Source organism: Gouania willdenowi, chromosome 1 (genome assembly GCF_900634775.1).
Source record: "Gouania willdenowi chromosome 1, fGouWil2.1, whole genome shotgun sequence".
Classification (NCBI taxonomy): domain Eukaryota; kingdom Metazoa; phylum Chordata; class Actinopteri; order Blenniiformes; family Gobiesocidae; genus Gouania; species Gouania willdenowi.
Genome location: NC_041044.1, coordinates 12,854,866 through 12,999,044, shown reverse-complemented (window position 1 = coordinate 12,999,044; position 144,179 = coordinate 12,854,866). Strand labels below are relative to the sequence as shown.

At 39.5% G+C, this 144,179-nt stretch overlaps 3 protein-coding genes across 4 annotated transcripts; 1 reads left to right on the top strand and 2 right to left on the bottom strand.

Moving 5' to 3' along the window:
* Positions 1-42,523: 42,523 nt before the first annotated feature.
* LOC114462390 (signal peptidase complex subunit 3-like) lies at positions 42,524-54,467 on the top strand. The gene is made up of 5 exons (XM_028445198.1): positions 42,524-42,654; positions 42,783-42,856; positions 43,462-43,538; positions 44,563-44,678; positions 54,284-54,467. Exons 1-5 carry the CDS (start codon positions 42,524-42,526, stop codon positions 54,405-54,407), a joined length of 522 nt encoding a protein of 173 aa, XP_028300999.1. The 3' UTR covers positions 54,408-54,467.
* A 2,811-nt stretch (positions 54,468-57,278) lies between these two features.
* LOC114465382 (lysine-specific demethylase 2A-like) lies at positions 57,279-89,698 on the bottom strand. The gene is given in 18 exon segments (XM_028450404.1): positions 57,279-57,460; positions 58,383-58,601; positions 59,357-59,503; positions 59,583-59,746; positions 63,083-63,319; positions 65,864-65,867; positions 69,699-70,271; positions 70,370-70,475; positions 72,134-72,166; positions 83,005-83,148; positions 83,863-83,991; positions 84,920-85,043; positions 85,154-85,269; positions 85,271-85,285; positions 86,494-86,571; positions 86,639-86,856; positions 88,004-88,130; positions 89,590-89,698. Coding segments are annotated over 17 exon segments (2,580 nt in total). The 5' UTR covers positions 88,095-88,130; positions 89,590-89,698.
* A 20,951-nt stretch (positions 89,699-110,649) lies between these two features.
* On the bottom strand, positions 110,650-133,657 carry LOC114463369 (beta-1,3-N-acetylglucosaminyltransferase lunatic fringe-like). 2 transcript variants are annotated; one of them, XM_028446901.1, is made up of 8 exons: positions 133,169-133,657; positions 124,481-124,529; positions 120,987-121,089; positions 120,761-120,914; positions 120,586-120,671; positions 118,101-118,260; positions 117,902-117,987; positions 110,650-111,373 (listed from the first exon to the last, which is right to left on the bottom strand). In XM_028446901.1, the coding sequence occupies exons 1-8, from the start codon at positions 133,526-133,528 to the stop codon at positions 111,313-111,315; spliced, it is 1,059 nt and encodes a 352-aa protein (XP_028302702.1). In that variant the 5' UTR covers positions 133,529-133,657; the 3' UTR covers positions 110,650-111,312. The 2 variants fall into 2 exon arrangements, with proteins under 2 accessions (XP_028302702.1, XP_028302710.1); XM_028446909.1 differs by having other exon boundaries at positions 120,586-120,665.
* Positions 133,658-144,179: the final 10,522 nt, after the last annotated feature.

Sequence of the window (144,179 nt, the reverse complement as noted above, 5' to 3'; positions counted from 1 at the left end):
CTAAAATGACTACACAAAAACAAACTAAAATACACAAAATGACTCCAGAATCACACTACAATGGCAATAAAAAACAATAATTATACAAAAAAAAAATGCACAAAAATACAACAGAAAGACACAAAAATAAGTCACATTTGTAATCAATATCTAACTGGGTTAGAGTTATTATTGGGAAGTCCAAATATTGTTCTTTTGATTGTTTCTTTAGACGCCATCGTTACTACCTTTGCTTTCACATCAGCTCATGTCTCTCTATCTCTTCAGTTTGACATAAACCATTTTAGTTGATCCTCATATTGTTTCCTCTGATGAATTCAATTGTACTTTAACTGTTGATTTATGTTTGTTTTGTTGATGTTAATCAGGTTATGGATCAGCCTTTGTTTGTTTGTTATTGATGTTTTCTGATTATATATTGTTGTAGCCCTGGCTGCCTCCGTCTGCTCATTGATATGAATACGTATTCATTTCATTGAGTGGGTACTAAACATGATTTTTTTTCTCATACTTTGAAAAGAAACTACATCTCAAAAGTATCTTACCTAATTCTGTTAAAAATATATGTATGAGATAATTGCATTTGCCCTTAGCTCCAAAGGCTAAATAAATTAATTTTAAAGTGTTTTATAATTTGTCTCTGTATGTTTTCTTACATCAAGCATTTCAAATTCATTTGAGAAATTGATAGTTTTGTGATTTTCATAGTGAGACCTTGAACATTTATTTATTTATTTTACACAAATGTTTAGTTTTAATTACAGGATTGGATCTTGGTTTGAAAATACATGATTAAAGTAAAGATTTTTTTTTTTTACAACTCAATTTTAATTTTGGCAAAAACGTTCTTTCACAAATGTAGAAATTTTAAAACCATGTAACATTTGTTAAATCTATACCAGTTGTGAGTGAGTGAGTGTTTTTATTCAGTTGTTGTATGTTAGTGTGGTTGTCATTTGTTAATATACGCTATTAAAACCTCATAGAATTATTGCATCATAAAGAAGTGTAAAAAAAACATGTAAAATAATAATGAATAAGGGTTTTTAGAAACAAAAAAAAAAGACACTGCTTCTGCTTATTCAGCGTTTCCGGCTGCGGCTGTTTCCGGGAACACATCAGTGAAGCCGCCTTGACCCTTCACAATAAGATGACGACTGATACAAGTATTTGTAGTCCAGATTAGAAAGCCACAGGTCAGATGGATCAGATCTGTTCTAGCGTCACCACATGTCTCCTAATATTATCACATCATAACATTATACATCATAACATTATAACATAACATTATACATCATATCATATTATTCAGTGATCAGGGGAGGCAAGGTAGGCAGTGCATACCCAAGGGTGAATTGATACTTTGATTATTTGTTTTAATTATAATATAATTATAAATTTTTTCTTTTTTCTATTTCCGATAGCCCACAGTACCTGGAGTTTGAAAGTGTCAGCATTTTGTGCTTTTCATAGCTCAAATGACTAAACATCACTATTTCCTGGTACGGCAGATATACAGCACAGTCTCACTCCGCTGTAAGGCAGGAGGAGGAGCCAGGAGGAGGCCACGCCCCCTCCCAAAAGCACACTGCTGCTCTGCCTCTGTTCTCATAGCGTGTTTTTAAGTGTTTGCTCATGCGCAGTCAGTTCCCCAAGATGACAACCATTTACGTCCAAAGGCAGCATAAAGAGCTATGCTATGCTAAATGCTATACGTACGTTCACAGTGCATTAGTGAATTGATACAGCGTGGCTGCTGCTATGTTCTCTAGCTAGTGGGCAGGATAACACTACAGTCAGGATGACAGCACTAGAGATGATAAAGAAACTTTGTTTTGAGGAAAAATGACAGCTTTTAAAAGATGGAGACCAACACCTGAGTTACCAGACCTTCAGCAAAGGTAAGGTCAGAACATTGTGGCCACACCAGCCTGTCATTGCCCAATCTCGTTAGATCTCGGAAGCTAAGCATCTCTGGACCTGGTTAGTAGGTGGATGGGAGACCACTGAGAATTCCAGGTGCCACAGTGGGGGGCAGACACCCCAGTGGTATCTGTCATTGTGTCCTTGGGCAAGTCGGTGTTGGTGGCGGTCGGAGGGGCCGATAGCGCACTATGGCAGCCTCTGTCAGTCTGCCCCAAGGCAGCTGTGGCTACAACAGTAGCTTACCACCACTAAGTGTGGAGTGAAAGAATAATGCTGTAATTCTGTAAAGCGACTTTGAGTGTCTATGATAAAGCGTTATATAAAATTGATGCATTATTATTATTATTATTGTTGGTACTTTCTACAGTGAATGGAACAAAAGGAAGGATTGACTTTGTGGATGCTCCTCACTGAGGATGTTCTGAGTTGTTGTTGTTGTCATTTTCTCTGTTTCTGTGTTTCCAACACAAACAACAGATGTGCTGTTGTGTCATGAGATATATGTTGTTGGAGAGTATGGAGGCTATATTAAATAATTGTTAATGTTTCTTTAATGGTGTTTATGATGTTGATTTTGTTAGATGATAAATACTTGTTCATGTGGATCTTGTTGGGTTTTTTCTTTCTTATTATGATTTTTTTATTTTGATAAGCGCATTGAGATGACTTTGTTGTAATTTGCGCAATACAAATAAAGTTGAATTGAATTGAATTGAATTGAATTGAATTGAATTAACACTTGCCAGCAAAAACATATGAAATTGTCATTGGTGGTCTCCATTTGCAACGTGCCTACCCAGCCCTAGTGGTCACGGCACGTCACTGATAACATTATACATCACATCATAACATTATACATCACATTATAACATTATACACATATCACGTCCTCCTCACAGCAGAAGGTCCTGGGTTGAAGCCCTGGGGTGGACATTTGGGTCCTTTCTGTGTGGAGTTTGCACGTTCTCTGCCAGCAGAGCTGAAGTCAACATCACATGTGAACATTTTTAAATCAAAGTTAAAGGCACACGCATGTCTGTGTTTCCCCATATTCGCTTCATATGCGCATCTGAAGTGAATATAAAAGCGCTGCCAACCAGACTCCATTACCTTTCACCATCAACTATGGAGGACATCAGTAAAATCGATGCGCTTTACCTTCTGTGGAAGCTGAAGGGCCATCAAAACACTCAACGCCGGCGTTCCTGGATCCACCAGGTTAGCCAGCGACACATCCCACTCGGTGAGTTTTACCGTTTCTTCAGGAGCAACAAATCCTTCCTGGTCCGGTCCTGTTAAAAAAATTGACTGTGTTGTAGAGCTGCGGGTGGTCACACACCGCCACCATCATTTTCTCCTCCTTGCTGAAATGTGTGAAAAGACCGGTGTGGGTGTTGACGGCCTGACATCATCGTCAACAAGGACTCTGATTGGTTTTCGCGCCTGAGCGTCACACAAAGCATTAGCTGGAGTTCAATATTTTCAACTCAAGCAAATGACTAATGTCACGGGAAATCTGGAGCGCGCATGCCGCTCGGATCAGACCATGCCGCCAAACAGGAGAAGAATTTGCCTCTTACTGCATCTATCCCATTGACTTTGAACGTAATCTGGTCGCACAAACATTTTGTGATGCATCCGGTGTGAACGCAGCATTACAGCTTCAGCCATCAGTGAAAGAAGCCCTGGTGCTGAGGATCTCATCAGTGATGTAGATGATGAGTCAGCCATGTCTGAAGACTTCACTGTGGAGGTAGCAGCAAGTGCATCTTGATCGAATACGTCTTCTCTGAATGATGAGGATGATGGACAAAATGTCACACCTTCCACCCATATAAAGAAGCGGAGGAAAAGCCAATCTGCTGATTCAGTAGAATTTGAAAAAGTGAGAATTTTGCAGCAGATGTCTAATACTTTTCTGGCAGGTAGAAGCAGGCCTGTGTCAGATAGTGACACAACCTCTGGAGCACAAGTAACTGAGGAGTTAAGGGCAATTAAAAACTGTGCTATAAAGACACAAGTTCAGATAAAAATGAATGATTTTTTACGAGGCCCAAGAGTGTGACCAAGCATTTATGCTGCCACCTCCGTTTCATCCACCCTCTGTGCAGATGCACCGACATATTCACACCTGCTTCACCACCTTCAACCACATCAGTACCAGCCTCCTCTCAGTCTGGGTGGCTTTCAGGCAATGCTCGTTGGTGACGATAACTGAAGATGCTTGACGTTAACATTTATAAGAAATGTATATTTATATTTCAATGCTAACTGAAGCCTTTCATTTAGATTTGTTTAATTTATTCCAAATTCAGTACCATTTTCTTTGCTTTTCAGGAGACGCTGAATGTTACGTTAAAATTAAATGAACAAGAGGAAAGATGGCTGGAAATATATTTTTATTCAGTATTTACAAAAAATAAACTCAGGTGACTTGAAGTGCCAATGACGTTTTTTTGCTTCAAATGTGTACATTCTTTAAAATAACAAAAAAAATATTAAAGCTCTTCAAATTTGAGCTAACAGACTAAATGAAATTATCCTGCCAGGGAACCTTGGCCTGCATGCATAAAACACAAAATTCCTATTTGAGTAATAAATTGTGAGGGAACCTATTTTGACATTGTAGAGGTGTACCTCTTTTTGGGCGATAAGAACGTTGACACAGGTGTTAGTCGTATTCAGGGATATGGGAACCTACAAATGATTCCAGATGTAAGACTTGTTTTTCCCATTCTGTGATACTGAGCTGATGAGGCCTCCGGCTCAAATTTCCTTTTTCTATGTTTCCACATGATGATAAACTGTTTCTCTGTACATTCACAACCTAGAACTGGGCTGTACCCTTATATGGTGATGAGCTAATGTTAAAGATTGGGGGACCTACCCAAAAGATATATACGAGGGATTTTCCTTACCAGCCTCAGAGTTTTGCAATAATTCTGCCAGCATGCTCTCAACAGGTTTCATTCTTTGTACTTGTTTAGGACTTTTGTTTGTACTAATAAACTGCATATTATTCACAAGTCATTCGTCCGAAGACTTTTTCCACACCACCTTTTTGTCATCACAAGAAACAACATGCCACAACTCTATGCTGATATTAAGTATAATAGTAGACCTTCAACCATTTCTTGTCAGAAATGGTTGAAGGTCTGGTTTAATGGTTTAAGTCTAGATTTTTTGCGCTTGTTCTCTTCTTCATGCCTCTACGAAACAGCAGAGTTCAAACTGTCACCCCCTGTGGTCACAGATATTTTCATTCACGGATTTTGTTTATCAAATTTTGGTAAACAAAAGAGGTTTACATCAACTTTTTAAACTTTTACTAAGTTTTAGAGCATCCCAAAGCAGCACAAGTTGTTATTTTATTTTATTGAAGTTGGTGTACAGGCAGGGATGATGGTGAGGACATTACCTAAGGTTCTTAGTTCTCAGACTTTATCCGACTTTCCTTTAGAGTTCAAATGTATAGCTACATTTTGGGGCAGCTATGTCAGAAAGTCTTTTAAGTTTACAGTTCTTTTATTCTGAAATTGCTTGGTAGTTACATCATTTCCTTTCAGTAGTAGCACTGCATTCTAAGGGATGAGGGCTCACTGTGTGTGTGACTAAGTTATTATTGTTTGCTAAGACTTCATTATTGTCATCTGACTTGTTTAGACATTGTTTACTCCCACTTGCTTTGCTTTCCTGTATTTTATGTGCATGTCAGAATACTTTCCAGGTGTATTTTAGTTCTTAATAGGTCACGTGACTGTGTTATAAGCCGTAGTAGACCGTGAGATGTGTACCTAACTTTATTCCAGTTTTAATCTGTATTCCTGGGTGTTATATTGAGGTTTACACATATTTATTAGTACTGATAGATTTCATTTAGCTTCTGCCTCATGTCAGACGCACCTACATGGTCATTAGATACTCTGTGCTCATGCGTACTTCAGGTGATTGGCCCATTTGTTGCAGTCGCTTCTGCCTCCACTAGAGGGAGACAAAGACCACCGAATCCGTCTAGAATCCTTACATTAACCCATTAACCCTTCACATACCTGCACATTGGCTGTTTTGCTGCTTATTTGGGTTGTTTGACCAAGGTAATATATTTTGGTAGTTTGATTCAATGTTTATTTTTAAACATATTTTCATACATTTGTACATTATTAATGGTGTTGTTAATATTATTTGTACATAATTGGTGATATTGATAATATTATTTGTACATTATTGATATTGTTATCTTATTCTTTGTTTCCTTTATAGAACGACACACATACCTTCAATTTTTTCTCACCATCATCCCTGCCTGTACACCAACTTCAATAATAAACTAGAACTGCAAGCAGTTATGAAAGGGGGCCAAGCCTTCTCGTGCGACTCGGTCCCCAGGGCTTGCAGAGCCCTTCGAAGTAAGTCACGAAGGATGACGGGCTTGGGGCGAGCGTCAGGACACAGGCCAACGTGCCATTTGCCGTGAACAGGTGGATGTGAAGTTTTGGAAGATGTGATTTAAAGTGTGAAAGTTACAGGCCAAAATGTGTTTGCACCCATTATAGTGCCACCTAGTTTTGCACTTTATGGTATGGGTGATCTGTGTGCTCTTCTATAGTTACCCTGTAAATTTCACAGCCCTCAACATAATACTTCAGCTGAAATAGAAGTTTGTTTATTTATATGTTATGTAGTAATAAACCACGCCCACTTTGACCAATCGCGATTAACTTTGAGATATGGTCCCAGGAGCGACCCAAGGTCATACCCACCTAATTTGGTAAAAACCATAAAGGCCTAATTTATTCAACTTTGGTTCATACTCCCACAGTCACATGCCAACCAAGGATCTCAGATTTGGTGTTGTTAGCAATTATTTTGACCGAGATATGCAACTGTTTGAATTATTATAGCTAGTGTAGCCCAGTCTAAAAAAAAGCACTTTAGACTAAGCTGACTAAAATGTTAATTAATTAATTTGGATATAGAAATGTATTAGTGTGCAATGTGTTTGAAATTTTGCAAAGTCTACCTGAATAAGGACAGTTAAATAGTTAAAAATGGTTAAACAAATGTTAAAAGTGGTTGTTGACAAAAGCTAATTTGCATAAGCAATGTTTTGCTTTGTTTTTTTTTTTAAATGTATACTTTAAGATAATTTTGTTATGTTCAATGCCCCTAATTTAGGTTAAGGTTTTTGATTTATTTTTACTTTTATTGAACGTGTACCTATGTCAACCAATAGGAGATAGATGGGCGGAGCCAAACTAGTCTTCCGGTCACTCAGCTTTAAGCAATGAAGTAGAGCAGATGTGAGTGAACCAGTCCGGTAAAAAAACACTATTTAATCCAGTGGATGCAGAGTCTACCAGCTTGGATTGGATTTTGTTGATGCTTTTGAATGGACCAGAGACCCCCTTTGGACCCTACAGTGAAGTACAAAGAAGTTTGTACATCGTTGGATCTGCCTGTTGCTCCGGTGAGGCCCTGCTGTTTCAATGAAGGCCTGCTGCTCAGGTGAAAGCCTGTTAGCTGAACTCAACACCGCCATCATCGAGGTTGGGGTCTCGTGCGGCTGCAGCCTATCTCAGCCCATATTATCACTTCTAATCCAAGGTTTTGTGAGTACACTTCGAGGCACAAGGTGCACGTGCTATTATTTTATTTTATTTTTTTCAAAATCTTGCTTGGCAAGTGAAGAGGCCATTTTTATGTTTGTAAGGCCACAACGATCACAAGCAACATCAGGCCTGCAACAAAAACTGAACTGAGATCTATTAGGTTGAACACAAAAACAATAGGGTGATTTTAAAAGTGAACAAAATACCTGAACCATTGTTTTATTCATGTTGTCAATTTATTTTTGTACTAAACTTCAATTGTTTTTGCAAGTTATTTTCCTGTGAGTATGTGGTTTCTTTTTTGGTATTTTAGAGGTTACATTGATAGTTAAATGTGTATACTTTAATATAGATTTTTCTTAGTAAAAGTTAAAAAAGTATAGTTAACTGGGTTTTTCTTTTGCTGAGTGGAGGCACCTTTATAAAATATTTAGAAGCTGTAGGACTATTTCTTTGGTTTTTTGTATCTCCTGTTTATTATTTTTTTTATTTATTACAAAGTAAGAGTACCCAGGACCCCGCCCATTGTCTACCACCAATCTAAATAGAATTAAAACAGTGGTTACCTGGTACGGGTGTTACAGGACTCGTGATGATATCAAACGACAATGTGGTCCTGCCCTTTCATGGAACCAAAACCCAGAGTCAATTGTTCGCGCAGTAAGTGATGCACTGCAACCAATAAGGACTAATGAAAACAGTTCATTCAAGCGCCTAAGAACCTTTTCAGGAGTCAACCCCACTCCACCTGGAGAGGATAACTTGGATAGCTGGATGGAACAAGCAAAGTTTATGATCGAAGAATATGACTATACAGACAAGGAGAAGAAACGGAGAATAGTCGAAAGTCTCAAGGGACCAGCTTTGGAAATCATCCAAGCTGTACGCATGTCAAATCCGGAAGCCAGTTGTATGGATTTCATACAAGCTCTGGAAAGTACTTTTGGAACAACGAAATCTGGAGAAGACCTGTCGCTCACATTCAGAGCGCTTCACCAAAGATCCGGTGAGTGCTTGTCGGACTTTTTGCTCAGACTGGAAAGAACGCTGAACAAGGTCGTGCAAAAAGGGGGCCTGCAAGTTAGTGGAGCAAATCATCAGAGGCTCAACTGAGTCAGATCTCATGCTACTTCAACTCAATCTCAGAGAAAGGTAAGGAAATCCCCCACCATTCCTAAGTTTGCTCAAAGAGATCCAGGAAGAAGAGTGTGAAGCGGCGAGGCAAAAATTGAAAAGGCCCACAAAGCAGTATGTGCGTGCAGCGCAGACAACAAGTCAGAAAAAAAATGAGGCACCTGATCTTCAAACCGAAGTTCAAGAGCTTAAAGCAAAGATAAAAACACTAAAGCAATCTACAGAACAGAAAAAAAGGGTCCAAAGAGAGGAAACAAGTCAAAGAGTCAAGTGATGAAGTAAAGCAGCTGAGAAAAGAAGTCAAAGCGCTTCAAAACCAAATAAATGTGATGTCAGTCAAGCCAAAAGTTCATCCAAGAGACACTGGTCATTATTCCAAATACAAAACTGAGTACAGTTTCAAACTTGTGCAATCAAAATCAAAGAACACTAAAGATTCAGAGTATTTTTGTTACAGATGTGAAGAAAATGGACATATCGCTCCCAAATGTACAGCTCCTGAAAACACAAAAAGTGATCCAAAAGCTCATAAGACAAGTGAGAGTGGGTACTGAAGTGCAAAAAGAGAGCATCAATGATCAAGAAGAGTGCATTGCCCGTGTCAATACAGCCAGTGTACCCATTCAAAGTTCAGATATCCCTGAAGGTCTGATCGGTCCATCCTCCACAGCCCAAATCAAAGTCAATAATATTTCCTGCAATGGTCTTATGGATTCAGGATCAACAGTAACTATCATCTTTGAGGATTGATACAAGGCAAACATTCCAAATGTTCCCATTGACCCCATTACCAGTCTGGTCATTTGGGGGTTATCTGCCGAGTCCTATCCCTACTGTGGTTATATTGTAGTTGAGATGGAGTTTCCTGAAGATGTTACTGGGGTAAAAGGTCCGGTCACTGTCCTTGCTCTAATCTGTCCTGAGCCACCACAGGGTCATGAAACCCCTGTTTTGGTGGGCACCAACGCTTTCCTGTTTTGCAGACTTTCAGATTTGCAAAGAGAATGGCAGTGAATGCAAAGTAAGCTCCATGAGAATCCAAGAAATCTTTGACCAAATACAAGCTCAGCCATTACAGTCAAAGGCAGAAGACAAAACTATTGGTCAAGTAAAATGGCAAGGTCCCGGTCCACTTATGATCACCCCCGGTGAAAAGTTTTATGCCACATGTAAAATAGAGCTCAAAACTGTCAAGTCCCAAGATGTAGTCCTGGTTGAGGCACCCGCCATGTCCCAGTTTCCCTCTGGTGTACTAGTACAACCAGGTGTTCTCCCTGAAAGTGATATTGATGAGAATAGTTTTCCTGTACTTTTGCACAATGAGTCAGAGAAGCATACCTGTATCCAGGTCGGGACTGTTATAGCTGAGATGCATGTGGTTGATGTAGTTACAACTCCAAAAGTGTTAGAGTCCCAGTCTACTACCATAGATCCTAACCTTTTTGATTTTGGTGTTTCTCCTGCCCCGGAAGAGTGGAAGAACAGGCTAAAGCAAAAGCTAGCAGAAAGACGAAATGTTTTCTCTCTCAAAGAATGGGATGTAGGATTAGCCAAAGGTGTAGAACATAAGATCAGGTTAAGTGACTCTACCCCTTTCCGAGAAAGATCACGTCGTAGCCCCCGCAGATATTGACGATGTAAGGCGACATCTGCAGCAGCTATTAGAGGCAGGTATTCTGAAGGAGTCTCGCAGCCCATACGCTTCGCCAATAGTAGTTGTGCGCAAAAAGAATGGTTCCATCAGGATTTGCATTGACTACCGAACTCTGAACAGTCGCACTATACCAGACCAATATACTATCCCAAGTATTGATGACACTTTGGATTGTATCACAGGCAGTAAATGGTTCTCAGTTCTGGATCTTCGAAGTGTATATTATCAAATAGCCATGTCTGAGGAAGACAAAGAGAAAACAGCATTTATCTGCCCACTGGGATTCATACAGTTTGAGTGCATGCCGCAAGGTATAACTGGAGCTCCTGCAACCTTTCAGCGGCTCATGGAGAAGGCCTTGTGTGATATGCATCTACTCCAAGTCATAGTGTACCTGGATGACATAATCTTTTTCGGTAAAACGCTCGAAGAACATGAGCAACGTCTCCTGAAAGTGCGAGATCGACTCGAGGAGTATGGCCTCAAAGTGTCCATTGACAAATGTCAGCTTTGTCAAGCTCAAGTAAAGTATGTAGGCCATATTGTGTCAAAAGCAGGCATCGCAACCAATCCTGAAAAGATTGCGGTGGTCAAGAACTGGTCTGAGCCAACAGACCTAAAGTTACTTAGGTCTAAAAATCAAAGTTTCCACCCAAACTTACCTAAAACCTTCAGAACCCTTCAAAGAAAGATGGGACAAATCATGTCACAATGCTTTCAAAACCATTATTGACTGTTTGACTAATGCACCCGTTTTGGCTTTCGCAGACTCCACCAAACCTTATATACTGCATGTAGATGCGAGCATGCATAGTTTAGGTACTGTGCTAAATCAAGAATATCCCTAAGGCCTAAAGCCCGTTGCATTTGCTAGTCGAAAACTTAGTGAGTCAGAACGCAACTACCCTGTGCATCAACTCGAATTTTTAGCACTGAAATGGGCAGTTGTCAACAAATTTCATGACTACCTCTACGGTGCAAGGTTCACTGTAAGAACCAACAACAATCCTTTGACATATGTGCTGACAGCTAAATTACATGCTGTCAGACATCGTTGGCTTGCAGCTTTAGCCACATACGATTGCAACATCCAGTATCGTCCCGGACGTCTAAACATCGACGCCGATGATAATCTCGGAGTAGAAAAAACCTCAGAGTAGCTGAAAGAACAATTCTATTGGCCACGCATGAACTCTGATGTGGAACAATATGTAAAGACATGCAGGCGTTGTATTTCACGTAAAACTCTTCCACAACGTTCATCACCCGTCAACCAAATCATGAGCAATGGCCCATTAGATCTTGTATGCATTGATTTTCTTCAGATTGAGCCAGATAAGAAAGGTATTGCCAACGTACTTGTCGTAACTGATAATTTTACTCGTTATGCACAAGCTTTTCCTACCAGAGATTAAAAATCCATCACAGTTGCCAAAGTGCTATGGGAAAAGTACTTTGTCCACTATGGACTACCCGCCAGGATACACTCAGATCAGGGTAGAGATTTTGAAAGCCGGCTCATTAAAGATCTACTGTCAATGCTTGGTATCAGGAAGTCACGAACATCACCTTATCACCCACAAGGGGATGCACAACCTGAACATTTCAACAGGATGCTTCTGTCGATGCTCGGAACGCTTGAGAACGTAAAGAAACAGAACTGGAGTCAACATAATTCAGTTGGTACGCGCGTACAACTGCTCTAAAATTGAGTCTACCCGTATCCTCCTTACTTCTTAATGTTCGGTCGAAATGCCAGATTGCCTGTCGACATTTGCTTTGATGCAGCTTTCGATGAAAACGCAGAAATCTCCCACCTACAGTATGTTGACAAAATGAAGAAAGAACTAAAGCAAGCTTATCACCTAGCAATAGAAAGTGCAACAAAGAACCATCTCAGAAACAAGTCACGCTATGACCAAAGAGTGAGAGACCAACCATTACATGAAGGTGACAGAGTCCTGATAAGAAATGATGGCCTCACCGGCAAACACAAACTTCAAGATAGATGGAAACCAATTCCCTACATTGTACTCAAAAAGCTACCTAACATACCAGTGTACAAAGTCAAACCCGAACAAGGACCAGGAAGTGTAAAAATTTTGCACAGAGATCATCTCCTTCCCATTGGTTACCTTGTCCGAATGCCTGAAAATTCACAACCAACCGAACAAGTCCAATCCCCAGTCACAAGACAACGACAGAGACGTCGTCAAAGCAAAGATGATTCAAACTCTAGAAGCAGCCATTCAGATTCAAACTCTGATTACGAATATGCCTATGAGTACCGAAACTATGACAATGACCAAGTCAGTAGACTAGTCCACCGATATCAACAACCGGTTTTAGACAACGAAAATTCTGAGAATTCCTCCACGACAGAGAGTGAACCAGAGATTGAACAAAGTGACGATGATCCAAATGAAATTCAAAGTGAAAATTTAACTCCCGAAGCAGAGACAAATGATGAAGGAACAGATATTGAGACAAAAGTACAAAGTCCGAAAATCAGAAAGTCATTGCGAGAAGTGAAACCAGTCATTCGCTTAACCTATGACCAGCCTGGATTACAAACCGAGGAACCTGTAACCATTGTACACCAAGGCATGGTTATTCAGTTGAACCTTAGTTCCCAAGAGACTTTTGAAACCGTCTAAATTAAAGAAACCCTCTTTCAAGTCCAAGAGTAAATTCTAAAGTTAGATGAGGACATCTAAACCCTTTAGAAGGGAGAGAGTGTAGCCCAGTCTAAAAAAGCTCTTTAGACTAAGCTGACTAAAATGTTAATTAATTAATTTGGATATAAAAATGTATTAGTGTGCAATTAGTGTAATTTTAGTAGACTAGCAGAGCGATCGACAAGCAGATCCAGTTGAGAAGGGTTATTTTAGTGTTCTCATCAAAGCGTAGAAGCTGCAGACTAAACACCAAGCTAAACTCCACTCAAAATGAAGAGATGAGTCGTCGTTGTAATCGAAGACTGATTTACTGGTGACTCCTTCACAGTGACATGGAGTGAAAACTGCAATAACAATACATGCAAAACAAATATTGTATCATTCTTTTACAAACTTATCATTGTACTGTAAACAAAGCCATGAACTAACATTAACTATCCTGTAAATAGTACACTTGTAAAAACGTTTTTTAACCTTAACCTATTAGCTACGTTTTTAAACAAATAATCCTTAATATATTAACTTAAACATGAACACAATCAGATTAAACAATTTACGACATTGATTTATCAGTCCTTTCCTGAGGATGGAACTGGATTCCCATGCTGATCTGACATGTGACTTCCTTGCATTTCCTGATCTGACTAACAGGATATCATGTGACCTTAAACCAACACAAAATACCTTCAAAATAAAAGCATTGCAAAAAATTAGCTGTAATGAAATAAACTTATGTCTTTTAGACATCACACTCCCCGCCTGACCTCTATGAGGCCACTAACTCTAAGCATAAGTAGTTCAAATCAGGCTTGCTGTTTGTCTTCTGGGATAAGTAGAACCACTTCTGCAATTGGCCTACAGAATGTTCTTACAGAACCCTGGTCAGCTGTTTTAACTTCAACTTTCCTGACATGTCCGTCTTTCCCAGGGAACGTGGTAATAACCCTAGCCATAGGCCAAGAATTTCGTTTGGCCTGTTTGTCTCTGAGCAAGACCACATCTCCAACTTGTAGGTCTCTGCAAAGTGACGTCCATTTCTGTCTGCGTTGCAGGCAAGGTAGGTACTCTCGTTGCCAGCGTGTCCAAAAATGGTTGGCAAGAACTTTGACTTGTTTCCATTGTTTTGTGTACAGATCCTTCTCCGAGAAGTTGCTTGGAGGTGGTGGGACTCCAGTCTTCTGTGTGAGAAGCATTGATGGAGAGAGCATCAGGGGGTTGTCCTGCTCTGTCAACACAGGTACAAATGGTCGCGCATTCATAATGGCAGTGACTTCAGCCATTAATGTAGAGAGCACTTCGTGAGTAAGGCGAGTGTTCAGTTGGAGCAACATAGAATCCAAGATTCTACTCGCAATGCCTATCATTCTTTCCCAACAGCCACCCATGTGGGAAGCATGAGGTGGGTTGAACTCCCAGACACATCTTTGTTCACTGAGATACCTTTGTATACCCAGATCCTGTTGGCTGTTGCTTATCCCAAGGTCCTTACTTGCGCCGACGAAGTTAGTGCCACAGTCAGACCACAACTTCTTGGCTGGGCCTCTAATGGCGAAGAAACGCCTGAGTGCGTTTATGCAACTTGATGCATCCATATATTCGATGAGCTCAACATGAACTGCTCTTGAGCTCATACAAGAGAACATGATAGCCCATCTCTTGCTTTCTGTCTGTCCTCAGCGGGTCCGCCTGGCTGCGACTGACCAAGGACCAAATACGTCCAGACCATCATATGTAAATGGAGGGCATACCTGGAGGCGTACGGAAGGTAGGTCTCCCATGTGTTGTTCCTCAAACTTCCGTCTGAGCTTCCTGCATGATACACAGTTGTGGAGTACTGAGTTTATGAGTCTCTTGCCACCCAAGATCCATAGTCCTGCTGTCCTTACAGCTCCTTCTGTCATGTGACGACCCTGGTGCTTTGTTTGTTCATAATGGTGGCGTGTCAGCAGGAGGGAAACATGACTGTCTTTGGTCAAAATCACGGGATGTCTTTCACCAGTTTCCAAGTTAGTGTTGCAGTCGGCCTCCAACAGTCATTCTCGAAAATTGGGTTGAGGTGTTGGAGACAGCTGTCTCTAGGAATTGTTTTTTGTGCTTGGCGAGCTGCAATTTCTTTGGCAAAGGCTGACCTTTGTGATGCTTGTAGAACAATGTGCATTGCTTGATCCAATTCCTCTGGGGTGCGAGGACCTTTACACCTGTGCCATCCAGAACACTTCTTGGTTTTGCTCATCTGTTTGCAGGATCTTGCAATATGGATGAGAAAAGCGATGCCTCTGAGGAGTGAGCAAAGACTGGAAAAGCGTTGGAAACGGTCTGGGGTGAGCTTTTCTTCATTCAGGTAGGTTTTATAGGTTTTTACTTCTGGTCTGATTTCAGTGTCATGTTCAGGTTCAATCAAATCAAATTTTTCACTCGCTTGTACCTTTTCCGCGGGTGGTGATCTCAGGAAAGATGGTCCGGCGAACCAAATGGTCTGTGCAAGGCGAGATGCAGGAAGGGACCTCGATGCATAGTCGGCAGGGTTTTCCTCAGAGTGAATATAATGCCATTGCTCTGGCTTCGAAGATTGGTGTATACGTCGGATCCTGTTGTGAACGTAGACATACAGTAAAACCTCTTAGTCGCATTATGAATATAACCAAGGACTACCTTACTATCACTATAGAAATGTATAGCGTCGAGCTTGATGTCTAACTCATCCTGTATGAGATCTGTCATTTCGACGGCTAACACAGCCGCACACAATTCCAACCGTGGGATGGTAGGTTCTGATTGGGGTGCTAGCCTCGCTTTACCCATGACAAATCCAACCTTGATTTGGCCATCCTTTTGGAAAGTCCTCAGGTATGCAACTGCACCGATTGCTCTTGTTGAGGCGTCTGAAAACACACAAAGCTCGGTGTGCTCAGCCTTGAGAATGGACATGTTTGAGTAAGTACGTGGCACATGAATCTGCTTGAGTTCTTGGAGTGATTCTCTCCAAGTGTCCCACTTCGCATGTTTTTCCTCTGGGAGAGGAGTGTCCCAGCCTGAAAGTTGAGAGCAAAGCTCTCTGAGGAGAGACCTTCCCTGGATGGTAACTGGCGCCAACAGACCCAAGGGGTCAAAGATACTGTTCACGTTGACAGGACCCCGCGGCGAGTGAATGGCCTGGAATCTGTTGACACAAGGAAGGTGAATGTATCAGTGGATATCTCCCAGAGGAGACCCAAGCTGTGCTGTGTGGCTGGTTTCTCTCTGTTGAGGTCTAAGTCCTTGACGATTGTTGCACAGTCCTCAGGAGGAAAGGCCCTCAAGACAGATTGATAGTTAGATGCAAACTTGTGGAGACAAAGGTTTGATTCCTCCAGAGAGGCCTGTGTTCTTTTCATTAAGTCGATCGCTTCATGGGCAGTTGATACGGAGATTAAGCCATCGTCGACATAGAAGTGCCTTTCCACAAATTCAACAGTGTCAGCACCATACTGTTGTGCGCCCTCTTTAATGGCTCTTCTCAACCCATAAATTGCCACAGCTGGAGAAAGGCTGTTACCAAATACGTGGACTCTCATCCGGTATTCAATGACCTTCTTAGTGACGTCGTTGTTCTGGTACCAGAGAAAACGAAGAAAATTGCGATGTTCTTCACTCACTTCAAAGCAGTGGAGCATCTGTTGGATGTCTGCCAACACTGCTACCTTCTCTTTTCTGAAGCGGAGAAGAACCCCTATTAGGGTGTTATTCAAATCTGGGCCAGTCAATAACACATCATAAGCGCAACTCCATGATACTGAGCGCTAGAGTCGAATACTACCCTGATTTGGTTGGGCTTGCAAGGATGGTATACTCCAAACGTAGGAAGATACCAGCCTTCCTCACCATCCTTCAGTGGTGGTGCCACCTCAGCATGTCTGTTTTGGAAGATCTTACCCATGAATGCAAAATACTACTCTTGCATCTCTGGTTTTCTTCTGTGTTCTCTGAAGAGATGAGAACCTGCTGACAGCCTGCTCCCGGTTGTTGGGAAGACGCTGGCGTGGTTCTCTGAAAGGGAGTGGGGCAACCCAGGTCTTTTCCTCGTTTCTGTACACGCCTGCATCCATTTTTTCCAAGAAGATTGTATCCTCGATTGATGGAGCAGATCTGTTGTCATATCCTATTGTATTAAACACCGTATTTCCTTGTGTCTCTGTTGCTTCGGTTGCTCGGTTGACGCTATCCTGCTTTCCCTTGATGTACATGTAGCTTGTACAGGGTTGGAAAAGAGTATGACGACCACCTTCTAGCACATTTGTCTTAAAGCTGTTCATTATCGGCTTATGAACACTTCCCAGGCACACCTCCCCCACTACCACCCAGCCAAGGTCCAAGCGTTGAGCGAACGGAGCATTGTGTGGCCCATTCACCTGCTGTCTGACCTTGTGCACTCTCAAAACATCTCTCCCAAGAAGCAGCAGAATCTTTGCCTTTAGATCTAATTCCGGGAGGTGATTGGCAATATGCTGGAGATGGGGTTGGTGTAGCACAGCACTTGGTGTTGGAATCTCTGAACGATTGTTTGGGATCTCACTACACTCTGTGTGTGGTTGGAGAGAAATTATCACCTGGGCATCCACAGATTCGACTTGGAATCCTTCAGCACGACTTCCTGACGTTTCTACTAAACCAGAACACGTTCTCAGCTGATATGGTCAGGTCGGCATTTGTTAGTTTGTTGATTTTGCTTGCGGAAACATCAGTTTTGTGTACTGAGAGAGTTCTGTCATGATTGAATGTCCTCGAAGCAGGTCTCTCTGGTTTGGTCGGGGTTGCAGCGCTTCTTTGATGCATGAAGCTAGGGTCGTTTTTCTTTTTGGCTTCATGACACACAAATCTGCAGAAGTACTCAAACGGAGGGAACCGACCATTGTTCTCTTCCTTGTATATTGACCCGGCGGACAACCACTTCTCTTGAAGTGGGAATGGTAGTTTTTCTGAGAATGGGGAGATGCCTCGTGAAGTGTCCAAATAGGACAAGACCCATAAGATAGCCATCTTCTTTGGAACCAAGGATCTCGGTCAACAAGTCGCCAAGCTCACGTTACTTGATATGGTCTCTGTTGTTGAGCCTTGGGAGGCTTTCCAATCGCTGAAAGAGCAACCTTTCTATAATCTCTGGTGCGGCATAACAGTCACGGAGACGTTCCCACGCTTTGTGCAGTGCCTCTGTAGGATTGCCAACATACACTGAACGTATACGCTTCACATATTCACATGACTCCTTCCCCAGCCACTTTATCATGAGGTCAAGTTGTTGGGCTGCACTCAGATTAATGCCACTGATCGTATTAGTGAATGAAATGTACCATGCACCATAGTTTTTGGGCTTGTCGTCAAATTGGTACAACCCTGAGGTTGTGAGGTCTCGTCTGATTAAGTACTGCGCCAAAGGTTCTGCTGCAGGAGTTGGCGTGATTGAAGAAGGTTGCTTGGGAACATAGGGTGATGCGTGCATGTTCATTGGTTCAGGGATGTAAGGTTGAAAGATTTTGTTATCGTGTTGAGGTAAGTATGTTTTCCTATTTTCATCTGGGTTGTATATTGGCCGTTGGTATTCTGTCTTGACTTGATTTTTTGTTGAACGAGGTGAGTACATATCATTCTCCACTTAAAGTTCTGTTTTGGTGTTTTTTCTTTTAATAACACTGATCTTCTTTGTCTTTTCACTTTAGTGTTCTCATCAAAGCGTAGAAGCTGCAGATTAAACATCAAGCTAAACTCCACTCAAAATGAAGAGATGAGTCGTCGTAATCGAAGACTGATTTACTGGCGACTCCTTCACAGTGACATGGAGTGAAAACTGCAATAACAATACATGCAAAACAAATATTGTATCATTCTTTTACAAACTTATTGTACTGTAAACAAAGCCATGAACTAGCATTAACTATCCTGTAAATAGTACGCTTGTAAAAACGTTTTTTAACCTTAACCTATTAGCTACGTTTTTAAACAAATAATCTTTAATATATTAACTTAAACATGTACACAATCAGATTAAACAATTTACGACATTGATTTATCAGTCCTTTCCTGAGGATGGAACTGGATTCCCATGCTGATCTGACATGTGACTTCCTTGCATTTCCTGATCTGACTAACAGGATATCATGTGACCTTAAACCAACACAAAATACCTTCAAAATGAAAGCATTGCAAAAAATTTGCTGTAATAAAATAAACTTATGTCTTTTAGACATCACAGTTATAATTAATACACACCCAGTCAGGTCAGCGCTGTCTGCTCAACTACTACAGTCACATACGCACAATCTTAATGTGAAACTCACACACACATACACAACCCCACAGACAGTATATCACACACAGGCAAACAGCCCTCTCCACCTCACACACACATGTAAACCAGGAAGACACACACTGTATGTTCAGATCTTTGGTTTCAGCTTTCCAAAAAAGCTCGGCCAGGTTCACACAAATTTCACAACTTATTTGAACTTCATTGACCACAATAGACACAGTGGTTAGACTACAGAAAACCACAGGTTATAAACCATACCTGTCAAGTTTTGGATTTGAAAATAAGGGAAATTTTCTGGTGCCCACTACCAGCTGTCCCACCCACCCAACCAAGCTCCAGTATCTCTTATATTTTAATATAGGTGTACAAGACATCTAAAATACCCACTTGTCAACCACTTACTAAATACAATTAAGTGATTATTGAAGTGTATTAAAGCATTTAACGTGTGATAATAAAGGTTTATAATCCTTTTCAATAAATGATTCCAGAAAAGATGCATATGTAAAACTATTGGTTAAACAGAGGCCCTAAACTTCTATGAGTAATCTCACAAGAATTTGGGGGTGCTATGGTTAGATGGTAAAAACAGGCCTTTAGACTCTGTGTCCGACCTGAACCCTCTGGGATGATAAATCGAGGGGCACCTATTTTGACAATTGAGGGGAGTTGTAGGGTTTGGGCCAATGAGAACGTTGACACCGGTGTTGGTCGTGATCAGGAACATGGGAACCGATTATCTGTTCCATATGTGAGACTTGTTCTTCTTAACTCTGTGTATTATTGGGCTTTGAGGCACAGGCTCCTGTCTTAAGTTCCTATTTGATTGATAGACTGTCTTTCCCTTATGGTGGTTCCCAGAACTGGGCTGTTTTCTTATAGGGTGATGAGCTCATGTTAAAGGGGGAGGACTTGTTTCGAAACATACATGTGAACATACATGTGTAAACAGCTGATCAATATGTGACACTCATTAATCATCTAACTGAGCTTTACATGTTGTTCTGAGAAGTAAAAGCAGCGACTCATAAAACTAGTATTTTGATACATAATAAGCTAATATATATATATATATATATATATATATATATATATATACTGTATATATAGATACATGAAATATTATAGTTTTCTATATAACAAACTCGATACATCTTGAATCTCGATATATCGCCCAGCTCTAATTCCTAAATTATAAAAAACCTAAATAAAAACATAAATGTGTATATGAAACCCATGTGTTTATTTAATATACTTACAGTTTATATACAAGTCAGCACGTTGAATATTTACTGTTAATTTCACATTGTTTGTTTTTAAGTTAAACATTAACATTTTATTTTTATTATATATTTTATTATAATTTCTGATGATCACTCATGTGGTTCTCTGGTATTCACAAATGACTTATTAGACACATTTATTACAGACTTGACATTATTGAACACTTTATAAACAGTGTATATTTGTGGAGCTTGTGATTGGATGATTTTTCATGGTGACTTACGTGGTTCCTTCTGCTGTGGTAGACGTTATAATATCAGTTATTAATATAACAGAACGTGTAACTGTGTCACATCCTGATGGTCTTAATGAAGATAAACTCTATGTTATATTTTACAATATATTTACACCAGTTCTTTGTTTTTATCACTAGAACGTCTTCATTCATCATCTCTGTTCTGTTGGTTCTGGGTTTGTTGCTGATGTCAGCACTAATCTAATGAGAACTGCCACTCAGGCCATTTCAGGTGGAAGTTCTCGCGAGGCTAGTGACGCTGTTCAGTTCAGTAATTTTTTAATTATTATTACATTAAAATACGGGATATTTACGGGAAAATAATTATACGGGAAGATGGCGGGAAAGAGGAATAAAATACAGACAGTTGAATTTTTTGGAGTTCTAAAGTGTTTAGAGTTGTAGTACGTTAGTGTGTAGTACATTAGTGTGTAGTGTGTTAGTGTGTAGTACATTAGTGTGTAGTGTGTAGTACATTAGTGTGTAGTGTGTTAGTGTGTATCTTTTATACTGGTGTTTGGAACACAGTGACATCACAGAGGTCACGTCACTGCCCTTGTGTATGGTTCTACCCATCAACATCAGTTTGTTCCGTTTTTAACTTGGATTATTAATTAATATTATTAATTATTAACTTATTAGGCCTGTTCATCCTGTGTTGGGAATGGAGCCGTGCTCCACTACAAATGTTTACAAGGATATGAAAAGATGTGTTGCCCATTCTCTGTCCACACAGAACCAGAATATACTCATATTTATTCTAATATACTGGTTTATAAGAGTGCTCATCTGTCCTAAACTGGCAGTTTATCTGACATCCTAATGCGTCGCGTAGCGGTGAATTCTAGTTTCTTGTGATCATTCTTGTCTTTCCTGATGTCTCTAACAACACTGAACTGCTTTACACGATCAGGATTTTTGGGCCGATCACCAGTCACTGATCATATAAATTCACGTTGTATTTTTAAGTACTGACCAATTTCCTTTGGTACTACCTGATACAGATTCAAGAAAAATCAAACAGTTCCATGTTTCTGGACCTAATCGCAGCCTTGTGACTGTGAGGGGAGTGGAAGAGTTGAATAATTTCCATAACATTTGTGTGTGTGTGTGTGTGTGTGTGGCCCTTTAACTGCGAATGAATGCCCTAGTCGCTCGACCAGTGTGCGGAGTGAGGGAGCATGAAGCCTCCATCAACATTAGCATTAGCAACAAACACATATTTCCTGACTGTGGCATCACAAAACCTGCTGTTACTTATAGTCCATATTCACAGGTGCACCGGGGAGGTGGGGCGGACACATGCACCCGCTTCTGTGTCCATTATCGCCCTGAAACCGACAGAAGTCTCCGGTATGAAAGCAAAATTAAACAGAAGGTATCGCTCTGCTTTAGGAATCTCACTTTTAACACACACACACACGCACACACACACACGCACACACTCACACACACAAGCAGTGTTACATAAAGCAAACAACTCTTTGGTGTAAATGAGACGATAAAACAATGAAATGGGAGTATCTACAGAAAGTATCATCACACCAATGACGTCATTGATCGGATCTGCAAATTAAAACATTACAGCTGATCACATTAATCACATAAAATGCAAAATATCGGCTGATAACCTCCAGGGTTTCTGGTTTGGTACCAGTGACAGTGTCCATGCACAATATCATATATTTTAGGACAGCGTCTGTGTACACACAAGTGGTCATGTGGTGGTCTTTGTGCTTCTCCTCAGAGGAGTATGTGCAGGGGTAAGGAGCAGAGAGAGGTGACAGATTGAACATTATTTCTAATAAGAGCTATCAGCTAACATAGGCTCCATGTTTTTGATTGTAGGAGGAAGCCGGACACCCGGAGAGAACCTACACTCACCTTCTTTTTATTGCTTATTAATTATTCAGCTTTTTCAGGGGAAACCCTGTTTACTCAAAACTAATCTAAATAGTAATAATAATAATAATAAATTGGATTTTATATAGAGCTTTTCATAGACACTCCAAGCTCTTTACTTTGCTTTATTCTTTGTAAAACCTATAGGCTATCAATTGGCTACAACACCTGTAGCTGTTATAAAAAGGAACACGCACACAATGCGTAAAGACGCACAATGGTTTATCAGGCACTGCTGGAGGATGAGGCGCTGCTTGAAACAAAATTGACTTAAGTAAAAGTAAAATTACAGATTTTAGAAAGTACTCAAAAAAGTAAAAGTACACAAAAAAGCTGCTCAATTACATGAGAGTAAATGTAATTTGTGACTTTCCACCCCTGATAGGAGCTGATGGCCAAGGAAAAGAGAAAACAAAATAAAGAAACAAAGTAAAAAAGAATTGGGGCTGAGGCTTGGAGTGGACCAATCACAGGCACCGTCACTGCCTGGTTATTCCAGATCCTTTCAACGCATGCGCGAAATGCGTCTATATCTGGTCGTCCTATTTTACGGTTATGTACTATTTACAGGATTGAAACTCTGCTATTAAAAAATAATTAGTTTGTGTATTTAAACCTGGTGCCAAGATTTACCAAATTATTGGAAATGTAATTTTTGAGTGAATTCTCATTTATTTTGGCTTTTATTTTATTTTCTGTTTGATATTTGATTGTCAATGGTTTTTCTTTTTTGTCTGTTTTTTATTTAACAATTAAAACCATCACAAAACAGACACATATTACATGTGTGCTATTAAAATATTTAACAAATGGCGTATGGTCGGTTTACATCCAAATATCATGTCCCAGCAGCTCTGTCGTAAGGACTGTAAGTGAAGGAAGTGACGTAGTCTACGTGCATGCGTTGAAAGGATCTGAGAGGATCCAGCACTGACAGGTGCACATCAGGCTAACGACATAGGGGTCAACAAAAAGGTGTACCGTTTATGTCTTTGGTTTTCTTCCATTCAAAATAAATTGTTCTGCAGAACCAAAGGACTGAACCATACAATATCGCCATTCCACAACCCATCCAAAAAGCCAATGAAGTAAGTCCAGCAGCAGTAGTAAAAACTACACACCCCAATATACAAATTAGGCCAAGTATCACACATACTTTATACCACTTTTTTTTATACCACTTTTTTTTATTGTTTTTCTTCTCGCCCTTCTCCTCTTCCATCCATTCTTTAATGGAAACACGAATGAATTCAATCAGTATCTTTGTACTTTTATTATTTCTCATCATTGATTTGCAGTCGTAGAAAACCTCTAAATGGGTCTGGAGTTTTTTCATGACCTTTTCTAGTTGTTTAATGTCTGGTACACAATATTGGGGCCAGACCAGTCCCTTCATGGTCTCTTCTACTATATATTTGGACAGGTGGCTGAATTCCTCCGTTGAATAATCAGCTTCATTTCCAACCAACACTGTGTTGACTAATAATTCAACAAAAGCATACTGATCATCAGTGAGCTTAGGCTGATTGTTCTCAGCTTCATTATTAACATATTCTGTGAGTTGAGGATTCATCTTTGCACTTGTACAGGACAGTCAACACTAGAACACAACTATTTTATCTTTTTTCTTGGTTATTGTCGTGTTGCAACCTACTTTGAATAGGTGTATATCACTATCTACAGTACTGGGGTGTGTGAACTCCTATTAGTACTCCCACATCTGTACTTCATAGGCTGCTGGATCCTTTGATGTGTCAACAGCTCCTGATGACATCATTAGCTGAGTCTGTGAAGATGTCACATTGACATTCCCTCTGCTGGCTCCTGATTGGTGGATGACGTAAGAGATTCTTTTTCTTTTCCAGCAGCTGCTGGATAGATAGCTAGATACTTTATTCATCCCTAAAAGGGGAAATTTCAGTGTCCAGTAGCATACAGTGTGCCATACATCCCACACACATACTCATAAATACATAAAAGGTTAAAAAGTTTCGTCAAATGGGACTTCTGGTTTTGGCACCAGCGTAGGATGACATGTATTGCCTCGCTGCTGTTACTTAACTTCTAAAAATTCCTGGTCACGCACAATATTGGCCAAAACGGACTCTTTAAGATACAATGACCTTGAATAAAACACAAAGGGGTGAGAACGAGCCTTTATCCTGGCAGACAAAGCTGCCTGACTTTAACCTCCGTGGCAGTGAAGCAACGAGAGCTAGCGGTAGCATGGCTGCACAGCATGCTAATAAGGAGCCTGCAGACGGTGAAGCACCAATCAGCGGTGACGACGCCTCAGTGGGCGAAAAGTTAACCAAGTGTTGGTGCTTCTGAGCTCAGTGAAAGGCAAAATTGGGGCAATGAAAACAGATTTCGCCACCAAGCTTAACAACATGAAGGCGGCCATATGGGACACGCGGAACAACGCATATTTGGCACTGAGGACGAGGTGCTTGGCCTGCAGGATAATGTGCACACCTTGCAAACTAAAAACAAACATATGGAGGAGAAACTGTTGGACTTAAAAATCAGGTGATGTATGAACAACTTAAAACTTGTTAATATGCCAGAAGGAGCGGAGGGAGCTTACGAGTGTGTTTCCTTAAGGCTCAAACATACTTGTGTGTTACCTGTATGTGCGGCCATTTGGAGATACACAAATGTAAACATTAGATAGACGGGGATTGAACTGCACATCAAAGCAATCTTTTTACAAAAAACTCTTAAAAAATGCACAAAAACGAATACATGAGCTTGTGATTGATTGACGTCCGGGTTGCTGACGTAACGTGAAAAACACGCTATGAGTTTGTTTTTGTTATAGTACAAAAAGCTGGGTTTGATTGTCACAGCATCATTTATCCTACACATTTAATTACACATTGTGATTTACGAATGTACTGTATAACTAATTACCTGCCATCCAATCGCCTTCACCAGCCTGCTCTGACTCCTCTATGAACCAGTCAACCACATAATCCTGCTTTTCACCAGGTTTTGATGACATACAGTAAGTGACACCTCAGACAGTGTAATATTAAACCGTTGATGTGTAGTGTTATACTTGTGTTGCATGGACATTTTTATTAAAATATGCCTAATTTAGTGTTTTGAATACATGCATGATCAGAGGTGAAAGTAACTGATTACAAGTACTCACGTTACTGTAATTGAGTTGTTTTTATGGGTACTTGTACTTTTGAGAATGTTTCTAAATCGGTAATTTTACTAAGTACATTTCAAAAGAAATACAGTAGTTCATTACATTTCTACACCTAACTTTTAAGTAGATTTTTATTTTTATTTTAAAATGATCAATGGACCATGTGAAACTACAAAAAATGAAATGAACAGCCAACAAGCAAATACATCACATCATAGCCGACCAATCAGATTAAACGTAATGGGTGCAGTAGGTAAAAGTAACTAACTTTGAGTGCTATTTAATTGTGCTACCCTTTTACTTGTACTTGAATATTTTATGTATGACTTGTGCTTGAGTATAATTTAAATCAAGCAACAGTATTTCTACTTGAGTAGATATATTAGTACTCTTTCTACCTCTGTGCGTGATGCATTGACTACAGTGTAGGCAGGTGTAAAACAGTATATACTGTATAAATGTATACAAACTGAAAATACACTGTCAACAGATCATTTACTGCCAAAAGCAGTGGAAATAATTTAACATGAATTGACAAAAAACAAAAGTAAACTTGCAAACTTAACCTTTAATTCACTATGTTTCACCACTACACAGCTGGATGTTCAATCTGCCTCTTCTAATGATGGCAGTTTGCCACGGCACAAAAACCTTCAGGGGAAGAAAAGAAGTCCCGCAGATTGTTCCGAACAGCATATGCTGTTCTCCCAGCACTCCTCGTAGCTCCAGATCTTCTGGTCGCAGGAACAAAGCTCCAGCTGTCTGTCTCCATTCACCTGTAGGTGGTGGAGGGGTCATGTGTATACAGCAGCATTTACATCACAGTCTAGAGGAGTCATGACATTCATATATGAGTCTGTTCCCTTTCAAATTAAAAATACCATCAAAGACAGAAGAGGAGGGTATTTAATTCTCCAGGGTTCTCTTTTTTTCTGAATTTGAAAAGAGTTTATGGACCTAATGTGGATGATAGTAATTTTTACAAGGCTTTTTATTATTATTGTTTTTTTCTACTCTTCAGGGGTGTCACATAATTGTTGGAGATTTTAATTGTACATTAAACCCAGAATTGGATAGATTAAGTGGAGTAGATCAGTCACATACTAGTTGTAGAGCTACAATTTATAGATTCATGAAAGATTTAACTCTAACAGATATATGAAGGGAAAGAAATCAAAATATTAAAACTTACTCCTGCCACTCAGGTTCTCACCAGAATTATTCTAGAATACATTTATTTCTTGTCTCTGCCATATTACAGTCCAAAGTTCATGGCTGCTCTTATGGTAATATTGTGATCTCGGACCACGCTCCCTGCTGCTTGATATATAGAAATTATAAGCTTAAAAGAGATTCTCCATGGTTTATATCGGCTATAATCTGCTAATGCCCCACTGTCACGATGGACAGTAAACGCCCCACTGGCGAGCGCCTTCTTTCCGTTTTCTATCTTGGTACTTTCTACTATCCACAAATGTCATGATGTTCATGTCATCACAAAATACATGAACATTGAGGGCAAAAAGAAAGACAATTGCTGCCGAGTGGTTCATTACCCGCCTTGTTGTCGCCGGAAGAAAAAGCAGAAATGACTTTCTCCATGCGCCTGGTTGGCTAAACACGTGGCTTTAGCTTTATTGTTTGAAAAAATAAAAACTTTATTAGGAGAGTGACAGCAATTAGCCAACATCATATCATGTTCAAAGTCTGCAGTGAAGAGAAAGGTTGGTGATGAGCACAGACTATTTCTTCCCTCAAGCCAAATGTAAAGAAGGAATGAACACTACTACAAGGACTACAAGACCTTCATGGATGAGATTATAGCCCGCGGAGATGTAAAAAGGATTCCAGAAGAAGACATCCACAAAGCTCCAGCCTGGTACATCCCACATCACGGAGTGTATCATCCACAAAAGCCCGGGAAGATACGTGTCGTCTTTGATTGCTCCGCCAAGTTCCAAGGAACATCCTTGAATGATTACCTGCTGACCGGTCCAGAGTTAACAAACTCTTTGGTGGGAGTTCTCTGTCGTTTCAGAAAGGGTCCGGTGGCAATCATGTGTGACATAGAACGCATGTTCCACCAATTTCATGTGAAGGCAGAAGACCAAGATTACCTTCGCTTCCTATGGTGGGAGAGTGGAAACCTTGAAGCCCAACCTTCAACCTATAGAATGAAAGTTCATCTGTTCGGTGCAGCTTCATCACCTGGTTGTGCGAACTATGGACTGAAGCACCTGGCAGCTGAAGGACAAGGACACTTCAGCGACAACACCATCAACTTCATCCAGCGGAATTTCTACGTTGATGACGGCTTGTCAAGTGTAGAATCAGAAGAACAGGCAATCCAGCTGGCGAAAGAAGCAAGAGAGCTTTGCAGCAAAGGCAAGCTTCGTCTGCACAAATTCATTTCAAACAACAAGAAAGTCTTAGCCACCATTCCCAAAGAAGAATGTGCTGAAACTGCTAAGGACAAAGACATGGCACTGGGTGAGCTGCACATGGAAAGAGTACTCGGTGTGCAGTGGTGTGTGGGTTCTGATGAGTTCCAGTTCAGAGTGGCTGTGAAAGGGAATTCACTAACCCGAAAAGGAGTCTTGTCCACGGTTGCCTCAGTATATGACCCCCTTGGACTTGTGGCACCCTTCATTCTAGTGGGCAAGCAGATCCTACAGCAAATGTGTCATGATAAGCTCAGTTGGGATGACCCTTTACCTGATGACCTACGACCCCAATGGGAAGGTTGGCTTCGAGACCTGGAAAATTTGGCTGACATTAAAATCTCCAGATGCTACGTTCCATCAAATTTTAAGGTACAGCACTACAAACTTCACCATTTCTCAGACGCCAGCATATTGGGCTATGGCACATGCTCATACCTCAGAGCAGTCAGTGAAACAGGTGAAGTCCACTGTTCTTTGGTCATGGGGAAATCAAGAGTTGCACCTACTAAAGTCACAACCATACCAAGACTTGAGTTGTCAGCAGCAGTGGTGGCTGTCTGCATCAGTGACATGCTCAAGAAAGAACTGGAAGTAGAGTTCCTACAAGAATTCTTCTGGACTGATTCAATGGTTGTGCTTGGTTACATCAACAATGAAGCAAGAAGATTTCATGTGTTTGTAGCAAACCGCATGGAACGTATCAAGCAAACTACAGAATCCACACAATGGAAATATGTGGCTTCTGAACAAAACATTGCAGACCACGCCTCGAGAGGTCTCACGGCAGAGCCACTTGCATCTTCAAACTGGTTCACAGGCCCAGAATTTCTGTGCCAGAAGGAGCTACCAAATGGAGAAGTCATGGTTGGGGAAATCTCAAGTTGTGACCCAGAACTCAAGAAGGTCCAGGTCCACAACTTCCAGGTGACAGAAACAAGGTCTCTGCTGGACCGCCTGACCAAGTTCTCCAACTGGTCCACAATGGTGATAGCTATCGCCAGACTCAAGCGTCATGTAAAGCAAATCAAGGGTCTCCAGCCAAGGTCCTGTGAAGTCACCAGTTTAGAGGAAAGGAGAGAAGCAGAGCTGACAATAATCAAGATGGTTCAAGAAACAGCCTTCTCAAAAGAGATACAGTGCCTTCAGAGTCACAAAGAGACATGAGTAAAAGACAAGGGCAAGAAGTTGTACAGCTTAAGTCCATTCCTCGATGACCAAGGAATCTTCAGAGTGGGAGGCCGCTTAACCCATGCTGCTCTACATCCACATGTGAAGCACCCTGCGGTTCTACCGAGAGACTGTTACTTAAACACTATCACGAAAGAGTACTCCATCAGGGTCGAGGAATGACCATGAATGCACTCAGATCCAATGGCATATGGATCCTAGACTGCAGCAAAGCAGTGTCATCCCGTATCCACAAGTGCATAAAGTGCAGGAACTTTAGAAGGTGCACAGAACAGCAAAAGATGGCAGATCTCCCAGAAGACCAGATGGAAACAACACCTCCTTTCACGTACTGTGGGATGGACTGTTTTGGGCCTTTTTATGCTAAGGAAGGAAGGAAAAAACTAAAACGCTATGGATTGTTACTTACCTGCATGTGTTCCCGAGCAGTGCACATTGAGATGCTTGATGATCTGACTACCGATGCTTTCATCAACGCCCTGCGTTCATTCATAGCAATTCGTGGAAATGCGCGCCAAAAGAGATGTGATCAAGGAACAAACTTTGTCGGAGCCAGGCATGAGTTTGCCGAAGCAATGAAAGAGATGGATCAGGACAAACTCAAAGAACTTTATTTTTTATATTTTATTTATTCAGTTCATTTCCGACATGGTTGCATTCACAGAAATTCATTTGACATTCAGAGCAAAATCACATCATTGTTTTTTTTTTTGTCCTTTTGCATGCCGGAAAGGGCGACGGAAAAAAGCATTATGCTTGTCCAGATCCGTCCCCTAATTTGAACACAGATAATTTTACATCCAACCTCGTTTCTTCCCTTTTTTTTTTTTTTTTTTTTTTTTTTGTCCTTTTTTATGTGATGTGTTCTCGTCTGCAGTCATTGTTCCTTTTGTTACTCCTCTTCACTGTCCTTTTTTTCCGTATCTCCTCGGGCTTTCTTTTCCAGTCGTTGTTTACGTTCCTCCAACTCTCCAAACGAAAAGTTCTTCTTCTTTCGGAGTACCTTCATATCCTTTGAAAGTCGCCTCAGCTTACGATCCATCCGGAAGGCACATGCACATACACATACCCCCTATCATTAGCAGGCCAAAGATCATGACCCCTAGCAGATAGATGTCCTCCACATCTTCCACTGTCAGCCGGGAGAGACAGAGCATCTGGCTTCTCCCTCGTGCATCCATGACATATCCACTTGGGTATGTGTCCTTTGGACACGGTATTTCGTGCTGAAGCAATTGCCTCGTTGAGAAAATTTTGTCAATGGCGCTCAATGACCAGTTAATGAGTTCCATGTCGTCGCTGTAGAGTTCAATGAAGAGTTGACTTGAGATCTGTATGCGTGTAGAAATGTGCTCCTCGTTTTCTCCTTAAATCGTTTCAGATTAACGGACTGTTGTGTCTCTGCGTCAAGGCTATTCCAGAGGTTCATGGCTCTATACACAGTACTATGTTTGCCAACGTTTGATATGACCCTGTTTGGTCTAAACACATTATTATGTCTGAATTCATAGGAATTTTGATTGTATGTGAAACGTTTTTGTATTCAATGTGGTAATTTTTTTGATGAAGTATTTGTGTGTTGTATTGTATTATTTCTTGCAGTTTTAGGTATTTTGCCTTCTCAAATAATTCGTTTGTGTGTGCGTTGTGTGGTACTTTATGTAAAATTCTTATAGCTTAAATAGTGGTTCAAGATACGTTTTGTAGTTATTACCCCATATTTCGGAGCAGTAATTTAAGTGCGATGCTATGAGTGAAGAATAGATTGTTTTAAGTGATTTGGTATGTAGGATTTGTTGAAGCTTCCATAGGATGTAACTGCTTTTGGCAACTTTGTTTTTAACTATTTGTATATGTTTTTTCCAGGTCAGCTTGTCGTCCATCCACACTCCTAGTACCCTATATTCTTTTACTTGTTCTATTATTTCCATGTTCATTTTCAGTGTTATATCTCCTGTTATTTTTCTCTTTCCAAATTTGATGAATTTTGTTTTACTGACGTTTAGGGCTAATTTATTTACATCTAACCATGTTTGAATTTTTGTTAGTTCTTCATTTGTTGACTCTATTAGAGTTTTAATGTCTTTGCCTGTGCATAGAATGGTTGTGTCATCTGCAAACAACGTTAGTTTGAGGCTATGTGAGACTTTGAAAATGCAATTTAACTAAAAATAAATCTTGAATGAAATAAATAAAGGAATAATACAAATGAAAATGAAGCCTATTAATTTAAATTCTGGTTCTATAATAAACAATGCAAAACTGCATAATAGTTCTTTTTCTTTTTAAAAGTGCAACTGAAAATGTATTTTGTGCCTTAACAATTGGACTTTAAAAAAAAAAAAATCATGATTACACTGATTTACGCCATATTTGTTTGGACCAGCAGAGAGCGCTGGTAACCCAGTGGTCGGTTGGCATGCAGAAATTCTTGCAGTGAAGAAGAGAAGCTATGCTAGCAGACAGAGCTAATAGAAAAACGTGACTTTTACAGATATTCAAGTAATATTACAGATATTCTTTCGGTGCTAAAGGGGTAATGAATCATTTATTAACATATTTAAGAGTAGAAGGCAGCCAGAAAGAAAGTATTAGCAGACTCCACCCGCCGCCTACACTTATGGATAGCGATAAGTACTGCGATTCAATTTTCAGAAAATTGATATCAATCGTGATACCTATGAATCGATTTTTAACTGCCTTACGATTAATCGTTACATCCCTATTCAGTAGTGTCTTTCTCTTTCTCTTTGGCCTCTAAAGCCGGATTCTTTTTCTCCTTTGCTGCTCTGCATAAGCTTTCTCTTTCCCACATTTGCAAACAGCGCTCATATATCTCGTTCATATCTCTCACGTAACAGCTTTTTACCTTCGTCTTCTGTAAAAGTTTCTCTTTTTCCTGTATCAGGCTGTTTTTAAGTTGTGTCAGCTGTCTCTCGCTTAGACTGCCCTTATTTGGGAACCCGAAGCATGTAGCCCAAATAGGTAGCTTCTCACAGCTCCCATCACCATATTTTTTTTCCATCTGATTAATAAGAGGTGCGTTCCAATCCACTTCCCCTTTGATTATTGCCCATAATTTCCCGACGGTCCGTTCTGTGCTGATCAGACACGACAACACTGGCCAGTGCTTCGGAACCTCTTCCGTAATAACACACACAGCTCGACTAAAGTTGTAATACAACAAAGGAGCCCCTCAACGGCTTATATTTCCAGACTTAAAAAAAAATCCAAGCAAACAGAGACAGCTCAACGTCTACCTTTTTAAATCAAAAGATTGGGAGCACACAAAACTAACCCTAATAACAGACTGTCAGGACTCTGGGCACTATTTTACTAACAGAAGTGGAGCACCAACCTCCAATCATATATCACCGCAGAGCAAAAACAAGACAGATAGGTGTTGAGAAGACAAAAAAACCCAGTTCCTTACCTTAATATTCTCGAATTGTCTAGTGGTCAATCGTGGTCCGTGTTCCCGTCCCAGCCCGTGCAATGGTTCGATGCGAGCCGGTCACCGTGAGTATCCCTGCACATTACATACTGGTTTAGGACTATTGACGCGATTGCTGATGTGCATAGGAATGGGTGTGTGTGTGTGTGTGTGTGTGTGTGTGTGTGTGTGTGTGTGTGTGTGTGTGTGTGTGTGTGTGTGTGTGTGTGTGTGTGTGTGTGTGTAAGTACAAGGTCCTCCTGCACACCCACCACTGTCTGCACGGTGATGCCCCCACCTACCTCACTGACCTCCTCACACCACACACCTCAACCAGGACCCGGTCAGGCCAACAGCACCGTCTGCTCACGCCCAGGACGCGGCTCATGACCATGGGGGACAGGGTTTTCGAAGCTGCCGCTCCTCGTCTGTGGAACGCCCTTCCTGACCATCTTAGGTCTCCACAGACGGTGGATGCTTTTAAAAAAGGACTAAAGACCTTCCTTTTTAAAAAAGCCTATAGCTAATTTTAACTTGTCTTGCTTTCATTGTTGTATTGTATTGAATTTTTATCCTGTTTTACTATGTAGCAGTTTGAGATTTTATTTGAAATGTAAAGTGCATTATAAATAAAATTCATTATTATTATTATTATTATTATTATTATGTAAGTGTGTGTGTAAGTGTGTCAAAGGGTGTCCTTCAGATAAACTATGTTTTGGGATTGTGAGCAACTGACCTTAGAAGAAGAGCATGAGACAGAAATGGAAAGTTACAACTTAAAGCATTAACTTGAATAAGGTCTAAGAGCAAATATATGAGTAAATGTAATTAATCAATTTTGCCATCACACATATCTATTAATGTATGCCTCAGATTAATTAATAACATCCCAGATGTATGTCCAAAGTGTACAGACTGTGTTCACCTGTCTCTTCCAAGGCAATAAAGCTACAACGCACTCTTAGGTAACGGGCGGATCTGTCTACCAGCAGGGGTGAAAAGCAACACATATACAAATAAACAAAAATAGTTTTGACTTCAGTTATTAGCCATGTATTTTAGTTCAGACATTTTAAAGCATAACCCACCCCAAACGCTAGAGCGTAAACCCATGTACAAACAAACACAAAGCTACGCACTAAAGGCGCGAGGAAAACTATGGTTTGGCAGTCCATAAAAAGTCCATGAACCTGGAGTCCAAACCCTGAAGCCTTGTTCCCACCGCAGGCTCGGTCCTATGGGGTAAAATAAACATGCTTATAGCAACAGGTACTGTAGGTGGTTATGTGGCTATAGGCAGCCTGGTTACTCATAAACACCAAGCGGCTTCCCTCCCGTGCATCCAAAGTTGGGCCAGACGATCCCAGACGCTCCGCAAGTAAACACAAAAGGTACAATCCACAAAGAAGTTAGCTCCACGGCATCGCAGCTTTGGGCAGTGTCAAGTCAGCGTGTGACGTCACATCACCCTGAGCGTCCGCGCACGCAACCTGTTCCCCTCATATAGAGGTAATATCTCCAATTCACAATTACATTCATTCGTTTGAATAAATCACCAGTACTAAAAAAAAATATCATAATTAAATGATTTTATATCCTCTGTGACCAGGTTCTGCACAATAAATGACATTTTAAACGGTTTGGTTCAGCCCTGCTGGGTGACACACCTGTAGGAACCTATGTGGTCCTTACAACTGTAGAGGGACACTGGCTCACTGTACAATATGTGGTACTGTAGGAAGATTGCAGTGTTTTGGGAAGGAATAAGAGATGACATTGAAGAAAATATTTCTAAGAAATGTATTTTGGACCGAAGACTATTATTATTTGGTTATACCCAGATAAATATACAAATACAAAGAGTGAAAAAATGTTTATAAATATAAGCCTGTTGAATGCTAAGAGATCACTGTATTGGAAAAAGAGTCATGGACCTTCTGTGGATCAGTGGAGACAACAGATGTTGTCAACCAATGTTAAAGCCTTTGAGCATGGGAAATAGTGTAATGGTTTGCTTTATCTTTGTTATTTCTTCTAAATGGGCATTGTGTTGTTTTTAATGTATGTTATGGGTGTTATATCCTAAAAATTAATTAAAAAAACTGTATAAAAAAAAAAATTGTAATAAAAGTGCTCATTAACAGGATCCATCGTACAGTCTTATGGCAGTCGGGATAAAAGAGCTCCTGAACCTCTCAGTCCTGCTGCAAATGGACAGGATTCTGTCACTGCGGCTGGTTTCCTGTCCGACCACCGTGTCGTGTAGGGGGTGACTGCTGATACTGAGGATGGACTTCTTCAAGCTCATCATCCTACTCTCCACCAGTTCGCCAACAGAACACACACCCCTCCCCATCACTGACACACACTTACGGACAGCTTGTCCAGTTGGTGCCCCTCTCTGGCCATTAACCTGTTCCCCCAGCACACAACACTTCCCCACCACCTCCACAATGACCTAACGTTCCCGTCACCCCCACCTTTAACAAAGCAATGCGTGTGTGCGGTCAGTTATGAACATAATCAAAATGCTGCTGCTTGTGAGTAACTTAGAACTCCTCGTATAACTTTACATGAGTCAACTCCATGTATTTTTTTTTTTTTTTTTTGCAAGACAAACAATACAAGTAGAAACACAACACCATTAAAAACAACAAAAAACAAACAAAGTACAGAACAGGAACAGATTAGTTATACAGTTAATATATACAGACCTTTTCCAAAAAATACAATATCATGGAAAAGTTGTTTAATTTCCATAATTCCATTCAAACAGTTAAACTTTCATAAATTATAGATTCAGGACCCACAATTTAAACAATTTCAAGTATTTAGTTGTTTATTTTTACATAATTTGGGCTTCCAGCTCATAAAACCTATGAAAACAGTAATTAAAAAAATTAGGATACAGTGAAGAAATCAGCCCAAATTTTGCAGGGCACGAATGTCTTAAACTGAGTGTCACACACTAGATGGGCTACAACTGTCGGGTTAGAAGAAAGACTGGACTGTTGGCCAGTGGTCCAAGGTCCTCTTTTTTCGATGAAAGTAAAGTGTGCCTTTCATTTGGGAATCAAGGTCCAAGGGTTTGGAGGAAGACGGGTGAGGAACAGAACCCAATCTGTTTGAGGTCAAGTGTGAAATATCCACAGTCAGTCATGATTTGGGGCGCAATGTCCAGTGCAGGTGTTGGTAAACTTTGCTTCTTAAATCCAAGGTCACCGCAACAGTCTACCAGAATGTTTTAGAGGACTTCATGATTCCTTCTGTTGAGGATCTGTATGAAGATGCAGATTTCATCTTCCAGCAGGACTGGCCCCTGCCCATACCACCAGAAGCACCAAAACCTAGTTTGATGCCCATGCGATCACAGTGCTTGACTGGCTAGCCAACTCGCCGGACCTCAACCCCATTGAGAATCTATGGGGTATTATCAAGAGGAAAATGAGGGGCACCAGACCCAAAAACAAAGAAGAGCTGACAGCAAGCATCAAGGAAATCTGGGCTTCCATAACTCCCAGGCAATGCCACAGACTGATTGCCTCAATGCCATGGCGCATCAAGGCAGTGATTAAGGCAAAGGGATTCCCAACCAAGTATTGAAGATTGACATATCATTTTGAAAGTACTATATTTTGATTGATTTGATGTGATCCTAATTTCTTTATTTTTTTTCTGCAAAAATTAAAAATAAATGCTGATTTCTTCACAGTATTCTAATTTTTTGAATTCCTGTTTTTGTGGGTTTTATGAGCTGGAAGCCCAAATTATGTAAAAAAAACAAATACTTGAAATTGTTTAAATTGTGGGTCCTGAATCTATAATCTATGAAAGTTTAACTGTTTGAATGGAATTATGGAAATTAAACAACTTTTCCATTATTTTCTAATTTTTTAGAAAAGGTCTGTACATATACAGTAAAACAACTGTGTGTGTGTGTGTGCAGATTTTTTTCAAAGTGAAGTCTGTCAATTTTTGTCCCAGTAGTTATTAATAGTCAGGTGAGGTGGAGTAATAAATGATAAATAAATAAAAAACAGGAACAGATAACAGAAAAAAAACTATTGAAGACAAAGGTTAAGAAACGGAAGAATACGCAGCTAACCGTCTGAACTTTTATGGAAAAAACTCCAAAATACAAAACTCTTATCTAAAAAACAATTATGATACAAAAACTTTGAGTACAATAAAAAAAAGTGTTAATTCAATTCAAATCAACTTTTTTTATGTAAAGCAATTTACAACAAAGTCATCTCAATGTGCTTATCAAAATATAAAATTCATAATAAGAAAGAAAAAACCCAATAAGATCCACATGAACAAGTATTTATCATCTAACAAAATCAACATCATAAACACCATTAAAGAAACATAAACAATTATTTATTATAGCCTCCATACTCTCCAACAACATATATCTCATGAAACGACAGCACATCTGTTGTTTGTGTTGGAAACACAGAAATACAGAGAAAATGAAAACAACAACAACAACAACTCAGAACAGCCTCAGTGAGGAGCATCCACAAAGTCAATCCTTCCTTTTGTTCCATTCACTGTAGAAAGTACCAACAATGTTCTGACCTTAGCTTTGCTGAAGCTCTGGTAGCTCAGGTGTTGGTCTCCATCTTTTTAAAGCTGTTGTTTTTCCTCTAAACAAAGTTTCTCTTTCATCTCTAGCGCTGTCATCCTGACTGTAGTGTTATCCCACCCACTAGCTAGAGAACGTGTCATCTATTCACTAATGTACTGTGAACTTACGTATAGCATTTAGCATAGTGCGGTTACGTCCAAAGGCAGCACTCTACGCTGCCTTTGGACGGAAATGGTTGTCATCTTGGGGACCTGACTGCACATGCGCAAACACGTAAAATCACGCGATGAGAACGGAGGCAGAGGAGCAACATGCCTTTGGGAGGGGGCGTGGCCTCCCTCTGCCTTACAGTGGAGCGAAAAAAAAAAAAAAAAAAAGACTGTGAAGCTGTTCCAGGAAATAGCGCTGTTTTGTAATTTGGGCTATGAAACGCACAAAATGCGGACACTTTCAAACTTATAGGTACTGTAGGCTATTGGAAATGGAAAAAATAAATAATTTATAATTATATGATAATTAAAAAAATATATATAATTAAATAATCAAAATATCAATTCATCCTTGGGTAGGCACTGCCTACCTTGCCTACCCTGACGGCACGTCACTGACATCTACAGACCATCAACTTTCCCTGTGGCTAACCTTAAGTTTTAAATCCCTGGTAAGATAACTATCCATCAATCCATCCATCTTCATACCCACTTATTCCCGTTTATCAGGGTCGCGGGGGTCTGCCGGTGCCTATCTCCGGCTTTCATAGGGCGCTGGGCGGGGGTACACCCTAAACAGGGTGCCAGTCCATCACAGGGCAAGTAAGATAACTAAACCAACAAAAACACTATTCTGGAAGAAAATAGAGATTTTAATTGTGTGGGAACAAATTCATTTAACCACCAATGTACAGGTTAAATATGTATGTTTTATGTGTGGCAAGGAATGAGTAATTAGCATGTGTTGATCACATGATCATGTGTTATCATATTCATGTTACTTTTTGTAGACTTTCATATACATTAACTAAAAAAATCTTCTTTATAAACATCGTGTTCATGTAAACTGAGATGTGTAAGAATTTGAAAATGAAAGATACTGTGTTATTTATTTTGTTTTGTTTTTAAGTTTCCATTTACATAATCAATTAAAAATCAAATGAAATTAAATCAAACATTATTGTGCATAATCTTAACTGTATATAATTTAATTCACTGTATTGTCTTCATAGAGAAGGTATTTATGGCTCCAGGAGGACTTCAATCCAGGTGAGATGAGATTAAATGGTTCCTTGCAGACCCCTGATTTAAACTATAAATGAATTATTACGTGTCTGGACACAAAACTTCCCCACAGTATGTGTGTAATAAACACTGGTTATCAACCTGTAGCTTTTCACCATCACAAGCATCATTATCTCACATACACACTCTGTAGCTCTGTACATAAAGTAGCACATATTCTTGCATGTTAAGCAGTGAGTCAGACCATGTATAAATTCTCTGATAATACAGACATTTTCACATTTTATCATCTAGTTCAGTTGAAAACATGTGTAGAACTGAAACGGTTCCAATGCCTAAACATGCTATTCTACTGTAATACAACACGGAAACAAGCATGTTGAGTGTCTAAGAAAAGCACTAAATAAAATCCAACGCATTAATAATATTATTATTCTCCGGTATCCGTGAAGTTGCCCGTAGTATTGTAGTTGTTGCTAATGAATTCAACCAGGACTCTAAGCTATGCTTTACGACGACTGTGTCCTCTAGAACTAAAGTATCCTCTTTACCTGTCAATCACTCATGTTAAAGTTGTGCCGACTGCAAATCATTAACATCTTTATTTTTTAACTCGATTTCAAAGTAAAAATCAATAAATGGATGAATATCTAGCACTCTGGATGACGCCATTGTGATGAACTCTGACCCGGAACCAGTCTCCATAGGGAAAAAAAAAAAAATTCAGAAAACGGATTTTTTTTAAAAAACTAATTTGGAAAACAGATTGATAAAAGAAGATAATTAAAAAAACGGATTTAAAAACAAAAAATAATTCGGAAAACTGATTTTTTTTTTCCAGGTTAGAGAAAGTCGTACAGTCAATTATACACCAAGACCAGACAGGATTTATTAAAAATAGACACTCCACAGACAATGTTAGAAGACTGTTTAATTTGATCAACATGGCACTCCTTGCTGTCCTTGGCAAATTTGGCTTTGGAGAATCATTCATACAATGGATCTCCATCCTATACTCTAAATCAAAGGCCTCAGTAACCACACACCAACTTCACACTGCAGAGGGGAACCAGACAAGGTTGCCCACTCTCACCTTTGCTTTTTGCAATATTTGTTGAACCTCTCGCAGCAGCTGTTCGTCAGAATACTGTTATTAAAGGAATCCACTCATCCATCTCAGAACACAAAATTAATCTTTATGCAGATGATATTTTACTCTATTTGGAAGAACCCCAATCCTCATTAGAAGAATTATTTAAACTAATAAACAGCTTCTCTAAACTATCAGACTATTCCATGAACTGGTCAAAATCATCAATCCTTCCTTTAACGAAAAATTCATGGAACCCAGCAACCCAAAACCCACAATACCCCTCCCCCACAAATATAATTAAATATCTAGGCTTAAACTAAACCTGGATCCGCTGTTCGATAAAGTCACAGAAGATCTACGGAGATGGAAGAATCTCCCGATCTCACTCCTTGGCAAAATAGCCTCAGTAAAGCCTGGACATTACAAATGTTCAATTAAAAACTAACATGCTGTCTCTAATCTGCCACAACCGCGACTTTGGAAACAGAAAAACACCGCTCTGTCTAAAAACATGGGAAGAGAGTGAAATCAATCATCTCCAAGACCTCTTCAAAAATGATAAGCTCAGGACATATAACAATCTAACCCAAACATTTAATATAAATAAAAGTATTTTTTTTTTTTTTAACAGTACTTACAAGTAACAGAGACAATCAAGAAAAATACTCCAGTAGTTGTAATCACCTTACAACCTCCAGAACTGGCTTAATACATGATAAAAATCTCAACAAAATAAAAAAAAACTATCAAAAATATACAGATCACTCTTGAACACTAACTTTAATCACTTATCAATCACTAAATGGAAAGCTGAACTCTCAATCACCACGAACACCGATTTCTGGACAGAAATGTGTTGTAATACTTTTAAGATGTCATCTTCCTGGGGATCGTGCTACCTTGGGTGGGGTGGGGCTGGTGGCCTGGGGCACGCTGTCCTCCGGGCTGTGCTGGGGGGGGCGTCTCTGCTGGCAGCATTGGCATGGGGTGGTGGTGCCTGGCTGGGGGTCCTTATGTTCGTCTGCTTATTGGTCTGTGGCTGGCAGGGTGGCCCTTCTTGGGCAGTTGATGGTGTCCTCTCTCATCGGGGGCCAGGGCCACCTCTCTGTGGAGGGCGTTGTATCGTTGTTTCCATTTGACATAAGTCACATTTGTAATCAATATCTAACTGGGTTAGAGTTATTATTGGGAAGTCCAAATATTGTTCTTTTGATTGTTTCTTTAGACGCCATCGTTACTACCTTTGCTTTCACATCAGCTCATGTCTCTCTATCTCTTCAGTTTGACATAAACCATTTTAGTTGATCCTCATATTGTTTCCTCTGATGAATTCAATTGTACTTTAACTGTTGATTTATGTTTGTTTTGTTGATGTTAATCAGGTTATGGATCAGCCTTTTTTTGTTTGTTATTGATGTTTTCTGATTATATATTGTTGTAGCCCTGGCTGCCTCCGTCTGCTCATTGATATGAATACGTATTCATTTCATTGAGTGGGTACTAAACATGATTTTTTTTCTCATACTTTGAAAAGAAACTACATCTCAAAAGTATCTTACCTAATTCTGTTAAAAATATATGTATGAGATAATTGCATTTGCCCTTAGCTCCAAAGGCTAAATAAATTAATTTTAAAGTGTTTTATAATTTGTCTCTGTATGTTTTCTTACATCAAGCATTTCAAATTCATTTGAGAAATTGATAGTTTTGTGATTTTCATAGTGAGACCTTGAACATTTATTTATTTATTTTACACAAATGTTTAGTTTTCATTACAAGATTGGATCTTGGTTTGAAAATACATGATTAAAGTAAAGATCAATTTTAATTTTGGCAAAAACGTTCTTTTACAAATGTACAATTTTAAAATCATGTAAAATTTGTTAAATCTTTCTTAAAACCTTAAAGAACTATTGCATCATAAAGACGCGTAAAAAAAAAAAAAAAAAACCTCGTTAAATAATAATGAATAAAGGTTTAAAAAAAAAAAAAAAAAGACACTGCTTCTTCTTATTCAGCGTTGATCGTTTTCCGGCTGCGGCTGTTTCCGGGAACACATCAGTGAAGCCACCTTGACCCTTCACAATAAGATGACGACTGATACAAGTATTTGTAGTCCAGATTAGAAAGCCACAGGTCAGATGGATCAGATGGGTTCAATCCCTGGGGTGGACATTTGGGTCTTTTCTGTGTGGAGTTTGCATGTTTTCTCTAAAAACATGATGTTAGTTTGATTAGTCTGTAGATTTACAGTAGGATAGATGTGAGTTGTGTGAATGTGTTGCTCTGTGATGGACTGGCGCCCTGTCCAGGGTGTACCCCTACCTAGCGCCGAGTATGAGCTGGAGATAGGCACCAGGAGACCCCCACTACCCTGAAAAACAGGAACAAGCAGGTCTGAAAATGGATGGATGGATACCACTGGCAATAACAAAGTTCTGAGATGAACCGGAATACGAATAAGTGAGTTTAGTTTAGTTTAGTTTAGCTAGGCTGGCTCTTTGTGGGGACATGGGACTCCTCTACAGAGAGAAGAAGAACGCTTTGGTTTCAAATGACTTTTGTTTTGAAAAGTGTGAAAGGGAAGTGACTCTTGTCGTGCGTCAGTCTTTACTTCCGTGACATAGCGCTGTGTGTGTGTGTGGCTAAATCTCGTGTGATCCTCAAGATGAACACGGTTCTGTCCAGAGCGAACTCTCTGTTCGCCTTCTCTCTCAGTGTCATGGCGGCGCTGACGTTCGGCTGCTTCATTACCACGGCCTTCAAGGACCGGAGAGTGCCCGTCTCTAAAGTCATGCTGTGAATCAGCGTTAGCTTACACACACACACACACACACACACAGTGAGCAGGTGTGCTGTTACCATGGTGACGGTGGTCCTATCTTTGTGTCATGGCTCTGAATGTGTTTGTTTTTTCTTTCCAACAGGAAGAACGTTGATGACTTCACAGGACCAAGAGAACGGAGTGACCTGGGCTTCATCACATTTGACCTCTCAGCTGATATCCTTTACCATATATATATATATATATATATATATATATATATATATATATAGGCCTTTATCATAGATATCTACAATAATATAGGCTTTTACCATAGATATCTATGTCTCTTACACCAGGGGTCACCAACATGGTGCCCGCGGGCCCCAGGTAGCCCACGTGCACCATGTAAGGGGCCCTCAGGCCTCTTCTAACAGAGCACTATATTAACCAATGAGCTTTGTCTAAAATCTGATTTATTTGTCAAACTTCTCAAACTCAGAGATAAATACAGGTCAGAGTAGTAATAGAGTACATACTGCACTTAATACGTTTTTGTATTATATTAACCATCTTTAAATATGTTGAAATGTTGCAGATAGGATTTAAAGAAGCTGCAGATTGTGATGTGTATTAAAAAAATGCAAAGTGGACTTTTCAAAAATAATAGAAAAATGTAAAAATTTTACAAATTTTAAATGAGTATAATTGCATAGTATACGACAAAAAAGTGTTGCATGTTCAAACATGTTATGTTTTTAAGTTACTGCTAATTTTCCTTCTTATTTGAGTATTTGAGTGAAACCATATTTATGTCATGTAAACACTTTAACTCTGAACACATCTACAGCCCATCTTTGACTGGAACGTCAAGCAGCTCTTCCTCTACCTGTCAGCGGAGTACGCCACCAAGAGCAACGTGAGACACACACGTACACACACTCCAACACACTGATTACCGCTACTGTCCGGTGCGGTAATCAGTTTGTTAAGGACCCACAGAATATTTTGTACTATAACGATCTGAAATCTGAAACCAGATTCTGAAAAATTAAAGTTTCTAATTTCATCAGAAAAAAAATGTTTCGCGCTTGCATCGTTCTTCTGTAATCATCAGTTGAATAGAGGCAAGTTTCACACAAATCACCAGTTTGTGACAAAAAGCTGAAAAAAATGTCTTTTGCCGGAGGTGAAACCTCCGATGTCGGGGTGAAAGTGCGATGTGTGGGTGTGTGAGTGAGTGTGTGTGTATGTGTATATGATGTGTGTGTGTGTGTATGTGATGTCTGGGGTGGGTTTGGACGTGCTCTGGCCTTCGAGATTAAACTGAGGCCAACTGACATTCCTTTAGAGAAACTGTATTATGGGAGTATGGGCTGTATGCCACCACAGTTTCCTTCTATAAAACTATAAAAAACAACACTGAGATCAGGCTTTTGATAGCAACATTATTATTATTTTACTATCTATGTCAGAGTTGAATGGATTTCTTACTGTATTTTGGCGTTCCTCCAAGTCTCTCCCCCATCATTCTGCAGTGTCACCGTTTGGCCCCTTCTGATGGTTTTCTCTCACCATCACCACACTGTCAATAGTCCACATAGTTCCACACATGCTCTGGTTGAGTGTGAGCTGGTGGGAACTTCAGCATCAACTCTCGTAGCGCCATTTTCTGTCTCGTAACCTCATTTCCTCTCCCTCTGAGTTCTGCTCATCACAGGTGATCTCTCATCTAAAGGTGCTCTGCTGCAACCTACAGGTCACCAGTGGTTACTACATCACATTACAGCTTAGATATGGATGAGGGACCTCCGCCAGGGTGTATTTTAGTAATCTCTGTCATAAAACACAAATGACAAGTTTTCTCGTCAATGGCATTGTGTGTTAAGAGCGTTTGCCTGTCTGTGCACTCATCTGTCTGTCTGTCTGTCTGTCTGTCTCAGGCTCTGAACCAGGTGGTTCTGTGGGACAAGATTGTTCTTCGAGGAGAAAATCCCAAACTGAACCTCAGGGACATGAAGTCCAAATATTTCTTCTTTGATGACGGGAACGGGCTCAGGTACCACATGCGCACACACACACACACACAGCTCTGCTTCTGCTCTGTGTGGGACCGTGGGAACGCTGCAAGTGTGACATTATTTTTATCCTGACCAGTTTTTCATTGGTAAATGAAGCATTGTGATCTAAACGGAGGAAACAGGACCAGATTAATCAGTCATGTGATGAATTATGGGTGAATTTAGCTGAAGACATAATAAACACAGGCAATGGACATTAAGCCATTTTAAAGTGTTTTTGATATATTTATTATCTAAAGTGTGTGGACTGAGGCAGATATAAACATTATATTTCCGTGTGTGTCTGTTGTGTAGTTGTTCTAAGTGTACACAGGGGGGCAGACCTCACCTGCTCAGTAAATGATCCTCCACACAACGTTTAAGTCCAGTTTTCACACGTTCATAAAAAAACATCTTTGTTTTGCTCCTCCTTAGATGTGAAGATAGATGATTTTCACCTTGGAAACATTAATTTATTAGGGGGCATGCACCAGCGGTGCTAGGAACGCTATTGTAATCGTAAGGATTTCTATTATTATTATGTTTCCCCCGGTAAAAGTGGTGCTGCAGGCTAAACCGTGCAAGGTAGGGCGGTGCCCTTTGGTGGTTGGGTCCAGACCTCCTCGCGTACCTTAGACGCAAAAATTCACATATCTGCCAGCAGGTGGTGCTATAACAAAGGTCATTGCGTTTTGGCCAATAACTCCCACATCGTTTGTTGCGAATTTAAAACCTTCATATCCACAGATTCCTTTAATAGTACAGAATCACCTGGGCTAGGCCACGCCCATTTCCGCTGAAACTTTTGTTGGAGCAAAATCGCTAAAACTAAAAAAAACCTACTTCTTCGAACTCTTCCTTGGGAGTGAAACTTGGCACGTAGAGTCTTCAGTTGGACGTGATATACAGTTATTAAAATAATTTTGTTAGGGCAAAATATGCTCAAAATACTAACGAGTAAAGTTTTCTAGCTAGCTATTAAAACGTGAATCTCGGTCAAAATAAATGCTAACACCAAATCTGAGATCCATGGTTGACATGTGACTGAGGAAATGCGTCAAATTTAAATAATATAGTCCCCTAGGGGGCGCTACAAATAACGAATATTTATATCTCTTAAATGGCAAGACCAATTTTTACCAAATTTGAAGGGTATGATATTGTGTCCCTCCTGAGGCCATATCTCAAATTTATTCACGATTGGTCAAAGTGGGCGTGGCTTATTACATCATAACATATAAATAAACAAACATTTATTTCTGCTGAATTATTATGTTGAGGGCAGTGAAATTTACAGGGTAGATATAGAAGACCACACAGACCGCCAATACCAAAAATGGCACCACTAGGTGGCGCTATAATTGCAAAAACATTTTGGCCTTTAACTTTCACAATTTAATTCACATCTTCAGAAATTTCGTATTCCATAGTTCCCTATATAGAGTCACTACACATCAAAACCTACTTTTTAAAATTCCTCTTTGGGGTTTTGTCCAATCAGTGTGAAACTTGGCACGTAGAGTCTTCAGTTTGACCTGATCTAAAGTTGATAAAATAATTTTGTTGGCTCAAAATATGCGAGAATAATTACTCAGTAAAGTTTTCTAGCGAGCTGTAAAAATGCATAACGGTTGCATATCTTGGTCAAAATAAATGCTAACAACAACAAATCTGAGATCCTTTGTTGCCATGTGATTGTAAGGGTATGAGAATTTTATTTTTTAATTTACGCCACAAGGGGCGCTGCAAATATGGGAAATTTATATCTCTTAAATGGCATGACCGATTTTTACCAAATTTGGTGGGTATGACCATTGGTCATTCCTGGGACCATATCTCAAAGTTAATTGCGATTGGTTATAGTGGGCGTGGCTTATTACTACATATCATATAAATAAACAAACCTTTAGTAATATGTTGAGGGCTGTGAAATTTACAGGGTAACTATAGAACAGCACACAGATCACCCATACCAAAAAATCCACCACGAGGTGGTGCTATAATGGGTGCAAATGCATTTTGGCCTGTAACTTTCACACTTTAAATCACATCTTCCAAAACTTAATGTATGACCCAGCTTTGTGGCCAGAAGGCGCATTTGTGCGACGATACTATGAAGTGCGTAAACCCGCAACAGTGGCTTTTGGAGACGCAAGGTTAAATGCGCCTGTGATGTAAATATCATTGAGGGTCGTATCATATAACACTTGGGGCCTACATTTAGGACAAAGTGCAGCGGATAAAGCCCGACGATTAATTGTTGATGAATTGTTTGAAAACACTGACATTCTATGTATACAGGAAACTTTACTTTCGAAACAAGACCTGGACAAACTTCACTCTATTAATTTTGACTTCCACGGGGCAGGGGAGTCCTCAACAGACTTGAGTTTGGGGATAGTGCATGGTAGAATATCTGGAGGTGTGGCCATAATGTGGCACAAAAAATATGATCCAGTTATTAGTGTGATCAGACTGAATGTTGATTGGTGTATAGGTGTTAAAGTTACCAACGACAATAAAGTTTTTATTATTCTGAATGTTTACACACCATTTGAATGTCATGATCATGAAGCTGAATTTCTATGAAAACTTGCATTTATTGGCTCTTTTATTGAGGAAAGTGAATGCACTTGTATTTATGTAATGGTTGACTTTAATGCCGACATCTCTGATGTGAAGTCCATGTTTGGCCAGCATTTAATTAAATTTTGTGAGGACAATAAGCTAAACTTGTCAAGTAAGGTTCTCTTACCGAGTGATAGCTACACATATGTCAGTGAAGCCTGGCATACAACTTCATGGCTTGATCACTGCATAAGCTCTGCAGATGCTCATGAGGGTATAGTGGACTTTGAGATTCTGTATGGGACGGCAACTGCGGATCACATGCCTGTCTTTGTTTCACTAAATACAGAGAGTCTACCTGCTATAACAGCTAATGATAACCAAACTAGGGATAGGAAAGTAGAGTGGGCAAAGCTCAGATTGTGATCTACAGTACTATTAATATCTGACAGAAATCAATCTTGAATATTCCCATTCCTTACAATGGTTTAACGTGTCACAGGGAGGATGTGTGTAAGATGTATGATTTAGTTGTGGCTGGACTAAAAGACTCAAGCATACCATTTTGTAAAAGAAGTGTCAAACAAAATGCCCGACCCGGAAGGAATGAGCATGAGGAAACACCACCAGCAGGCTAAAGTGGCCTTCACAAGCTAGGTAGCTGCAGGTAAACCAAGGACCGGACCTGTAATTGAGCATAAAAAAACAGATGGATAAACAATTTAAATATGCTGTGCGGTACATAAAAAGGACGGAGCACAATCTGAGGGCTGACTCTTTTGTCCGAAAACTGTTGCAAAATAATGTGCAAGACTTTTGGAAAGAAGTCCAGGTCATGAATGCTTCTAAAGTTCCTCTACTATTTACTGTTGAAGGAGTCACTGAGCGTGATAATGTTGTGGCGCTGTGGAGAAAGCATTACAGTGATATATTCAATTGTGTAAAAAGTAAAAACTTTAGTATTGGTGACGTACCCAATGACAATGTGGTTGTCACTAGTGAGGAGGTAACTGAAGCCATTAGCAAACTATTAATGGGTAAATCTTGTGGTTCAGATCAAATCACAGTAGAGCACTTGAAATTTGCGGGTCATAGAGTTATGGTATTACTTGCTTTATGTTTATTTATTTATTTATTCAGTTCATTTCCGACATGGTTGCAATCACAGAAATTCACTTTGACATTCAGAGCAGAAATCACATTGTCCGTTTTTTTTGCATGCCGGAAAGGGCGACGGAAAAAGGCAGTTTGCTTATCTAGATCCGTCCCCTGCTTTGAACACAGAAAATTTTACATCAAACCTCGTTTCTTTCCTGGTCAAACATTCTTATCTTCTTCATACCACAATTTCATCTTTTCATTTATGTTTTTTTTTTTCCTTTTTTGTGTGATGTGTTCTCATCTGCAGTCATTGTTCCTGTTATTACTCCTCCTCACTCTCGTTGTTATCCGTATCCCCTCGGGCTTTCTTTTCCAGACGTTGTTTACATTCCTCCAGCTGTGTTGATCCTGTATGCGTGTAGGAATATCCTCCGCGTCTTCTCCTTAAATCTTGTCAGATTTTTGGATTGTTGTCTCTGCATCAAGGTTATTCCAGAGTTTCATGGCTCTATACACAGTACTATGTTTCCCAATGTTGGATTTAACCCTGTCTAGTTTAAACACGTTATGTCTGAAGTCATAGGCATTTTGTTTGTATGTGAAACATTTTTGTATCTCAATCTCAATCTTTTATTTGTATAGCGCCAAATCATAACCAATGGTATCTCAAGACACTTTACAGTAGAGCAGTCTTAAGGACGGACTCTTCATTTTATGGATACACACATATGCATATATACACATACATATGTATCCCACACCCAACATGAATTCATCATGGCGGCAAGGAAAACCTTCTGTTAAGCAGCAGGAACCTTGTGTGGATCCCATTCCTATGATGAACAGCCATCCACGTTATGCTGTGTTGGGTGTGTGCAGAGGAAAGGATGGAGACAGAGTTGTTGAGACTCTGTAACTCCACACTGAGGATCCCACGGACCTGCAAGACAAAAGCCAGAAGGAGTACAGGAGCAAACACACAAGGGAAGAAGCAGACATAGAGGGAGTGTTTGAGAGAGGAATGGGACCCTCTCCGGTCCCTCTCTACCCTAAATGACCTCTCTCTTAACGCCCTCTCCAACCTCTCTCCAACCGAGCATGCCAGACCCCCCCCCCCCCCGGCAGTCTATGCCTATTGCATCTTAACTATGAGCTATGAGCTGGTTCCTAACTAAAGCTTTACCAAAGAGGAATGTTTTGAGCCTAACCTTAAAGGTAGAGAGGGTGTCTGCCCCCCGAACCGTGGTTGGTAGATGGTTCCAGAGAAGTGGGGCCTGATAACTGAAAGCTCTTCCTCCTATACTACTTTTAGAGACAAATGGAACAACGAGTAGTCCAGCATTTTGAGAGCGTAGTGTTCTGGGGGGATTGTATGGCACTCCAAGCTCCTTGAGATAGACAAGTGCCTGTCCATTTAGGGCTTTATAAGTGAGAAGAAGAATCTTGAATTCTATTCTATATTTTATGGGAAGCCAATGCAGAGAGGCTAATACAGGAGTAATGTGATCTCTTCTCCTAGTTTTAGTCAGTACACGTGCTGCAGCATTTTGAACCAGCTGAAGTGTCTTAAGCGACTTGCTCGGGCAGCCTGCTAAAAGAGAATTACAATAATCCAGTCTAGAGGTAACAAAAGCATGGACTAGCTTTTCGGCGTCGCTCTGAGACAGGATAGGTCTGATTTTAGCAATGTTACGGAGATGAAAGAAGGCAGTTCTTGAAGTTTGTTTTATGCGAGAGTTGAAGGATAAATCCTGATCAAATAGAACCCCAAGGTTTCTAACAGTTGTGCTTCGTGCCAGAGTAATGCCATCTAGGGCAGTTAGGCTAGCATAGGTTTCTCTAAGGTGTCGTGGGCCCAGTACAATGACCTCAGTCTTGTCTGAGTTGAGAAGAAGAACATTTTGGTCCATCCAGGCCCTAATGTCCTTTAGACAGGCCTCAAGTTTAGATAGCTGATTTGTCTCACCTGGCTTCATTGATACATACAGTTGGGTATCATCAGCATAGCAGTGAAAGTTAACAAAGTATTTTCTCATAACATTACCAAGGGGGATCATATAGATACAGAAGAGGATTGGACATAGCATAGAGCCCTGAGGAACCCCGTAGCTTACTTTAGTGTACGCAGAAGACTTATTATTCACGTGTACAAACTGGTACCTATCAGATAGGTAGGACTTAAACCAGTTTAGGGCAGTCCCTGTGATTCCAAGTAATTCCTCTAATCTCTCTAGTAGAATATAGTGATCTATAGTGTCAAAAGCTGCACTATACTGTACTACCACATCAGACTGTATCTGATGTTGTAGTTTTTTAAATGAAGCCCTAAATGCGTGTATTTGTGTGTTGTAGTGTATTATTTCTTGTAGTTTTAGGTATTTTGCCTTTTTAAATAATTCGTTTGTGTGTGCGTTGTGTGGTGCTTTATGTAAAATTCTTATAGCTTTTTTTTGTAGTTTAAATAGTGGTTCAAGATACGTTTTGTAGTTATTACCCCATATTTCGGAGCAGTAATTTAAGTGCGATGCTATGAGTGAAGAATAGATTGTTTTAAGTGATTTGGTATGTAGGATTTGTTGAAGCTTCCATAGGATGTAACTGCTTTTAGCAACTTTGTTTTTAACTATTTGTATATGTTTTTTCTAGGTCAGCTTCTCGTCCATCCAAACTCCTAGTACTCTATATTCTTTTACTTGTTCTATTATTTCCATGTTCATTTTCAGTGTTATATCTCCTGTTATTTTTTTCTTTCCGAAATTGATGAATTTTGTTTTGCTGACGTTTAGGGCTAGTTTATTTACATCTAACCATGTCTGGATTTTTGATAATTCTTCGTTTGTTGACTCTATTAAAGTTTTAATGTCTTTACCTGATCATAGGATGGTTGTATCGTCTGCAAACAACGTTAGTTTGAGACAATTTGAAACTTTGAAAATGTCGTTTATGTATAAAATGAACAATTTTGGCCCTAAAATTGAACCCTGTGGCACACCACATTGTATGGTTTGGCATTTTGATGTGTGTTCTTCAAAGTCAACATATTGTCTCCTATTTGTCATATAGCTTTTAATCCATTTTAAGGCGTTGTACTTTATTCCGTAATTTTGAAGTTTTTCTTCTAGAATATCATGATTAATTGTGTCAAAGGCTTTTTTTAGGTCCAGAAAAATTCCGAATACAAATAGTTTTTTTTCCAATGCTTCTCTTATATTCTCCGTGATGTCAATTATAGCCATAGCTGTTGAACGTCCTTTTCTAAATCCATATTGTCCTTCATGTAGTATATTATTGTCTTCTATAAATTTGTTGAGTCTTTTCATGAAGAGCTTTTCCAGAATTTTCGATAATTGTGGTAATATTGATATAGGTCGATAATTAGTGAAATTCCATTTTTCTCCACCCTTGTAAATTGGTCTGATTTTTGCAATTTTCATTTTGTCTGGGAAAACCCCATTCTTAAATGATAGATTACTTATATGTGTTAGTGGCGGGGTTATTTCAGCTGTTATGGTTTTTATTAGACTCATAGTTAGATTATTAACGTCTCTGGATTTTTTTGAGGTACAGGTTGTGATTTTTCTGTCCACCTCTGCTTCTGTTACTTCTTCGAGTACAAAGTACTTATCAATGTCTTTCTTCTCATTGTCAAAATGGTTCCATTTAAATGTTGGGTGTTTATTTATCCCTTTCTCCGTTTCTTTTCCAGTATTTATGAAAAAACTGTTGTTCTTGTGCTATTTTGTTTTTATTGTATTCTTTTACGTTGTTTATTATAAAGTGGTCTGCATTTTTTTCTTTGCCTTTGCGCATGGTTATGGAGTTTATAATTTCCCACAATTTTTTGTTTTTATTGTCTTTTAATTGTTTTTCATAGTATTCTCTTTTTTTTCTCTTAGTAAATTATTGACTTTGTTTCTGTATTTTTTATAACGTACTTCTGCTTTCAATGTTTTTTCTGTAACATATCTTTTATATAATGTGTTTTTCTTTTTGCATACGTTGGCTATTTTCTTATTAATCCATGGTACTTTGTTTGTTTTACTTTTGATTGTTATTTGTTTCAAAGGGCAGCATTTATCGTATATTGTTATTGTGTCTGTAAATGTGTCATATGCTACGTTCACGTCTTCTTCATTGAAAACACTCTTCCACGTCTCTCTTTTTATCTGTTGTTTAAAGTTTTCTAGTTGTTTTTCTCCTTCCAGTCTTCTGTATGTCAATGAGTTATGATTTTCAAGGTTCGTCTTCTCGTTAGTGTTTAGTATTGTAAATATTGGTAAATGATCAGAGATGTCATTTATTAATATACCACTCGTTAGAGTTTTGTATGTTTGTGAAGATGCTGTCTATCAGTGTTGAGCTGTGTTTATTAATTCTGGTTGGTTTCGTTATGAGAGGTTTTAATCCATTTGTGTACATAAAATTAGTAAAGTCTTCAATGTGTGTATTTTTTTAAAGGATTTAAAATGTTTATATTGAAGTCTCCACATATCAGTAATCTCTTATATTTAGTTTCTTCTATCATTTTAGGTAGTTTCTCATTAAATATGTCTATTTTACAGTCAGGTGCACGATACAAACAGATTAATATCTTACGTCCCTCTGGACTTGTAATTTTCACTGTTATACATTCCATCACTCCTTCCATGGTTAAACTGATCGATTCTATAATCTCCATCTCAATATTTTCTTTTCACTGCAATGTTAACTCATGGTATATTGTTCTATGCTGTCTGTTGTACTTGTGCCTGTAGTGAAGGATAAAACAGGGAAAATCTCCAGTATTAACAACCACAGGCCTGTGTGATATCAAAGGTCTTTGAAATTGTACTCGTGGATAGATTGAAGAAATATGTTATCGCCACTGATGAGCAATTTGGTTTTAAAAGTCAACATGGAACTGATATGTGCATCTATGCCCTGACAGAGGCTGTGAGGAAGTACAGAGGACAGAAATCCACCATGTTTATGTGCTTCTTGGATGCATCAACCATGGCAAACTGTGAGAGGGGTTCCTCCCTACCTAACCCTAGGTTTTTGGTACACGCATCAAACAATGCAGGTTAGATGGGGAAGTGCAACATCAAGACCTTTTTTTGTGACTAATGGGGTGAGGCAGGGTGGGATCTTGTCACAGATGCTTTTTAACCTTTACATGGACGATCTCTCCCAAAGATTGAACAACTGTAATACTGGCTGTATGATAGGGAACGGCTGTTAAACCATCTACTTTACACTGATGACCTGCTCATCATGTCACCCTACTCTGCAGGCCTGCAGCAACTGCTTAAAGTGTGCACTGAATATGATGAACAATATGACATCAGGTTTAACACTATAAAGAGTGTGTGATGATTGTGAGCACTAAGGAGTGTAAGGCTGTATTTCCCATGTTCCACTTGTCAGAAGAGGAGCAGGTGGTTGTGGAAAAAGTCAAATACTTCGGTCACGTGATCAGGAGTGATATTTCTGATAATGATGACATTCAGAAGCAGTACTGTAAATTGTATGCACAAGCTAACATGCTGGTGCAAAAATTTAGTATGTGTACAGCAAATGTAAAAATAGCTTTGTTTAAAGCCTACTGCACACCACTCTACACTGCCCACTAGTGGTGCTGCTACACAAAGGCTACATTCCATAAGCTACAAGTAGCATACAACGATGCTCTCAGGATTCTTTTGAAAGTTCCTCACTGGGAAAGTGTCAGTCTGCTGTTTGTACAGAATATTGTGACCACATTAAATGCTGTAATAAGAAATATAATTTATAAATGTATGATAGGTTCATGGACTCACATAATGAAATGATAATTGCTCTTATACGGAATGACCAAAGCAGTATCAGGTACAGCTCAGAGCTCTGGAGGCACTGGAGTAAGTGTTTATATGGACTATATTAGTGATATTCTCTGTTACGTTTGGTTGTGTTACAGGGCCAATAAAAATATAACCCTCACGCTGTCTTGGAACGTTGTTGGAATCCTGCCTCTGGTGGTCGGAAGTGGACAAGTCAGCCTCCCGTTCCCAGACATGTACGAGACTACCAAGAGCTACTGATCACACACACAGTCCAACAGCTGTTCTGTTTTGTAATAAAAGTGGTTTTGGAAACTGTGGCATGGTCTTCATTTGTTTGAGATAAACAGAATTCAGACTAAATGTTCCTGGAGGTAAGCTGTCCTGCTTGTAGCCCCATCCCAATCATGTCAAAGGTGATACGATCCGATATAACGGCTATTAAAAATGGAACGATCACGCTGCATTTTGGATTATCTATATATTTGATTATCTACAGGGCTTTAAATTAACACCAGCTAATTGCGGTGGGTAACATTGTAGCATTACTAGCTATTTTGGCTGGTGAAGAAGGAAACAGATACCACTGCATCTGTTTGAATCAACAGGCTGCATGGCTACGTGTTACGTTAGCGTGATTGTTATGGTTTGGTATCAGAAGACAAACGAAATGGTGCAAAACCAACAATAAAAGCTGAAATTAAGTTAGAAACAAACAAACGTGGTGAGATATATTAGTAAAACATGTGTCATGGCAAATTTGCGGTTGACCTCATTTGGAGACATGATTTATTGCTCTGGTTGAGTGATGGAGTCCAGGCGAGGCATTGATGATTTTATAAAAAAAGGTTTATTATAAAACTAAGTAAAAAAAGAGTACAAAGTGGAACAAAAATTGGTGACCGCCCGGCCAGGCGATCCGATGACAGAGTAAAACACAGTTCTAACTCAACACGTATATTCCCCCTCCGTCCCCCTCCCTCCTCCCCCCAGGAGATAAAGAGTACAGGGTGGAGGTGATAGGAGAGAGTGAAAAGAGACAGTTTCTTCTTTGGGTCAAAACAACCAGTTCTGGTATCTGCTGGTTGTCATGGGAGTGGAGGTGTGTGTGTGAATGGATGTGTATGGGGTGTGTATGTGTGACTATGTGAGTGTGTGTAGGCTTGTGAGTGCGTACACAGAGGGTGCCTGTGCGTCTCGACCTTGAGATTGTTTTGGGAAGACGTGCTTTTGAAGAGATGGCCTGACCCAGAGCTAGAATCAATGGAAAGTTACAACCCAAGGCTTAAGGATTAAAATATGAGTAAATATAATATTAAGCATAACTAATAATTTTGCCATAACACATGTTTTCTCTACAGTACATGTAATTCTTATTGATTAGTGATTACTTCTATTCTTAACATCAGTGTTTCAGGAATCCAATTTTCATCTGAGTGAAGTTAGTTTATTACGTTAGGAGAAAATACTTTATAAAAGGTTCATTTCTCCGACACACCAAAAGTTCCATATTGCACCTGCATTGTTTTTGAATTAAATGTTTATATTTTCACCATTTACGCTTGAATCTATTCTATGGCTCATAATGTAGTTTATTTTGGCTGGAAAATCATGTGGTTGGTGTAAAATGTGTTTAGCTGATAACTTTAAGGATCTACTCGCCTACTAAAATGTTTATTTAAAGCCCTGATTGTATGGTGAAGGTAAATAAATTATCTGTGGAAATTGTAGGCCCATTGGTTCTAATCTCACTGGTCCATCTCTGGGATGTTGATCGGTTACTGCTCCTCGGGGAGGGGTTAAATACACAGAACACAGCTTTACATATATGACAATAAAGTTTGTTACTGTACTTAAGTAGTTCTTTCTGGTATCTGTACTTTACTTGAGTATTTTGGAGACTTTTTACTTTTAGTCCTTTTTTAAACATATCTGTACTTTCTACTCCTTACATTTTAAAAATGAGCTTCTGTTTAAGACCTTCTAAGTTGACGTCACGACGTAAAAAGAAGCAAAATGTTGTTTGAGCTTTTTTCTGTTAGACAGGTCCATTAGTTTAACGGTTAACATTTTCACCTTTTTAAAAATGTTAAACTCAGGGTTTGAGTATTTGGATTTTTTCTTTAAACTTTTTACTTAGAAATTTCATCAGGTGTTCAAAAGTAACAGATTGTATTTATTTCCATGTACCAGTTTTCTACAAGTTATAAAAAAAATAAAACCCTGTTTTATTATTGAAAGGACATTTATTCTACTTTTTACTTCAGTACATTCAGTCGCATGTACTTTTTTTTTTACTTTTACTCAAGTAAGGGAGGAAATTTAATACTTTTAACAGAGTAATTTTTTTATTATTTTATATTTATACTTGAGTACTGAAGACTAGTACTTTTGCCACTTCTGAGTATAATATATATTCTATGTTAAACCAGTGTTTGTTTTAGCCGTGAGGTAGTCTGAGAGGGAGGAGCTCACATTCTTATAGGGTAGGAGGAGCCAGGATTGTCAGGAGGAGGAGTTTGATAACGTAAGAAAAATCTAACTGTCCCGTTTAAAGCTGACTTTTTACACTTTGTTTCACTGAATGAGGCTAAATGTAGCTAAACCATTAGAAAGTGATTTTTCATAATACTGCACCTTTAAGTGGTTCAAAGAATAATTACAGTAGGTTTTTCCAACTTTGGGGTTACCTGAAATGTCTAGTAATTGATAAGAACAAAAATGCAGATTTTTATATATATTTTTAATTATTACATTTGTATTGTTTACCGCACACAATATCAAACACTTTCACTGTCTCAAATATAAATGTAGTTCAATGCAGTAAAAAAAAATCTCGTCTCTGTGCACGTACACTGTATAAGAAACACAGCGAAAAACTAAATGTTGAGAACAAAATGGGGTCACGACCTGAAAAAAGGTTGGAAACCACTGAGTTACAGTTTAAAGTGCTTTAAATCGTTCAAAATGAGAAACACCAAAAAAAAGTTATAGACCCACTGGATTAAATGATACGTTTGTTTTTTATTCCGTCTGCTCAAAGTCTTAGAAAATGTTTCTGTGACACGTGTGATCTACTAAAATATAAAGTGTTGCTTTACAGCTGTTAAACAATGATGATGGTGGTGCACATCAGTCCAACCTCTGGATCAGTTTCTCCTCCATCATGCAGTAGAGGGCCACGTGGGACAGGTCTGAGATGAAGGCGTCACACGCCCTCCTAGTGACACCTTTACAGCCTCTGAGATCCAGGAGCGTCAGAGAGGACAGACGCTTCAGGAAGGTCAGACAGCTGTCAGTCAGCTCACTGCATCCTACACACACACACACACACATTACTCCACCACTTTGATCTATTTGGTTGATCTTGGTGTTTCTGAGTATGAGAAAGCTAAATATTCAACTCTTAACTCAAAGGAGCTTCTTTTTTACCATTTCTAGCAAAAGATACTGAAAAGTATAGATAGACCAGGACATAGGCTTTTGGGACATTGATAGTTAAATTGCAGCATAGAACACATCTCACAAAAAGTGTGAAAAAGGGATGTTTGTTCTCTTGTATTGTTGGAGTATGATTGTACTTTGGGGAGCACATCTAACGTGGCTTAGTCTTCCAAAGTCATTGAGTTTGGTGGTGAAGGGGTGTTCACCAGTGCTGAGTCATTAATTATGATTGCATCAGCCTTTGGTTCCATGTCAGGTATTGATGTCAATCATCCATATTGGCCAAATCTGCACATATTTATTGCAAAACATACATTTTCAGTACTGACAGGAGGTTAAAAGTGTTCAGCACTTTGCTTGTATTTTAACTTATTTAACTTCTATTTTCTATGCTTGGGACATGTTTTCAGTTTCAGATGATTTAAGAATGTTTTTTCATCCGACAATTACATATGAAAACATATCAGAGTCAAATGTTTATTGAGGATCCATCGCTGTTGAAAGGTTGGCTTTCAATTATAATTGTAATCGTGTAATTGGTAATTAATTACAATTATGACATAATTATAACTGTAATTATAAGTAGAAAATCTGTTGCTGTTATAATAATCTAATTGTATCTAGTACAGTGCCCATCGGAAGTATGCATTCAAGTATTTTTGAGAAAGTAATTGTATTTGACTTTCAGGGAAAAATAACAATTGAAATTGGAAAAAATGTGATTCACCGTCATCATAACTGGGTTGTAATTGAATATGGATAATTAAAGTCATAATTGTAATTGATCCTGACCTGCCAGTGTGAGGTGTGTGATGTGGTTGCGAATGTGAGTCCCTGGAGCAGCCAGGAGGCTGATGGACGAGTCGTAGATGTTCCTACAGTGAGAAATGTCCAGTCTCTGGAGCTGAGGCATGTGTCTCTGGATCAGCCTGAGGGACGACTCACTCACACACACACCTGACATACACAGGGTGTGTGTGTACCTCAGCCTGCTACGGGATGACTCCAGCCCTACACACACAGTACACACACATTATAACACAGACGTTAAAAAGCCTGGTACATGCTTCAGCGTCAGGACCTACGCCGTCATCGTGATGCAGAGGTTGGCCCGCATCGCTATGCAATTCACCGCCATGCCACTAGGGGGTTGTGTGTGTGTGTGTGTGTGTGTGTGTGTGTGTGTGTGTGTGTGTGTGTGTGTGTGTGGTTTCAGAGGAGCATTAAAAAAGCCCTTGTTCATCTTCCAGTCACAGAAAACAACGTTTTTTAAGCATCTGAAAATGTTATTTTTTTATGGATTATTACTAACCTACTGTACCTAACCATGTGTATTTAGTTGGACACAGACATGAAAACAACAGTTTCAAAATGTGCACCTTATTGTTCAATATAAACATATGCAACATGCAAACAAAGTATAAAAGTGTATTGAGCGCAGTCACGCTGGGGTCTAGGGGGCCCGCCCCCCCGTAGAGCAGAGAGGGAGCAGTGAAATAAAACTCATTTCAAACATAACATCATGTCTGCTCCTCTGGCCTCCACAGATACACTCACACAGGTTCTCGGTTCTCTCTGTGACTCAACCCGCTGAAGAAACAACTCTCGCATCGCTACGCAAAAAGTTGAAACATGGCGGTGTGACTGGAGAAGGCAGTGACCGGGGCTGAGGTTTGGAGCTGACCAATCACAGCGCTTATGTTTATGTCTAAACCTACGCAGAGAACCATATATCAGGATTAACACGCACACATTGACTCACTGACCTGGTGGGAGGATCATCTCTTTGATCTGAGGGTCACTCACACCTTCACACCAGCGCAGGTCCAGCAGACGCAGGTGGGGGAGTGTGGGGGAGACCATGGCTGACAGACAGGTCCAGGACTGACCAGCAACCCTCAGCTCCCTCAGCCCTGCTCACACACACACACACACACACACACTGAGGATGCAGTGGGAGGAGCACAGAGCAGGTGGGCGTGGCCTTTGTACCTGGCAGTCTGGTGAGCAGACAGGTGAGCTGCCTCTTAGCCAGAGGAGTCCAGGACAGGTCCAGGGAGGAGGGCTGACGTTTGACGATGCCGGCCAGGGCCTGGTTACTGAGGGGGCTGCAGCGGCTCACGTCCACGTGGCTCCACAGACATTTGTCACAGCTCCTGCCAAGGGCGGGGCCAATTGCATTTTGAAATTACAATTACGTCTTAAATTATCCATGTTCAGTTACAACTCAATTATGATTACTTGGACCAGCATTTTTTCCAATTACAATGATTATTTTCCCCCTGAAAGACAATTACAATTACATTCTCAAATACTAAAATTCAATTGAAATTAATCACAATTACTTAGCCATTAATAAAAAAAAACTCTTGTTAACTATGACCTTCATCTTGCGTTAGCTTTCTGTTAGCACCACTAATGCTAACGGGTCAGTTTGACCCATGGCTTTAAAGGCAGGGGAGGCAATTTTCAAAAACTAGCATGATTTTGAAAGTAGCATCCTCCAGTCCTACACTTTTACCCCCTCCCCTCTATAAGCTCGCCCTTCACTCACATGCATGAGCACCGCTGCTGTAGACCTCAACTCATTGCTTGTATTGTGTAGAAACTTTGTATAATCTCATGTCTTATTCAGCAGTAAGTAAACACTAAACTTTATCATTATATATGGTAAAAAACGTGACTAACTGTCAGCAGTGATGATCTTTGAGTGTGAGCTTGTGCACACGAGGGGTCGAGAACGAGCAGGGAGATGTGATTGGTTCATAAAAAACTAACCGTCTTTTTTTAATGTTTGAAGTTTTTACAGATTTACAGCTGCTACAGTTGATGGATTTTCTTTGTTCCTTTTTCAGAGCACATGTTAATGTATGGTTAATGTATGATTAATGTATGGTTAATGTATGGTTAATGTATGATTAATGTATGGTTAATACATGGTTAATACATGGTTAATGTATGGTTAATGTATGGTTAATGTATGGTTAATGTATGGTTAATGTATGATTAATGTATGGTTAATACATGGTTAATGTATGGTTAATGTATGGTTAATGCATGGTTAATGTATGGTTAATGCATGGTTAATGTATGGTTAATGCATGGTTAATGTATGGTTAATGTATGATTAATGTATGGTTAATACATGGTTAATGTATGGTTAATGTATGGTTAATGTATGATTAATGTATGGTTAATACATGGTTAATGTATGGTTAATGTATGATTAATGTATGGTTAATGTATGGTTAATGTATGATTAATGTATGGTTAATACATGGTTAATGTATGGTTAATGTATGGTTAATGCATGGTTAATGTATGGTTAATACATGGTTAATGTATGGTTAATGTATGGTTATTACATGGTTAATGTATGGTTAATGTATGGTTAATGCATGATTAATGTATGGTTAATGCATGGTTAATGTATGGTTAATGCATGGTTAATGCATGGTTAATGCATGGTTAATGTATGGTTAATACATGGTTAATGTATGGTTAATACATGGTTAATGTATGGTTAATGCATGGTTAATGTATGGTTAATACATAGTTAATGTATGGTTAATACATGGTAAATACATGGTTAATACATGGTAAATACGTGGTTAATGCCTGGTTAATGTATGGTTGATGTGTGTTTAATGTATGGTTAATACATGGTAAATGTATGGTTAATGCATGGTTAATGTGTGGTTAATGCATGGTTAATGTATGGTTAATACATAGTTAATGTATGGTTAATACATGGTTAATGTATGGTTAATGTATGGCTAATGTATGGCTAATGTATGGTTAATGTATGGCTAATGTATGGTTAATGTATGGTTAATACATGTTTAATGTATGGTTAATGTATGGTTAATTTATGGTTAATACATGGTTAATACATAGTTAATACATGGTTAATGTATGGTTAATACATGGTTAATGTATGGTTAATACATGCTTAATGTATGATTAATATATGATTAATACATGGTTAATGTCTGGTTAATACATGGTTAATCTACGGTTAATACATGGTTAATACATGGTTAATCTATGGTTAATACATAGTTAATGTATGGTTAATGTATGGTTAATACATGGTTAATGTATGGTTAATACATGGTTAATGTATGGTTAATGTATGGTTAATGTATGGTTAATGTATGGTTAATACATGGTTAATGTACGGTTAATACATGATTAATACATGGTTAATGTCTGGTTAATACATGGTTAATCTACGGTTAATACATAGTTTATGTATGGTTGATACATGGTTAATACATGGTTAATTTCTGGTTAATACATGGTTAATCTACGGTTAATACATGGTTAATACATGGTTAATCTATGGTTAATACATAGTTAATGTATGGTTAATACATGGTTAATTTATGGTTAATGTATGGTTAATCTATGGTTAATTCATAGTTAATTCATAGTTAATGTATGGTTAATGTATGGTTAATCTATGGTTAATTCATAGTTAATGCATGGTTAATGTATGGTTAATCTATGGTTAATACATAGTTAATGTATGGTTAATGCATGATTAATACATGATTAATACATGATTAATCTATGGTTAATGTATGGTTAATACATAGTTAATACATGGTTAATGTATGGTTATTGTATGGTTAATACATGATTAATGTATGGTTAATGTATGGTTAATACATAGTTAATGTATGGTTAATACACGGTTAATGTATGGTTATTGTATGGTTAATACATGATTAATGTATGGTTAATACATAGTTAATGTATGGTTAATACATGATTAATACATGATTAATCTATGGTTAATGTATGGTTAATACATAGTTAATACATGGTTAATGTATGGTTAATACATGATTAATGTATATTTAATGTATGGTTAATACATAGTTAATGTATGGTTAATACACGGTTAATGTATGGTTATTGTATGGTTAATACATGATTAATGTATGGTTAATACATGATTAATGTATGGTTAATGTATGGTTCATACATAGTTAATGTATGGTTAATACATGGTTAATGTATGGTTAATACATGATTAATGTATGTTAATGTATGGTTAAAACATAGTTAATGTATGGTTAATACATGATTAATACATGGTTATTGTATGGTTAATACATGGTTAATGTATGGTTAATCTATGGTTAATACATGATTAATACATGATTAATGTATGGTTAATACATGATTAATACATGGTTATTGTATGGTTAATACATGATTAATACATGGTTAATGTATGGTTAATCTATGGTTAATACATGGTTAATGTATGGTTAATACATGGTTAATACATGGTTAATGTATGGTTAATACATGATTAATACATGATTAATGTATGGTTAATACATGATTAATACATGGTTATTGTATGGTTAATACATGGTTAATGTATGGTTAATACATGATTAATGTATGGTTAATACATGATTAATACATGGTTATTGTATGGTTAATACATGATTAATGTATGGTGAGGGACGTACCATTTGTACCAGGCCTTACACACAGTCATGCAGGCCAGCAGCTCAGCTCTGCTCAGGAACCCAAACACCGACACCCACATCTCCCTCTCACACCCCCTCTCACTGCCCACGTTCTTAAAGGAGGGCAGACTGAGCAGAGACGAAGGTGACAGAGCGCTGGACGCCGCCACGGCACCTTCATCATCCTCTGAGGAAGACGCAGAGCGAGCAGTGGCAGCTCTATCACGCAGACGAGGCCTGAAACAGAGATAAACACTTCACTTGTAGAAATCAGGATTGGGGTCAATTATAATTGTAATTGCATAATTGATCATTAATGTTGACTAGTACAGTGCCCGTCGAAAGTATGCATTCATGTAGGAGCATAAGGAGTATAATTGCGTATTTTTGTATCTTTCTGTTGTGTTTTTGTGCATTTTTTGTATAATAGTTTTTTGTTGCCATTGCAGTGTGATTCTGGAATCTTTTTATGTATTTTTGTATCTTTTTATTGTAGTTTTGTGCATTTCTGTTGTTATTTTGTGTATTTTGAGTCATTTTCATATGTTTGTTGTTGTTTGGTGTATTTTTCTGTAATGTATGTATTTTGGAGCCTTTTTGTATATTTTTATGCATTTCTGTTGTCATTTTGTGTACTTTTTGTATAAATATTGTTTAGTTTTTAGTTTTATTTTACTCATTTAGTATATTTTTATTATAAATACTGTGTGTGTGTGTGTGTGTGTGTGTCAGCCATCTCCTCCGTGCGTTATCTATCACACATGCACACGCGCTTCTTGCACATGAACCATCGCAGGTTGTTAAGAGAGACACGGTAACTACGGTAGCCAGTTAAGTCAACTATTCATCAGCATGTATGTCTATGCTGTACAACCTCTTGACTAACAGAGAAAGTTTGTCACACCAGAGCCACCACTGGATAAGTCTGTGTAGAGCCCTGATAATAATAAATATGTTGATAGGGATATAATATTAATAGTGAAAGTAGTAATAGTAATACAAGTAATGTTGTAATGATATTAATGGTAATAATTGCAATAACAAAATAATAATGTACTAAAAACAATATTAAATAATAAACAATATTAAATATTTATAAGGTAATATAATGATAATATAGCAATGCTAATAATACAATGAGAACACCAGTAACTATAATAAAAAAATATATATTAATAATGAAAAAGAATATGATGGTTATTATAAGAATAGGAATAACTTCAATACAATAGTAAAATTATACAATAGCAAAATAATAAAATAAAAATCCAGTAACTATAATACAATAAAAACATAAAATAATAAAGTAATAGCAATAATAATAATACAATGAGAATACCAGTAACTATAAGATAAAAGAATAATACAAAAAAAGAATAATATAAGAATAGCAATAACAATAATATAATACTGTGTGTGTGTGTGTGTGTGTGTGTGTGTGTGTGTGTGTGTGTGTGTGTGTGTGTGTGTGTGTGTGTGTGTGTGTGTTTGTGTGTAAAAAAGGGAGACCCGAAAGTAACACAAAAAATAAACGTTTTACAACACCAAAGTCGCAAATCTCTCTCAACGGCTCTGTGTGAGTTCACCATGTACATCCCGATGTAGTGCACGCACGCATCAGCCGTGTGTGTGTGTGTGTGTGTGTGTGTGTTTACATTGCAGCTGCTAGCATCTTTCTTAGCACATAGTAGAATATGAAAAGAAACACTCACCGTTGCGCAGAACAAACAATAATCATAGTGGACCCATCCGCTCACAATAACGTTACATTCCTCTGTCTGAAGAAGCAGAATGTTTGCGATAAGATAACGACCATCAGGACAGGCACCGCCCACACTCATGTAGACGAAGAAGGAAGTGAAGTGTGTGACCCAAGATTTAAAGTAAGTTTGAAATCACGGGAATAATATTAAATAACTATGAAATATTAACTTATTAACGTTTTTAATATCTTTTTTTTGTTTTTAACCCAAACAACTGCAACACGGTGACGTCATGAACCCGGAACCGGAAGTGGCGCGCTCTTACCGAGGGAGCCGTAATTATAAAATTAATGTTTTGACCGTTTTGCATCACCAAATTACTCCAAGATAACAGCTGCACACATTTGGGGTATTTGGAACGTGGATGAATAGCAGTTGATTCACAGTTCATCTGTTTCGCCTTCAAAACGGATGCCGGAAGTCGTCTCTCAACAGATGGTGCGCTAGCGCCCCCCTCGCACCCTGAGGTCAAAAGCTGAATAGGTTTCATTTCGGGGCCCTCCAGAAGTGAAATAAAATTAAAATAAACATTTTGAAATGACCAAATTACTCCAAAATAACAGATACACACACTCGGGGTATTTGGAACCCGTCGACCAAGTTTCAGGTCCAACTGGCACTGCGTCAGGGAGATATTTGCTCCACACACAAACTCACTCACACACATCCACACACACACACACACACACACAGACCTCCCTTGAATTATAGTATAGATTATGGCATAATTATAACTGAAATTGCAATTGAAAAAAATGTTGCTGTCATAATTGTAATTGTAACTCCACTGTAAAGCTGTTCTAAATACATTTAATTACAGTTAAATCTTGGGCTGCAGACCAGGGTACACTGCCACTACGTTCACTCTGTGGGGTCTTTATACACAATTCAGATTTATTTCAAAAAGTCAGATTTTTTGTGTGGTCGTCGTTCACATTACATTAAAAAAATATTACATTAAATAATAATAATAAATATTGAATGCTTTTTCGATCAGTTTAGAATATGAATGAAATACGACCCTGAAGTGACACAGAATAGGTCCAAAGGTGACCCATGACCCTACAATGTTTACGTTAGTAAATGTGGAGGCGTTTACGTTAGTATATATGGAGGAGTTTACGTTAGTATATATGGAGGAGTTTACATTAGTATGTGTGGAGGCGTTTACGTTGGTATATGTGGAGGCAATTTACGTTGGTATATGTGGAGGCGTTTACGTTAGTATATGTGGAAGCGTTTACGTTAGTATATGTGGAGGCGTTTACATTAGTATATGTGAAGGCGTTTACGTTAGTAAATGTGGAGAAGTTACATTAGTAACGAGGCGTTTACGTTAGTAAATGAGAAGGAGTTTACATTAGTAAAAAAGCGGGCGTTTACATTAGTAAATGTGGAGAAGTTTCGTTAGTAAACGTGGAGACGTTTACGTTAGTAAATGTGGAGGCGTTTACGTTAGTAAATGTGGAGAAGTTACATTAGTAACGAGGCGTTTACGTTAGTAAATGAGGAGTTTACATTAGTAAAAAAGCGGGCGTTTACGTTAGTAAATGTGGAGGAGTTTCGTTAGTAAATGTGGAGACGTTTAAGTTAGTATATGTGGAGGAGTTTACATTAGTAAAAAAGCGGGCGTTTACGTTAGTAAATGTGGAGGAGTTTCGTTAGTAAATGTGGAGACGTTTAAGTTAGTATATGTGGAGGCGTTTACATTAGTAAATGTGAAGGTGTTTACGTTGGTATATGTGGAGGCAATTTACGTTAGTATATGTGGAGGCGTTTACGTTAGTATATGTGGAGGCGTTTACGTTAGTATATGTGGAGGCGTTTACGTTAGTATATGTGAATACGTTTACGTTAGCATATGTAGAGGCGTGTACGTTAGTATATGTGGAGGCGTTTACATTAGTATATGTGGAGGCGTTTACATTAGTATGCATGGAGGCGTTACGTTAGTAAATGAGGAGGCGTTTACGTTAGTATATGTGGAGGCGTTTACGTTAGTAAATGTGGAGGCTTCTAAGTTAGTATATAAGGAGGCGTTTACATTAGTAAATGTGGAGACGTTTACGTTAGTATATGTGGAGGCGTTTACGTTAGTATATGTGGAGGCGTTTACTTTAGTATATGTGGAGGCGTTTATGTTAGTATATGTGGAGGCGTTTACGTTAGTATATGTGGAGGCGTTTACGTTAGTATATGTGGAGGCGTGTACGTTTGTATATGTGGAGGCGTTACGTTAGTATATGTGGAGGCGTTTACGTTAGTATATGTGAATACGTTTACGTTAGTAAATGTGGAGGCTTCTAAGTTAGTATATAAGGAGGCGTTTACATTAGTAAATGTGGAGACGTTTACGTTAGTATATGTGGAGGCGTTTACGTTAGTATATGTGGAGGCGTTTACTTTAGTATATGTGGAGGCGTTTATGTTAGTATATGTGGAGGTGTTTACGTTAGTATATGTGGAGGAGTTTACGTTAGTATATGTGGAAACGTTTACGTTAGTAAATGTGGGGGCATATACGTTAGTAAATGTGGACTAGTTACATTAGTAACGAGATATTTACGTTAGTAAATGAGGAGGAGTTTACGTTAGTAAATAAACAGGCGTTTACGTTAGTGAATGTAGAGACGTTTACGTTCATTAATGTGGAGGCGTTTAAGATAATAAATGTGGAGGAGTTTACGTTAGTATATGTGGACTCGTTACGTTTGTAAATGAGGAGGCATTTACATTAGTAAATGAGGAGGCGTTTACGTTAGTAAATGAGGAGGCGTTTACGTTAGTAAATGTGGACTCGTTACATTAGTATATGTGGAGGCGTTTATGTTAGTAAATGTGGAGGCGTTTACATAAGTAAATGTGGACTCGTTACGTTCGTAAATGAGGAGGCTTTACGTTTGTAAATGTGGAGGCGTTTACGTTAGTAAATGTGGACTCGTTACGTTAGTAAATGTGGAGGCGTTTACATTAGTATGCATGGAGGCGTTACGTTAGGAAATGAGGAGGCGTTTACGTTAGTATATGTGGAGGCGTTTACATTAGTACATGTGGACTTGTTACGTTAGTATATGTGGAGGCGTTTACGTTAGTAAATGTGGAGGCGTTTACGTTAGTACATGTGGACTCGTTACATTAGTATATGTGGAGGCGTTTACGTTAGTAAATGTGGAGGCGTTTACGTTAGTACATGTGGAGGCGTTACGTTAGTAAATGTGGAGGCGTTTACGTTAGTACATGTGGAGGCGTTTACGTTAATATATGTGGACTCGTTACGTTAGTAAATGTGGAGGCATTTACATTAGTATGCATGGAGGCGTTACGTTAGTAAATGAGGAGGCGTTTACGTTAGTATATGTGGAGACGTTTAGGTTAGTATATGTGGAGGCGTTTACGTTAGTAAATGAGGAGGAGTTTACGTGAGTAAATGAGGAGGCGTTTACGTTAGTATATGTGGAGGCGTTTAGGTTAGTATATGTGGAGGCGTTTACGTTAGTAAATGAGGAGGAGTTTACGTGAGTAAATAAGGAGGCGTTTACGTTAGTAACTGTGGAGGAGTTTAAGTTCGTAAATGTCGAGGCGTTTACATTAGTAAATGTGGCGGTAATATGGAGGCGTTTAAGATAGTAAATATGGAGGTGTTCACGTTAGTAAATATAAAAAAATTTCCCCACAAATGGAGGCACAAACCCCCAGACCCCCCACCCCACAAAATGGGGTGGGGGGTCTGGGGGTTGGGGGTTGGATCGGTGGCGTGGTCCGCTGGGTCCTTGGCTCCTTGGGGCTTTCTCTGGTGTGTATGGGGGGGGCGATGGTTGCCTCTCAGCTTGGGATCTTGGGGGCGTTCTGGGGGCTGCTTGGCCGTGGGGTGGTCGCCGGGGGCCCCTAGATTGCCCGCTCTTGCTGCTGGCCTGGCTGCTTCTTCGGGCCCGGGGGCGACTCGTGGGTTTTGCAGTAGCGGTTCTTGGAAATACATTTGTCATGGATGCACTGGCCTTGGGCTGTGGGATAACACTCATACTGGGCTCAACCATAGACACGTTGTTCCCAAATACCGGTTTTATGGAATTTCCACTCACTTCTTCCTCTGTTCACAGCCACCACCATTATTCCTAAGCCGCACACTGGTCACCAAACTGGCTTGATAACTCAACAATAAGCACAATATACACAACCACAACTTCACATCGCATCACTTGAAACAAAAAAAAAAAAAAAAAAAAAAAAAAAACTAATAAATAAAATATAAAATAAAAAGAATCTAAAGAAATCCACGTTATTACCAATACCTGCAAATAACAGGGATTTATGCTTTTAGGCTGTGGATGACTAACATTTCATTTAAACCATAATTTGTCTTTATTGATAATTTAAGTCAAACCTTAGCCTGAGTCCGTTCCAATATGGAAACTCATTTCACTTCCTCCATTATTCTATTTGTTTTTTTTACCTCAGCTGTGAAAATGATGATTTTCATCTCAGAAACGTTTATTTCTTTGCCAATGTTTGTTTGACCTCTGGCTGAAGTTAGAGAGAAATCAAGGACCGTTGAAGGACTTCCACCCAAAATTCCTTCTATCCTCAGGGTTTGTGTGTCTTCAACGGTCTGTGATTTACTCTTGTAATAAAAAGCTGCTAAATGATGTAAAAATCAGGCTGAATGTTTCACTCCAATAAAAAACAATGGGATGTATACAGGCAGTGGGACGGGGGGACATCATCAATCACATAATTTCAAGATGGAGGTACACAGGCTCTAAAACTGTAAAGTAGTCCCATTTAATAAAATAAATATGGTTCATAATTATGTGTTTAGTTGGACATAGATCTACTAATAAGGACATTATTCTTACCCGTGTGTTTCTTGGCCTTGTGGGGGCGCTGCAGGGTCACGGTGAGGTAGGAGCCACTCAGCAGGTCATCGTTCAGGTCAGAAAACAGCAGAACTGGAGGCTCAGGGTCAGAGTCCCACTGCTCCCCCTCCTCCACCTCATCCTCCTCTTCATCCTCCAATGTCTCCATATCTTCATCCTCCAGGTTAAAGTCCTGCTCTTCGCTGTCATCTTCATCATCATCGTCATCGTCAGTCCTTTGTCTCCTCCTGCGTCTGTGATGTTGTCGCTCTCTGTCGCCGTCTTCACTGTCGTCCTCTTCCTCTTCGTCCTCTTCATCATCGTCATCATCATCGTCTTCCGTGTCCTCGGACTCGTCTCCCCTTCGTTGCATCCTCGAGTCCCCCCTCAGTCTCACGCCCCGCCCCCTCCGTGCAGCCTCTTTCAGGCTCATGCCCTTCTTCAGTTTAAACGTGGAGGCAGAGCTTCCTCTGGGAACCACACCCCCTCTGAGCAGGCCCCTCCTGTTGGCATTCAATGCTCTCTTAGAATTGGCCCCTCCTTGTGCATGAAGCGCATTTTTTCTTCTATGAACTGCACACACATGCACAAACACACGCACGCACGCACACATGTTAGTACGTGTCACCAGGTAAAGCCTGAGCTCTATCCAATCAGAATCAAATAAACACCTTCATGATCATCATCACTGGCTGAATCGTCTCCATCATGGCTGTGCTGCTGTCGTCTGTAGATCTTTGCCATACGAGCGTCCAGCAGAGCGGCAGCTTTCCTTTTCTGAGCACAGAGACAGGACTAACGTCAGCACTAGGGTCGGCACTAGGGTCGGCACTGGCGGCAGCACTAACATCAGCACTAACGTCAGGACTGGCGTCAACACTGGCGTCAACACTAACGTCAGCACTAGCGTTAGGACTAGCGTCAGCACTCGCGTCAGCACTAACGTCAGGACTAATGTCAGGAGTAGCGTCACGACTGGTGTCAGCACTGGGGTCAGGACTGGCGTCAACACTGACGTCAGCACTAGCGTTAGGACTAGCGCCAGGACTAACATCAGGACTAGCGTCAGGACTGGCGTCAGCACTGGGGTCAGGACTGGTGTCAACACTAACGTCAGCACTAGCGTTAGGACTAGCGCCAGGACTAACGTCAGGACTAGCGTCAGGACTGGCGTCAGCACTGGTGTCAGCACTAGCGTCAGCACTAACGTCAGCACTAACATCAGGACTAGCGTCAGAACTAGCGTCAGGACTGGGGTCAGCACTGAGGTCAGCACTGAGGTCAGCACTGGGGTCAGCACTGGGGTCAGCAGTGGCGTCACCACTAACATCAGCACTAGCGTTAGGACTAATGTCAGGACTAACGTCAGGACTAGCGTTAGCACTAGCGTTAGCACTAGCGTTAGCACTAGCGTCAGGACTAACATCAGAACTAGCGTCAGGACTAATATCAGAACTAGCGTCAGGACTATTTTCTCCTGCAGGACGAATTGAATGCTGCAAGGGGCTGGATTTGGCCCCCGGGCCATGAGTTTGACACATGTGGTCTAACAACTAATTGGTTAATAATGAATGGGTGAGTTTTTCTCATCTCTTTGGCTAATATCACTTAAATCAACACTTTTCTAACATTCCATCTACACTAACGTCAGCACTAGCGTTAGGACTAGCGTCAGCACTCACGTCAGCACTAACGTCAGGACTAACGTCAGGACTAGCGTCAGGATTGGCGTCACGACTGGCGTCAGCACAGGGGTCAGGACTGACGTCAGGACTAGCGTCAGAACTACCGTCAGGACTGAGGTCAGCACTGGGGACAGCACTGGGGTCAGCACTAACGTCAGCACTAGCGTTAGGACTAGCGTCAGCACTAACGTCAGGACTAGCGTCAGGACTGGCGTCAGCACTGGGGTCAGGACTGGTGTCAGCACTGGGGTCAGCACTAGCGTTAGGACTAGCGTCAGCACTAGCGCCAGCACTAACGTCAGGACTAACGTCAGCACTAACGTCAGCACTAGCATCAGCACTAGCGTTAGCACTAGCGTCAGGACTAACATCAGAACTAGCATCAGAACTAATATCAGAACTAGCGTCAGGACTATTTTCTCCTGCAGGACGAATTGAATGCTCCAATGGGCTGGATTTGGCCCCCGGGCCATGAGTTTGACACATGTGGTCTAACAACTAATTGGTTAATAATGAATGGGTGAGTTTTTCTCATCTCTTTGGCTAATATCACTTAAATCAACACGTTTCTAACATTCCATCTACACTAATTAATGAGAAATGAAAACACGTATGATTCACGCTGAGGTTGGATTGAATCAGACGTTTGCAAGTTTTGTCACCTGTGAGTTATTCATACACAACAATACAAAAAATCATTGTATAAAACTGATCAAAGTCACGTTTTTCAGAGATTTAATGAAAACTCACCACTGAGCAGCTGTCACCTCTGTCAGCTTTAGCCTGCAGAGAAACAAAAAAAGAGAGAAAAACATCATCAGCTCTAGATTCTACTGTCCACATGATCAGCCAATAGAAAAGCACCGCGACACATGGCTACGCTGCTAACGATAGCATGATAGCAAGGTGAAGAAAGGACGTCCAGTAAAATTTGGAAATTTACCGGGCGTTTCCATAATGTGTAATATGAATAAAGAATATTATGATCGCATTGTTCACAAAGCACTAACTTACATTTAACTAAGATATATTCATGATTTTCTGGATTTTTAGTAAACTTTCTAAAACAAAATGTGTTTTTGTATTAAAATAAAAAACATCACTTATTCCAGAACATTCCAGAGAAGTGGAAACTGAACAGTGTAAAATAGTTAGGTTATGATATCCACAGATAATCTAACCACTAAAGCAGACATGGGCTCGTCTATAAACGGTCACATTTGCAGACCTTAGAGTCACTGTTATCTTACCAATAAACAGGAAGAGATTGATCACCTTTATAATAAGTGCTGACTAAGCACTAGGAGTGAGGCCCAAGGCCAAGACAGACTGACTTGATAATAATGTATAATGTTTTTCTGCAGTCAGTGTCTTCTCCTCATCCTTCTCTCTCTGCTCTGTTTCAGGTGAACCTGATGATGTCACTTCCTGATCTGTGGTTCACGGCTCAACTAGTCTGGAACATTCTGATGTTCTATCTCTCTATCCTGTTCTGTTGGTCCTTCTGTCCACTAACCACAACCAGTCCACGCAGATGGCTGCCACCTCTGAACCTGGTTCTAATGGAGATTTATTCCTGTTAAATAGAGTTGTTTCTTCTCACTGTCACTAAATGCTTGTTCATGTGGATCTTGTTGGGTTTTTTCACAAAACCGCCCATAAAAAAAATTCATACCTCCAGTTTTAATCGGCACTATTTTCTCTTCCGTTTCCATCAATCCGCGCTGCCGTCAACATCATCGGTGCGCCTAATCCCATCAGCTGTTCATAGCGCGACTCGCGGACAACATGTCTGACTCCGCCGATGGCAAACAGCCAAAGCTGTCTCATAGTTATATCAGAAACTGGAAAACGATGGAAGCTGAACGGTGATCCCGGCACATTTTTGTGGTCACAACCTGGGAATTTACAAGTTCGTACCATTGTTAATGTACGTACGTTTTACTTTCTCTTGCTTCGGTCTTCCGTCGTTGCTATTAGAGTGTGTAAACCCTATTATCGGAACATGCGCGCTGACGTTGACGGCAGCGCGGATTGATGGAAACGGAAGAGAAAATAGTGCCGATTAAAACTGGAGGTATTGCATTTGTGGGCGGTTTTGTGATGTAAATGAATCAAGCTTTCAAACGCATATATTTTTTTCTATTAAAAACGCACAGTTTTGTGGCCCCGGAAACTAACCGGGACTACTTTCTTGACCAACTTCAAACGGCCAGAACTCGGACCAGGGAGGTGACCACTGAGTGAGACAATGTGTATGCACTATAGTGCTGGTGAGGATTGCATACAACGTCATGTCTTAAATAGGCGAGCTATCCCTATAAGTTTTAAATCCCTGGTAAGAAACTAAACCAACAAAAACACTATTCTGGAAGAAAAATACAGATTTTAATTGTGTGGTAACAGATTCCTTTAACCACCAATGTACAGGTTAAATATGTATGTTTGATGTGTGGCAAGAAATGAGTAATTAGCATGTGTTGATCACATGATCATGTGTTATCATATTCATGTTACTTTTTGTAGCTTTTCATATACATTACCTAAAAAAATCTTCTTTATAAACATTGTGTTCATGTAAACTGAGATGTGTAAGAATTTGAAAATGCAAGATACTATTTAATTATTGATGTCAATTTATTTTATTTTATTTTAAACTGTTTTATAGTTTCTATTTACATAATCAATAAAAATCCAATCAAATTAAATCAAACATTATTCTAAATAATTTAACTGTATATAATTTAATACACTGCATTGTCTTCATAGAGAAGGTATTTATGGCTCCAGGAGGACTTTAATCCAGGTGAGATGAGGTTAAATGGTTCCTTGTAGAGTAAAGGTTACAGACCCCTGACCAGGGGAAGAGGGTTAGGAGACCCCACTATCAGAGCTGGACCCTCTGAATTTAATTCATGGGGTGAAACAATGCAGATGCTAAGTTGGTTATGCTAATGTTAACTTAATTCAAGTACAGCATTTCTGCTAAAAAAATAAAAATAAAATAAAATAAATTACCTGTTATTTCAGCCACTGTTTGTTGCAAAAAAACTTAATATTGACACTAAAACCTGAAAACATTTAGCAAATATATCTCGAGTCATTGCCAATCTTTACTTCATACAAAATTATGGTACGCCAGTTAAGTCAACTATTCATCAGCATGCTAGGCACTCTCCCCACCCCTGCTCAAAAAAAAAAAAAGAAAAAAAGGGTGCGACCAAATTCTGTGCAGCCACTAGAAAAGTTAGTGTAGAGCCCTGTGAGGTGCTAGCTGCTACATGTTTAGCATTGAGGAGTTAGCTGCTACATGTTTAGTGTAACCCTGTCGCTCTGCTGCTTCCCCTCCCACTCTGCCGTTCAAATTGTCATGAGACTTCTGGTCTCCTGGTGTGCTATGACATCATAGTATGACGTTACCCTTTAAACATGGCAGCACTGTTGGTATACGAGCGTGTGTGGGAACCGGTCAACTATACCCTTACAGTAGGGATGTAACATTTCACTCAACTCCCGATACGATTCGATTCACGATACTGGGTTCACGATACGATTCTCTCACGATTTATTTTACAAAATGGGACTGTCGTCAAATGATGACTGAAAAAAATTCCGGTACTATTTTCCTTTTATTTTTCATTGTCAAAAGAATTCCTTGATAAACTATTCAAAACAATGCAATTTCACCAAAAATAAATCTTGAATGAAATAAATAAAGGAATAATACAAATGAAGAAGCCTATTAATTTAAATTCTGGTTCTATAATAAACAATGCAAAACTGCATAATAGTTCTTTTTCTTTTTAAAAGTGCAACTGAAAATGTATTTTGTGCCTTAACAATTGGACTTTAAAAAAAAAAAAAAAACCGTCATTGCACTGATATACATCATATTTGTTAGGACCAGCAGAGGGCGCTGGTAATACAGTGGTCGGTTGGCATGCAGATATCTTGCAGTGAAGCAGAGATGCTATGCTAGCAGACAGAGCTAATAGAAAAACGTGACTTTTACAGATATTCAAGTAATATTACAGATATTCTTTCGGTGCTTAAGGGATAATGAATCATTTATTAACATATTTAAGAGTAGAAGGCAGCCAGAAAGAAAGTAGCAGCAGACTCCGCCCGCCGCCTACACTTGTGGATAGTGCCCTCTGCTGGTTAAAAAAAGTACTGTGATTAAATTTTCAGAAAATCGATATCAACCGTGATACCTATGAATCGATTTTTAACTGCCTTATGATTAATCGTTACATCCATACCTTACAGGTAACTACTTAGCTTTTAAAGGTTTATTAAAAGCAGTGAGGTTAAAACTCTTATGCCTTCCAACCTTCTCTCGTTATCGCTACCTCTGTGGACATAGTTCGCTGTCTTAGAGGGGCTAGATCACAAGTGAACTGGTGAGTGATTGCTACAGTGCTAAATATTAGCATCTACTTAGCCTTCACTGATGTGTATAGGAAATCAACAATGTAAGCTGGTGCAGGACTCTGTCAAGGTGAATAGGCCACCTCCTGTTTCATGGGCTGTAATTGAACATCCACCATCACCACTTCCTGGAGGGCTTCATGTCCAGCGCTGCCTCGTCACTCTCCCAACTTGTGCTCCGTAAAAAATTCCTGTGATCATGACAAACAAATCGAAACAAGATGTGGTGTTATCAGAGAGTCTGAGTCGCCGTATGCATCCCCGATTGTCATTGTCCATAGGCGGAATGGTGATGTAAGGTTGTGTATTGACTACCACAAACTAAACCTGCAAACTGTCAAAGATGCCTATGCTTTCCCAAACCTTGAGGAGTCCTTCTACGCGTTAACAGGCTCAAAGTGGTTTACTGTCTTGGATCTGAAATCTGGGTATTATCAGATGCAAATGGCCGAAGAAGATAAGGCAAAGACTGCTTTTGTTACGCCCTTGGGGTTCTGGGAATGGAACTGAATGCCTCAGGGGGTAACAAATGCCCCCAGGACATTTCAGAGGCTCATGAAGCAGGTGTATGGGAAAATTAAATCTTAGAGAGGTCCTAGTATTGTTGGACGACATAATTGTCCACAGTTGCCTTACATACTGCACACAGATGCCAGCATAACAGGATTGGGAGCAGTGTTATACCAGGAGCAGAATGGCCAACTCAGGGTCATTGCCTATGTAAGCTGAGGCCTGTCTTCCAGTGAGTGTTGATATCCGGCTCACAAACTTGAATTTGTGGCCTTAAAATGGGGTGTGACAATAGATACATGACTATCTTTATGGGGCCAACTTTACTGTGATCACAAACAACAACCCTCTTACATATGTGTTAACTGCTGCAAAGCTTGATGCCACAAGCCATCGGTGGTTAGCTGCACTTTCAACCTACTCCATTAAAATGCAGTACCGGGCAGGCAAACACAACTTTGAAGCTGATGCTCTATCTCGGCGCTGCCATTTCCAGGTTCCAGATGAGCCTTATTCCTGTAAGGAGTAGGATCTCGTCCACTGTCTTGCAGAGCAAATAAAAGACTTAGAAGAAGCCGAAGAAATCTCTCCTGATGTTGTGGATGCCATTTGTCAAAGCGGCCTGGTGAGAACACACCACAATCCCATCATGGTTCCGACTGACGTCACTCTAGTTGAGTCATTCGAAGTCATTCCTGATTGTTTTGGAAAAGAGGAGTCATATGTCCCATCGCTAACCCACAATGAGTTACGGGAAGAACAATGTGCTGATCCTGCACTGCGTGAGCTCATCCATCAGCTTGAAACTGGAGAGAAAATTCCACCCACTGTTCGAGGGGAACTGCCTGAGCTCCCTTTATTGCTGCGTGAGTGGAATCAGTTGGAGCTGGAGGATGGTGTTTTATACAGGAAGCGGCAAGTAACAGACCACATTCTCTATCAGCTCGTCCTGCCTCCTGGGTTAAGATCGACTGTCCTAAAGAGCCTCCATAATGATATGGGGCACTTAGGAGTACACTCAAAAAAAAGGAAACTGGTGAGCTGTTACGTTAACTAAAGTGTAACATGTATTGTGTAAGCTATATTTTCATGTTTCCAAGATGAACATGATTCAATCATGATCAGGATGCATGGAATCAGACAACTAAACATGAATTAGATTCATTCATTTTGCCATAAAGTGCGGCAATTGCATTCCTATGGTGGGCGGGAAAAGCAAAGCGAACATTGCACGAGAAGACACCGGTCTCGCGATACTTCACAAGGAATCATGGGAAGAAGACCGTCCTTTGGCAGCACATGGAAATGGTAAGCCAAAATCCATTGTCATTTATATAAATGCAAATGAAATACTATATAGAATTAGCAGTAGTCCATCCGGGAACTGGCTGCCGTTCGGTGTGGTGCCGCGCTGCCTTTGGCGGGGTGGGGCGGGTGGCCGGGAGCCCGCCGTCCTCCGGGCTGTGCTGGCGTCGGGGGGGTGTCTCGTGTCGGCGCGTGTGTGGCCTCTGCTGGTGGCACTTGGTGTGGGTTGGCGGGACCTGGCTGGGAGTGCTTAGGTTCGCCCGTTTGTCGGTTGGTGGGTGGCGGGATGGCCCTGCTTGGGCAGCTGATGGTGTCCTCTCTTGTCGGGGGGGGGGGGGGGGGGGGGCTGTAGAGGGCGTTGCACCGTGGTGCCCTGCGGGCCTGTGCGCGCCCTGATGCGGGCGCGGGCTTCTCTCCTGCCCGGCTGCTCCCTGTTGCGGCGGGGGGGGGGGGGGGGGGGGCGCTTCGGGCTGGCGTGCGGCGGGGGTCGCCCCCTGGACTGCTGGGGGGTGTGGCTGGTGCCTGGTTGCGTCTGGGGAGTGGGTCTGCTGTGCCGCTTGCCCGTCTGCGCCATCTACCCTCTTTGGTGGCCCGCAATGTGTATCGGGGTTGGGGCGGGGTTGCTTGGTGCTTCGAGATGATACTGTTTGCTGGGGGGCGGCGCTAGCTGTTCCGGTGGTTGCGGTTGCCGTCGGCTGCCTGGTAGGTCTGACAGGAAGCAGCAAGTAAGGCTGGGAAGCATCACATCTGGCACCCGGTCACTCAGCACTGGCAACCCCCAGGGGTGTGTTCTCTCCCCACTGCTATTCTCCCTCTACACCAATGACTGCACCTCAGGGGACCCCTCTGTGAAACTCCTGAAGTTTGCAGATGACACCACCGTCAACGGTCTCATCCGGGACGGGGACGAGTCTGCCTTCAGACGGAGGTGGAACAGCTGGCTCTCTGGTGCTGTCAGAAACATCTGTAACTGAACCCGTTCAAGACTGTGGTGATGACAGTGGACTTCAGGAGAAATCCCCCCCCACTCCCCCCTTACCATTCTGAATAACAAAGTGGCTACCGTGGACTCTTTCAGGTTTCTGGGATCCACAATCTCACAGGACCTGAAGTGGACCTCCCACATAGACACAACCAGGAAAAGGCACAGCAGAGGATGTACTTCCTGCGTCAGCTGAGGAAGTTCAACCTGCCCCAGGAGCTGCTGATCATGTTCTACACCTCCATCATTCAGTCTGTTCTGTGCACCTCCATCACTGTCTGGTTTGACTAGACAGACACAGACTACAACGGATAATCAGGACTGCAGAAAAGATCATTGGTGTTGATCTGCCCTCCATCCAAGACTTATACCTGTCCAGGGTCAGGAAACGGGCAGATAACATCACTGCAGACCCCTCACACCCTGCACACAATCTGCTTATACTCCTCCCCTCCGGCAGACGCTACAGATCACTGTACGCCAAAACAACCCTCCATAAAAACAGTTTCTTCCCCCAGGCTGTCACTGTGATCAACACTAAACAGTCATAGAGTGTCAGACCTGTTTCTGTGAAATAACCCTGGAACTAAACATAACAACCCTGGATCAATCTGTCACTGAGAATGTTCATGTACATAAACATATACTATTTAATTTAAATGTTCACCTGCACTACTCATCACTGTACTACTACACTATTATCTTATTATTATTATATTTTATTATTATTACCTTATCTTGTTATTTTATCTAGTTTTGCACATATTAGTCTAACTACTGTTTATATTATTTTATATATTATGTTTTTCTAGTTGATTGTTATTATTTAATGTTTACACTATTAGAGAGAGCACAGATCACCAAGTCGTACATTACTTGGCCAATAAAGTTGATTCTGATTCTGATGTTCTGGAAATAAGGGACATGCTCAAATCAATTCCTGTACACTTTTATAGATTTAACTGAAGGTGGGTAGATTTATAGGAAAGATCTTGCTTCACTTTGAAATTGTACACATCATATATGAAAAGGCCAGAGTACTCAAAAAGGGTTTACAATCTGGAGAACCACTGTATTCACTACTACTCTAATCTCTAAATGGCTTCAAAGTTGTGACTTCCTCTGAGTCTAGTTAAAAGTTGTCTAAACTTTGTGAAACCAGCTCTGCTGGTAGGTTGAGATGTGTTGCTAATGTTTTGTTGTTTGTTTTTTTTGTGATCGGCATTGACATTAGAAAAGAATGTGTCCTCAAAGGTCTTTGTGTCTACTTGAATGAAGATCCAGAAAAGTTGGTGAAGGAATACATGGTATGTTAATTTATCTTTTATGTTTGCTGAGGTTTTGATCATTTGGGATGAATGAGGTTTCCTCTGGGTTCCAATCAGCTGTAGAATTTGGAAAGATAAGGGCCGTTTCTCAATTCTAAGTATGCATACTCTGTACTTGTGAACTCCTGGATACGGACTCGTGAGAGCAAACTTGAAGAACGGACTTGCGGAGTGTGCAAGCATGGACTTTGCATACTTGTTTTGGAACAAAGCAAACTTCCTGACTTTGTTGTGTGGAGTATGTGTGCTCCACTGTAGACATTAAAGACAATAATAGGTATCATTAAGTAGATGTCATTGTTGTAAATATTATTTTGTAAACCAATAAAATATTTAGTGATAAATAAATATGAACGTTTTATGTATAACAACAATAATAAAATATTTTATATCAAAATAACGTATTTGAATTCTTACTTAATAATTAGATTTTTTAGGTATTGAATTCATAGTAATTGTTAAAAAATAAATAAAAAATAAAAATAAGCTAAAAAACTAATGAATAAAAAATTCAGGATAGATTTTGGAAATACTTTAGGCCCACAAACAACAAGAATATCATTATTAACAATATTGACAATAATGATAATAAAAAATGATATAAAAATAATTCTTCCTTTTGAATAAGGTATTTTAATTCTCAATAATTACATGTTTTAGGTATTACATTTTTAAAGAAAAACACAATTCTGTCCTGAAAATTATTTCTTTAGGACAAAACAGAATCTGCACCACTTCAGGTATGAAATTAAACTCCTAATCTAATGCAATATTATTATTATTATGTTCAATATACTGTATGCAATGTTGCATGCTCTTGTGTATGCTCAAAACCTTAGCCACCCTCCAGAGCTAAAATATACATTCGAAACATTGCAGAAGATCATAATAGAACTAGATGGAAACAGACTATCCAGAAAGAAACAAGTTCTCAAAACATTACTTTGCCGTTTGTAAAGTTAAGAGAGAATCATTCTCACTGCAATTCACAGTGAGAGGATTTGTAGCGCCGTTAACGGTTACATATGTCCCTGACACTGATTATCTTTTATTTTTCTCAGTTACATTTGAATTGTTTTCTATACTGTAAAGGCCCTTTTGAGACTGCCCATTGATGTTATTGGAAAAATGTCCCCTAAATGTGGTATGGACATGTTTTTTGTTTCTGTAAGGTCACCGGCACGTACAGGTGCAATACCTTTGTAAAACGTTGCATTATTGCTTAATTGGAGAAATACATTTTTATGGGAATATCTACTGTTTGTCTTTTCTTTCTACACTTGACACCAAGCAGTCTGTAGACTTTGATACTATTCACTGTAAACCTTAAAGTGTGTACACTTAAATTGTATTCTTTGAATGGCCTTAATTTAATCATGGAAAGTATTTCCATGTGATTGAATGGCTTTTTTTCAGCATTAACCAATTCTGTTGTGCTAACTAATTTAACTTGGGTTGGATCAACTTAATAGAGTTTTGTAATTTCACTACTGTGAAATTAGTGGGTCCAATACTATTATATTTAGTCAGTCCTAGCCCTGGGAAACAAGTTAAATCAACCCCAATGAATTAATTGACCTAACACATCTAAATTGAGTAGGACTCAAACATGTAAATAAGTTCAATCAACCCTAATACAAGATTAAGATTAAATCGTGGCTTTCGCCTTTAATTGGCCATGTAATGTTATTACATTAATGGAATTTGTCCTCTGCATTTAACCCATCCCAGAGGAGCAGTGGACAGCCATTTTGCGGCGCCTGGGGAGCAGTTGAACTAAGTCAAGTGCATCAAGTTGGACTAACAGAATTGCTAAATGCTGGAAAAAAAGCAATTTAATCATGTGGAAATACTTTTCATTATTTTTTTATGTTCATTCAAAGAGTTGTTTTTTTTAGTGTAGAGCAAACTCATCTGGCCGAAGATGGCAGCTGATGTGGAGCAGTTCATCAAAACTTGTGGCAGGTGTGTACGGTGCAAGGCACTACCAGAAAAAGCAGCTCCTCTCGTTAACATTAAAACTAATCATCCCCTGTTGCTACTTTGTAAGGATTTTCATGCACTTGCGCCAAACAACAGCAACACCAAAGACATTCTAGTGCTGACTGATCATTTTACTAAATTTGCTGTGGCGATCCCAATGCCAAACCAAAAAGCTAAAACCATGGCAAAGTGTTTATGGAATGATTTCATGGTCCATTATGGTATCCCTGAGCGCTTACATTCTGATCAGGGTCCGGATTTTTAATCTAAGCTGATTAAGGAGCTCTGCAGTGTTGCTGGCATCCAAAAAACATGAACAACACCCCATCACCCAAGGGGGAATCCCATTGAGCGTTTTAACCGCACCCTCTTAAGTATGCTAGGAATATTTGAAAGAAAACAGAAGTCCAAGTGGCGAGAATACATGAAACCCCTTGTCCATGCATATAATTTCACTCGGAGAGAGGTGACTGGGTTCTCAGCTTATGTGCGAGAAACACCCTTTATCTCTCACTCTGACTATGTGAAGAACTTGAGGTTGCGGCTAGAGCAGAGTTAAAGGCTTGCATCCAAGAATGCTTTGAAGATGGCTGAAAAAACAAAACTTGTTTCGACCAGCGCGTGAAGCCTGCAAGTCTGGCAACTGGTGATTGAGTGCTTATCCGCAATGTTGGACTCCGTGGGAAGCACAAACTCGAGGATAAGTGGGAGCACCAGGTTGGGGATTTACCCAGATGGGAGGTTGAACATAAGGCAGGCGGCTCCTCTCACCAGTCTCAAGCTGATTGGCTGAGAAGGCAGAGGGACCGCCACTAAGAGAATTGATGCTGAGTAGGAGGAGGAAGAGGAGCAGGAAGGAAGGAAGAGGAGGAGGAGGAAGAGGAGGAAGAGGGGCCGCAGAGGTCCTGAGACCCAGCATGAGGACCAGTGTGACAGCTCATCGCTGCCTGAAGACTGATGCAGACAGGTCCACAATGACATCATGAAAGACATGAAATGGGCAATGATCAAAGTAGAGGAGACACCATGGTTAGCTTGGATAGCCACACACACAGGGTGCACGCGAGCACGCACGAGTCTACCTCTGGGTCAGTGATGCCCTGCACACACTTGGGGCACTCCCAACAGCTGGGCAGGTCTTTGTTCACCACTCCTTCACCTTGGACCTGCACACACACACACACAAACACACAAAGAGGCTGAACACACACACACGCACACAGAGTCTGAGCGTAAACGCACACACAAACACACCAGGGTTGGGGTCAATTATAATTGTAATCGCGAAATTTGTAATTAATCACAATAACATAATTACAATTGTAATTTAAAAATCTGTTGCTGTTGTAACCAAAACTGAACTGTAACTAAGTTCATATAATTGACTTTGTAATTGTAATTGGCATAAACATTTAACACAAACCTAGTGAACCATGTTACAGGTCTATGTCTGACACGAACGTAGTTAAAAAAATATGTTTCATATCATGTTTTCTTATTACCCTTGAGAATCATTTTACAATTAAAAAAAAGTCAAATCTAGAGGTATACTGACACAAAAAAGACTCAGACGCCCATAACAAAAACTAACTTTAATGATTAGTAATATTTATTAGTGTATTTTATAGCTGACTGAAGGCATGGGTCAAAACCAACCCGTTGGCATTAAAGATGCTAACAGAAAGCTAACATAAGTGAGAGGTTACGTTTCATGAGGTTATTTATTAAAGGCTCCATAATTGTGATTAATTGACTTTGAACTTTCATAATTGAGAACGTAGTTGAAATCAACTTACAAGGGAAAAAAGGAATTGTTATTTTAATTGTAATTGGAAAAAATGCCAGTCATTGTAATCATAATTGACTTGTAATTGAACATGGATAATTGAAGATGTAATTGCCCCCTCCCCTGGCCTGCAGAGCGTAGACAGAGACGTTACCAAGAGGCAGGCTGGATGTACGATCTGAGCACAGCTGGAGCACTCCATCAAAGTGAGGGAGGGGTCTCCTATCTCCTCCTGGTTGGGCTCTTTACAGATTTCACACACAGCAGACAGAGGGAGGCCAGGCTGCAGCGAACACGCACGCACACACACACACCATTTAATTATCCTTTACTTCTATCCTCAGTATTTTGTAACTTGTTGATGATGAAGTAGCATAATAATTATAATTATATTCATATTTATATTTTATAATTTTTGGTGTATTTTACAACTGATTTAAAGCAGAACTAAGTCACTTTTTCACCTTAATAAATCCTTCTCATAGTCCCTGTGAGAGTAATACAAGTGTTTATGGGGTGTTGGGGGTCTTCCATCCCCTGCTCTCTCTGACCAGAAAACATCACTTACAACTTTCCTGTCTCCGACCCGGTAGCAGACGTACTGCTTTATGGCAGCACAATACACACTAATGCTAGATTATGCACACGGTTGTCTACAATTTCACTTTTCTCAAACCTATTTCAGGGCGGAGCCAGCGAAAAAAAGGCAGAGAAGACCTTTGTCTGAGGAACGGAGCAACTCCATCAGTGACAGCTCAGCAGCAACACACAGTGTGTGTGATTGCACAAAAGGCACTCACACACACTCGCAAACCAGCACTCTATCAGGCAGCACACACACACACAAACACACGTTTCCACACTCCCTTCCGTATCACTCTCAAAACATTTATTTTACTTGTCTCTCTTCTTCATACTGTTCACATGGGACTATATGTGTGAAATCACCCTTAGTGTCATTGTTGCATTAGAATGTTTCAGTGATCAGTTGCTACTGTCTTAGGAGAGCAAGGGTGTGCATGTATCTGTGGGGTGGGGCCGGGGGCGGGAGGTGCAAAATGTTTACGACAGTGACATAACCAAAAGGGAGCGCTAAGCTCAAGTTACTTAGTTCTGCTTTACTTTAAGACATGAGTCGAAACTGATCTGTTAGCATAAAAGATGCTAACAGAATGCTAACACAAGAGGAAGGGTAAGACGAGCTTCCTTACAGACAGGCACTGTCGCAGCACACAGGTCTGTTTGAGTTTCCCTGGTCCTCCAAACTTCTTCATGTCTCTGCAGAAGTTACACTCTCCACACTCAGGTCTCATACAAGCTTCACAGTGCTTACATCTGCACACAGAAATATCCCAATGCTGATTAAATCCTCCAAGTGCATCACCACATCCACAGACAGGAAGTCAACTATAACAATAACAATGAGTCTGATCCAGTGTGTTTACCTGACCCTGCGTCGCCTCAGAACAGACATGGACGCTGGTTTTTGAGGACGTGCCATGACGGGGGTGGAGGGAGGCTTGGGCCGAGCAGGTGGTGCTGGAGGTGGAGGAGGGGGGGGGCTGGTACCATGAAGGCTGGAGAAAAGGAACAGAAACAGTAAACACACACACAAGGAAAAACGTCATCCTTTGTAGTGACATTAAAGGATCCTCCGCTATTTTTAGAAATGTGTCCGAAAACCTTCTATATGTCTTCATTTGTAGATCTAGGTCTAACATAATTGATTTATTACCATTTAAAAATAGCACTACTTTCCAGTTCTAGAGCCTGTGTTCCTCCATCTTGAAATCATGTGATTGATGATGTCACACGGCCCCACTGCCTGTAAACATTACATTGTTTTCTATTGGAGTGAAACATTCAGCCTGATTTATAGATCATTTAGTACAGGGGTCCCCAATCCTGGTCCTCAAGAGCCCCTATCCAGCATGTTTTAGATGTTTCCCTCTTCCAACACACCTGATTGAAATGACCAGGATTGTTATCAGGCTTCTGCAGAGCTTGATGATGAGTTATTCATTTGAATCAGGTGTGTTGGAAGAGGGAAACATCTAAAACATGCTTAATAGTGGCTCTTGAGGACCAGGATTGGCCACCCCAGATCATTTAACAGCTTTTTCAGTCAAAATAACTTGTGCTGCTTTTGGTTGCTCTAAAAAAATCAGGAAAAATGAAAGATGTCGATGTAAACCTCTTGTTTACAGAAAGAGGATAAACACAGTTGTGACCTGAAGATAATCTATGACCACAGGGGGCGGCAGTTCCAACTCTGAGGTTTGGTAGTAGACAATGAAGCAGGGAAGAAGACACGCTCTGGTGGCTGAAGTTAGAGAGTAAATCACAGACCTATCCTGAGGATAGGAGGACTTTTGAGTGGGAGTCCTTAAATATTTCACCTGTGTTTATCCTCTTTCTGTAAACAAAAGAGGCTTACATTGACATACTTAATTTTTCCTGTTTTTTTTTTTTTTTCAGATCAACCAAAAGTAGCACAAGTTGTTATTTTGACTGAAAAAGCCGTTAAATGATCTAAAAATGTGGCTGAATGTTTCACTTCAATAGAAAACAATGGGCTTTTTACAGGCGGTGGGGCCGTGTGACATCATCAATCATGTGATTTCAAGATGGAGGAACACAGGCTCTAAAACTGTAAAGGTGATTAAATGAATATAGTGCATAATAGTGTTTTATTAGACATAGATCTACTAATAAGGACATTTAAAAGGTTTTAGGACACATCTGTAAAAACAGTGGAGGATCGCTAAGAAGAATCAATGCTTGCCCTGTTTGGCCACGTAACGATAGGTTTTCCCGTGTAGGACAGTTTGGCGTTGTCGTTGGCGTGTTCCTTCAGCAGCGCCTGTGAGGAGAGGTCACACATTATCAGAGAAGAGCTGATGGCTTATGACACACACACATACACGCACCTTAATGTGAGTGATGAGTGCGGGGGCGTTGTGTATTCCAGCAGGGACACACTTCTTGTTGGAGGGCAGAGACTCCAGTTTACTCACCAGGTTCCACAGTCCCTCCAGCTCCAGGGGGGTCAGGTGGACTTTACCTGGGGGCTTGTCCGACTCTTTGTCCCCATCGTCCACGTCCTCCACAGCCCTGATCTGGCCTGAGTCTGGAGGTTTCTTCAGACCTTTATAAGATATTAAAAAACACACTTCAGTCAGAAAAAAGCTTAAAGGCAGGAGCAGGGTTGGCCTCAATTACAATTGTAATCATGTAACTGATAATTACAATTATGAGGTAATTACAATTGTAATTGAAAAAATATGTTGCTGTTGTAATCGTAGTTTAATTGTATTTGAGTTCAGATAACTGAATTTGTAATTGGCATGGAAATTCTATAAAAACTGTCAATTTGCAATTGAATTAAAACACAAACCTGATGAACCATGTTACAGTTCTGTCTCACATATATGTAGTTAATAATTATTAAAATATGTTTCTGTCGTTTCTCTTCAGGATCATTTTACCATTTAAAATAAATATAAATCTATGGGTATAGTGACAGAAAAAATACTCAGACACCCACACCATAAATATTAATACCAATAATGTAATTGATTAGGAAGCCTAACGAGGAAACCAATAGATGATAAACTAATTAGATGATATATTTATTAGTGTATTTTACAGCTGATTTAAGACATGGGTCACACTGACCCGTTAGCACTAGAGATGCTAACAGAAAGCTAACACAAGAGGAAGGTCACGTTTAATAAGGGTTATTTATAAAAGGCTCAGTAATTGTAAATAAATTTAATTGAACTGTAGTAATTGTATTAGACTTGTAATTGTAATTTTAAATGTAATTGGAAAAATGCTGGTCAAAGTAATCATAATTGAACATGGATAATTGAAGACGTAATTGTAACTGTAATATGTAGTTGACCCCAACCCTGAGAGTGACACTAGTGAACATTAAAGCTGCAGTATGTAGAATGCACTCTGTTTCAAAACCGAAACCTAAACTTAGCCTCCATTACCAGTATCTTTTGTGATCGCTCTTAGGGCACACGTGTTTGTAGAAAGACCTCTGATTGGCTGACAACCAGCATCACGCTCCTGGATTTATAAACTTCATTTACAGCCAGGAGAAGGAGAAGAGATTCACTATCCACTCGGAACACTTTGATTACAATATGCTCAAAAATGATTATGGATTTTTGACCAAATGATGCCAAAAATGACTTGCATACTGCAGCTTTAAGTAGCGAATAGATCAAGTGTACAAAATCTGAAATCAGTAATGTAGGAGAGATTATTCAGGGTTCACCTACCAATGCCCAGAGAGTGTTTTTGAAACTCTGGGGTGAGGTAGGAGGTGTTGGTCAGGCTGAAGACATAGCGATCCAACACGTACCAGCCCATCTCATAGTAGAACGGGTAGCGGAACTTCCCTGGGACCTGTGGAGCAGAGGGAGGGGCTTAGCTTCTAACTCAGAGGTTCTCGACTGTGGAGTCATGAAACAGTGGGAGGGGGTGACCAGATGCCTGAGAATGAGAATAAGATTATTTTCTGTACAATTTGAGCCCATTTTTGCATATTTTTATCCTTTTTCTACAACTACACCAAACTCAACACATTTTAACCTATTTTTATCACTTTTTCTTGCAATATTTTTGCTCCTTTTAATGTATTTTTGCGACATTACTTGCATTTCTGACACTTCTACATCACATTTAAATGCAATTTTTACACACATTCAGCATTTTTAAACCCTTTCCACCACTTTTACACCTAATGTCACATATGTTGACCCATTATTGTCACTTTTAACCTCTTTTCACAATTTTTTGCCAATTTAACCACATTAACCATTTATCATGCCCATTATTTGCCAATTTAAACTAATTGTTCCAATATTGACACTTTGAATCCTTTTTACCACTTTTTCTGTCTGTTTTTGCTCACTCTAATTTAACCAATTTCTGTGGCTTTTAAAATCACGTTTCACCACCTTTTCCACCATTTTTGGTCACTTTGAACCCATTTTATTTGTGATTGAAACCAGGATTTCCACCTTTAAGATGATTATATACTATAAAAATCTGTTTATATATGTATATATATTTTATTTATTTGTAATCATTATTATTATTATTTTTTAATATTTTGTACCTTATTTTTTAGTGGTACATTTTCTCTGTGTAGTCTTGCTTTTTTGTGCGTGTATAATTATTATTAGTAGAGTTGTTTTTAATATGCCGTTCTAATGAGGCAAACCCCATAGTAAATCTAAAAAAATCATTAACTTAATTAACCATTAAACCATTATTTTACAATATTTCAGTTAGTCAGTTAAAGCCACATGTCACACAGAGACAGAAAAACAATATCATCATTTATAAAACTAATTTTATAATAAAATACACATTAATAAAAATAAAAACTTGAGCTGATCAAAGTGCTGTACAGTTTTTTTAATTATTGCAATTACCTATCAATTATTTATTTATTATTACTGACAATTGTGAATTTATCAGAAACTATTACCCCAAGTATTATAATATAACAGTTACCACTACTAACACACACACACACACACTGTAATGATGACCTCTGGATCTCTACAGAGCACACGCACACACATTCTGAGGCAAAACCATTTCCAAATTATTAAACCATTATTTATTTTTTTACTAACTCTTCATTCAACTCTGTTGTCGCTGCAGGGACCGAGCGGGGGGGGGTTAAGATAGACAGAGGAGAAAAAGATATACTGGCTCTACAGAAGAAACTTTTAATGTTATGTGAATTATATTGATATTACGATATAGTCCTATGCTTTATCTCTTAAATAGCTATATTGATATTTATTAAAAACTAGATATGTTGCCCAGCCTTAACATCATCATCATGTACCTGAGGGGATGACAAAGGTGCAGCCCTGCGTCAGTTCAACCCTCTGACAGTCTGTGGCTCGGTCACCCAGAAAAATGTCTCCTTGTTTCCCCAACAGCACCCAGTTCTCATAAAGCTCCTGGTTCTGAGGGGTCGGAGGGATCAGCCAGAACACCTGGAAAGAGACCAGGGGGGTATTGCACAACACAATAGTGGGATAAACACATCCAGGATAAATGAGGAAGCGTGATTAGACTAAGTCTGGTCAGCACCATCTTGGATAAATTGGTTGCATGTTTGCTGAGTCATGATAAAGAGATGAAGCATAGTGAAGCTGTGGATGTCTGAGATAAGTGGGTGTTCACTATTTTCCTAAGAAACTGACGATATTATTCCCTTTCTCGCTGTTCTGTCTCATTCTCGTTAGCAGAGCTAACAGCGGTTAGCTGTGTGTGCATTTGCAGGGACAAAAAGTGCACCGTAGCAAGAGAAGAAAAAAGTATCTATTTTTATTATTATTAATAATAATAACAATAACTAGGCAAGACATGTATTTGCAAGGCGAAACGTATTTGGAAAATGAAAACTGGCTAAAATGCCAACCTGTAACTGGATTTGTTGACCAATTTGTTTTTATACTAATTATATTGAAAGCAATAATGCAGAAAAACAGAAGACTGACATTGACCTTAACTGACTGGGCTGCTGAAGAAAGTCACATTAATAAATATAAATATATAAACTAGCCCTAATGGAAGCGTCATGGACAACCCTTGACCTCTGTGTTCCAGTTGATCTTACCGGTTTTTTGCTGTGTCCTGGCTTGGAATCGTCCATTGTTGTGTTAAATCTTATGAAAGTATTAACAGTGTGAGATGAATGCTGTAATATACTGTAATATCTACTACCCTCACTGATATCTGCTCTGAACAGATGTTTCATGAACAAACCCTGGAAAGATAAAATATTGTAAAAGTCCTGAAGCATCAGCTCCACAGAAAGAAATGAAAATACAAGCTTCTCTTCAAAGCTTTGTTGTCTTTATCCACTAATGTTGCCTTCGAACAAATTTCCAAGAATAAAAACTCGATTTTAAACCTATAAGAACACGTAGTTGTTAATATTATACAATAAAACAGCCTCCTGCCTCTTCTTTTCTGTCGTTGGACTCAATCTGTGTACGAGCAGCCGCCATTTTCTCAGCCAATCACAAAAACCCGTCCACAACAAGCGCTCTAGACCAATCAGTGCAACCCGCTGACCGGAAGTTGGTTGTGAGCCAAACAATGATTGCGGTGTTTGTGGGGACAACCAAACTATCTGAACGTGTGATTGGACAGGAGAAAATCGGGAACCAATTAGATGCACCTATCTAAGATCCTATTGGTTGTTCCACGTGAGCATTGTTCTCTGTTCTTGGATGAAAACACAATCAATCAGAAGTAAGTAGCAGTAAGCACCGCCCCCCACCCACGGAGCAGCACATTATCAACATTCACTAATGAAGTCCGTACGGCTCTTAGTGTTCCAGTCCAGTCTTACCCCCATAGTCAGAGCCGGTGCCGGTACTTCCTCAGGTGTCCGTAGATGTGAATCGTTCCCCAGCTCCGTTAGCTACCGTAGCTAACGTAGCTGCTGCTCCTCAGGCTCATGTAACGGACCGGAAGTTGCTGCTTTCCATAAAAGGACAGCCGGAAACAGTGCCGGCGTCGCCGATTGGCCGAGGCCTTCTGAACGGCGAATGTGATTGGCTACAAGGATCTGTCTGTCAAATGGCGGCTGTGACGTTAGGGCGAGCGAAAAATGCGTCAAAAGTGGGAACGGCGTGCACGCGCAACACAGAGTCATCACGTAAAATAAGTTTAAATAAATCTTTCCGTATCGCGTACTTTTCAAATCTTAATTGGAAAATTTATGGTTTTTAGCCAATACATTTTATGTTCCAAACAAGATAAAGCAGGAATAGGAAACTGGCGGCTCGGCGGCCACATGTGGCCCTCGGTCTTATTATGTGCGGCTCCCAAAACAAATCCCCAAAAATTGTATTTCAAGAACTTGGAAGGAATATAAATCCCATGATAATACACAAAATAACTGCCAAAACACACAAAAAATACACAAAATGACAGGTAAATACATAGATGCAGAAAATTACAGAAAAATCCCCAAAATTACAACAAGAATGCACCCCCCCCCCCCCCCCACACACACACACACACACACACACACACACACAAACAGACATAATGACTCCAAAAACACAAAACTGACAAAACAACAAAACCACAGGCAAAGACAAAAAAAGGACCCTTTTTTTAATTCCACGTCAAAGTTGGGTGAAATATCCAGAATTTGTGATCTGTACAGGATTTTGACAAAGGATTACTCAAAAAGTACACAGTAAAAGTGCTCAATATTATTCATGCAAGTAGTCTATGAAGTGCTAAGTTAATCAAAATATGAATCATGGACTACTTATGGAAAAAAGTGTAAGGTAGTGTGGCTTTCAGTGGCTATTTAAAGTGAGTGAAGAGACATCTCAGGCAGGAAGTTGCAAAATCTGTGTCCATTTTATTTACAGTGCCTCCCAAACATTTACAGAGTGCTGGTACCATGATGTGTCTTCCTCCAAAGTCCAAGCACAAATGGACCAACCCCGAACAAAGCACACACCTGCCTTTTATTCTCAGGCCCATCCCCTTACTGGGCGTAGCTCCTGGTGAGGTCACCAATGACCTCACCAGTCTGGAGTATAAAACCAGGAAATGTTGACAGCACTCCCCTTTTAGGTGCCACATGGAGCAGGTAAGGATGAATGTAGTTTTGTAAATGTGTATGTGGAACAGAGTGTGTGCTGTTCAACTACAGGGACAAGTGGAGTTTAAGACTCACTTCGTCAACCCCCCCCCCTTACAAAATTCAGACCTCATAGGAACGAGACAAGAAATCAGCCACACCATTCTTTTTTCCAGGCCTGTATCAGATCCTGTAACAAAAGGGCTGCAAAGACAAATACCATCGGGTTATTCTTGCATTACTGTCCCTCATTTTGTTCATCCACTGTAACGCTCGATGGTCCGTTTCTAAGATAAACTCATCTCCCATCAAGTAATATTTTAAAGTGTCTAGTGACCATTTCACCGCCAAGGCCTCCTTCTCCACAGTGGAATACCTTGTCTCTCTGGGAAAGAGCTTACGACTTATGTACTGCACAGGTCTTTGGTACTCTCCATCACCCTGCAGCAATACAGCTCCCAGTCCTACTCCAGATGCATCTGTCTGCACAATGAAAGGACGGGAGAAATCTGGACATTGAAGAACATGCTCATTACATAAACAGTTTTTGAGGTCTCTAAATGCAGAATCACATTCAGGGGTCCACTTTATCTTGTTTGGACTCGACTTGCGCGTCAAATCACTAAGGATGGCTGATCTTGTAGAAAAATCCGGAATAAAGCGGCGATACCAGCCAGCTAATCCCAGGAAGGATCTAACTCTGCGTTTGGTTGTTGGAGGTGGGTAGGACAGGAGTGCTTCAATTTTACTAACCTGAGGTCATATGACACCACCCCCGATGACGTACCCCAAATACTCCACTTCAGTCTTAGCAATGTGGCACTTTCGGGCATTCATCACCAGTCCGGTCCTTTGGATTCTGTGAAAAACATCACTCAAGTGTTCCATGTGATCTTCCCAACTTTCACTAAATACCACAATGTCATCGATGTAAGCCGCCGTGTGGCCATCTGCACCTCTAAGGACTTCATCTACCAGCCGTTGAAATGTAGCTGGCGCTCTGTGGAGTCCAAAAGGCATTGTCCTGAAACGATAAAGCCCACTTGGGACTCTGAAGGCTGTTAAGTCTTTGCAGGTGTCAGATAAGGGCACTTGCCAATAGCCTTTGCATAAATCAAGAGTAGTGAGAAATTTAGCATTGCCCAAATGCTCAATTAAGTCTTCGACTCTGGGCATTGGATATGCATCAAAGGCTGAAACTGCATTTAGCTTAGAAAAATTAACACAGAATCTTTGTCTTGGGTTATTTTTCTTTGGGACTAAAACAACAGGACTGCACCACTCACTTTTTGAATGTTCAATGACTCCCATGGCCAGCATATCTTCCACCTCTTGCTTTACAGCAGGCAGCAGCTTAGCCGGGATCCTGGATGAGGTGTCTCTGATGGGCTGCTGATTGGGGTCCCGGAGCCTGATGTCATGCTGGATGAGATCTGTGCAGCCTGGTTTTGTGCTGAACAGAGCTGGATCCATGATTTGGTGTAGCTCCTCCTTCCGGTCTGACGAGAGGTGGCCGAGATCTGGTAGTGACTGGTCTTCCTTTAATGAAGGGAAGAACAGCTCCTGACATTCCTCTTCTTCAGCCACTGACCTATCCCATAGCTGCAATGAAGACGCTCTGTCTTTTGCTATAACAGTCGGGTCGTAGCAACTCTTTGTACAGACCTTCCTGTCCATGTTGACGTGTCGTTTTGTCTCATATGGACAATTATCAGGAGTATGAAAGATTAGCCAAAAACTGCTTTTTGAGAATTCGCTGCCACTTTTGTAGCCAAAAATCCAACTTCCAAATCAGCACACATCTTATTCGACTCCTCATTCTATTACTTTGGCGGATGTTTTTCTTCTTCTGCTTTTTATGCTTTTTTTTTATATATTCTTTGTCATTTTTGACCATTTTATGTAAAAAAAAAAAAATGGTCTTCAACCATCATTTATTAAAGCTTATGTATATGTTTTCCTTTCCACAGAGAACAGAAATGCATGGGGGATTTTATTAAATTACAGATTCTGAAATTTGCTACCAATGACTAGGGAAGTAGAAGCATGACGAAGGTGACTGCATGTTCCCTCCATAGCTCTGCATCAGAGGGATTTAATAGAGAAACCTCATAAGGAATGTGCTCATAGGTAATGTGATATACATATTAAAGGTAATCAATCAGTCTCACCCTGGACTGCAGTGTACTTGTAGTGGATCTGTTTTTGTCAATGAATGCTGCCCCTGTTCCTCTTCTTCTTGTCCAGCTGCTTTCCAGCTGGAGGCGTGGCCCGATCCACTCCGTTGTATTGGGGCGACCCTGATAGATGAAGCACTGCCTCCCCCTGTCCTAACCTCCTTCTTCAACCACTTGTTTACACTCTGTTGTCTCTCTCGGATCCCCCTCCCCTCTACCCCCTCACTCCTTCTTGTCCATCGCACCCTCCCGTGCCCTGCCCTTACCTGACTGATTGAAGGACGGATGAGGAAGATGAAGAGGATGAGTCGGGCGCGTCGCGTGGCGGCGTGCACGATAACCTGTACCGCGTTCACATGCCCAGTCTCTACAGCTGTGGCTCCAGCTACGGTAGCGAAGCTAGCCTGCCCGCTACAGCCCACACTGTCAGCAATGCCCCCGTCACTGAATACATGTGAGTTAGCACCCACAGCTTGCTCCAGGCTAGCAGGATGGACACACTGCCTGTCTTAGGTAGATGCTGCTTTGCCCCCGTGTGACCCAGACTAGAAGCGTAGCAATGCACAGTGCCTGCAAACGTTTAAATCAGACCTTATTTGACACAAATAACTTGCAGGTATATTTCAACACACTGTTATTTATTCAGCTGCTTGCTGTGTCAGCCAATTTAAACTAATAGCAGGGTTGGGGTCAATAACAGTTTTCAATTACAATCACATCTTTAACATTTTCAATTACAACTCAATTATGATTACTGTGACCAACATTTTTCCCAATTCCAAATCCAATTCCAATTATTATTTTCCCCCTGAAAGTCATTACAATTACGTTCTCAATTACTGTAGGTCAATTACACTTAATCACAATTACTGAGCCTTTAATGAATGAACCCATAAAACATAGCCTTCCTCTTGTGTTAGCTTTCTGTTAGCATCTCTTATGAAAATGGGTCAGTTTTGACCCATGTCGTAAATTAGCCGTAAAATATTGTCTATTATCCAATTTTTTTTTTTAATCCCTTGGTTATCTTGTTAGGCTTCTTAATCTATGAAAATATTGGTATCAATATTTTTGGTCAGTATACCCCTCAATTTTAATTTTCTTTATATATTAAAATAATCAGGTATCCTTGATATGAAACATTTTTTAATAATTTTTAACTACATATATGTAAGCCATTGAACTGTAACATGGTTCCCCAGTTTTTGTGTTTATTTAAATTGTAAATGACAGTTTTTATAGAATGTTCATGCCAATTACAATTACAAAGTCACTCACTGTATCTGAAACTCAATTTCAATTCAATTATGATTACAACAGAAACATAGTTTTTCCAATTACGTTTACAATCATAATTACCTAATAATTGTAATTAATTATCAATTACGCAATGACACTTATAATCGACCCCAATCCTGATTAATAACAGCAAAGGTTCTCTTGCATTGGACAAGTAATAAGTGCTTGCTGCTATGTGCTACCAAACCAAGAACGGATTGCTTGCTTGAATGAGGCAGATTGTATGAAGCCATTAGTGTCAATTCTTCTGCTGCTTGATATGATTCAGGCTTATGAAACTGTAGACATTTGGACTTCAGTGCACGATCAATGAAATTAGATTGTTTTAGAGGGTTTTTTTACACCACAAATAATCACAATTCATATGTTGCATTACCTTGGTCAATATCTCAGCCCTGATAGTAGCTGATTTGATATGTGCAACAAACAACATGAAGAAGAGCAGTCTTTTTATCGGACAAAAGTTTTAGGAAACATCTTGCTTCATTATAATAATAATAATAATAATAATAGTAATAATGCATTGGATTTATATAGCGGTTTATGAAACATCTTTGCTTTACTCTATAATCATTATATTCCATTAGTTAACAGGGAGCTGCAGGGGGAATTGTTCCCTACCTGAAAGCTTAATAATGAGGGTAATGTATGAATGATGAGGCCTCTAATGCATTTTCCACAAGCTTTATAAGCCGTGTGTTATTTTTCCACCCAGTAAGAATATGAATTCATAAGGCTAAAATATGTTATTGATTACAGAGAGTAAAGACATTACAAATATTACAAACCATCTAAAGAAAGTGTTTCATTATTGTCAAAGTTGAACTGACACTTAAATCAAAGTTTAGATGTACAAACACATAATTCTGATAAATGCAACTATCAAATATAAGCAAATGATTCATCACCAGAACAAAGTAAAGGCGTTTTTATGTTACTGTGCAAATCTTTATTTAAAGGCTTAAATTCTTTCTGACGACCCAATTGTAGAATGAACCAATTCTTTTGTAACATGCCGTGTGACAGATAAGGAAAGCATCATCATTATGTGTTAACGATAAACAAGCTGCAGATGAAGCTCAGCGGCAGGGTGACCACATGCAGTAACCTCTTATTCTATAACGCAGGAGCCAGAATGCAAACTTTCAGAACCCTCGGTGTGAGAACACCCCCCTGATTGGCAGGGAGTCCCCTCCACCCTCTGTAAGTGCACACTTTCTAGAACACACTCTCCCTCAGCTACCTTCCAATCCCCACACGGCAGCTGGCAGATCTGTACACACCCACAGAGATGGTGTCTTTGTGAATTTAAGATTGCATCTCCTTGATGGAGCTCCTGCTAATATCTGTGACGGATCCCATGTTGCTTTGTGTGGCTATTGGAAGGTTGTCCCCTATCCTGAAACCACTGCAAGTGTCCTCTGTGCTGTGGTCATGGATCACCTTCATGAAGGTCATTTTGGCAGCCTGGGATTACTGGAATTGCGAAAAAGGAAGTCTGCTCTTTGATTTGCACTCCAGCTTTTGGATGTCATAGTGGGGCCAACAAGGTTGTCCTCTATTTCTGATGTAAAACGTCTGGTTGTTGCCACCATTGCTGACAGCGAGAAAAGAACATGTAGGGATTCTGGATCAGCTGCTGACCAGCTCGTTGAACGATAAACACTTTTTTTTTTTTTTTTACTAAAAACTAACTAACCAAATGTTGTGGGTTTGACAAAGTGCTGCTGGGCCTGTAGTGTCAGCCATTGTTTAATGCAGTATCAAGTGGATCCATTTTAACAGTGTGACATAACTGGATATATTTAGTAAATGCAGCATGATTATCGTTATTTAAGACTTTCCCCAAAGCAGAAACAAACTTAAACCACTAAAACTCCTGGTTTGGTTTCATGCAGCTCCATGATGTCCAAATATACAAATTGGAGTTGTTAAAACTGCAGTATGTAAGTTTTTTTTTTTTTTTTTGGCACAATGTGGACAAAAATCCTTAATCATCTTTGAGCATATTCAGATCCAAAGTGTTCTGAGTGGACAGTAAATATCTGCTCCTTCTCCTGGCCCTGTAAAATGACATTTATAAATCCAGGAGCGTGACGCTGGATGTCAGCCAATCAGAGAACTTTCTACATACACATGTGCTCCATAAGCTGTTTTGGTTATTACTATTGGCTGCTCGAGTGAAGTCAGGCGCATTCACATACCATTGATGTTAAAATGTGTAATGGCGGACGTGTCAGCAGAGGTCTCCATCGTGGCTTTAGACACAACAGTTACACGGCAAATCACGCGGAGAAAGGCAGACCAAGGTGGAGAAGCAACAGAAATAAGGCACAAATATATTCAGGAGGAACTGTCCAGTCCATGACTGCAGGGTCTGCCGCACATACTGGTGTCATTGAGAGACTGACAACCGACGGGATAAATCGCTTGTAAACCAGAGAACCTTAATCAAGGTGAATTAATGTTACAATCTGGATGCGGAGCGGTGGTTGTCCCTCTGCCCTGAGCAGCAGCTGGGATCACAGCCGCCTACGTGTGCTTGTGGTGGGGGCGAGCTGATGGTATCAGCCGCTCCTCGGGGCAGTAACTGCAGTGTGATACGTGTATTCATGCCGGAGTCTCTGAAACACCAGAAAAATCTCCAATTCCATAAGATAAAGTCTATACATTTGTCACTAGTCTATTGAGAAAAAAGTTGCTAAGAGCGTTCATACTGCAGCTTTAAGTTAATATTTTGAATATGAAAATAGTTTTTTTTCAATGGCTTGAAAATTGACTATTGTCCCACCTTCTTTACAAAGAGATTTGTATTCATATCTGTTCTACATACATTATTTAATGCAATATGCACTCTTTAATGCAAGAAAACCTGTTTTTCTGTGCGGTATAAAGGTGTTAACTAAAGTCTGTGGTCGGTGTGTGTGTGTGTGTGTGTGTGTGTGTGTGTGTGTCCTCTCCCTGCTTTTCATCATTCCTTCTCTGGTCTTGTTACACCTTCTTTCTTCTCCTGACTTCTGTGTCCTCAGTACACCTCCAGTATGAGGGCTAAATATTTGGCTACCAACCGACCAGAGCAGAACCGACGCTCCGTTCCCAACGACCAACTGGACCCCTCTAGCCGACCTCACCCCACTGCCCGACCACAGTCCTCAGTCCACTAGATACCACTTCAGCCCAGAACTGCCAGAATATCCTTCTCACAGCTCAAGACACCAATGGAGAGTGCTACAAAGCACCAACAGGAAACCAGTTCATTTAGGTCCACCATAGTTCCAACACCACAAGCCTGAAGTCTACAACCAGACCAGGACGACACTTGAAAGGTCATTCACAACCCAACAGAAAACACAGTTTGCTTCTCCACATCACTGTGATGGATCAGAACTACAATACCCACAATGCATTGTGACGAGAGCAGCCAAGCCCTCAATGGGATCTGTACACTGCTCACATGGGAGGCTTTGACTACCACACGCGCGCACACACACACACACACTCGCACACACACACACACACACACACACACACACACACACACACACACACACACACACACACACACACACACACACACACACACACACACACACACACACACACACACACGCACACACACACACACTGTATAGAGCTGTAAATATTGATCATGTGCTTTTGCTGATTCCATGAAAGGTAGACTGTTGAATCCTCACTGGTTTTGTGGCGTACTGTGTTTAACATGTTCATTTATGAAGCGACATCCTAAACACAACACAACACAACACGACACACACACATACACACAAATAGGTCGTTTGTCTTAACCAACCACTCATCTGTTAGTAAATAAATAGACGTTTAGATCAGAAAGCCATGTCTGGATAAATAATGTATGTGTAGCGCGTCATCCACACTCTCACTTCAGCCTAACGTCATTGTCTCAGACTTGAATTATGAGTGTAAAATAACCAAAAAAACCCTCAATATGTTTTTGTTTCTTTTGATGCCTTTCAATTTTGGCAAATTGAGTCAAAACAGTGGACATCATAATTCTCATCTTGTGCCAAAAAACTGAATCTTCAACTGAGGGAGGCCTGATTTTTCTCCTACTGCCTCTGGATTTGACAAAGGGATCAAGTGACACCTCCTGGTGTCTTTTTTCTTTGGTTTTTAGTGTGAAGAGACCTTAAAAGACATAATAATGGACTGATAATAGTGACCACATTTTACAGGTGCTATGGAAAATATCCAAGAAAGACCTAACTGAAGGGTTGACGTTAGTTGTTACATTTTTTTTTTTTTATTCAGGGATGTGTTCACCACTATGAGAAGCAGTGGAACAAACAAGGTGTCCTGAAACCTGAATAAAGGATAGCACTTCTCTTACAGGAAATGTTACATAATGGTTGTTTTTATCATAAGCTGATGTGATACTGTGACCAACTCTAGTGTTTTGGCTCCTGGAATTATTTCTTCCCGTTCCCATTTTGTTTTGATTTTCTTACCTGATGACATGTTTTTTTCCACTCACAAGCACAAGCTGCTGTTTGAGGTAATTGTGTGAGTGACGGAGAAGTAAAACTCACTGCCTGGGATACTGCCAGTGGCTTTTCCTTCATTTCTCTGTACAGTGTAGAGACAAGAACAGTAGTCGTGAAGCCTTGTGTGTGTATGTGTGTGTGTGTGACATGCAGGGTGATTGGCTATCACTTAATATCGGTGTTGCTCTGTGTGTGAGCATGATGATCAATGTGTATGTGTCGGGCTGGCCGCAAGCCAAGACCAGCACCATTCCTACACTGAAGCTGCACATGCCTCCACACACACACACACACACACACACACACACACACACACACACACACACACACACACACACACACACACACACACACACACACACACACACACACACACACACACACACACACACACACACACATACTGCAGCATCACACACAGCCCTATTCCATCTCTTTGATCCTGTTTACATTCTTGTTAATAGTAACTGCACGCCCTTCCATGCTTCTAACCATTTGCATCATGGGTAAAGTTGTAGTTTTTACATTGAGAGAAACCCAACATGTTGTAGTTAGCCCTGACACGACTGAACCACCATTCCTGTACAGCATTTCTGCATTGTAATAATAGTCGATGACCACTTCTCTCATCTTAGCGAGACAATCTTTACATGTGTGACTTTACTAGAACAGAAAATGTTCGTAAAAATGGTTACAAAACGGTAACAATGCTACCTACGGTCTAGTACATTTACAGTGTTGTTTTTATTTGAGTTTTTCTCTCTGTTTTTGCACCATTGATGCAAACAGTGTTATGATCTGTGAGACTAGTCACTGAATAATGGCCTTTCATAATGTTTTTAATCTCTTCATATCTCAACGCCTTTTTTTATTTCAACTTTTCTCTGTCTTGAAAAAAAAACAAACAAAATGCTGACTGTGAGGATAAAATAATAGCTAGCTGTTTTGTAGGATGCAAATAAAAGCAAATAAAAGCTGTGTTTTCTCTTTTATTAATGGCGAATGACTTTCTGTCTTGCAGTGTTTTAACAGGAATATTCCAGTGTCGTCTACACACCTGAGTTGAAGCCGTGTTTGAAGTTCTGTCAAATGCGTTCAGTGAAATTGACTGGCTGAACACAGACCCGTGTTAATGGAAAACTAAGGAGCAAAGCTCATGTTTAAAGGTTCAAAAATGTGTGTCTGTGTGAGTGAATGTGTGCGTGTGGTATTTGCAGGACTTCAAATCCACCTTTGTCCAGATGTGACGGAAAAACTATGTTTTTTTAATGGCTGTTTTTTTTTTTCTCTCTGATGGTTTAACTAAGATGATAATAATCACATCCAAACTGTAGTAATGATATTCAGCCTGGAATAAATGTTTAAAAAAAATATTAAAACAACTTATTTGATATGACTCTTGCTTTTTTTTTTTTAAACATCAACTGTCTCTCTATGACTTGTAGGAGGGAAACCTACTGACCATTACTGCCATTCCCAAGTCATAATACATTTTAGCATTGCTGTGTGTTTTACAGCTGTAATGGGCCCTGAGCTAATGTAAGACTGGTCTTTAGAATACAAAATAATCATATATATACAGTATATATATATATAAGAAATGTATGACTTCCTATATCTTTATTTCACATTATTTGTCTTTGTGTTTACATCACAGGAAATATAATCTGTCTGAACAGAGAACGTTTAAGTTAGCTTAGCATTTAGTAAATAAATAAACACAGTGACAAACATTGTTGCGATATTGGGTTATAACCTAACCCTAACCCTAAGACGCTACGTACTTGTACTTCATTAACCAGAGGTGTTGAAAAAAATCAATTTGGCGATATATCGCAATATTATGTTGTGCGATTCTCTGATCGATTCAAAATGACTACATATTGATTATTTATTTATTTTTTTTTTAAAAAAGAAAAAAATGTAACTGCAGGCTTTCTGCATTTATTTGTTCTAGGCATATACCTCAGTTGAGTTGCACTAAAGTTGGTCAAAGCTGGTTTAAAAACCGCAGGCAAATTGTATGTTATTTTTTTTATTTTAAGTTGTTGGCACATGGCATGTTAAAGCCATTGTTTTGAGTGTAAAATATGCCAATAAAATATATTTTATACATAATGTTCTCATGAATGTGAACACATTTACAGATTAGTTGTTTCTTAAGTCATAAAAAAATAAATCACAATAATCGCCTTAAACTTTAATATCGGGATATATTGTATTGCATCATATCATGACCTCTGTATCGGGATACGCATCGTATCGCCAGATACCAGGCAATACACACCCCTATTGGTAAACGTACCGATAGCACCAGGGGTTGTCCGTACAGCAACCGTACAAATAGACAAATTCATTACTAACTAGCCCTCGAGAAAGTATTTTTATTTATACACCTAACCATTAATTTTGCAGCTGAACATGATAGTAAAGCTTTTGTTTTTTTTCCAGTATGTTTCCTACTTAAGCTAAAGGATAATCATAACCAAATGTGGTTAATATTAATATCTTAAGGTAAACAATGAGTCCTTCTCAATCCAGATGTCCTTTATTCTGACATATGGACTTTTTCATGCAGTGCATGCTTCAATGCCACCTAGTGGTAAACTAGCAGAATGCAGCAATCTAGTGAATGGTTTACCTAATATTAGCATGTCCAAAACACAACAAATGAAGAACGAAAAAAAAAAAGAACGTAATTATGCTTCCTATAATTGTAAAATCCAGGATTTGAGTCTCAGCAACTGCGACTCTAGACTTTGCTTGTTCTCTTGGAGCACCTGTGTCAAACTCAAGGCCCAGGACCCATATCCAGACCTTTAGAGCAACTTGTTTGGCCCACAGGATTAGGTAAAAATGACAGAAAATGTGAATTATTGTTTAAATTAACAACTAACACAGTTTTAGATATATCACCCCCTCCAAAAACACAAATTCAATGAAACTCCACAATATTTGTCAGGACTCAAAATGTTCCTGTGCTTTTCCTGTGTTTTTGTAATTATATTTTGAAAAAAAAAACAAATGTCTATTGCCTAGATTTTTTGTTTTGATTTTTGCTGACAATCTCCAAAATGGTCATATGTATTTGTGACGTGTGAAATTACAATAAATACACACAAATAAATACACCTGCTAAACATCTCCACGCCGAATAGCGCGTGGCACATTCCAGAGAATGACTTGGTTCTACCGAGTAAAAAAAGGTCTCAGAGAGGCTCGTGACATCAGCTCATAGAATATCCATGTCAAATTAAAGCCCGATTCAACGAGCATTAACAGAGGGGTAGTCATTTGAAATATATGGTCCCGGGGGCCCCCTCATGGCACATACGGAGTAATGGGCCCCATTCATATATGGGTATGTGTCAATGATTTGGTACCACCAACTGTCGCAATATTTGACTTAAAGATAAATGAGAAAACCACTTTAATGGAAATTGCCAAAAAAAGGGCCCCTCGGGCCCCTAATCGAATTGTGCGAGGCATAATCGTAATCTATGTTGAATTAACTTTGAAACGATATATCACACGACTATGTATCTCAAAAATGGAAATGACTGGATATGGGGGGTGGGCCCCTGGTCTCCGAACGTCTCATTATATTCATTCATAGAGTATTCATACCAAACCGCATTCCGATCTAACGAGAACTAACGGAGGAGTAGTCATTTGAAAAAATGGGACCCCGGGGGCCCCCTAGCGCCCCTGTGACACATACGGGGTAAAAGGTGGAACAGCTGGCTCTCTGGTGCAGTCAGAACCATCTGGAACTGAACCCGCTCAAGACTGTGGAGATGACAGTGGACTTCAGGAGAAATCACCCCCCACTCACCCCCCTTACCGTTCTGAATAGCAAAGTGGCTACCGTGGACTCCTTCAGGTTCCTGGGATCCACAATCTCACAGGACCGGAAGTGGACCTCCCACATAGACTCAAACAGGAAAAAGGCACAGCAGAGGATGTACTTCCTGCGTCAGCTGAGGAAGTTCAACCTGCCCCAGGAGCTGCTGATCATGTTCTACACCTCCATCATTCAGTCTGTTCTGTGCACCTCCATCACTGTCTGGTTTGGATCTACAACCTAACTAGACAGACACAGACTACAAAGGATAATCAGGACTGCAGAAAAGATCATTGGTGTTGATCTGCCCTCCATCCAAGACTTATACCTGTCCAGGGTCAGGAAACGGGCACAGGTAGCATCACTGCAGACCCCTCACACCCTGCACACAATCTGTTTAAACTCCTCCCCTCCGGCAGACGCTACAGATCACTGTACGCCAAAACTACATAAAAACAGTTTCTTCCCCCAGGCTGTCACTCTAGGCCCTAAAATCGGGCTCAGAGCGTCGATGCGTACACATCCATAGATTATATCTACCAAATTTCAGCCCAATCCGTTCACGAATAACAGAGGTGTAGTGATTTTAACTAATGTACATTAGAAGAAGAACAACAACAAAGTGAGTGGCGTTTTGAGTCTGGTAGCCTGACCTAAAAACTATGAAATCACCACTAACTCACGCTGCCCTATTGTTCACATCCTTGTAGCAGCAGCAGATATCATACGCTACACAAATATGTTTCTTGAATCTACAAAAATTGTCAGTAACAACAAAACTATCATTCACTATCAATCCATATGCTGTTAGACTGAGTCTGAGATGTTTACTGGTATATTTAATGTAACACAAGGAGTGATGCACACCTTACACACCTCAGTAGTCTCAGGTTCCTGGTTCTGTCTCTACTTCTTCATTCTGCATGTCTGAATTCCTTTTTATTGTCTGCAATTTCTGGCACGTTCACATGTGCCTTGAAATCCTGCTTTGTTTGGTGTAGTTTGTGAACAAGCAAACACAGTTTACATCAGGCAAGCAAATTGAAGTGTTTTTTGGTCGCTTTCAGAGCGTTTTCAATCGTTCACACCTCTGATGGAGAGCTTAACAAAAACAAAACACTATCAGACATTAAAAACGACTCATGTGCTGACAGAAAGCAATAGTAAATAGTGGCAGACGTGTGTGTTTGAAGAAATGAACTCTTTTAGCATGTTACGGGCAGACAACACTGCGTAGTGAAGAGAAGTGAGGCAGGCAGTCACTGACGTACTTTACGTTCACCCTCTATCCACAGGTGGGTTTTCCCTGTCACGTTGGCGCGGATAAAAAAGTTGATGTGTTTGTGATATGTGTTTGGTTTAGAAACTTTAAATCTACCCTGCCAAATGCCTTCTCCGCACCTAAACGACCATAAATAATGCTGCTGATCATTTCTTTTCCTTTATATTCAGGCTTCTTCTAATGCTATCTGGTGTCCCTCTGTTTCTTATGAATCCAGTTTGGTCGTCACCTTTCACCTCCTGTGTCCTGATTAAATGTTTGTAGTCTCTTTGAGATTACTGAGGTTTAGTATTATTTATTATTATATATATTGTGTCTGTATGTGGTTTGGGTATAGCTGTCATTACAGCCTCTCTCCAGAAGGGGGAATCAAAGCCATTTATCATTATCCAATTCATCAGAATCAGAAAAGTTTTTATTCACCAAGTACAGTTTAAAAAACTGTTGGCAGAAGGAAACTGTTTTTGTGTCTAGAGGTTCTGGACCAAAACCTCTTTCCAGAGGGGAGAAATTGAAACAGTTTGTGTCCAGGGTGGGAGGGGTCAACCACAATCTTTCCTGCACGCCTCAGGGTCATGGAGTGTACAGGCCCTGGAGGGAGGGTAGATTGCAGCCAATGACCTTCTCTGCAGAGATGATACTGGATGATTCGCTGCAGTCTGACCTTGTCGTAGCTGCAGCGTACCAGATGGTGATGGAGGAGCAGAGGATGGACTGGATAATGAAGCTAGAAGTTCACCATCATCACCAAAAGACCAAGGCGTCTGAATGTATAGGTCCACATGTGCAGGGGTCTGACTGTGCAGGTCTCCGGCTCTGCATACACATGCTTCTCGCTGCACCAGGACACCAGCCGGTCTGTCTCCCACCTATAGGCAGACTCGTCTCCAATAGATGAGTCCATTGATGGTTGTGTTGTCCACAAACTTCAGGAGTTTGAGCCAGTGGTGAGAGGAAGAGCAGCTGTTGGTGTACAGGGAGAAGAGCAGAGGACAGAGGACACAACCCTGAGGAGATTACAGCTTGCCCCACCTACTTCCAGCGTCTCGGACCCCTTCTTTCGTAAGATTTCACACAACAGATTAACAAATAAACGCAACACATTTACAAATGACAAAAAAAATAAATAAATTACAAATTACTGCACAACACTTTTACAAAAGGTCAAAACAAATGAACAAATATGGAAACACTTTTACACTTACAATAAGCCGTTGTCATTCTGTTCAAACATTTGTAAAAGTGTTTTGCTATTTGTAAATTATTTTGTTTTCAAAATTGTAAATTTGTTGTGTACTTTATTTTACTTTTAGTTAAAAATGATAATCATACTGAATATTACCAGCAACTCACATACAACAAACAACAACAAAACACACAAGAGAAATATATATTGAACAATAAAAACAGACAATAACAAAATACACATGCACTATGAGAGAAAAATGCTTGCTATTACAAGCAACAGACAAAACAACAACACACTCAATTGTTTTTTTAATGAAACAAACAGCAACATACACAGAAACACACAAAATGATGATAGAAATGATCTTGATTAGAACATGAGCTGAAAATACAAGAGTCAGTCTTGGTCCCACATCAGGAGGGAAATGAGCGGAAAGTATAAAAACTAATGATACTATTCAGGATGCACTAAATACTTTTCATTCCATTTATTTACAAAATGAGATTCTTTCAAATGTGTGTTATCACTAATTCTTTCCACTATTATGCTCTATAGTGGATTTTTTTACAGAAAAGTCTGACAAAGGGGGCACTTCAGCCAAAAAAGTTGGAGAACCACTGATATAGAACATGCTATAATAACAAAAATAAATAAGTAATAACATAAATAATATAATTTTTTCCTATTTAAGTGCAAAAAGTGCCACTCTGTAAATAGAAAGGTTAAACAGAGACATACAATTCATGACAGAATAAAATTAAAACAAAATTATGTCATCATGACATTCTTTAAAAAAAACACAAAAAAAAAAAAAAATATCTGTGCATGAAAATTGTACATCAAATTTTTAAAACATCTAGAACATTCCGGACATGGACATGCTTTTAGAAACGCTAGCTTGGGACAGATGCATAAGATGCCCTTCACAATGCCACTCGTGCCATTGAAGATGGATCTTGTGATGCAATATATTGTCCCACCTTTAGTCATAATGCATGATGGTATGACTGATATCAATACAACATGCAGCAGACAAGGACTTTCATGGATGAGTGTGGCTGTGATTTTAAATGGGAATGTAAGAAGAATCAATCAAGGAATAATGAACGTTATTTATTATTTTTCATAATAAATCCACGTTACATTTAATAACTCAAACAAAATCAGATTAAAGCTGGTCTTTATTTCAGGTTTGGTCAAACATACAGTCCAGATACTGGAGAGAGCCTTAGAAGCAGGACTTTATGATGCACATGGATGTGACAAAGGATTGCATTTCATCCACTTTCCTGAACATGCAGTGCAATCCAAAAACTGTTTTTAATGCATGAAAGTTAGAAGACGACTCAACATGAGTCATTTCTCAGTAAAACGAACATTTACGTCAGACTGTTACTGCATCATGCAGCAGCATGAGAAACCGTCCTGACCTTAGAATACAAGCAGGTGTCACTTTTATTGCATCATCAAAAAAGGCTTTTATCAAGCAGTTAGCAAAGCAAAAGCGATGAACTCTGTTAGTCACTGATAAAATATCAAGCGTATCCTTTCAGTATTTTATCTTTAATAAATGAATTGAGAAGAGCTTAAATCAAAGCATGGACCAAAGATAAATATTTGACAAACGTCAAAGCTTCTTTTTGATCTCATCCTACTAAAAAGTGACTCATCCTTCATCCGTTAGCAGCATATGTTCAAACTTGATCCCAGTTCTCTGATCTCAGCCAGTAAATGACAGAGCCATCATTCTTTCACAGCAGTGAAGGCGTAAAGAACACAGAACCAGGGTTCACCATCCCGAAGCTAGTGCTAGTTTACGTGTCATTTTTAGACTAAAAACGGCACGTTTCCATTCCAGAAACCTGGAGAACATGATTTTCTTGAGGCTAAATGAAAAATGTTGGTAGTTGGAGCTTTTTTCTGTCCCTTAGTTTTATGATTAACATTTTCAAGTTCTTAAAAATGTTAAATTCAAAGCTGCTCTGGGTTTAATTGATTATTTGCACTTTTTTTTCTTGACACATTGTATTTATTATGAGTGCTAAATTATCCAGATGTTCATAAAGGGTAACAGATTTCATTTATTTCCATGTATCAGTTTTCTACAAGTTCTTAAAAAAATAAAAGATAAGGAATTTAAAAACCCTGTCTTTTTATTGAAAGGACATTTGTTTTACTGAAGTACATTTAGTAGCATGTACTTTTTTACTTTGACTCAAGTAAGGGAGCAACTTCATTACTTTTACTTTTTATCATTTTTTATCTATACTTTTACTTGAGTACTGAAGAGTAGTACTTTTTCCACTTCTGGAAATCACACATATTTGTTAAATTGTACAAACATGGTACATATTTTACAATTTGTTAAAAGTTGTTAGTTAGTTGCTAGTAAAATAGGAACATGATTATTTCCAATAAAATGTTTCAGAAGTGGTCGTTTGAAAAGAAAACCATTGCATACATGTTTTTTTTTTAAGTTACTGCCTGTTACCCTTCAATATTTTAAAGAAAATAGTGAAATATTAGTATTTCAAAAGTGTAAATCAAACTTGGTGGCCTTTCACATGATTCAGTACCTCTGAAGCTACTCTAATGGTTGCAACTGGTATTACTGAAACAGACAAAAGCACATTAGACATACATGCTGGTTAAAGGTTGTTGGATGGATAAACCCAATTCATCTCAAAATCATTATTGTTGCATGCATCTTAACAAAAGTAAAGTTGTTGAATTTCATGAAATGAGATAATGTGAACTAATCATTCCTGGAATCATAGCTCTCATAACTCCAGGAATTGATCATTGATTAATGACGGGATTCATTGCGTGAAGGTGGGCAGACACTGTGCGAATTTTTCAGTCATTATATTCAGCTCCAGCTCAAATTGTGCGACTCAAGAGCAGAGTCTGAATGTGCGCAGCTCACGATTCATGTTCTCACACTGTAAGGACCGACACTCTGACACGATCTGATTGCTCACACTGTACGTCCATACACGACACGTCAGGATCTTGTTTCCGGAAATGCAACGTACAAATTAGAAGAAGATGAAGAACTCTGAAGCGTCACCTTTAAAACAGAAGAAGAAGAACCCGGAAGTGGAGAGACACTCGCGAATCTCAGGAAAAAGAGCTTTAAAAAAGAAAAGGTGGCAATGAGATGGACCAGGAACTGGCTGGACAGACGTGGGCAGTACTGTCCGTCAATTCTACAACGTTCCTACAGTGTTCGCGCATGCGCAGTGTGATACCCTCACGAGGAGCGACCAGGATTTCAAACATGTTTGATTTTCCACCACGTAAACTACACAGTGTATACTACACTATGTGTGCTATACCATGTATACTACACCATGTATACTACACTATGTATGCTACACTGTGTATACTGCACCACGTAAACTACACCATGTATACTACACCGTGTATACTACACTGTGTATATTACACCGTGTATACTACACCGTGTATGCTACACCGTGTATGCTACACTGTGAATGCTACACCATGTATACTACACTGTGTATGCTACACTGTGTATACTACACCACGTAAACTACACCGTGTATGCTACACCATGTATACTACATTGTGTATACTATACTGTGTATGCTACACCATGTATACTACACTGTGTATGCTACACCATGTATACTACACTGTGTATGCTACACCATGTATACTACACTGTGTATGCTACACCGTGTATACTACACCGTGTATACTACAACGTGTATACTACACCATGTATACTACACCGTGTATACTACACCATGTATGCTACACCGTGTATGCTACACCATGTATACTACATCATGTATACTACACCGTGTATACTACACCATGTATGCTACACCGTGTATGCTACACCATGTATACTACACCATGTATACTACACTGTGTATGCTACACCATGTATACTACATTGTGTATACTACACCGTGTATACTACACCATGTATACTACACCATGTATACTACACCATGTATGCTACACTGTGTATGCTACACCATGTATACTACACCATGTATGCTACACTGTGTATGCTACACCATGTATACTACACCATGCACAACGCACCATTTAGCCGAGACTCGGCCCGAACCCAAAAGTTGACGCACAAGTGAAAAATTGGCTCAAAATGGGTCAAAAATAGCAGTTTATGCCCATCTTAAGTGTTAAGGAATAAATAGATTTTAAGCTCCACATTCAAGTCAGTGTCTCCATTTGAAACATTGTCAAACAACACATTTTAGTTTAAAAGTGAAACATGTCATTTAGAAACTGTTGCTAATACTTTGTTCCATGTGAAATGGTTGGACATCTTTAGTTCCCAAAGCATAAAGGAGTGCATTATCAGTTTATCCTTCGGTACATGTAGAGAGCACCTGTTTGCTACTGAGTTGGAGGTGATGCTCAGGTGTTTTTAAAGTCATGTGATTTAGGGTAGGCTATTCCTAAACCAGCATGCATTAATAAAGTGTGTGAATCTGTTCAACACTTAAAATATCCTAATATGTGGAAAATAAAGTTGGAACTAGTTCAATCCATCCATTGGTGCAAGGCAGGCTTTGGTAGACAGAGGAGGGCTGCAGGCTGTGACTCCATCAATCCCCTCTGGATGGATGGCAAGGTCAGTGAGGGAGGGGGCACCATGGGGTGTCAGGGTACAGCAGACAATGGACAGACATGAACCTGTGAAGAAGAGGGAAACCACTGTCACAATGCCTGGAAGCTGCAGACGGGGGATGTCAAAATAAAAGCTTAAATACTAATTCACACACCAACACACCTAACAAAGCCAGGAAACCCACTAGAATAGAGGACCATGCCCAAGACAACGTGGTAACATGAGTGCAGTTTTTCTAAAGGCCTTAAACTTATTCTTGAGACTTGTTGTGTCTTTTGATTAGACAGGCAACTGGCAACATTTGGCCCTTGGTCAAATTTTATGCAGAAAAATACACAAAACATGAGCAAGACATTAAAAAATACAAATAATTACAACATTAGAGGAAAATACAGTAAAAGACAATAGAAAAACTATTCCAAAAACACAAAATACAAATAAACAAACAAAAAATAACTGACAACAGAAATACACAAACTTTACTCCAAAAAATGCCAAATGGCAGCACAAAGACACAATTCCAGATGTTGTCACTCAATGGAATAGCTCCCATGACATGACTGAGAGGTTTTTAGAGCAGCAACCCACTGTCTATGCAGCGCTTTATTCCAATGAAGTGCGAAAGAATGAAAAGGAAGTATTCACACTGAGTGAGACTGACATCACATGTGCAGAGGAGGTACTCAATGAAAGATGCTACATTAGTGATGTCTGAGGAGAGCATGCCAACTATGTCTGTGATTACCCCACTTTATGGCAACCCAGAGGGTCAGATACAGTTAGGGACATAAAGGCGGCTATAGCACAAGATCTGTCTAAAAGATATGCCAATGAGAAGGAGACCCTGTACATGGCATCTGCAGTTGACACGTGATTCAAGAGTCTACCCTTCTAGTCTGGAGAAGACACTGCCCACACCTTCTCCCGACTGACAGAAATGTGAAAGTGCAGTGTAGGTAAATAAAAGCTAAACTTGCGTGTTAACAATTATGGTAAAACGGTAAATGGACTTGATTTATATAATGCTTTTATGAATGGACTGGACTTCATTTATATAGCGCTTTATCACCACACTGAAGCAGTCTCAAAGCGCTTTACATATCAGCTCATTCACCCAATCACTCTCACATTCACACACCAATGGGACAGGACTGCCATGCAAGGCACTAGTCAACCACTGGGAGCAACTTAGGGTTCAGTGTCTTGCCCAAGGACACTTCGACACATAGTCAGGTACTGGGATCAAACTCCCAACCTCTCAATCAGAAGACAGCCCCCTCTACCACCTGAGCTAACTGTGTAAGTTATAGTGTAACCTTTTATAAATATTTATGACTATTCAAAAGATTTACATTGCATTACAATTACATAATGTGAATAAAGTCTTGTTTAATGTTTTTAAATAATTAGATCCTGCTACCCACATGGCATCCCTGAAGAAACCCAGAGCATCGTGTGCTTGAGCTGATCTCCTTGTTCCACATTTACCCTTCTCAAAAATTACATTGAAACAAACACTGATGGAGAAGCTGCTGAAGATGACTATAAAATATGCCAATAAAAAACATTTTATACATAATGTTCTGAAGGTGCACACATCGACCGATTAGTTGTGTTTTTAAGTCATATAAAAGAAATATCAGAATATATCGTATCATGACCTATGTATAGGGATATAAATCCTATCATCAGATGACAGGCAATACACACCTCTATTACTTATCATTGATTGTCATTATAACAAAGGACACAGAAGCCTGAGAAGAATTCTCATTTGTAAACGATCCATGAAGACAGACAAACCCTCGATGGTACACAGCGTGACTGTTGTGTTGACCTGACACTTAAATTCTGCTGAGTCACAGTCATGCATTTTGTCTTTGTAACCATCAGGAACGATCAGACTTCTTCACATAAATAGGTGCCATTGAAATGGATTTTACTCTACTTTTTGTGGATTTCTGTCTTTTCACTGCTTCCTATTGCCCATTGAGCAGCACATCTTCTTTATGCAGACAATTTGGTACAAAAATACTATATTTCAAATTAAATCCTCAAAGCAGACTCTGGATCTTTTGTGGGTATAAAAACAGGTTTGAGCCAACTTTGGCTAATTAAACTTTAATTTGCCTCTTTCCTTTGCACATAGTAATGCCTACTTCTAGAATTAAAATGCACACATAAGGAATGAGAATAGTCAAGATGAAGGAAAGGAAGGGGAAAAAAGCCTGGGAAGCTCCGTGTGGTTTTTGATTGCTCTGCTGAGGACAAAAGAACTAGCCTTAATAACCACCTGCTCTCAGGCCCAGATCTGACAAATAATCTGTTAGCTGTACTCATACTCCTAAGGTTCAGGCAGCACAATATTGCACTGATGTGTGATGTTGAAAAAATGTTCTACCAGTTCGACGTGACCAAAGCTGACACACGTTTCTCTGATGGAAAAACGAAGACCTGAGTACTGAACCAGAAGAGTACCGCATGAGAGTTCATCTTTGTAGCACCGCATCGTCACCTAAAAATGAAGCTATTCAGCTTGCAAGAGAAGCTCAGAAAATCTGTGCCGCTTGTGGTCTGAGACTGCACAATTTCATGTCCAATAACAAGTCAGTGTTACAAAGTATACCACCATCTGAAAGTGCAAGTGAGGTGAAGGCTCTCGACCTTGCTTTCAAAGAGTCTACTCTAGAGAGAGCCTTAGGAATCATCTGGGACATTTAATCAGACACATTCAGGTTTCATATCTGCTTGAAAGATCAACCATAAACACGCCATGGCATCCTATCCATAGTGACCTCAATTTATGACCACTGGGGTTGGTTGCTCCCTTTGTGCTCATTGGGGAAAAGGTGCTGCAAGAAATGTGTAGGCATGGCACACGTTGGGATGAACCTCTCCCAGGTGAGCTGCAACCAGCATGGGAATGCCAAAAAGGTGATCCTGTAAACTTGGAAAAAATACACATACCTTGCTGTTACTTACCAGCTGACTTTGGACACATCTGGAGAAGAGAGCTACACCACTTTGCAAACGCAAGCATGTTTGGTTAAGGCCAGTGTTCGTACTTGAGACAAGTTAGTGAAGATGGTAAGGTGCACTGTGCTCTTGTGATCGCTAAGTCCAGAGTAGCTCCCCTTAAAGTCACAACAAACCCTAGATTGGAGCTAACAGCCTCAGTGGTGGCCACACACTGAAGGACACGTTGAATATTTCTGGACAACAATGAGACACGTCGCTTCCACACATTTGTTTCAAACAGAATACAAAGGATATACCTCGGCTCAACTCCTCAGCAGTAATGATATGTTTCCACTGACAAAAAAAGTGATTCAACTGCAAACAAGCTTATCACTTCAAACTGATTTGCCGGACCTTAATTCTTATGGGAGAAGGAGTTACCTCCAGCTGAAGAAATCGTCACAGACACACCAGTTGGAGATCCTGAAGTAAAAAAAGTGCAGACACTAAATGTACAAACATCAGAGAAAGTAAGAGGGCTTATCAAAGTTTTCTTCATGGTACAAGACCACACAAGCTGTTGCATGCCTCATTCGCTGTGTCAAAGGTAACAAATCAACAGATCACAGCACTGTACAGAGGAGGCAAAGTGCACCATTATAAAGGACTTACAGAAATAAGTGTATCCAGATCAACTCAAGTTGCTCAGTATAGGAAAACGACATTCATCACAGAGTAAACTTTTCAGTTGGATGCTATTCTTGATGTAGATGGAATCCTCAAGGTGGGAGGAAGACTGAAAAACTCCACACTCCCTTCCTCACAGAGACATCAAATGACACTTCCCAAGGATCATCACATTACCAAAATGATAATAGTTTATTATCATGAGCAAATCAAACATCAAGGCAAAGGTTTCACAAAAACGAGATAAGGTCAAATGGATTCTGGATTACAGGAATCAACAAAACTGTTGCTGCACATGTACAGTACATCAATGCGTTTCATGTCGAAAGCTCAGAGGACTTGCAGAAGAGCAACGGATAGCAGACTTACCATCAGATCATCCATCCATCTACGCCATACACCTACTGCGGAATGGACTGCTTTGGTGTATTTTCCACCAAAGAAGGGCGCAAAGTGAATAAGCTTTATGGGCTGCTTTTAACATGCCTCAGCTGTCGAGTAATTCACATAATGTTAGATAACATGTCGACAGATGCTTTCATTAACTGCCTTCGTTGTTTCATTGCCTTCAGAGGGGCTGTACAACAAATACGATGTGACCAAGGGACACATTTCATTGGTGCCAAAAATTACCCGACTGCAGCTTTAAAGCAAGTGGATAACAATCGCCTGGCCACATTCCTTACTAAAAAGCAATGTGACTTTGTACTGAATGCTCCATATGCAAGCCATGCAGGAGGCGCATGGGAGAGGCAAATCCAAACAGTAAGGAATGTTCTTCGTTCCACACTTGCTCTTTCATCAGCCAGACTGGATGATGCCTCTCTACGCACATTCTTTTACGAGGCTATGGCCATTGTGAACAGTCGTCCTCTCACAGTGAACAATCTGAGTGATGCAGATAGTCCTGAACCACTAACACCCAATCATCTAGTCACCATGAAGCCAGTAACAGCCTTACCACCACCTGGCAGATTCATCAGAGAGGATAGGTATGGACGCAAGAGATGGCATCAAGTTCAGTATTTTGCTGAAAAGAGAATACCTTTCTAATATCACCACAAGACATACACCGAGGAGGAACATGGAGGTGGGAGACATCGTTATGGAGAAGGCAGAGGATCTTCCAAGGAACAAGTGGAGAGTGGCAAAAGTTTTAGAGACTGATCCAGACAGACTTGTAAGAAGAGTGAAAATTTGTTTTTGGAGACAGGAAAATGGGAAGAGAGGGACAGCATCTTGGCAAACTGTCTATCTTGGAACGCCCTGTTCAGAAGCTGATTTTGCTCTTAGAGACTGTTTGAGAACCTTCTTCTCTTCACAACTGTATCCTTTACAGTTTAAATGCTTAATGAATGGACAGTTCGATAGACTCTAAATTATTTGACTTTCATGATTAAGTCATCTTTTTGTGCTTAAGGTAATTTTTGGGTAAATCAGTCATGTTTACATCCCATATTGTTCTGATAAACACTCATGATTTGGTGGGAGTGTAAATAACCCTATTATCTGTTTTAGATGAACATTTTATTTTGAAGGCAATTTCTATGTAATCATATAAATTAATTGTGGTCAGTGTATTATTCTGCATTGTAATTTGAATTTGTCATTATTAAAAGCAAAAAATAGTAAAGTACATGACAACATTAATAAGTTAAAATTCATGGTACATTCTATGGATTAAAATAAACAATTTCAAGGTTGTGATTTTACACATTTTGAACATTAAAGGAGCTAAGGTTAGATATTTGATTACATGCATGTATATTGATATTTCCTTTTGTTATTTTTTTTTTATAAGGATGGGTACCATTCATTCTCCACAGATGAGGCTGAGGACTAGTGTATGGGTAGGCAACTTTTATCACAGCAGGGCCACAAATATACTTGTTTGATCGGAGGGCCACATGATCAACATTCATGTCAGCATTTAGAATAATGAGCGATCTGAGCATTAATACAGGAATAATACAGAAGTTTTTATAGTAATTTTGTGTGTTTTTCTGTGATTCTGCGTATGTTTGTTGTTTTCTTGCTCATTGTGTGGCATTTTGTGCATTTCTGTGGTCCTTTTGTGTATTTTTCCTGTAAAATGCATGTTTTTGGAGTCATATTGTGTATTTGTGTTGTCATTTTGCGTTTTTTCAGTGTGATTTTTATGTATTTCTGTTGTAGTTTTGCTTGTTTGTTGTACTGCGTACTGAGTAGGCACCGGTATCGGATAAAACCCAACTGATACCCAACCCAAGTTGAGAACGGATTTGGATGAAATTTTCAGGAAATCAGAATCAGAATTCCTTTATTTATCGCAGGGGGAAATGTTGATAATAATGTGATTACATTTTGGTGATGTTCTGGATTACCAAAAATGAGACAATACCAAAAAATAGGGAAATAGGAGCTGTGCCTGAGCCTGCTCCTTTAAGCGCGGTGGCTTATGGGTAATGTAGTAGTGGTAGCGAAGTGCATTGTGTGTATTAAATTAAGATTAAGATTAAATCAGGGCTTTCGCCTTTAATTGGCCATGTAATGTTAGTACATTAATGGAAGTTGGCAGTCATTTTGCGGCCTTGCTCAACATCCCACAGTGACGGCCCAGGTGAGGCTTGAAGCGGCAACCCTCCGATTACAAGCCCAGCGTCCTTAACCGGTACTCATGCTGTACTTAGCAAAGGTCTGCGCTCTCTGAGTGCTCCAGTTTATGATTGTATAATAAAACACCCTAGAGGACCTTTCTTTATTTACTTTATATATAGATCTTTCCCGTTTCTTGAGTTTTCTAAAGTAATTCACCTGACCTTCTGTTTTTCGTTTGTTTTGTAGCATAAAAATCTTAATTGTGATTGGCAAAAGATGTTCCAATGTCTGTTGTCTGAACATGTGCACTGTATTTTATTGCCCTCACAAAATAAAATATGTATTTTTTTAAAAAGACATACTGGTCTTACCTCGTAGGATCTTCAGTCATTGAAAACGGTCCTTTTACATTAACTGTGTTTCTGCGGTTTTCCACTGTTCCATAGCTGAGAGTGACCTGGTCAGAGGACAATGGCATAGATGCTGGTAAAATAAAAGCACTTTTTAAACTAATACGTGTGTGTGTGTGTGTGTGTGTGTGTGTGTGTGTGTGTGTGTGTGTGTGTGTACCTGGTTTTGAACATCAGACAATAGCCCGAGGTTCTCCAGGTGTGAGTGAAACAATGCAGAGCGTATGAGACTCGCACCGAGCAGCACCTCCACAATGTAACCGATGGTGCAGTCGTCAGGGAGACGAATGAGCTCAGCCGTGGTCATGAAGGTCCCCTCACTGGAAAGGTGAGGAAGCAGAGGAATAAATAAAGAGGAGAGTTGATGCTTTAGCTCAGGGGTGTCAAACTCGCTTTAGTTCAGGGGCTAAATACGGACCAGTTTAATCTCAGGTGGGCCGCGGATCTTAGGTGGGGAAAAAATGTACAATTTTAACATCATTGTGCCCTAGTTCAATTCACTTCAAAATGTTTGATTATGCCACCAATCTTTGTGTAATTTAAAGGAAGATTTGTGGAAAAATTGAGAGTTACTTCAACTATTTGCATATAAAAAATTACATCATTCATGTGATATAAACAAACAAAAATTACAAGCCCATAAAATACTGTGGAGTTTTATTAAATTGGTGAATTTGAGATATCAACAACTGGATTATTTGGTAACTTAGACAATAATTCACATTTTCTCATTTTTGCTTTCTCCTGCGGGACGAATTGGAAGCTCTAAAGCCAAGATTCCCAAGGTGGGGTACGGGTACCCCCAGGGGTATGAAAATTGTCGGGTACATGAATAAAAAAAATTAAATTATAAACCAGAATATAAATCAACCAGCAGTCAGGAACCTCCATGCATTGCCACAAATGACACATTAACCGATTTACGACCGACCACCCATGGTGACAGAGAAACAACCTTGACAAAAAAGTGCAAATATGACAAGAGCTACATTACTTTTTCACAAACTTTTTTTAGTTCGTGACCCCATTTTAATATCACAAATTTTTTGCAGTTTCCAGAGACTTTTTCTTTTTTTCTAGAATGAGCTTTTGATCATGTTTGTTGTTGCCAGGATTAGTGCATAAAGTGACAATATGCATTGTATTTATATTTTTATTGATAATAGGTAGAAATATGTGTGGACTTATTCTGTTTGATTTAGAGTGCTTCATCACATATTAGCATTAAAAAAATTTAAATGAATGTTTATTTTTTTCTCAAATCCTGCCTTATGCTCCTTTATCTATCCGTGGTTTTAAAAATGTGTCTTATCATTTTTATGCTGACGATATCCAGTTGTACTGCTCCTTTAATGACACAGAGTTTCACTTTTTATCTGAGTTCTTAGACTGTATATCCTGTATCAAAAACTGGTTGTCATCAAATTATCTCCAGATAAATTCAAACAAAACAGTAACTCTGATCATTGCTCCTGATAAAAAGATCCTCTAATTAAAAACTCTCTTGGTGATCTGGGCTCATCTGTTAAAACCAGCCTCAGAAACCTTGGGGTTGTTTTTGATCAGTCCATGTCTTTGGAGGGACATTGTCGACAATTGACTAAAAACTGTTTTTACCACCTGAGAAATATCTCTAAAGTGAGGCATCTATTATCAAAATCAGATCTGGAACTGGTCATACACACATTTATAGCATCTCGTATTGACTATTGTAATTCTGTTTTCACTTGTTTTAATAAGTCAACCCTAAACAGGCTCCAGATCGTTCAGAACGCTGCTGCCAGACTTTTAACTGGTGCTTCTAGAACATCCCACATCACCCCCATTCTTGCTACTCTGCACTGGCTTCCAGTTAAGTTTCGCATAGAATATAAAATATTAGTTCTCACGTTCCGAGCATTACATGGTCAGGCCCCTAAATATATCTCGGACTTGTTGTGCCCCTACTCATCAGGGCGATGCCTTCGGTCTTCAGGTCAGGGTCTCCTAAAGACCCCAAAAACTAAATTTAAAACCAGAGGAGACCTGGCGTTCCAGGCTGTAGCTCCCAGACTCTGGAATAACCTGTACCAGTCTCTCAGGGAGCTCAACTGTGTGGACACTTTTAAAAAACTGCTGAAGACTACACTTTACAGAAAAGCTTTTAGTTAACTGGATTTTAATTTTTATTTATCCTTTAATGTTGCTGTTCTTATGATATTTATGCACTCTTGTTTTATTATTCTATTGTGTTGCACTTGTACTTTTACCACAACTCTGTACAGCACTTTGTGATTTTATCTGCAAAAAGCGCTTTATAAATAAACGACTGACTTACTTACTTACTTACTTTAAGGGAAAGCATAAAGTACAGTTATTTCAGATTGTTTTGTGTGTGGTGTTATAATTTGGAAAAAGAATGACAAAACATTTTAAAAGTAAATTTTTAATCAAATTTTTAATTATAAATTACTAGACTTTTCAGGGGACTTCATTTGAATTCCAGGCAACCCCACACGACAAGGTTGAAAAACAAAGGGATACATGGCGTCACGTTAAATGTCTGAAGGGGTATGGAAGTGGGAAAAGTTTGGGAACCACTGCTCTAAAGGGCCAGATTTGGCCCCAGGGCCTTGAGTTTGACACACGTTTTAGTTGGAGCTCACCTCGCCCATGGTTTCATCTTCAGAGAGAGTCCTCGGCTGAGGCAGAAACCTGCCCCGCCTGTAGCAAACCAGAATCGCACCTGTTTCTACACACAAACACAAACTCATCCATCAGCATTAGAGTTAAAAACAAGGCCGACTTTACGTAGAGTTCTTGTTATTTTACTGAAAATACCGTTTCACTGCTGCTGAGCCTCTCTGTGGCCTCTATTGGCCGCTCCAGGCTTGGCCGACCGATGTAAACATCCTGTGTGTGGCTGTACTGAGACAAGAGTTTCAGGAGGGCGTCTACGTTCAGGTAGTTATCGTCATCCACGTGACAGAACCACCTGCAGCATGAGCAGAGTCGGTAAAACTCTCTTTCTTCTCCTTTGTGTTGCACAGTGGTGAATGGTTCTTACTTTTTTCCAGAGGTAATGAAAGTGTCGTACTCTAGAGCCATTTTACAGGAGAGGGCCTGACGACTGTGTGCTGCTGAACAGTTGGTGCTGATGAGGTGAGGCCCTGCAGATCAATAGCAAACAGGAATCAGACAACAAAGGAGAAGTTTATCTGTGTTCGAAATCGCATATTAGCGTACTACTCATATTAAGTCTGATGTCAAAATGAGCACATTAGATAGTATGGAAAGATTGAGTATGTGAGAAATAACAGGATGTATACTATATGGGGACATCTTTGAAGTATGCACGTGGGCACACGAGTCATACTCAGGGTTCCTTAAGCTTCAGTCAAATTAAATGAAAGACTTTTTAAGACTTTTTAATGCTATTTGAAATTAAATTTATGACTTCACAATAAACACAATTGGGGGGGAAAAAATACCACATAATTTACATAGGGTTACGGTCAATTTTTTCCAGTATCAAGTGCAGACGTGCAAGTAAACACATAAAAAAACAAAATATGACAGTAAAAAACACAAAAAAACAGGCAAAAATAATCAAAATCACCCAAAACACACAAGATGACTACAGAAATAGCCAGAAATAAATGAAACAACCAACATGAAAAAATAAAATAAAACCATTAAGAAAAAACTTCGTTGGACAGACAATTTTCTTTAAATTTACATTTCCCCATGTTGTTAAAAGTTGCTACAAGCATGACGCACATCTGCACAGAGTCCCGCTGCAACCACGTCACTGTTTTATAGTTGGTTCCGCTGTCGTGATTGCACAATGTTACAATAAATTATAGATTTTTAAAAGAAACGAATACAATAAAATGTACGTCTTTTGAAACATTGATTTAAAGCATTTTAATGACAATTAAGGCCTTTTTTTTAGATTCATGAATTTAATGCCTTTTAAGACTGTTTAAGGATCCGCAGGAACCCTGCATACTTAACCACACCATGATGCATTACGATTTTTAATGCTTTTGTAAATAGGGCTCTTGTTTTGAAGTTAAACGGAAGTTTAGTCAGCAGCACAATGGCGAGTCTCTGAAATGTTGGCATAAAATGTGTTCCTGCCAGTTTTATGGGTCAAATATCCACATGTTGATATTCTACCTCATCACTTTCTTGCTTAAAATGTTTTCAGAACTTTCAAAGGTGGAGAATCAACAGAGATATTTAGCCTCAGTTTGCTTCCGCTTTTTGTCGTTGTTTGAAATGCATCTTGGGAAACTTGGAAGGGTCACCATCCTAATCATAATAATAGTATATAGCAGACCGTACATAATCATTGAGTATGTACTGTGTGTTACGTTAGTATGTTTTGTAGTTTCAAAATGCTGGAAAGAAGTTTAAAATTCTGTTTGTGTCACATCCAATAGAGTCACAGATACGCATCCTAATATTTATCCTGCTCACACAGTATGACAGAGACTCATTCTGTGTCTAAAATAAAATAAAGAGAACAACAGCTAATGTGAAGCAGAACAATTCCACAAGTGGAGAAAGGAAAGGCCTGTTGATGAGAGGCTTCCTGCACTTTGTGGAAACACAATATTGCTCAATAAGCAGCCTTGTGTTTGCTTTCCTGCCTCTTACACTGCAGATAACATGACTGCTACGACTCAGCAAAAACATTGTGTGTGTGTGTGTGTGTGTGCCTCACCCATATTTTCCTATCCTCTTAAGCCCCAGCCACTTTTCACCGAAAATCACATACTGATTACAAAATAACATTTTTCTAAGCTTCTACATGACCTGCTAATTTTTGTTTAGATTGAAGTAGGACCCTTAGTGGTTACAGACAGCAGAGCTGCCATACATACATAACGGGGCTGTTTCCACACTCTTAAAGAGACAGTGTCCTGAATGTGATTTACTTTACCCATTATTGCTTTTCTTGTAAAACTATTGATAAAAAATAAATGGTTCATATCGCCTATTGCCAGGAAAAATATAGAGATATGAGTATTGGTCCATATCACCCAGGCCTAATGCAAGTGATGCTAATGCTACACCACTTTAGTTAAACAAAGTAAAAAGACTATGTGTGACTATAAGAACATGTCAGCGCTTTTGTTTGATGTTAATTGTACATGGAACCAGTTTGATAAATTGCTTACATACAACTTTAAAAAAATATTTGAAAAAGTCCTTGTCTTAAATAATCTTTCATTCCTTTTTCCATTTAGGGCAATGATTTTAAGTAAGCGAATTGCTTTGTTTTATTGGTAAATAACTTTAAAATAGTCTAAATGATTTGAATGAAAAATCGTGATCGTGATTTTACAAAATCAAAAAATGGTGATGTGATTTTTTCCCTCATATTGCCCACTCCTACGTGTGTGTATGGCTGTGCTAGACATTAACTTAAATTAATTAAAACTTATTCAGCTGAATTGCACTTATAGGTTATATCAGCATAAATACATAGTAAATGTAATCTAATGTTCATTTTAACTGTTCTTATTTTAATATTTTTGTATGTAATAGTGTTTTTCTATGAACATTGAGTTTGCTGCTAAGACATTCATTCAATCTAAAATCACTTGATGTTTTTTACATGATTAGCTTTTTAATGACCTCCTTTCTGTTGCAGACAAGGAGAGCTGAGGTAAAGGTAGCACTGCCTTGGGCCACAGTGTTTTAAGTGGGAGCCCCCTGCCTCTGTCATCAAGGCATCAAAATCTGAGACAAACACCTACAACATGAGACATTTCCCCAGCTAAATGATGGAGAGTTGGTTGAAATGAAATATTGACAAATAAATGTATTTTGTCAAAATTCTTGTTAATTTTTCATTTCTAATTTCTGGATTAGGAGGCCACAGTGCAGGGAGAGCCGCTAGCATGGAGGTGAGGACATCAGTCGTAAGGTATAAATTAACATTAAAACAGGCCAAAGCCATGTTAAAAAAAGGACACTTTTTTTTCTTCGTTGGAACGCATCATGTCACTAATATCTCACTCTTGTCATTTTCTGAAACTTGGCAGCCCTTGTTACAGATAACGCGAAACTTTGGAAAGATATGATACTGAGTGACACACAACTGAGAAGTTCTCAGTTGTGTGTAATGGTGGTGTCTGTCTGATAATGCGATTTGGATTTAGCAAAATATGGAGTTTTATGCACATTGGAGCAACTTTTGATAAGAAACTACAAAGGTACTTTTGTGTACTTTATGATTTTGTGGCGGTGTTTCACGTAGGCTCTTGTTATAGAGCTCTGTGTTTATTTTGTGACTCACAGCAGTGGAAAAATGTAGAGTTTGGCGAGTTGTCGACTTTTCCCTCTTTAAATATAATGTGTGTGCTGTGGTCTTTTGTTCTGAATGAGGGCTGGCTACAATAGAATGTGTGATTTCATTCATTCTTTACAACATTAAGACCCGTGAGAGTCACGGAAGCTGGAGCTGCCCCCGCCGGCGGGTCCGTTGGGGCTGAAGAGGTAAACATTGTGTGTGTGTGTGTGTGTGTGTGTGTGTGTTTTTCTCACCCAGAATTTTCCTAAGCCTTTTGTCCTCTCCATCAGTGAATATGAACGTCTGTGGAAAAAGAAACAGTTTTTATCATTTCATCATTAAAATACAGGACATTGTCCTTGGAGTCGGTCACTCTCTGTTTTTCCTAAACAGCAGCATGATGACGGCTCAGACAAAGGTCAAAGGTCATCCTCCTGTCTGTCACCAGCAGCAGCTGCTGATGATATCCCAGTTACCCGAATGTGAGTGTTTATGCACGGTAGTGACGAGACTAAGGGTCACTGCACACTCAGGAAACCACGAGGACCCCATAACTTTCCACAGGAAGCCACACACACATGCACACACACTGTGGTGCGCATGCAGTGAACAGCAGATAAGTCTGTTTTGGCTGCGTATTGTCGAACAATGGGATTAAAACAATGAGCGTTAACGTTTCAACTGTCAGGTTTGTTCTAAGGCTGTTTATAGCTCCACTGACTAATGGCTTTTATGCAGTTCTCAGCCTTGAATCAGAGGACAATGAACAAGTTGGAAGAATTGTAACACATTTTTTGAGTTTTGTGACTCACCCAGTGGATCACATGAGAAAGATTAGGAACAAAAATGGGAGAAACACAAAGTGAAACTACAGAGACCTCATGGCCTCAATCTAAAACGTAACAAATGAAACCTGTGTGTAAACTGGGTACCATCTGTATATGTCTGACCACTAAACAAATCAGTAATAGCTGCACTGTGGATGGATGCTTTTATCTTCTCTCTGTGCATTCATTGCTAGAGGTGTGAAAAAAAAATCGATTTCACAATATATTGCAATTTTTTGGGTGCCGATTTTAAATCTATTTTTTAAATAAAATGTTTTTCGAATTTTTTGTTTTGTTTTATATTTAATCAATGTTTTTGTGTATTTGTGCAATATTTCAGTGGTTACAATGCTTTCAATGTGTTGTAATGGTTATTTGATGCACTTGATTTTATGATGGCAGTGTGTAATGCCTGCAATATTTGTGTATGTGCAGGCATTTTATTCTCATATAATCTGTTCAGATTAGTGCTTAAACTAATACAATAGGATCAATCATTTTTTTCTTATTTTTGTGCATTATCAGTAACTCAGGGTGATTTATCCTTAATGTTCTCACTTACAGTTGTTACAATGCCGTCATTACGTTCTCATGGTTACTTTGAGACTCTATACAGTAAATTCAGTGAAAATAAGCTTGTTGTACTTTATTTTATGATGACAGTGTGTAACACTGCATTTTCTTTTTGTCAGTGAAAATGTGCAAAAACACTAATAATAAATAAAAAATAGGATGTTTTGAAGCAAATAGTTTTGACTCAAGTTGTCCTCTGAATGATCAATATCTTCTGATGAACATATACAGCAACTTTATTTTTCATCTCTACATTTAATTTTGATAAAAACTGGGTAGAATACATCACGATAATAATGTATCGTGATACGTATTGTATTGCAACATCCTTGCCAATACTCACCCCTACTCAGTCTAAAAATCAGCAGGAGGAGAATGTTTGTCTGTGATTGTCTGTGGTTCATTGGATCCCTGTAGAGAGCGTGTTATGTAGGCGTGAACACATTCATGGTTTCATCGTTGCCAGTTAAAAGGGTTAAATAACTCCTAAAGACAAAAGAACCCTGTGACAGCACTCACAGTCACATCCTGAATAGTTTATTGTTTTATTGTGTAGTTGAATCCTTGTAGTTAAATGTGACTCATTGTTTCATTGTGTCTTCTTATTTATGTTCTCCATGTTTTTCCTTCCAATTGTTCTCCAGAGTACCTGGTTTAGCCCAGGGACGGCGCTACACCGGGGTTAGGGGGCGCTATAGCCCCGTAAGAAATTTGTGTAGCCCCAGTTAAGCTCCTTGAGCATTTTATTTACTATTTTAAAATATTTTTATTATTAACTTATTGAGTTCAAAAACATTGAAAAGTTCCAGAGTAGCCGTTCTGTTCCAATCAATTCCCTGCTTGTACCCCATTCAATGGGGCCCATTGATTAACATATACCACTGTATGTGTGTGTGTGTGTGTGTGTGTGTGATAGGGGATGGGGGGGACGGAGGGGTCTTTTTCGCGCATCATTTTAGCGTTTACTAGCAGTCCAATGCAATGGATAATTAAGAAAAAGAAAGTTCCCATTGAAAATGAAGACCAAGAGCCTGTCTCCCAGGGAGCCTCTACAAACTTATACTCATTTCTGTCACGCTACCTGTCACCTCATGTGAGCACAGTTTTTCCTGCATGCGGCGCGTTAAAACATACCCCACTAACCGAAAGGCAAACCCTCTACTCAGCAATCTTGCCTGCCTGTCCATACACACAGAAACAACAACAAACACATCGTTCTCGTATAAAACAACTAGGGTGAGTTAGTTCTTCCCTGACGTTTTGCATTTTAGGTTTATTGTCTGATTATTGGCAGGCGAAAGAGTGGCTGTCAGGTGTTGAATAGATAACTTTAGCTCATTATTTTTTTTGTTGCCATTGCCTTGTGGTCACCTGTATTATGCTTAACTAATTTGTTAAATATACTTTGACCAAATTCAGTTAAAACTACATTTATATCTAAAATTCTGTGTCGCACAACGTCTTTTATTAAAGAAAAAATACGAAACTCCTTATAGAAGTAAGAGTATTTTTTTTTTTTTTTAATTCTCAGCACCCACACATACCAATCCTGCACCCCCTTAGCACTGGGAGTAAAAACATCCTGGCGCCGTGCCTGGTTTAGCCTTTATGCTACAGTTTTATGGGGTTCAAGCAGGGGTGTCAAACTCATTTTAGTTCAGGGGCCAAATATGAAGCAGTTTGATCTCAAGAGGGATTTCAACATTAAACATGCCCTAGTTTGCATTTATACGTATACATAAAATATAAACTATGTAAGAAACCAACAATATCCAAGCAATAAGTGACAGATATCAGTCCCAACAGGGTCTTCACTTTACATTTCCTAGATTCGTGACCAGATTCTTTTTAATGAAGGAAAATGTTATGTAATAATCTGAAGATTTTGTAAGAACAGTTTAACATTGAAAATGACTGCCATCATGCAATAAAAGCACCAGGAAAACTGTGAGCCCCTGTAAATATTGTTGAGTTTCATTTACACAATGATTCATGTTTTCTCTATCATTTTCACTTTCTCCTGCGGGCTGAATTGGATGCTCCAAAGGGCCGGATTTGGCCCCCGAGCCATGAGTTTGACATATGGTTTAAAGACTTACTCCCATTTAACAAATACTGATACATAAATGAACAAGCCTTGGAAGACAAATCACAGTAAACTTCTCTCTTCTGAGTAACGCAAAGTATTACCAAAGCTTACTGCATTTCTAGTACTAGTACACCTTAACCTCACAGTTACAGTCAGAAATCCTGAGATCTGCAGCTGCATTGCTAGATCACCCCCCTTTTGCATTCACTTTTTTAATAGTAATACATTGAGTATATTTCTAAATGAGTAATTTTACTTGTACTTAAGTTAAGTTTTAAAATAAGTAAAGTAATTCATTACATTTCTACACCCTACCGCTACTGGGTAAATTATTATTTTTTGTGACCACATTTTCTCTGGTCTTTTGGAGAGAGCAGATAACACATCCTTGGCTACAGCTGGCTTACAGCTGAACAGCCTGAAAAATTGGGCCCAAAATGAAAAGAAACCGCATTGAGGCCCTCCAGAACCTGATCCGGGTTTGGAAGAGGACAAGGAGATGATACACAAGGGTCTCCGAAACCTCAAAGACGATCTATCTGCCGAGATAAAGTCGTTGGAAAAGACGCTGGAAAAATCACTGGAAAACCTTCAAAGTGAAGCAAAGGTACTGAAACAGCAGAATGAGAGGAATGCTGAAGAGATAAAACTGTTGAACGCGAGGGTTGAAGAGCTGAAACAAAAGGAAAGAGAGAAAGATGTCATCATCACAGGCCTAAAGATAATACCCAGGAGTTACGCGAGTGACGAAGAAACAAAATCGATTGAACAACAGGTCATTGACTACTTGGAGTCGAAGGACATTGTCCTGAAACCTGACAACATCAACTCCTGCCATCTCCTGCCAGAGAGAAATGATAACAGAGCTGTAAAAATCACCTTCAAGAATGTGAAATTTAAAGGAGAACTACTGAAGCAAGGCAAAAAACTGAAGGAAACAAAGGTATTTATTAATGAAAACTTGACAAAACGAAACGCAAGCATTGCATGGAAGGCACTCCAAATAAAAAAAGGAGGAAAGATTCTAAAGACGTGGACGAAAAACTGCAGGATACATATCACACCACTATTATTCAAAACGATGGAAGACTTGGGAAAATACGAAGGATCCACCTAAACAACAACATTACTGATGGTAATCACGGACATGGACCCAAATCTATATAAACACTGGAAACAAAACTCAGACTGTGATTATTTCACTGACACTGAATTCAATGTGGAAACCAAGAGTAAAAAAGGTTTGTCACTTATTCATTTCAATTGCTAGGTGGTGGGGTGATTAAGGATTACATTACTACCTTGCTTATGAACTAAGACATAGTAATGTGTTTATACAAGAAAGGGTTAAATCTAACAGTGGAAAATACAACACTGCCAATAGAACTAACAACAGCTGGAATAACCTTGATGTAGAGACAAAACAAGCTGCAAACTTGTGTGTCCAAAAGAGACATTCCCGAGTGGTGACGTCATGGATGACAAGGGAAAAACCTTTCGAACAACTTCGAAAGAAGATGAACTTTTCTTGAACTGGAGGATGCAAACAACGTCTGGCAGGGAACAAGGCCGACACGAACAACGATAGAGAGGAGGAGAAATAAAAAAAAAAAATTAAAAAAAAAGACAACACTGACTACAGATGAGAATAAATCCTACACAAAAAAGGACTGTTCAGAACAACCTCAGAATGTTTGACCAGAGAGACAAGCTTTGATGTAAATTTTCGGTGTACAAAACAGGGGACGGGACCCAGAAAAGCAAACTGCTTCTCTCGTCTCCTTTTTCGGCATGTACAAAAAAAAAAAAAAAAAAAAAAATGTAAACAAAATTGAATGTAACCATGTCGGAAATAAACTGAATAAATAAAATAAAAAAAATATTTTGTGTGATTATTTTTTAATTTCTGTTTCATGGTCTCTTTCATGGTCGCACGATGAACATGATCAGCCACTTTCTGGGGTTCAGGTTAGGGTTTTGTTACCCACATGGCACATTTGGCACCCACATACTTGGAGCCTGAGAATTTTTTTTAATTTGAATTGAATTATTGGGTGTTATGTATATACATTTTGACAAACATTTAATTTTATACAGATGCCTTAGTGGAAAATCTATTAATTGTGCAAAATTTTGTTTCTTCCTTTTTAAGTTTATACATGAAATGTTTACTGTGTGCAATGGAACCGTGGCAAGATTTGTTACCAAAAAAAAAGTTGTTGGGGGTGGGGGGGGGATGAAAGTAACTACTAAATTGTACTTTAAGTACTATTTAATGGAGCTACTTTTTACTTGTACTTGAGTACAAATTCAATCAAGTAATAGTACTTCTACTTAAGTAGAATATATCAGTACTCTTTACACCTCTGGTAATAACTTGCACATAGGGATCCTGCTGGTTTTTAATGAGTAAATCTCAGGTTGAAATACCGTGTGATTACATCAGCGCACGTGAAAAATGAAAATGAGAGGCAGCGAGCCCAGCCAGCTGTGAGATTCTGTCAGTGTGTTTTTTTCTTCTACTGAACCTCTTAAGCCCCTCCAGAGAACTTTGCATCAGTATGTGAGAGGGAGAATCTGTGTGTGTGTGTGTGTGTGTGTGTGTGTGTGTGTGTGCGTGTGTATCAAAGCAGTGTGTGACCAAGGTCATGAGTGATGAGAGGGGTGGGGGAGAGTCGGAGGGAAATAAAATGTGTGTGAAAGGGTCTGCAGGATTTGAGTTTTACAACACAGGAAATAGCAGCAAACATAATGACAGGAGAAAGTGCTGCCAGTGTGTGTGTGTGTGTGCACTCCTGTGATCGAACACATTTCTTTAGTTCCCATGAGAAACGCACCGTGTTCCCAGGGCATGCCTGTGTGTGTTTGCAGAGGTGTCTGTGTATTTCCATTACTCAGCAGTCTGCGAGGAGCGGAGGTGTGTCTGGGAAACAGGTAGAGTTACGAACACCACACACCTGACCGTGAGACCAGTTTCAGGAATGTGTCACACACACACACACACACACACACACACACACACACACACACACACACACACACACACACACACACACACACACACACACACACACACACACACACACTAACATAAATCCATTGACATCCCCTTGCAAACACTTGTGTTTACATATCAACAGCGGCATGACTCGGCAAAAGCGTTTTTTCTAAAAAAAAAAAAAAACACTTGGTTTTGAAAGTCGAGATCAGAAGAACCGCTGCTTCATGTCTGCATTCAATTAAGGGCTTTGAACTCCCACATGTGCTTCACAGCAGCGGATCCAGCTTTGACTCCAACCACTGTGAGTCAGGATTTCAATCCTCAAAATCTGTTCCAAGCTCCTCTTTGATCTAAAATATTTATCTGTGGCACTGAGACTCATTCTGTTTCAGCCTCTCCCTTTAAACTTGATGGAAACTATTCCATTTTCAGTTGTAACAGATGTTGGTAAAATACGTACATTACCGTCCATAGATACCTCCTAATAATGTTGCATGAATCCACTGCAGAAATCATTGTCATCAGCAACCAATACAAAACTAGATCATGAGTAGGAGTGTGACAACATCTCAATTGTTGATATGCTCGTGCTAGTATCAGGGTTTTTTTTTTTTGATTTAAGATTTACTTTTTTTATTTTCAAACCCTTTTCTGCTTTTTCACTAAAATGTGCAGGTAAACTTCATATAAATTGTGTCACTGTTTGTTTACTGTAATTTTGCATTATAATGGTGTCTGGTAAGAAAGACCCTATTTATTGTTTACAGAAAGCACTATTGAAAATACTTATTATTTACATTGGTATGTTAACACTTATTTACAGAAATGTTACACTAAAATAGTGTCACTGTTCATAGGACACTTTTTCAATGTATTGTCTTTCAGAGATATAAAATAAAAATTGTATTTTTCACTTAATCTTTTTTTTTTCTTGTTATGTCATCGATTATCGTAGACTGATTTCTGACCAATATATCAATAATTGCATTATTGTCATATCGTGAGATAATCGTTATTGTGAGCTTTGTATCGCGTATCTTATCGTAACGTGAGGTACCCAGAGGTTCCCACCCCTCATCACGAGTGCTGAAGTGGTAATAAAATCACAGAATGCTAACAGTCACTGTCTGGTGATGTGAGTTAATGCTAAAAGGGTGGAACAATGAGTTTTTCTCTAATAAAATGAAAAAAATGGATAACATTCCTAAAACTAAGATGTTTCCCTTCATAATAAACCCAGTTCTGTCACTAAAATCCTTTTGCCAGTCTGCCATGATCTAATGCTGTGAAAACATTCATCCTACAAAGTGTTTTGAAGGCTAAGTAACACTGATGTCATCTACAAAGCTCAGTAAAAGTGCTGTTGTTGCCAAAACAGAAACCTTAAATTTATTCTCATACTCGCCATTAAAGGAAGGAAGGGATTTACTTTACTGTACACACTTCATATCAGTTTGGATAAAACATAGAAAGTCTATTATAGTTAAGTCTGACCATGTCATTGGCCAAGTTTACATGGGAGCTTCAATTCCCCTTTAATTCAGAATAAAAGTTAATTCCTCTTCAACCTGACCATGTAAACACTTAGTTAATTCCTAATGCAAATTTAATTCCAAATTAAACTTAAATCCAAATTAAGTGGCTGGTTAATTCCGATTTTAATTCTGAATTAAATAATTACTTGATCTTGTAAACAATTCCTCTTAAATTAATTCCGGTCGTTCTGCGCATGCACGACTTGTCGCGATGACGCGCTGGTGACAACATAGTCCGAGACTGCCGCCTGGACTTAAGTCGAGACAATTTATTTAATAAGAGCCTTAAAAAACATGGATATAATTAAAATAGCGGATGGATAGAAGGATTATCACACAGACATTCACACGGACACATGGACTTATGACTCACTCACGGACTTCGCCAAACGAAACAGGCTTCATCGGGGCATCAAGCACCAGAGCTTCACTAATGATGTGATCTCCTTCTCCTGCTCCACGGACCAAAGTGAAACTGTTTCCCAATGACCATGTGATGCCACAAACTGTCTTTAATAGCTTCATAAAACACCATGCCTGGTACCCCTTCAAATACACAACCATAAAAACAAAGAAGTTCTATAAAGTGATGCATGGCACATTCATGCAGCTTTTTGTAGAAAGATCGAAATCTGTCCTGAGGCTGAACAATAGCTTTTTATTCTGGTTAAACCCTGAGCTGTGTTTGAAAAAGTCCAGGGTTCCTGTGTCCTGCAGTGCTGCAATACTTTTACTTTTACCAGTCATATTTTATTCAAGTATCTATACTTTTACTTGAGTACAGAAAACTTTTGCCACCTCTGTTTTCTTCATCACTGATCCTCACAGGCTGGTGTTAAAAACACCAAACTAATCAGAGTTTGAACAGTTTTCTGTGACTTTAAAGTTGACTAGTTTGTTGAATTGACTTCTCTCACCTGTGGCATGTTTCTGGAGATCCAGGTGTCCAACAGCAGCTCCAGCCTCTGCCGGTGATACCTGCCGGTAGTCTTCACGGCTATGAAGAGGTCAGCTGGGGTAAGATGCTCCACTGGCCCCGGGGGAGCGCTGCTCCGCGTCGGACCGATGACTGCTTTCTTCTCCCGGGACAACCTCCTGATGTACGCGGAGAAGGCTTTCGCTTCGCCGTCTGAAGCTTCCCATGGCTGGGCCGAGGGGCTCGGGTGTTCTCCGGTGACCGCCAGCATCCCGGTCACCAGCAGACAGGTGACGGCGGCAGCAGCAGCCGCAGGTCCCGCAGAGCTGAGTGAGGGCTCTCCGCCGGCTCTGAGCATCATTGTGTGGTTGAGCAGCCTCGGTCACCGACAGGATCACCGGAGCAAGCCGCTGGTTCACAGCATTTCTGCTCAGTGCTCCTAGACTACAACTCTAGGATCCAAACTCACCGTGGGACCAGCAGCAGCCCTGTGTTCAGAGCCCGTTATGAGTGGGCGGGGCTGTGTTGGACCAATGACTGGCCTGAGCGCTGCCAGCAGGGCGGGGTTATCCGGCTCTTGGTCCAAAGCACGAGCAACAAACACATGGCGGGAAAGGGGAAACTTTTGTTTATTTATTTATTTATTTATTTATTATTTACAATACAACAGAGGTGACAAGTAACGGTGTACAAATACTTTGTTACTGTACTTAAGTTGTTATTCCTGGTATCAGTACATTACTTGAGTATTATTATAATTAGTTTTTTTGGCATGTTATTTATTTTTATGTACCAGTTTGGAATTTTCTGGTTTAAAAACCCTGTCTTTTTATTGAAGGGACATTTGTTTTACTTTATACTTTGTAACTTAAAGCTGATATCCGGAGGATGAAAAGAGAGAGAGAAAATTCATAAGCAAACTTCTCGATGTCCCTCCCTAAACAGCTGCACTTCCTCCCCCTGCCTCTGCCAATCTACCAGAAGCCACGCCTCTACTTTTGTGCAACATTGTTTAACACACGTGTAGCAGTGACATGCCGTCAGGGTAGGCAAGGTAGGCAGTGCCTACCCAAGGGTGAATTGATATTTTGATTATTTGTTTTAATTATAATATAATTATAAATTATAGTATAGTAAGGCAGAGGGAGGCCACGCCCCCTCCCAAATGCACATTGCTCTTCTGCCTCCGTTCCCATTACGTGTTTTTACGTGTTTGCGCATGCGCAGTCAGGTCCCCAAGATGACAACCATTTACGTGCAAAGGCAGCTCTTTACGCTGCCATTGCACGTAACCGTGCTATGCTAAATGCTATTCCTAAGTTCACAGTACATTAGTGAATAGATGCCATGTGACCGCTGCTGCTACGTTCTCTAGCTAGTGGGCGGAATAACACTACAGGCAGGATGACAGCGCTAGAGATGATAGAGAAACTTTTTTTTGAGGAAAAACAACAGCTTTTAAAAGATGGGAGACGAAGACTTGAGTTACCAAACCTTCAGCAAAGTTAAGGTCAGAACATTGTTGGTACTTTCTACAGTAAATGGAACAAAAGGAAGGATTGGCTTTGTGGATGCTCCTCACTGAGGCTGTTCTGAGTTGTTGTTGTCATTTTCTGTTTTCGGATGTGCTGCCGTATCATGAGATATATCTTGTTGGGAGAGTATGGAGGCTATATAAAATAATTGTTTATGTTTCTTTAATGGTATTTATGATGTTGATTTTGTTCGATGGCTAAATGCTTGTTCATGTGGATCTTATTGGGTTTTTTCTTTCTTATTATGAATTTTATATTTTGATGAGCGTATTGAGATGACTTTGTAGGAAATTGCTTTATACAAATAAAATTGATTTGAATTGAATTAACACTTATATACATATGAAATTGTCATTGGTGGTCTCGATTTGCAACGTGCCTTCCCAACCCTAGTGGCCACGGCACGTCACTGACGTGTAGTATTGTTTTTCATTAATAAAACACTTATGGTAGTTTGATTAAAGCATTTTTATTACCTGTCCATGAGAAATGTTGCCAAATCAGGGTCTGTTTGGAATCCTTTTAAAAGCCGCAAGTCCCTCCACCTTTGAATAGCTGCTCTGAGATAAATTCTGTTGTTTATCCGCAAGCTGGACTTTTCTTTTGTTTTTTAGTTGAAGCATTGGAGTTTCGGAGCGCTCCTCCATGATACTATGCTGCTCAGAGGGATTCCTGTTTGCTGTTGTGACGAGCGGCCTTGTTTTCATGCACAGTTTATGCGCGCGCATTCACTTTGATTGACAGTCTCCGCTACAGGAAGTGGAAGCCTATTGGCTGGGAGATCGCGACACGATGTGTATAGGGGTCTTTAGGATGAAGGCGGGACTTATATACATTGACGTATATGAATGAACACCGGCAGTAGACCATAGTAAAAGACTCGTTAGGTATTTTTTCCGCGTTTCAAAAGAATCATACATAAACATAGATTTCTCAGAAACTCTGGATATCAGCTTTAAGTACATTTGGTAGCATGTACTTTTTTACTTTTACTCAAGTAAGAGAGCAACTTCAATACTTTTACTTTTACCAAAGTCATTTTTTATTCAAGTATTTATACTTTTACTTGAGTACTGAGTACTTTTGCCACCTCTGCAATACAATATATACCTTAATGTTTCCACCATTGCAGGAAAGCAGTCAAACAAAATTACAACAAATGATAACTAATGTAACATAAATCATGACACTATCATCAGACTTTATTATATTTGTTCAAACAAAGATAGTCTTTAAAGCCTTCATCAACTCTTCATTTCACTAATGATGATGGTGCAGTAATACTTCCTCCTGAAAGTGCTCAAACAGGGTTTAAATTCAAGCCATTTTTTCTTGTGGATGTGGTCTTTCTCACTCACGCTTTTGTTGAAACACTTTTATATTTTTTATTTTTTTAAGTGGATTGTTTGTCCAGTTGTCCTGTTAATGTTATTTTACAGATCCCTCCAGAATATTGTGATATACTTACATTCACTGATAAAACAAATGACAAATGATGTATACACATAAATGATCATTTATGCACATAAATGATTTGTGTCAAATCAAATGACAAATCATTTACACACATTCTCAATATCCAATATCAGTCTTATATCTCTCTAAGATTTTCTTAGCAGGTATAGTTATGTATTATTTCAAAATAATATATGGTCTGTGAGCCAGATCACATATTTTCATGGATTGGTACCACCTGGGGAGGCAACATTTTACTGTTTTCCTGAAGGGCACATACCCACAGACGATAAAAACGTTTCAGCCAAGCTTTCAATTAAATTAAATAAAATAAAATAAAATTCAATAAAATTCAATTCAATTCAATTCATCTTTATTTATATACCGCAAATTACAACAAAGTCATCTCAGTGCACCTAACAAAAGTCAATAAAGTCCATAGTAAGAAAGCTTGGGACAGTAGCTTTGTGCAAGTAATCAACTCTTATATATAGAATACTGGATCAGATTCGAGATCACAAATTGTGGGGTGGGGGAAGTTCAAAGTGTGATATCTCTTGAACGAGTAAACCAATCTCAACACATTATCACTCAAAATGTTTGGAATTGTGTGTTTTACAACATGGGACCAATATACTAATGTCGTTGGTCATCAAATTTCAAAAGGTCAGAAAAATAGACCCTTGCTTAAAATCTGAGCAATATTCAAAAAAAAAAAAAAAATAGCTGAAACGTGTCCAAATCCATTTTATGCCTAAAAGTGAGACATTTATTTGTGAATCCATGATGGTACTTAACAGAAAAAAAGTGACACATTTTAAAAATTTTATGTCAAACTCTCTTTTGAAATTACTATTTCCATGTAAACACGAAGCAGAACACTTTATTTCGGAATTTCAGAATTACTAAATCCAAATTACAAAACATTATGTAACCGTAGTGAGTGTAACAACCGGTGAATGAGTGGAAACCATGAGGCATGCACTCTTTTCAAGACCATGGGCATTTGCAGTTTTCCAAACTCAATGTATTCAGTGCGGGTATTGGATCCTCATTTGAAGTATACTGGGCAACTTAACTTTGGTGTAAAGGACAATGCCAAGATGAAGACATCACTATCTTGTGTCACGATAACAGCAGCTGTCAGTTCTGACTTGCTGCAGTGCTCGGCATGAAGGAGTAATCTTGTGTCTGCTTCCTCCTGGCTACTTTGTAGATCTTCAACATCAGAGACACATTTGTCATCATGTGCGTCAAACAGCTCTTTCCCATCCAGCTTTTCACATAGACCAGGGGTGCACAATGCATCGATCGCGATATACCTGTCAATCGGGGAGGCATTTTGTGTTGATTGAGATTCAGCTTTTGACCTCTGTGTGCGGGGGCACTAGCGCACCAATCTGTTCATTTACAACCTGGAGTGGACATTAGAACGCAGGATGGAAGGAAGCGGCGTTCTCTGAGGATTAGCTTGTAGCTCGGTTGCTAGCCTCGCTCCTGCTTCTGATCACACCGCTTACGTCTCCTCCGCAATCCAGGTAGTTGACAATATCAGGATACATAATAGATGGAAGACACTCTGGGTCGTCAATGATCCAAGACGAGGCAGCGACTCATATGGATCTGCACCACCAATAAACCTTATCTTTTCCAAATATTGTGCCCTTTCCTGCGGACCAAGCCCTTCCCTGTATGCCTTTGCATCTTTCTGTGATTTATACATCACAGAGTACACCTCTGTGGGCCTCCTATGAACCGCTTAGCTCCAACATGGCCGTGCTTCCGGGTTAATGCTTAGAAAGTGACGTAGGTGAAAACCCTCTATAGAACAAAATGAGCTACAAACACTGAAACGCTCTGTGTGCTACTGACTGGCACCACTAAATGTGATTTTTTTTTAATGTGGATCATTATTGAGAGATTAGAGATGATGTGATGCTGCTGGAAACAAACTGCTGACCATCACACAGAGTTTTAGTTCTGCCATGATGAAAAGGACAGGCTATATTTTACTCCGTATATTTTACAAATTTCATTTTCAAAATATTTTTCGTCATTGTATTTTAAAAATTTTTTTTTAACCAAACTCCATTTTTAATTGTTACTGTTTCAATATTATTTTTGTATTTTAATACAAAGAAGTGGAACAAACTTCCAGCAGAACTGAAGTCAGCATCCAATGTAGAAAACATTAAATCCAAGTTAAAGGCTTTTCTTTTTCTCTCCTGTGAATGACTGAGAAGGAGATTTTAAATGTTTTTACTGCTGATTTAATGTTCTTATTGATTTTTGAACCGTTAAATGTTTTCTGTTCCACTTTTGAATTATGTAAAGCACATTGAAATACATTGTGTATGAAATTTGCTCTACAAATAAATTTGTTTCCCCTAATATTATACAAATATTGAATATTTATTTAATAATTGTAATATTTATAATAAACATAATTGTAATAGGGTAAATATTTAAATCTAATTATTTAAAATTATTACCGCCCAAACGCAGTAGATCGTGAAGAGTTGTTCGTGATAGAAGTAGCTCGCGAGCCGAAAAAGTGTGACATTGTTCTTTGCTCCAGTCTTGAACCAAGAAGTCATTCAGATGAGTCTTGTTGCTTCCACTCTGTAGAATACTTCAACCTATGACCAGATGCAATCTTACCAAATGTCTTTGAGCCTTTTTGAGCCTATTTGAGCCCTCTCGTTATTTTTTAGGCAGTTTTCCTTGTAGACAATGAATACAATGCGAATTTAGAGACTGAGCAGTCCCTCCATTAGGACTGTAGAGAATATTGCATTAGAGGTTTTACAAAAAGAAGCATTCCATGACTTTTTGTACAATGGCCATTCCATCGATGATGCAAGCCGAGTTAGACAGGATGCAATCTGATGGAGAAAAATCCTTCTTCTGTCGTTTTGAGAGTTTGGATCTATCAGTCTTTCAAAGGGTGCCCACGTGGTTTGATATAATGCCCGTGGTATGGGACCAAGATGATAGCACAGGGCATCACCCCCCCAGGATCTGTGCCCCAGCAATGAGAGGATGTAATGACGTCCTTTACACGTAACAAACTAGATCAGCAAATTATAATTGTCTTGTCTTTTATTAATATCTTTTACTAATAACAGCCTGCATCAACTCTTTTTCTAACAACATATGGATTTCAGTGACTGCAGGCATCCATGTGATAAGATTTGGTCCATGCAGACCCCCAAGCTATTCACATTTCTGACTTGTGGATTCATAAGCTGACCTCATCGCTCATGAGATTCTCTGCCCAGAATCACTCAGCTATGATGTTTTTTTTAGTATTCTAAACTTATCAGTACAAAAGATGTCCTGCAATAATGTTACAGGTTGTTTATTATTAATGCTGCCGTACTGATGTTATTAATCGTTTGGTGGTTGTGTAAGGCTTAAAACTGTCATTTTCAAAGATGTGTCAAATTTGGTTACGTACCAATGCTGCCACAAATAAATTCCCCACTTTCAGGAATAAAATGGACTTGCCAACTTTTTAGCTATTATTTAAGCCCTACATGACTGATCAATTCCCATTGGTAAGTTGGATAAGGTGATTTAAAGACGCAAGGGGCAATTATTCTAACCTTTTGACCTATTAAATTAGCAAATCGGTCACATGATGACTTACTTATTGTCTGTTAGTTTGTTGGGATTGGTCCTTTTGTTCAATAAATATTGTGCTTTGAAAATCCCCCACCCCATAATTTGTGATTTAGAATCTGACCCAGTCTTCCATATATATAAGAGTTCATTACTGGCACTAAGATACTGTCACAACCTTGGCTTCAACATTTTTTTTTAATAGTTTATGGATATGTGCCCTTCAGGAAAACACAGTTAAATGTTGCCACACCTGGTGGTACCATTCCATGAAAATATGTGATTTGGCTTACGGACTGATATTTTTTGTATGTAATGCATCTGCAGAAATTAATATTTAAAAGTAAAATTTAACATTATCGTAATTTATTTTGGAAATTCATTATTTGGAAATTACATTTTTAGTGTGTACGTCTTGACCCGGCCAAACCCATGAGACTGACTAAACAAACCCCTGGGGTTCAGTTGAACTCAGGTTAAAAATGACTGTATTAGACAGTGGGACAAAAATAGATATGACAATAATTGTCCCTAGATTGCCCATTAGGAGTAAATGGGATTGTAAATTGTTCTTCATTTGTGTGTATGTTTACCCTGTGATGGACTGGCACATGAGAAGACCCTGCAATCTTGAAATGGAGCCAGAGTGTTGGAAAATGGATGGATGGTGACTGTGGGGAAAAAGATATAAATGAGGGCGCTGTTACACTAGCCTGGGGATAAGCCACACCCAGAACGTCGTATCTCCTGCGCCAAGTTAGGGGATAGGGTTAGGGAGGACAAGACAGTTTTGTTTAACCAACAGAAGGTCCTGCTGGTTTTTCAGACTTCTAAAAGGAACTAAACTTTGACCTTATGCACTTTCTGTAAAGTGCAGTAAATGAATGAAAAAATTCTGCACTTGACAGTATTGCGGAAATCATACTATCATCCAACTAGTGTGGATGAGATAAAATGGAAAATCAATGGAGATGGATCCATCCATCCATCCATCCATCATCCATTCCTCATCCATGCATGTGCAACCTTATTAAGTTTTGACTGCTGTTTATTTATTAAAACTGCATTATTTGCTTAAAACTTTAATTTGATGATATACGCTTGTTACAAAAGTATAGGGAACAGGCTTTCAAAATGATCCTGCTTTATTATTGATGATTTGCTGCTGAGGTCAACAAAACCTCCTGTCGGTGTTTAACTGGGATGCAATACTACAGGGTCATAATCTAAATATTCAGTCATAAATCATTCATTATGTCCATGGGCTGTGTATACATTCATCTGTATGTGCAGCGTTTGGAACTAATTAATTCAAACATTTCCTGTAATTTCTAATGAGCCTGTTTTAATGTGAATGGCTGTATTTTTCAGTGAGAATTTCAAATGTAGAGCATAATGAATCACAGTCTTCAATGTGATATATATTATATATTACATATATTAACATTTTATCAACATCTAATGATGCAAAAAATAAAATGAGTGTACGTAATATACGTATTTTCAAATGTCACACACGCAGGCACGCACGCACGGACGCGCACACACACACACACACACACACACACACACACACACACACACACACGAATATCTGTTTTCAACATTTTTATTTTTTTTTAATTAATTTAAATATTGAAGTTATGAAGTTACTTTACGGGGTTACTTTGCTTCTTTTGTTATAAAAGTGAAATAAGTTCTTCCAATATTGGTGATTTCCAACCACTACAGCAGTACAACAGTCTACGATGTAGTGCATGTTGCATTATACACTAGTACAAGCAGTCTTCAATGCAGTGTATTGTCTTCTTTGTCTCAAATAGACAGTTTAAGACGTTCTCTGAACATTTATGGCACTATTGTTTACGTGCTCCTTCAGTGTTTCTCAAATTAAGGTACGTGGACGTGTATCGATGCCACTACAGGGGGTACTTGAGAGAGACAGAGAGGGGAAACAATAAATGAAAGCATGAAAAATATTTATACCCGCAACTCACAAAACGACAACAAAGACACAATAAATGAGAAAAAATTGAAAAATAAATGGATCAGAAAAACAACAACAAATGACATCAAAAACACACAAACTAATGATGAAAATTGTTTAGATTAGAACATGAACTGAAAATAAAAGGGTCAGTCTTGGCCCCACATCAGATGACCGTAAATGAAAGAGCCTTTAGAAATAAATCTATTCAGGAGGCACTAAACACTATTTCATTCCACTTAATTGCAAAATTAAATTCTTTAAAATGTGTGTTATCACTCATTAATTTAATCATTATGCGCTATAGAGTTTTTTTTTTACAGAATTCTGAGCAAAATGTAGCAGTCGGACATAACGGGGTACTTCAGAAAAGTTTGAGAACCCCTGTTTTAGAGTATTTTATCAGTGAGGGTTTGGTTCCCAAGTCGTCAGGGATACAGTACATGTTAACTTTTTGTTTCCTAATGCAACCAACAGTAACAATAACATGGTGGCGTGGTAGAGTAACTAAAATTATAGCATTGAGAGATTGTGCAGTCAATGTAAGAATAACAGTGCAAGGTTAACATCTGCTAATCATGAATTAGATGTTAAGATGCAGGGGTGCCATCTTTCTTTTTTTTCTTCTCAAAAGGAAAGATGGCACCCCGGTGTCTCAATGGCTATAAAAAAGGTACTTTAACTTTATTTTCCATATTAATGTGCACATATTTTGTTTATTGGTGATACACATTTTATGTTATATAAGAGAGTGTACAGATACTCTTTGGGCGGATTCACAAAGATCTGAAATAAAGGGTAGTAAACCAGTTGCCTGAGCCTCCCTAAATTCTTTGGTGATGCAGTTTCATCACCTGCTGCGAGGAATTCACTAAAATTGCAGCAATGATTAGCGCACGTGCAGAAGTGGTGGAGACCGCTCTATATAAATGAGCGTTTTGATCGTTCAATGTGGAGACGTGAGTGCACAGAAGCCCACAATGGCATTTGAGGAAGTTAAAGCAGAACTAAGTAACTTTTTCATTGTAATAAATCATTCTCATAGTCTCTGTAAGGGTAATACAAGTGTTTATGGGGTGATGGGGTGGGGGGGGGTCTTTCATCTTTATCTGCTGTCTCTAGCCAGAAAACAGCACTTGCAACTTTCCTTGCCTCCAACCCGGTGCTTTACGGCAACTCAATACAAACTAATGCTAGATTATGACCAGCCCCGTGGCTGCACATGGTTGTCTACAACTTCACTTCTCTCAAACTTATATCATGGCGGAGCCAGCAAAACTAGGGCAGAGAAGACCTTTGTCTGAGGAACGAAGCAACTCCATGAGGTGGCAGCTCAGCAGCACTACGACAGTGTGGGATTGCGCAACAAGCACACACACACACACACACACACACTCGCAACCCAGCGCTCTATCAGGCAGCACACACACAAATATCTATCTATCTATTCATCCATCTATCCATTCATCCATCCATCCATTTTCAGAGCCACTTTGTCAGCACACAAACACATCACACACATTTCCACACTCCATTCCATATTACTCACACATAATTAATTTATTTTACTTGTCTCTCTTCCTCATACTGTTCACATTGTCACATGGGACTGTATGTGTGAAAGCACCCTTAGTGTCACTGTTGTATTAGGATTATTCAGTGATTGGTTGCTACCGTCTTGGGAGAACAAAGGTGTGCATGTAGCTGTGGGGTGGGGCAGGCGGCGTGGTGTACAGAGTGTTTACGACAGTGGCATAACCAAGATTGACCTTTAGGGGGAGCGCCAAGCGCAAGTTACTTAGTTCTGCTTTAAATTAGAGACAGATGGACTTCTTTGTCTGCTGCACAAACATTTAAAGAGTAACTAAACCCCTTCTTTCTGCTGACCTGCCACTTGGAGGGAAATTCAAACAATGCCTTGATTATGGGCGTTACTGCTGTAGCAGTAAGACACTCCCACTCAGATAGCCCGGTCAACGCTGTGCGCAGACAGGCTGTAATACACACAATGATGTGTCTGTATACACACACATAGCAAGTTTATAAGCTGAAATTTGCCACTACAACTACAGGCACACACAATCACAAAGTGAAGCTCACACACAGCCTTACAGACAGTACTCAGGGCCCTGCTCCCCCACCACCTTGCGCACATAGAGATAAGACAGACACACACGTCCGCGCATGCGCAGTAGACGAGAAAGATGGGAATACTATGTGTCTGTAAATACACACATAGCTTGATGAACCCTCTGACAAGCACATAATCTGCTCTTTATAGAAGCACAGAGTCAAAAACATCACCGCAGGAACACAAGCAGCATTAGACTTCCTTAGTGACAATGTCAATCAATGCTCACTGAGGGCTGTGATTGGAGGAAACCCTCTTCTTCCTCTCAACGTTTATAGGA

What these genes read in the sequence shown, in the direction of transcription:
- LOC114462390 (XM_028445198.1), top strand. Translation starts at nt 42,524, where the DNA reads ATGAACACGGTTCTGTCCAGAGCGAACTCTCTGTTCGCCTTCTCTCTC. An exon ending in CACATTTGACCTCTCAGCTG is followed by an intron (nt 42,857 to 43,461) that starts ATATCCTTTACC and finishes AACTCTGAACAC; the next exon opens with ATCTACAGCCCATCTTTGAC. An exon ending in GATGACGGGAACGGGCTCAG is followed by an intron (nt 44,679 to 54,283) that starts GTACCACATGCG and finishes GTTGTGTTACAG; the next exon opens with GGCCAATAAAAATATAACCC.
- LOC114463369 (XM_028446901.1), bottom strand. Translation starts at nt 133,528, where the DNA reads ATGATGCTCAGAGCCGGCGGAGAGCCCTCACTCAGCTCTGCGGGACCT. An exon ending in TTCATTACCTCTGGAAAAAA is followed by an intron (nt 120,915 to 120,986) that starts GTAAGAACCATT and finishes CTCATGCTGCAG; the next exon opens with GTGGTTCTGTCACGTGGATG. An exon ending in ATGACTGAAGATCCTACGAG is followed by an intron (nt 111,374 to 117,901) that starts GTAAGACCAGTA and finishes TCTTCTTCACAG; the next exon opens with GTTCATGTCTGTCCATTGTC.